Below are 144,179 nucleotides of genomic sequence, written 5' to 3' on the forward strand. Positions count from 1 at the left end.
GATGGTCTCAGGGTTAGCTGGTGTAGTAGCGGAACTATACGGGCTTCACATTCTTGGACCCAGGGCGGTAAGCGATGGTAAAATTTAATCAAGTGAATAACAGAGCCCAACGAGCATGCCTTGAGTTGAGGTACTCGGCGGTGCGGAGATATTCTAAATTCGTATGTTCGGTCCACATTAAGTATGGATGTTCTGCCCCTTCAAGCCAGTGCAACAACTCCTCCAGCACCATCTTGACCGCAAGCGCCATCTTGACCGTTCCCCGATTTTCCACGTCATAGTTCCTCTCGGTGGATTTGAGATGATGGGAGAGGAAACCGCAGGGATGCAGCTTTTGGTCCTGGACAGAACACTAGGACAGGACGGCGCCCACTCCAATGTCCGAGGCGCCAACCTCCACCACAAACTGACGGGACGGGTCCAGATGGATTAGGATGGGGGCTGTGGTGAAACAGTTCTTCAGATCCAGAAACACCCGTTCAGCAGCTGGAGACCACGTGAACGGAACTTTGGGAGAGGAGGGTGCAGAGAGGGGGAGGCCAGGGTGCTGTACCCCTGAATAAAGCGTTGGTAGAAATGAGCAAATCCCAGGAAAAGTTGCAGCTGCACTCTGGATGTGGGTTGGGGCCACCGCTCTCACCTTGTCAGGATCCATCTGAATGTTCCCTGCAGCGATGACGTATCCAAGAAAGGAGATAGTAGAGCGATGGAACTCACATTTCTCCGCTTTAACAAATAGCTGGTTCTCCAGGAGGCGCTGGAGAACTTGTCGGACATGGTGAACATGCTCTTGAGCCGACTGAGAAAAGACAAAGATGTCATCAAGATAGACAAACACAAACCGGTTCAACATGTCACGGAGCACATCATTGACCAGGGCCTGGAACACTGCGGGAGTGTTGGTCAGACCAAACAGTATAACCAGGTAGTCGTAGTGTCCACTAGCCATGTTGAAGGCTGTCTTCCACTCATCTCCTTCCTGTATCGAAACCAGGTGGTAGGTGTTCCGAAGGTTAACCTTCGAAAAGATGGTCGTCCCCTGGAGAGGCTCGAAAGATGAGGAGATGAGTGGAAGCACGATTTTTACAGGGTTGTCATTGAGGCCCCGGTAGTCGATACACGGGAGCAGGGTTTTATCCTTCGTTTCTACAAAGAAAAACCCTGCGCCGGCAGAGGAGGCAGAAGGACGCAGCTAGAGAGTCCTCAATGCATACCTCCATGGTCCTGGTCCCCATGATAGACAAGGAAAGAAGCTGCCCCCAAGGTGGTGTGGTGCCCGGGGGGAGGTTAATAGCGTAATCGTAGGAAGGAAGGGATGTGGCGCAAGCCTTGTTGAAAACCTCCAGAAGGTCCTGGTACTCCGTGGGAACAGCGGAAAGATCCGAGGCTCTCCCCAAGCCTGCAGAAGGACGTTACAGGGCAGGCTGCGCCCCCTTAAGGCAATGTGTGTGGCAGAACGGGCTCCAACCCAGGATAGAATCTGTAGCCCAGTTGATCAGGGGGTTGTGCCTTTGGAGCCATGAAAATCTCAAAACCAAAGGTGTACGAGGAGATGAAATTAGTAGAAACTGTAAGGACTCACAGTGATTACCTGACACTTTCAGGTTAATGGGAACCGTACTGTGAGTGACCCTGCCAATGGAGCATCCATCCAAAGCTCTTGCGTCCATGGGAATGGAGAGGAGTTGAGTAGAGATACCCAGATCAGATACCAGGGTAGCGTCCATGAAGCTCTCATCAGCCCCAGAGTCGATGAGCACCCCGGGAGATTTTGACCGTTCACCCCACAGCAGGATAGCATGGAGAGGAGTATGACTAATGGGGGTTTGGAGACTCCCTGTATGGTCCACCAGCATAACCGTACCTACTGATAAGCCTGGTCTTTTACTGGACAGGTGACTATGTAATGTCCTGTATGTCCACAATACAGGCAACTGTTGGAGCTCAGCCTGCATAAATGTACACTAGGAGACAATCTAGCCCCGCCCAGTTGCATGGGCTCAGGAGGAGATGAGTCACCAGTCCCAGATGATCCCTGAGGGTACTCGGGTGATTTTGGATTCTCTCGGGAATGCAGACTTCGGGGACTTCCGGGGTTCTTCGGAGGCAAGGCAGGAACCGTGGACAAGCGAGTGTGGCTGAGAACAGACAGGCAGAAAGGTCGGAACCGGAAGACTAGAAAACTTGAGAACTGGTAACACAAGGAAAAACATGCTGGGACGACTTGACGAGACAAGACGAACTGGCAACAGACAGACAGAATACGCAGGTAAATACACAGGGGATAACAGGGAAAATAGGAGACACGTGGTGGGGGGTGAACACAAGCACAAGACAGGGGAAACAGATCAGGGTGTGACATCTACCAGACACTGGGAAACAAATGCACCTTTCAGCAGGACAATAACCTAACACACAAGGCCAAATCTACACTGGAGTTGCTTAACAAAACGACATTGAATGTTCCTGAGTGGCTTAGTTACAGTTTTGACTTAAATCGGCTTGAACCAACTTGACAGAGCGTAAATAATTTTTCAATAATGTGCAAATATTGTACAATAGATATTGTGCAAAGCTCTTAAAGACTTACCCAGAAAGTCTCACAGCTGTAATTGCTGCCAAACCTGATTCTAACATGCATTGACTCAAGAGGTGTGAATACTTATGTAAATGAGATATGTCTGTATTTCATTTTCAATAAATTAGCAAACATTTCTAAAAACATGTTTTCACTTTGTCATTACTGGATATAGTGTTTGTTGATGGGTGAGAAAAATGTCTGTAATCCTTTTTGAATTCAGGCTGTAACACAACAACATGTGGAATAAGTCAAGGGGTACGAATACACAGTAAAACGTTCTGTCTCAGTAATTAACATGGTGTAATACAGCCTCATCCAACCATATGGTTGAAGGTTGAGATTGTACCGGTTGAAGGTTGAGATTGTACCGGTTGAAGGATGAGGTTGTACCAGTTGAAGGTTGAGATTGTACCGGTTGAAGGTTGAGATTGTACCGGTTGAAGGTTGAGGTTGTACCGGTTGAAGGTTGAGATTGTACCGGTTGAAGGTTGAGGTTGTACCGGTTGAAGGTTGAGATTGTACCGGTTGAAGGATGAGGTTGTACCAGTTGAAGGTTGAGATTGTACCGGTTGAAGGTTGAGATTGTACCGGTTGAAGGTTGAGGTTGTACCGGTTGAAGGTTGAGATTGTACCGGTTGAAGGTTGAGGTTGTACCGGTTGAAGATTGAGATTGTACCGGTTGAAGGTTGAGATTGTACCGGTTGAAGGTTGAGATTGTACTGGTTGAAGGTTGAGGTTGTACCGGTTGAAGGTTGAGGTTGTACCGGTTGAAGAATGAGGTTGTACCGGTTGAAGGTTGAGGTTGTACCGGTTGAAGAATGAGGTTGTACCGGTTGAAGGTTGAGATTGTACCGGTTGAAGGTTGAGGTTGTACCGGTTGAAGATTGAGATTGTACCGGTTGAAGGTTGAGATTGTACCGGTTGAAGGTTGAGATTGTACCGGTTGAAGGTTGAGGTTGTACCGGTTGAAGGTTGAGATTGTACCGGTTGAAGGTTGAGGTTGTACCGGTTGAAGGTTGAGATTGTACCGGTTGAAGATTGAGATTGTACCGGTTGAAGGTTGAGATTGTACCGGTTGAAGGTTGAGGTTGTACCGGTTGAAGGTTGAGATTGTACCGGTTGAAGGTTGAGGTTGTACCGATTGAAGATTGAGATTGTACCGGTTGAAGATTGAGATTGTACAGCATGAGACTGTATTCCACCATGTTAATTACTGAGACAGAACGTTTTACTAATGATGCTCACATTATGCGATTGTTTAAGCTCCCACACATGAAGGCACTTATAGGCGTCTCTCTAGATAAGAGCATCTGCTAATTTACTCCAATGGAAATGTATTTGGAAAGAAGGCCTATCTCTCTTCTCCTACAAGTTATTCTCTCTCTCTCTCTCTCTCTCTCTCTCTCTTTCTCAATGTGACAATCATTCTTGCAATCCCTGCATTCACTGAATCTCCTCTTATCCAGGGAGAAGATAATGGGAATCATTTTCTCATCATGCTCTCCCCTCCTTCCTTCTCATCCCCTGCTTTCTGAGGAGATGTTCTCCCACCCAGCAGACTGTGAATGCTCAACCTTGTCCATGCTTGACAGAAATGCTTTCACTCCAGGCAGAACAACAGAAGGCAGCAGCAGGAACAAAGCTGTGTGGTTGACGCGTGGCCTCAACAGAAGTGATTCACTCACAAAGCCCTGGGCCGGGTCATCTGCTGGAGTTAGAGGAGGGGACTAGGGTGGAACCTTGTTGTTGTATCCCCCCCCCCCAGGGTTCTGTTTAGCTGGAGTGTCAGCATTTTCAAGTTTAGCAGACACTCTTATCCAGAGTAACTTACAGTAGAGTGCATGCATTTTTCATACTGGTCACACATGGGAGTTGAATCCACAACCCTGGCATTGCAAGCATCATGCTCTACCATCTGAGCCACTGGACGGAAGAGGGTGGGGGGGAGGGGGGGCTGGGCAGTGATGGAATCATATTGAATCTCCCAACCGTGTCAGAGGCCGACTGTGTATGTCACCAACGAGGAATGACCTAGTCAAGTTTTTTGTTTTTAATCTGTTCCCTATGGGGGTCTGCAGGTTCACAGTGGCCTTAATGCGTTAGTGGCTCAATGGGGTTAGGAAGGAATCATCAATGACAAATGCAGTACTTAAGATATCTTCCTCATGGATAATTATATTCACTTTCTTCTATAATGTGACATGGTTTGCACTAGACTAGGGTCTGGTCACTTGGCCATGGTGTGTAATACATTAACCTGTAGTGTTGTCGAACATTCCTCTATCCTGTCTTATCCTCATTCATTGTTGGGTCATAGCGTTTCTTCCAAGCTGATTGTACACCAGGGGGGATGTATATTCAAGCCGAAGCAATAGAAAGATACATTATTCCATCATAAAGTCCATTATTGATATCTTAATATCTTTGGGGCTTGAATAGGTACGTTGGTGGATTCAAATGGCTGTATATGGAATTGTTGACTGCGTTAATATTACAGTTTGGTAAGTATTTGTGTGTATGCGTTTGTGCTCATTTATGTCCTTTTCCATATGTGTGCGCTGTTTGAACACCAGCATGTGTAGCTGCCTCCTCTCCTGCCTGTCTGTCTGTGAAGTGTGCACTTGGAGAGGATGGGGATGCAGTTGCCATGACAATGGGGCTGTGTATTCAGGAGTGCAGGCAGAGCTGCGATTGGAGGAACCAAGCGAAGCGGGCGGGTGAAATGCTGGAGCAAACCTGTCAGCCAGCATCCCCCATTCACTTCCACTCGGTAGATCAGGAAGGTGATAGAGACGCTTGGCTCTCATCAAGGCTTCCAACCATCTTCCACAAAACATTTGACTAAAGGCAAGGACCACCTGAAACCCACCACCTCAGATACAGCATGGCCACCATTACCTGCACCCGCTTCACTGAGGAATTCCAGATGTTTGAGGAACTGGGCAAGTAAGTTCCACTGGAGATTTGACCTTTTTTTTACTAATCCAAAGTGGTATTTGGAATTGCATTTCTGGCCTGTGTGACAATGAAAGATGACCCCTATTCAGTTTGAGTCAGAGGCATATGTTTACAGCCAGTGAGGGAGGCAGGGTTGATTAAATATCTGGTGGCAGAAATGAATGACATTAGACTTCTGAGGAATCCCTTTATGGTAGGAGAGGGGAAAGGTCTTTTTAGCTGATGAAATGTAATTTTTATGAGAGAAGGGGAGAGAAAGAATAAAAAGAATGGTGAAGAGATGAAATCGAGGAGTGAGAGAGAGAGAGTGGCTTGGTGCTGAGAGTTTAAGAGGGAACAGGTGTCAGTGGCAAGTCAGGGAGAAAGGTCTCACTTCTGATGGAGCAATGTGAAACGAGAGACATTTCCCGCCTGAGAATTATTTCAGAACTCTTGACAAATTAAATTTTGCTGAATGGAGTGCGTCTGGAGAGAGGAGCATCATCAATCAGAAGACAAAAAACGTAGGTAGCTAACTGTTATCACAGGAAGCTGGATGATGTCACTGAGTGTCTTATTGGAAATTCAGTGGAATGAGGCGAGAAGATGAGACTTTAATATTTTATATCGGTGCTCAGTGGTTCACTTTCATCCTCTACTGGTAACACACGAAACACACGTTCTCCTTCTTTCCCATTATCTGCTGCTACGAGACGGCGCAATAATGTCGATCGTCTGATAAGTTCTCAAAGAATTCACACCAGGTCAAAGAACTTTGAATTGTTCACTACCAATCGAGATAGAAAAGAGGACACATTGAAGTTGTTTATTCTCTGTGTATTGTGTTAATAAAATATAATGTTATTTGTCACATGCGTTTAATACAACAGGTGTAGACCCTGAAATGCTTACTTACAAGCCCTTAGCCAACAATGTAGTTTTAAGAAAATAGAGCTAAGAAAATATGTACTAAGTAAAACTAAAGTTTAAACATTTTTATTTAAAAAAGTAACACAATAAAATAACAATAATGAGGCTATATATAGAGGGTACCGGTACCGAGTCAATGTGCGTGGGTACAGGTTAGTGAAGATAATTTGTACATGTAGGTAAGGGTAAAGTGACTATGCATAGATAATAAACGGGGGGTAGTTCACTATTTCAGATAGTCCTTAGGTATAGGTGTTTGTGTTTGAGATTTTAAATTGTCCTGGATTGTAATGCTTGATGGTGCTACTTGAAACGCTTGATGGTGCTACTTGAAATGCTTGATGGTGCTATATGTAATGATTGATGGTGCTATATGTAATGATTGATGGTGCTATATGTAATGATTGATGGTGCTATATGTAATGCTTGATGGTGCTATATGTAATGATTGATGGTGCTATATGTAATGATTGATGGTGCTATATGTAATGATTGATGGTGCTATATGTAATGCTTGATGGTGCTATATGAAACGCTTGATGGTGCTATATGTAATGATTGATGGTGCTATATGTAATGATTGATGGTGCTATATGTAATGATTGATGGTGCTATATGTAATGCTTGATGGTGCTATATGTAATGCTTGATGGTGCTATATGTAATGATTGATGGTGCTATATGTAATGATTGATGGTGCTATATGTAATGCTTGATGGTGCTATATGTAATGCTTGATGGTGCTATATGAAATGCTTGATGGTGCTATATGTAATGCTTGATGGTGCTATATGTAATGCTTGATGGTGCTATATGTAATGATTGATGGTGCTATATGAAACGCTTGATGGTGCTATATGTAATGCTTGATGGTGCTATATGAAATGCTTGATGGTGCTATATGTAATGATTGATGGTGCTATATGTAATGCTTGATGGTGCTATATGTAATGCTTGATGGTGCTATATGTAATGATTGATGGTGCTATATGAAACACTTGATGGTGCTATTTGTAATGATTGATGGTGCTATATGTAATGATTGATGGTGCTATATGTAATGATTGATGGTGCTATATGTAATGCTTGATGGTGCTATATGTAATGATTGATGGTGCTATATGTAATGCTTGATGGTGCTATATGTAATGATTGATGGTGCTATATGTAATGCTTGATGGTGCTATATGTAATGCTTGATGGTGCTATATGTAATGCTTGATGGTGCTATATGAAATGCTTGATGGTGCTATATGTAATGCTTGATTGTGCTATATGAAATGCTTGATGGTGCTATATGTAATGCTTGATGGTGCTATATGAAATGCTTGATGGTGCTATATGAAATGCTTGATGGTGCTATATGTAATGCTTGATGGTGCTATATGAAACGCTTGATGGTGCTATATGTAATGCTTGATGGTGCTATATGTAAAGATTGATGGTGCTATATGTAATGCTTGATGGTGCTATATGAAACGCTTGATGGTGCTATATGTAATGCTTGATGGTGCTATATGTAATGATTGATGGTGCTATATGTAATGCTTGATGGTGCTATATGAAATGCTTGATGGTGCTATATGTAATGCTTGATGGTGCTATATGAAACGCTTGATGGTGCTATATGTAATGATTGATGGTGCTATATGTAATGATTGATGGTGCTATATGTAATGATTGATGGTGCTATATGTAATGATTGATGGTGCTATATGTAATGATTGATGGTGCTATATGAAACGCTTGATGGTGCTATATGAAATGCTTGATGGTGCTATATTAAATGCTTGATGGTGCTATATGAAACGCTTGATGGTGCTATATGTAATGCTTGATGGTGCTATATGAAATGCTTGATGGTGCTATATTAAATGCTTGATGGTGCTATATGTAATGCTTGATGGTGCTATATTAAATGATTCATGGTGCTATATGAAATGCTTGATGGTGCTATATGAAATGCTTGATGGTGCTATATTAAATGCTTGATGGTGCTATATGTAATGCTTGATGGTGCTATATGTAATGCTTGATGGTGCTATATTAAATGCTTGATGGTGCTATATTAAATGCTTGATGGTGCTATATTAAATGCTTGATGGTGCTATATTAAATGCTTGATGGTGCTATATGAAATGCTTGATGGTGCTATATTAAATGCTTGATGGTGCTATATTAAATGCTTGATGGTGCTATATTAAATGCTTGATGGTGCTATATTAAATGCTTGATGGTGCTATATTAAATGCTTGATGGTGCTATATGTAATGCTTGATGGTGCTATATGTAATGCTTGATGGTGCTATATGAAATGATTGATGGTGCTATATGTAATGCTTGATGGTGCTATATGTAATGCTTGATGGTGCTATATTAAATGCTTGATTGTGCTATATGAAATGCTTGATGGTGCTATATGTAATGCTTGATGGTGCTATATGTAATGATTGATGGTGCTATATGAAATGATTGATGGTGCAATATGTAACGCTTGATGGTGCTATATGTAATGCTTGATGGTGCTATATGTAATGCTTGATGGTGCTATATGTAATGATTGATGGTGCTATATGTAATGATTGATGGTGCTATATGTAATGCTTGATGGTGCTATATGTAATGCTTGATGGTGCTATATGTAACGCTTGATGGTGCTATATGTAATGATTGATGGTGCTATATGTAATGATTGATGGTGCTATATGTAATGATTGATGGTGCTATATGTAATGCTTGATGGTGCTATATGTAATGATTGATGGTGCTATTTGTAATGATTGATGGTGCTATATGTAATGATTGATGGTGCTATATGTAATGATTGATGGTGCTATATGTAATGCTTGATGGTGCTATATGTAATGATTGATGGTGCTATATGTAATGATTGATGGTGCTATATGAAATGCTTGATGGTGCTATATGTAATGCTTGATGGTGCTATATGTAATGATTGATGGTGCTATATGTAATGCTTGATGGTGCTATATGTAATGATTGATGGTGCTATATGTAATGATTGATGGTGCTATATGTAATGCTTGATGGTGCTATATGAAACGCTTGATGGTGCTATATGTAATGCTTGATGGTGCAATATGAAATGCTTGATGGTGCTATATGTAATGCTTGATGGTGCTATATGAAACGCTTGATGGTGCTATATGAAATGATTGATGGTGCTATATGTAATGCTTGATGGTGCTATATGTAATGATTGATGGTGCTATATGTAATGCTTGATGGTGCTATATGTAATGATTGATGGTGCTATATGTAATGCTTGATGGTGCAATATGAAATGCTTGATGGTGCTATATGTAATGCTTGATGGTGCTATATGAAACGCTTGATGGTGCTATATGAAATGATTGATGGTGCTATATGTAATGCTTGATGGTGCTATATGTAATGCTTGATGGTGCTATATGTAATGATTGATGGTGCTATATGTAATGATTGATGGTGCTATATGTAATGCTTGATGGTGCTATATGTAATGATTGATGGTGCTATATGTAATGATTGATGGTGCTATATGTAATGCTTGATGGTGCTATATGAAATGATTGATGGTGCTATATGTAATGCTTGATGGTGCTATATGTAATGATTGATGGTGCTATATGTAATGATTGATGGTGCTATATGAAACGCTTGATGGTGCTATATGAAATGATTCATGGTGCTATATGTAATGATTGATGGTGCTATATGAAACGCTTGATGGTGCTATATGTAATGCTTGATGGTGCTATATGAAACGCTTGATGGTGCTATATGAAATGATTCATGGTGCTATATGTAATGCTTGATGGTGCAATATGAAACGCTTGATGGTGCTATATGTAACGCTTGATGTGCCCCTTGTGTTTAAAGCATTGTAATGTGCTCAACCATCTGAGAGTTGTGACACATCTACAGAAAGGGTCCCCACCCACACTGCTATCCCCCCCCCTCTCTCTCTCTCTCTCCCTTCTCTCTCTCTCTCTCTCTCTCTCTCCCTCCCTTCTCTCTCTCTCTCTCCCTTCTCTCTCTCGCTTGCTTGCTAGCACGCACGCACACACACACACACACACACACACACACACACACACACACACACACACACACACACACACACACACACACACACACACACACACACACACACACACACACACACACACACACACTCACAGGCAGCCAAAGATGCTTACATAATTTCATTTGGGGGTGGCAATCCAATAGTTTGACATGGACATATTTCATAATACATACAGTACTATATATACACTACTGTTCAAAAGTTTGGGGTCACTTAGAAACATCATTGTTTTTGAAAGAAAACCACATTTTCTGGCCATTAAAATAACATCAAATTGATCAGAAATACAGTGTAGACATTGTTAATGTTGTAAATGACTATTGTAGCTGGAAACAGCAGATTTTTAATATAATATCTACATGGGCGTACAGAGGCCCATTATGAGCAACCCTCACTCCTGTGTTCCAATGGCACATTGTGTTAGTTAATCCAAGTTTATCATTTTTAAAGGCTAATTGATCATTAGAAAACCATTTTGCAATTATGTTAGCACAGCTGAAAACTGTTGTGGTGATTAAAGAAGCAATAAAACTGGCCTTCTTTAGACTAGTTGATTATCTAGAACATCAGCATTTGTGGGTTCAAATACAGGCTCAAAATGTCCAGAAACAAATAATTTCTTCTGAAACTCATCATTCTTGTTCTGAGATATGAAAGCTATTCCATGCAAGAAATTGCAAAGAAACTGAAGCTCTCGTACAATGCTGTGTACTACTCCCTTCACATAACAGCGCAAACTGGCTCTAACCAGAATAGAAAGAGGAGTGGGAGGCCCCGGTGCACAACTGAGCAAGAGGACAAGTACATTAGAGGGTCTAGTTTGAGAAACAGACGCCTCACAAGTCCTCAACTGGCAGCTTCATTAAATAGTACCCGCAAAACACCAGTCTCAACGTCAACAGTGAAGAGGCGACTCCGGGCTGCTGACCTTCTAGGCAGAGTTGCAAAGAAAAAGCCACATCTCAGACTGGCCAATAAAAAGAAAAGATTAATATGGGCAAAAGAACACAGACACTGGACAGAGGAAGATTGGAAGAAAGTGTTATGGACAAACAAATCTAAGTTTGAAGTGTTCGGATCACAAAGAAGAACATTTGTGAGACGCAGAAAAAATGAAAAGATACTGGAGGAGTGCTTGGCGCCATCTGTCAAGCATGGTGGAGGCAGTGTGATGGTCTGAGGGTGCTTTGGTGGTGGTGAAGTGAGAGATTTGTTCAGGATAAATAATAAAACACCATGCCATACCCTGTGGACGGTGCTTAATTGGAGCCAATTTCCTCCTACAACAGGACAATGACCCAAAGCACAGCTCCAAACTATGCAATAACTGTTTAGGCAAGAAGCAGTCTGCTGGTATTCAGTCTGTAATGGAGTGGCCAGCACAGTCACCGGATCTCAACTCTATTGAGCTGTTGTGGGAGCAGCTTGACTGTATGGTATGTAAGAAGTACCCATCAAGCCAATCCAACTTGTGGGAGGTGCTTCAGGAGGCATGGGGTGAAATCTCTTCAGATTACCTCAACAAATTGACAACTAGAATGCCAAAGGTCTGCAAGTCTGTAATTGCTGCAAATGGAGGATTCTTTGATGAAAGCAAAGTTTAAAGGACACAATTATTATTTCAATCAAAAAAATCATTATTTATGACCTTGTCAACGTCTTGACTATATTTCCTATTCATTTTGCTACTAATTTCATTTCATTTCTAACTGACATCAAACTTTTGAACGGTAGTGTATATATATATTTTTTTGTTAACGCTAAACTCTCACAGGTTGGTGAGCACACATCGATGTCTGATGAATTAGCTGACATTTTGACATCATGAATGTAATGTGAGTGCAATTTTCCGGATCAGAACAGATCTGAACAATGAAAGTGGCAACGATGATTACGGCACTGAATGATCTACGGCCGTGTCCCTTCTGTTTCCGACCTACCCTGGCCTTTTTCCTGATGTGTACTGACAGTAGTACTGAGGAAATAAACGATGTTACACTGGCCAGGGGGAAGCCCTGTCTCAATCTGGATCCATTATGGTAGGCAGCACACAATCAAGTTCATGTGTCGTTTCGAGACTCACAAGCAATTCCTAACACAGTAACTCAATTAACCAATCCTTCCAGAGCAGAGGCACAGGATTACCATGAGGAAGTGCTGCTGAGAGAAAGAGAGAGAGAGAGACGATGCTATCTGTTTCATCTGGTTTGGGCAGAATGAACTGTCTTGTCTGCCCCCCCCACACACAGCCGATCCACAGGGCTCCTTTGATCTACTTGCTGTTTCCATAAGGCCACTTAAGCTACGCACACAGAAGGAAAAGGCCACAATGGTTGAATAAAAGAGACGGCAGATTAGGTTTGGTTTGGAACAGTCTTCAGTTTGAAAGGTGGTGGCGTCTCAGTCATGGGGATTGCGTGTTCTTAAACTCCAACCTGATCTGTCTGGGATCGTCGGCCAATGCCTGATTTTGTTGCAATCGTGCTATTGTACAACTCAAAAGTGTTTCGTGCCTACTGGCAAGATGCCAGTTCAAATATCAACCACAGTATTTGTCAGATTTTCCTAAAAGAATGCCCACAGTGCAATTGTCAGGGGATGTATTTTTCCGGTCAGACTGTGAATGAGTGCTATAGCCTCGGTCTGCATTTAGCTGGCAGTTGAACTTTGACCATGAAACGAATGAGATATTAGCCATTTTAGGTGCAAAAACATTACGTTCAAATGAATTGGAAAAGGAAATTAATATTCACCATAACTGTGCAGTTCAATATGCATTTTTGTCTCCTGCTTTTTCCCAGGGGAGCTTTTTCTGTGGTGCGTAGATGTGTCAAGGTCCTCTCAGGGCAAGAGTATGCTGCTAAGATCATCAACACCAAGAAGCTCTCTGCCAGGGGTGAGTCTTTCTTATCACACTCCACCTCCCCTAAATATGTATGAACAGTCCTTTAACAGGCAATTGTTGCATTGTTGGGTTTTCAGTTTGCAAGAAAGGCATTTCATTGTACTTGTGCATGTGACATTAAAACTTGACACTTGAAACTCATTTCATCCTCAGTTTTGCCAGAATCCTTAGTTGGGTACTGACTGACCTGGAAAACGCTGCTGGCTCACATTTCTAAAATGGTTTGAACTGGCTGGATATCTAACTGTGGGGTTTTCACAGTTTGATTGGCACATTCATATTTCAGTCCCCCCCCCCTTCAGTCCTAAAGAAGGCAGCCCTACTTATGATCATCTGTTCAATGAATGATAGTTGTAACATTATCCAATGGGACATAAACTACTGTTTTTGATGAGTTTCGCTTGACAGCAGGTTTGGAGTAAAATACTTCTCCCTAGACATCAAATTGATATGGCCTTTACTCTTAGTATTGCTGGTCCGTTGAAATGAATAACCTTAAAACTAGATGAGACAAACAAGTAGCAGTGAGTTCATAATAGTTCATAATAGTTCATAATGGTTCATAATGGTTCGTAATAGTTCATAATAGTTCATAATAGTTCATAATGGTTCATAATGGTTCGTAATAGTTAATAATAGTTAATAATGGTTCATAATGGTTCAGAATAGTTAAAAATAGTTCATACTAGTTCATAATGTTTCGTAATAGTTAATAATAGTTAATAATAGTTCATAATAGTTCATAATAGTTCGTAATAGTTCATAATAGTTCATAATGGTTCATAATGGTTTGAAATAGTTCATAATAGTTAATAATGGTTCATAATGGTTCATAATGGTTCATAATAGTTCATAATAGTTCATAATGGTTCGTAATAGTTCATACTAGTTCATAATGGTTCATAATGGTTCGTAATAGTTAATAATAGTTCATAATGGTTCATAATGGTTCATAATAGTTAATAATAGTTAATAATAGGTCATAATGGTTCGTAATAGTTAATCATAGTTAATAATAGTTAATAATGGTTCATAATGGTTCGTAATAGTTCATAATAGTTAATAATAGTTCATAATAGTTCATAATGGTTCGTAATAGTTCATAATAGTTCATAATGGTTCATAATGGTTCGTAATAGTTAATAATAGTTAATAATGGTTCATAATGGTTCATAATAGTTAATAATAGTTAATAATAGGTTCATAATGGTTCATAATAGTTAATAATAGTTAATAATGGTTAATAATGGTTCTTAATGGTTCATAATAGTTACTTTTAGTTAATAATGGTTAATAATGGTTCATACTGGTTCGTAATAGTTAATAATAGTTCATAATGGTTCATAATGGTTCATAATGGTTCGTAATAGTTCATAATAGTTCATAATGGTTCATAATGGTTCGTAATAGTTAATAATAGTTAATAATAGTTCATAATGGTTCATAATGGTTCATAATAGTTAATAATAGTTAATAATAGTTCATAATGGTTCATAATGGTTCGTAATAGTTAATAATAGTTCATAATAGTTCATAATAGTTCATAATAGTTCATAATGGTTCATAATGGTTCATAATAGTTAATAATGGTTCATAATGGTTCATAATAGTTAATAATGGTTCATAATTGTTCATAATAGTTCATAATAGTTCATAATAGTTAATAATGGTTTATAATGGTCCATACTGGTTCGTAATAGTTAATAATAGTTCATAATGGTTCATAATAGTTAATACTAGTTAATAATAGTTAATAATAGTTAATAATGGTTCATAATGGTTCATAATGGTTCATAATAGTTAATAATAGTTCATAATGGTTCATAATGGTTCATAATAGTTCATAATAGTTAATAATGGTTCATAATGGTTCATAATAGTTAATAATGGTTCATAATGGTTCATAATGGTTCATAATAGTTCATAATAGTTCATAATAGTTAATAATGGTTCATAATGGTTCATAATAGTTAATAATGGTTCATAATGGTTCATAATGGTTCGTAATAGTTCATAATAGTTCATAATGGTTCATAATGGTTCGTAATAGTTAATAATAGTTAATAATAGTTCATAATGGTTCATAATAGTTCATAATGGTTCATAATGGTTCATAATAGTTAATAATAGTTAATAATAGGTCATAATGGTTCGTAATAGTTAATCATAGTTAATAATAGTTAATAATGGTTCATAATGGTTCGTAATAGTTCATAATAGTTAATAATAGTTCATAATAGTTCATAATGGTTCGTAATAGTTCATAATAGTTCATAATGGTTCATAATGGTTCGTAATAGTTAATAATAGTTAATAATGGTTCATAATGGTTCATAATAGTTAATAATAGTTAATAATAGGTTCATAATGGTTCATAATAGTTAATAATAGTTAATAATGGTTAATAATGGTTCATACTGGTTCGTAATAGTTAATAATAGTTCATAATGGTTCATAATGGTTCATAATGGTTCATAATGGCTCGTAATAGTTCATAATAGTTCATAATGGTTCATAATGGTTCGTAATAGTTAATAATAGTTAATAATAGTTCATAATGGTTCATAATGGTTCATAATAGTTAATAATAGTTAATAATAGTTCATAATGGTTCATAATGGTTCGTAATAGTTAATAATAGTTCATAATAGTTCATAATAGTTCATAATGGTTCATAATGGTTCATAATAGTTAATAATGGTTCATAATGGTTCATAATAGTTAATAATGGTTCATAATTGTTCATAATAGTTCATAATAGTTCATAATAGTTAATAATGGTTTATAATGGTCCATACTGGTTCGTAATAGTTAATAATAGTTCATAATGGTTCATAATAGTTAATACTAGTTAATAATAGTTAATAATAGTTAATAATGGTTCATAATGGTTAATAATAGTTCATAATGGTTCATAATGGTTCATAATAGTTCATAATAGTTAATAATGGTTCATAATGGTTCATAATGGTTCATAATAGTTAATAATAGTTCATAATGGTTCATAATAGTTAATAATGGTTCATAATGGTTCATAATGGTTCATAATAGTTCATAATAGTTCATAATAGTTAATAATGGTTCATAATGGTTCATAATAGTTAATAATGGTTCATAATGGTTCATAATGGTTCGTAATAGTTCATAATAGTTCATAATGGTTCATAATGGTTCGTAATAGTTAATAATAGTTAATAATAGTTCATAATGGTTCGTAATGGTTCATAATAGTTAATAATAGTTAATAATAGTTCATAATGGTTCGTAATAGTTAATAATAGTTCATAATAGTTCATAATAGTTCATAATAGTTCATAATGGTTCATAATGGTTCATAATAGTTAATAATGGTTCATAATGGTTCATAATAGTTAATAATGGTTCATAATGGTTCATAATGGTTCGTAATAGTTAATAATAGTTAATAATAGTTCATAATGGTTCATAATGGTTCATAATAGTTAATAATAGTTAATAATAGTTCATAATGGTTCATAATGGTTCGTAATAGTTAATAATAGTTCATAATAGTTCATAATAGTTCATAATGGTTCATAATGGTTCATAATAGTTAATAATGGTTCATAATTGTTCATAATAGTTAATAATGGTTCATAATTGTTCATAATAGTTCATAATAGTTCATAATAGTTAATAATGGTTTATAATGGTCCATACTGGTTCGTAATAGTTAATAATAGTTCATAATGGTTCATAATAGTTAATACTAGTTAATAATAGTTAATAATAGTTAATAATGGTTCATAATGGTTCATAATGGTTCATAATGGTTAATAATGGTTCATAATGGTTCATAATAGTTAATAATGGTTCATAATGGTTCATAATGGTTCATAATAGTTCATAATAGTTAATAATAGTTAATAATGGTTCATAATGGTTCATAATAGTTAATAATGGTTCATAATGGTTCATAATAGTTCATAATAGTTCATAATAGTTCATAATAGTTAATAATGGTTCATAATGGTTCATAATAGTTAATAATAGTTCATAATAGTTCATAATAGTTAATAATGGTTCATAATGGTTCATAATAGTTCATAATAGTTAATAATGGTTCATAATGGTTCATAATAGTTCATAATAGTTCATAATAGTTCATAATAGTTAATAATGGTTCATAATGGTTCATAATAGTTAATAATGGTCAGTGGCACCAAGGTGCCTTAAAGCTGGAATCCTTAATGATGAAACTGCCACGTCTGTTTGGGCTTTTACAACAACAAAACAGTTACTGCAAACACCGATGACATCATTGCACGTGTAATAGAACAGCAGAATATGTCCTGCGCTTTTGCTGTGTCCAAACTGCTTGACGCTCCTCACCTCCGTTTTGTCTAACTAAACAATAACAATAACAAAGTGGCTGAGGGAGGACAGTGGTTCTGTTTCCCCTAAACGCCAATTCCACCTTTAACGTTAATTAACAGGCTGGCATAAACCAAGGCATTCTGAGAGACCACACAGCAGCCAAAGTATTCTTCTGTTCATTAAAAGAAATAATCATCTGATTTCCGGGTGCTGTTGAGATGAAAAACCTATTCTGTATCTAAAATGGCATCCTATTCACTACTTTTGACCAGGGCCCATAGGGCCCTATACAGGAAATAGGATGCCATTTCGGATGCAGCCCTACTGTCTGGTAGGAGTGTGGGAGGAACCAGAATGCCCCACGGGTACGCTAGTTATCAGCAACTCACACCTCCTACACAATGTTTATTTGATAAACGGTTCATCAACGTATGTACCTTATCACATAAAACAGTCCAAAAAACCAATGACATATCTTGTATAAAAACTATCGATAATGTTCACATGCATGGCACACACGCCACACGCACTCACTCAAGTCAAAGGAATCCACCCTAACTCATTCGAGACCTATCATGTCTCCTTGGGAAACACTGTAAGGCAGTCAGAAAGTGGACGTCTGTCATAATGCATCCACTTACATTCATTTTGCGTTGGGCTGAGCTGAATTGGCCTTCAGGGGTTGAGCCTGAGCGGCAGCAGCAGTTGAGTGGTGCCACTCGATTGAAACATGTTGACATCTCTGCTACAAGGAGACTGCGAAAGAGAGAGTATGCAGGAATTTGTTTATGCAAATGAAACAGTTGCATAATCTTACTGCCACCTATAGTCTTTTGACCTGGTGAGCCGGTATTTGGGTTTATACTTACAGTAGCTACAGCATAACATTAGCACTAATGAGGGAATTCCATGGAGGTGGTAGTAGACTTACGTTGTCAAGCGCCATATAGTGGGCCTTGGCTGTTAGGCTGCTCAATCAATTCAAAGGCGGTATTGTGTGAAATACATTTGAGATTTGGGTGAATCTCCTTTTTACGAGCATGTTACAGAGTGGTGGAGTGCAGGGAGCATGGCTCCTCATTGAACTAACCCATGTAGCTGCACTGTATCACTGAGCTGCTGGCAGGCAGACAGGCTGAGAAAGTGCGCTGAACCGGAGGAGTGCACCAGAGAAAGAGACAAAAGACAAGCAGAGCTATTCATAAAATATTTCCTCTCCCCCTCTCTGTCGGCCTATTGTGAGAGAGAGAGAGAGAGAGAGCGAGAGAGAGAGAGAGAGAGAGAGAGAGAGAGAGAGAGAGAGAGAGAGAGAGAGGTGTCTTGTATTAACCGGATGGAGGATATTCTAGCCTGAGGTAACTTCTTACTTCTGAGAATGTAATGAACAATAAATAGGCGATGGAAATTGCCTCCACTTTGCGTCTATCTCTTCACTTAGATCTGTACTGTACCTACAGTTCTATGTGATATATTTCACTTTGCATCACGACATTTCATTATCTATGAGTTTAAAAAAACGAAACATATAAAACTTTACACTGTTTACATTGCTAACAGCCAGATGAAATTCAAACATCTTGGCCATGTATTGTAAACTGTTCATCTTAATTTGGTAATGGTCAGAATAACAGAGGAATGTGCTTGTTTTTCATAAGTGTATTTCTGTATTTTTTTGTGCTCCACCTTGATTGAAGTATTTATGTCTATAACTTTTGATGTCTAATTGCTGCTGAGCTCCCTTGCAAAAGAGACTTCGGTATCAGTGGGACTCCAAGCTAAAATTAAAATGACCATACAAATAGAAAAAATACGTAATCATCGTCAGGATTCCTGAACAGATCACGGCAGCAAGCCCTGAACTCTTGTGACCCCGGCCAAAACATAAAGTCAATTCAGAGTTGACAAGGTCATCATCAGTAAGAGAGAAGTGACTGTGTAGCACAGCCACGCACACCCACTCACTGCCTGTGTGTCGACACACAGGACACTGTTGCCCGAGGAGGCATGAAAGCTTCAGCGGCTCCTTTGTATGGCAGCAACTCTCATCTGAAGTCGTTAGGCTGTGCCAGACTGGCAGGGAATGGAAGCACAGCCACGATGACAAGTGCAATCTGACAATCTCCCCTAAACATCCTGACAGGCCCAGGTTCACTCCTCTCATACAGGGGGCAAGCGCCGATCCAGTTTTAATTAGCTAGCTACAATATAAGCAGAATCGGCTGGTTTGTGCGTGTTATTGGGTCCGATTGATTCTAACAAAGACAGCTTCCTTGGCCCCCTCACCTCAGCTGTGAAGCCCAGTTTTCTTGAGCATGACCTTATTTCAATTACAGCATGTTGGATGACTGTCATTCATATTCTGTTCATCCAGTTCAATCTAACAGTGATAGATTTAGGCTGCTACATGATACTCCATTTTCCCTGTACCCATCATGAGGTTGCTGCAACCTAGCCTATGAATGAAGTTTACAACGGAGGTGCACCCAGGTTGAGAGACAAATTTGAGGTGACAGACAGTGACATACGGACAGACAGTGACATTCAATACCGCCTTGCACACTCTTGCCTCCATCTAGCTGATATGGGGTATGCTCATTAGTCCAACAGTTGTAAATGAGAGTTTATATTGGATGAAATCAGGTATGTTTATCCCCGTTTTTCTTACGTTTAAGAAACGTTTTCAACAGAATCAGCGGAATGAATACACAGTTCATTTTCATAGCAACCACGTTGTAACCCTTCATGCATCTATGCACCTTCCTCCTCTCACCTTTTCCCTTCACTTGTGGACTTCAATGTATGTGACCAGGCAAAAAAATCACTCCAAGCCAAACCGCTACATACAGTCTACATCGTTGTCACCATATTAGCTAAAGTAATGTCATAGTCAGCATAGCTAATAGAACTAACGCGTTAGTAAACCCACTACAATCATGGAGTAACGTTACAGTGTACAGTCAGTAAGCAGTTACACCGGCGGCCCCAGTGGCAATACATGAGTAAATCCAAAAACTTACCTTGACAGGGAAGAGTTCCAGTGTTAGAAAGTCACAGATAGCTAGCTAACATAGCATCTCTCTGTTTGAGCAGGGTGTTTGCTAGCTAAGTAACATTAAGTGAAACTGAAAGTGAAAATAAAATTACAATCTCTCTCTCTCTGTCTATTTCTCTCTTGCTTCTCCTTCATTTTGGAAGATATTAAATTGTTCTAAACTGTTCAACTACTGTCTTTGTCTCTCTTTGAGTCAACTACTCACCACATGTTATGCACTGCAGTGCTAGCTAGCTGTAGCTTATGCTTTCAGTACTAGATTCATTCTCTGACCCTTTGATTGGGTGGACAACATGTCAGTTCATGCTGCAAGAGCTCTGATAGGTTGGAGGACGTCTTCCGGAAGTTTAAGTCTAAGTCCGTGTAAGTCTATGGAAAGGGGTGAGAACCATGAGCCTCCTAGGTTTTCTATTGAAGTCAATGTACCCAGAGGAGGACGGAAGCTAGCTGTCCTTCAGCTACACCATGGTGCTACCCTACAGAGTGCTGTTGAGGCTAATGTAGACCTTCTTTACAAAATAATGTGTTTTAATAAAATATTTGGTGACGTGATTATATTTAGTTTTATCTAAAAAGTTTTACAATTTAAATTTTTATGAAAATCACTGAGGAGGATGGTCCTCCCCTTCCTTCTCTGAGGAGCCTCCATTGCTGCCTTACTCTACCTCACCATGTCCCACCTCTGTACTCAGTCTGGTCCCGTAACATAGTAAAATGTAAATCCGGGACACTCAAATTAGTACAGTATGATATGTTATGTTTGGTATGTTAAATAAGACAGAAGGTTACTTAAGACAACAATTAAAGTAGGATGGTTGGTCGGGTTGGATGTGTATGCGTATAAGGCAAATAGCAACCTTAAAAGGTTGCATGTTTGAATCTCATACGGACAACTTTAGCATTTTAGCTGATTAGCAACTTTGAAACTACTTACTACTTTTTAGCTAATTTGCAAGTAAATTATAATGTTTGACAAGCCATAATGTTTGACAAGCCTTCCCCAAACCCTTTATCCAAAACTTAACCCTAAACTTAACCCTAAAACGTAACCCTAAACCCCTAACCCTAACCCCTAGCATATCTAACATTAGCATGAGCCACCTAGCCACCTAGAAGTCGTAACATATCATATATTTTGCAAATTCGCAACATATTGTACCAATTGTAATTCATAACATATCATACAAAATGGATGATGGACATCCACAAATTAATACATATATAGTACCAGTCAAAAGTTTGGACACACCTACTTACTCAAGGGTTTCATAATATTTACTATTTTCTACATTGTAGAATAATAGTGAATACATCAACACTTTGAAGTAACACATATGGAATTATGTAGTAACCAAAAAAGTGTGAAACTAATTTTATATTTGAGATTCTTCAAAGTAGCCACTCTTTGCCTTGATTACAGCTTTGCACACTATTGGCATTCTCTCAACCAACTTCACCTGGAATACTTTTCCAACAGTCTTGAAGCAGTTCTCAGATATTTTGAGCACTTGTTGGCTGCTTTTCCTTCACTCTGTGGTCCAACTCATCCCAAACCATCTCAATAGGGTTGAGGTCAGGTGATTGTGGAGGTCAGGTCATCTGATGCAGCACTCCATCATTCTCCTTCTTGGTAAAATAGCCCTTACACAGCCTGGAGGTGTGTTGGGTCATTGTCCTGTTGATAAACAAATGATGGTCCCACTAAACGAAACCCACTTGGGATGGTGTATCGCTGCAGAATACTGTGGTAGCCATGCTGGTTAAGTGTGCCTTGAATTCTAAATAAATCTCTGACAGTGTTACACTCAGAGCACCCCCACACCATCACACCTCCTCCTCCATGCTTCACAGTGAGAACCACACATGCGAAGATCAAGACAAGGTGGCTGGAACCAAAAATCTCAAATTTGGACTTATCAAAGGAAAGATTTCCACCGGTCTAATGTCCATTGCTCATGTTTCATGGCCCAAGCTAGTCTCTTCTTCTTATTGGTGTCCTTTTAGTAGTGGTTTCTTTGCAGCAATTCGACCATGAAGGCCTGATTCACACAGTCTCCTCTGAAGCATTTATTTGGTCTGCAATTTCTGAGGTGCAGTTGACTCTGATGAACTTATCCTCTGCAGCAAAGGTAACTCTGGGTCTTCCTTTCTTGTGCCAGTCTTCATGAAAGTCAGCTTCATCATAGTTCTTGATTGTTTTTGCAACTGCCCTTGAAGAAACTTTCAAAGTTCATGACATTTTCCTTATTGACTGACCTTCATGTCTTAAAGTAATGATGGACTGTCTTTTCTCTTTTCTTATTTGAGCTGTTCTTGCCATAATATAGACTTGGTCTTTTACCATATAGGGCCATCTTCTGTATACCACCCCAATCTTGTCACAACACAACTGATAGGCTCAAATGCATTAAGAAGAACTTCTTAGGTATAGCCCCCTTTTTTTCAATTTTCGCCTAAAAGACATACCCAAATCTGTAGCTCAGGCCCTGAAGCAAGGATATGCATATTCATTTGAAAGGAAACACTTTGAATTTCGTGGTGGAAATGTAAATTGAATGTAGGAAAATATAACACAATAAATCTGGTAGAATAAAATACACCACCAGCTTTGAAATGCAACAGAAAGGTCCCAAATCTAGCCATCACTCTGGTTGTAATTCCGATGATGTCCACAAGAGGGCAGCAATGTATGTGAAACGTTTCAGACTGATAACTTGAAGTATGAGCAAGATACATGACATTTAGTGTGAAGTCACCCAGGTACATTTGGGTGAATTGTGAAGGGCACATTTACATTACATTTTTCTGCAAGAATATCGTCAAATCTGTAAACTTGGACTTTGATTTAGCTTTTCCAGTATTAGTAGCCATATTGTAAGTTCAACATTTGCATAACTTCATAACTCTCCATATACTTGCAATTTTTGTCCAAAAGGAAAAGGCTTACTGTTAGCAGCCAAATTTTGCAACAGATATGGGGTTTCCGCATACTCCCGTAAAGCCCAGCTTATTGGCTATCTAGCTAGCTTTGACTGATTGAAACAACGTTTAGGGTTAGATTTTCACAGATTCTTTTCTTTGCAAATTGAACGAGTGGAAATACAACATCGATCATGCATGCTATATGGACCTTTTTTAACAAAACGACACTTCATGTTATCTCTGGGACCCTTGGGATGATAAATCAGAGCAAGATTTCAGAATGTAAGTACACATTTCACCATCAGAGGTGAATTTATCAAACCTATCGCAATGAAAAAAGTGTTTTCACAGTAATAGCTACTGTAAATTGTACAGTGCAGTTATATTAACAAGAATTTAGCTTTCAGACGATATAAGACACTTATATGTACTGCCATTTGTTGTTTCTCTAAAATCTGCGACCGTGACACACAACGCTGCATGATTTACAACTGTCCCGTTGACGGGACTCCTATTTAAGAAGGAAATAAATTCCACACGTTAACTTTTAACAAGGCACACCCATAAATTAAAATGCATTCCATGTACTACCTCATTAAGCTGGTTGAGAGAATGCCAAGAGTGTGCAAAGCTGTCATGAAGGCAAAGAGTGGCTACTTTGAAGAATCTCAAATATAAAATATATTTTCATTTGTTTAACACTTTTTTGGTTACTACATGATTCCATATGTGTTACTTCATAGTTTTGATGTCTTCACTATTACTCTACAATGTAGAAAATAGTACAAATAAAGAAAAACACTTTTAAATGTTACCGTAAACGAAACGTAACATATAGTACTAATTGGAGTGCTCTGGATTTATGTGTACTATGTTACATCTACCAGTCCAGGTTGCTGTGCTGTATCATCCTCCTCTCCTCTCCTTTATCCCTGGCACACAACTCCCATTTCACCCGGTCTCCCATCCCTCCTCCACACAATAGATTCTTCTTTTATCCATTCCTTTCCCACTAAAGCCCAACACACTCAGTCCTATTAGGGGATTTTAAGGGTCACTGTCTGTTCCAGATTGTGCATTTCACATTGCCATGATTCAAACTTTGTTAAGTGTCATAATGAAGCATTGACTTTACACTTGGCTTTCCTGGTCTTTTGCTTCACATTTGTTCAAGTGTTCCTGAACAGCATTAGCCACTAAGGTGAGAGTGTTGAACAACTCTATACCTTCCCCGTGGTGGGAGTTTGTGCAATGTGCACGTTCTTTGTAATACCAAGTCACTTTGTGTCTTGCGTGGGAGACTTTACTGAGAAAGACTGTGATGAATCAAATGCTCTGATGCATTAATATTAATGAGTTAACCATCCCTGCCTTTGAGAGTCATCCAAGGTTTTTCTTCAGTTGGTTGTGATGCAACCCATATAACAACCAACTGAGCTGCTGAAGGAAAGGCTCCTGAGCCAACTGATGGCTCAGTGGAAGACAACATCAATACCAACATATTTGCTTAACATGGGTGAAATGTACTTGTATTGCTAGGAGGAATGTATATTGTATCCTGACTCATATTTCCAGAGTCAGAGCGTACCTGAGCTACTGCTCTTCCAGATAAGCACCACTTGCTTGATATTTACAATGCCATTTGGTGAGTTTAAATAGGTAGTGTTGTGTGTTGTACTGAAGTATCAACATTTCAAAACCATTCTATTGTATGACAACTACACTAAATATCTCATCACAAGAACCACAGCATTGTGACACGGACATTGACCACCAGAAGAGTCTGATATTGGCTCGATGTTCTGACCATGTCCTCCTACTGGGCTCTCGTGTGAAGGGCGCACGGTGACACATCATTTAAACAACAACGAGAGGCCGTAATGGACTGCTGGGTGAAGCCTGATTGAAGGGCCCTCAGAGGACCTGGCGTGGGCCTGCTGATTCACCTGAGAGGGAGGAGGTGGAGGGAAGAGAGGAGGGAAGGAGGTGGAGGGAAGAGAGGAGGGAAGGAGGGAAAAGCGTGGAAGGAGGGAGGGAACAGAGGGAAGAGAGAGGAGCGAGGGGAGGGAGGGAGTGAAGAGAGAGTAGGGAGGACGGGGAGGTGCAGGCAGTAGGAAGTGTACGGAGGGGAAGGAGAGGGTGTCAGACTGAGCACATGCTGACTCTCTACCTACTGACTCTCTACCTACCATGTTTGACTCTAGTACTCTAGTACATGCAGCATTGCCGGGGAAAAGTGGTGGTAGTGGTGTGCAGATGCTGGTGGGCGTCTATTTTAATAAATCCATTGAGAGTATGCACCATCAAAAATAAATCCATTATTCATTCGTTTAGACAGGTCCTACAAAACAGAAGAATAATCAAATGTTTTTTCAAAAGAATAGAATAGCATATTTTTGAGTATAATTAGGCCTATGTTACGGGTCTGTGCAGCCATGGTTGCCATCCAAATGAAATCAATAGTTCATTATTTTGTTCATTAAGCAGAGAAGACACACCTACCCAGTCACTTTCAACAGACATATATTTTATAGTAAGAATATAATGGAATATAAAGTAGTAAAATACTAATAATATTCTTGATTTAGGCTACATTACTCCATGCTACATTACTCCATGCTACATTACTCCATGCTACATTACTCCATGCTACATTACTCCATGCTACATTACTCCATGTTACATTACTCCATGCTACATTACTCCATGCTACATTACTCCATGCTACATTACTCCATGTTACATTACTCCATGCTACATTACTCCATGCTACATTACTCCATGCTACATTACTCCATGCTACATTACTCCATGTTACATTACTCCATGCTACATTACTCCATGCTACATTACTCCATGCTACATTACCCCATGCTACATTACTCCATGTTACATTACTCCATGCTACATTACTCCATGCTACATTACTCCATGCTACATTACTCCATGCTACATTACTCCATGTTACATTACTCCATGCTACATTACTCCATGCTACATTACTCCATGCTACATTACTCCATGCTACATTACTCCACGCTACATTACTCCATGCTACATTACTCCATGCTACATTACTCCATGCTACATTACTCCATGTTACATTACTCCATGCTACATTACTCCATGCTACATTACTCCATGCTACATTACTCCATGTTACATTACTCCATGCTACATTACTCCATGCTACATTACTCCATGCTACATTACTCCATGCTACATTACTCCATGCTACATTACTCCATGTTTCTGATGAGTGATAGATGAGCAAACGAATAGATGAGCTATATCACCTCCACTTATTTGCCCAGACAGAAACTGATGAAACAAATAGCCTATAGAGACGGAGATTCTGTGAAACAAAATCACATTAAGTCGGTGCTGATGTGATTATCATCTCGTTGACCACACGGAGGTAGGCTATTCCAATCATATCACATCGGGGCTGATGTGATTATCATCTCGTTGACCACACGGAGGTAGGCTATTCCAATCATATCACATCGATGCTGATGTGATTATCATCTCGTTGACCACACGGAGGTAGGCTATTCCAATCATATCACATCGGTGCTGATGTGATTATCATCTCGTTGACCACACAGAGGTAGGCTATTCCAATCATATCACATCGGTGCTGATGTGATTATCATCTCGTTGACCACACGGAGGTAGGCTATTCCAATCATTTCACATCGGTGCTGATGTGATTATCATCTCGTTGACCACACGGAGGTAGGCTATTCCAATCATATCACATCTGTGCTGATGTGATTATCATCTCGTTGACCACACGGAGGTAGGCTATTCCAATCATATCACATCGGTGCTGATGTGATTATCATCTCGTTGACCACACGGAGGTAGGCTATTCCAATCATATCACATCGGTGCTGATGTGATTATCATCTCGTTGACCACACGGAGGTAGGCTATTCCAATCATATCACATCGGTGCTGATGTGATTATCATCTCGTTGACCACACGGAGGTAGGCTATTCCAATCATATCACATCGGTGCTGATGTGATTATCATCTCGTTGACCACACGGAGGTAGGCTATTCCAATCATATCACATCGGTGCTGATGTGATTATCATCTCGTTGACCACACGGAGGTAGGCTATTCCAATCATATCACATCGGTGCTGATGTGATTATCATCTCGTTGACCACACGGAGGTAGGCTATTCCAATCATATCACATCGGTGCTGATGTGATTATCATCTCGTTGACCACACGGAGGTAGGCTATTCCAATCATATCACATCGGTGCTGATGTGATTATCATCTCGTTGACCACACGGAGGTAGGCTATTCCAATCATATCACATCGGTGCTGATGTGATTATCATCTCGTTGACCACACGGAGGTAGGCTATTCCAATCATATCACATCAGTGCTGATGTGATTATCATCTCGTTGACCACACGGAGGTAGGCTATTCCAATCATATCACATCGGTGCTGATGTGATTATCATCTCGTTGACCACACGGAGGTAGGCTATTCCAATCATATCACATCGGTGCTGATGTGATTATCATCTCGTTGACCACACGGAGGTAGGCTATTCCAATCATATCACATCGGTGCTGATGTGATTATCATCTCGTTGACCACACGGAGGTAGGCTATTCCAATCATATCACATCGGTGCTGATGTGATTATCATCTCGTTGACCACACGGAGGTAGGCTATTCCAATCATATCACATCGGTGCTGATGTGATTATCATCTCGTTGACCACACGGAGGTAGGCTATTCCAATCATATCACATCGGTGCTGATGTGATTATCATCTCGTTGACCACACGGAGGTAGGCTATTCCAATCATATCACATCGGTGCTGATGTGATTATCATCTCGTTGACCACACGGAGGTAGGCTATTGCTTCAAATGTTTTACAACGATTGGATGACTTTGGGAGTTTTATTAAGTAACGATTTGAGACATACTTTCAATTGGATTAGCCTACTTTATTCCAGTATTTTCCCCGTTCCATATTATTTATTCCCACAGTAATTCCAGCCTAGTCTCATAGACTAGAAGTAACAGAGTAAATGTAAATCCGGAACACTCAAGTTAGTATATGTTAGTTTTGGTATGGTTACATAAGACAGATTGTGGGTTGTGGTTGGTTAGTTGGATGGATGGGTGTATTACACGAATGTCTGTCAACCCAAAGGATGGAAGTTCTCATCATGGACAACTTTAGAATTTTAGCTGATCAGCAACTTTACAACTACAAACTACTTTTTAGCTACCTTGCAACTACTTAGCATGTTAGCCACATAGCCACCTAGCTAGAATTCATAACGTATCGTACGATTTGCAAATTCGTAACATATTGTACGCTTTGAAAGTTCGCAACATAAAATGCAAATTGTAATTTGTAACGTATCATACTAAATGGGTGATGGACATCCACATGACTACATACCATATGAAACGTAACATATCATACTAAATGGGTGATGGACATCCACATGACTACATACCATATGAAACGTAACACATCATACTAAATGGGTGATGGACATCCACATGACTACATACCATATGAAACGTAACACATCATACTAAATGGGTGATGGACATCCACATGACTACATACCATATGAAACGTAACATATCATACTAAATGGGTGATGGACATCCACATGACTACATACCATATGAAACGTAACACATCATACTAAATGGGTGATGGACATCCACATGACTACATACCATATGAAACGTAACACATCATACTAAATGGGTGATGGACATCCACATGACTACATACCATATGAAACGTAACACATCATACTAAATGGGTGATGGACATCCACATGACTACATACCATATGAAACGTAACACATCATACTAAATGGGTGATGGACATCCACATGACTACATACCATATGAAACGTAACACATCATACTAAATGGGTGATGGACATCCACATGACTACATACCATATGAAACGTAACACATCATACTAAATGGGTGATGGACATCCACATGACTACATACCATATGAAACGTAACACATCATACTAAATGGGTGATGGACATCCACATGACTACATACCATATGAAACGTAACACATCATACTAAATGGGTGATGGACATCCACATGACTACATACCATATGAAACGTAACACATCATACTAAATGGGTGATGGACATCCACATGACTACATACCATATGAAACGTAACACATCATACTAAATGGGTGATGGACATCCACATGACTACATACCATATGAAACGTAACACATCATACTAAATGGGTGATGGACATCCACATGACTACATACCATATGAAACGTAACACATCATACTAAATGGGTGATGGACATCCACATGACTACATACCATATGAAACGTAACACATCATACTAAATGGGTGATGGACATCCACATGACTACATACCATATGAAACGTAACACATCATACTAAATGGGTGATGGACATCCACATGACTACATACCATATGAAACGTAACACATCATACTAAATGGGTGATGGACATCCACATGACTACATACCATATGAAACGTAACACATCATACTAAATGGGTGATGGACATCCACATGACTACATACCATATGAAACGTAACACATCATACTAAATGGGTGATGGACATCCACATGACTACATACCATATGAAACGTAACACATCATACTAAATGGGTGATGGACATCCACATGACTACATACCATATGAAACGTAACACATCATACTAAATGGGTGATGGACATCCACATGACTACATACCATATGAAACGTAACACATCATACTAAATGGGTGATGGACATCCACATGACTACATACCATATGAAACGTAACACATCATACTAAATGGGTGATGGACATCCACATGACTACATACCATATGAAACGTAACACATCATACTAAATGGGTGATGGACATCCACATGACTACATACCATATGAAACGTAACACATCATACTAAATGGGTGATGGACATCCACATGACTACATACCATATGAAACGTAACACATCATACTAAATGGGTGATGGACATCCACATGACTACATACCATATGAAACGTAACACATCATACTAAATGGGTGATGGACATCCACATGACTACATACCATATGAAACGTAACACATCATACTAAATGGGTGATGGACATCCACATGACTACATACCATATGAAACGTAACACATCATACTAAATGGGTGATGGACATCCACATGACTACATACCATATGAAACGTAACACATCATACTAAATGGGTGATGGACATCCACATGACTACATACCATATGAAACGTAACACATCATACTAAATGGGTGATGGACATCCACATGACTACATACCATATGAAACGTAACACATCATACTAAATGGGTGATGGACATCCACATGACTACATACCATATGAAACGTAACACATCATACTAAATGGGTGATGGACATCCACATGACTACATACCATATGAAACGTAACACATCATACTAAATGGGTGATGGACATCCACATGACTACATACCATATGAAACGTAACACATCATACTAAATGGGTGATGGACATCCACATGACTACATACCATATGAAACGTAACACATCATACTAAATGGGTGATGGACATCCACATGACTACATACCATATGAAACGTAACACATCATACTAAATGGGTGATGGACATCCACATGACTACATACCATATGAAACGTAACACATCATACTAAATGGGTGATGGACATCCACATGACTACATACCATATGAAACGTAACACATCATACTAAATGGGTGATGGACATCCACATGACTACATACCATATGAAACGTAACACATCATACTAAATGGGTGATGGACATCCACATGACTACATACCATATGAAACGTAACACATCATACTAAATGGGTGATGGACATCCACATGACTACATACCATATGAAACGTAACACATCATACTAAATGGGTGATGGACATCCACATGACTACATACCATATGAAACGTAACACATCATACTAAATGGGTGATGGACATCCACATGACTACATACCATATGAAACGTAACACATCATACTAAATGGGTGATGGACATCCACATGACTACATACCATATGAAACGTAACACATCATACTAAATGGGTGATGGACATCCACATGACTACATACCATATGAAACGTAACACATCATACTAAATGGGTGATGGACATCCACATGACTACATACCATATGAAACGTAACACATCATACTAAATGGGTGATGGACATCCACATGACTACATACCATATGAAACGTAACACATCATACTAAATGGGTGATGGACATCCACATGACTACATACCATATGAAACGTAACACATCATACTAAATGGGTGATGGACATCCACATGACTACATACCATATGAAACGTAACACATCATACTAAATGGGTGATGGACATCCACATGACTACATACCATATGAAACGTAACACATCATACTAAATGGGTGATGGACATCCACATGACTACATACCATATGAAACGTAACACATCATACTAAATGGGTGATGGACATCCACATGACTACATACCATATGAAACGTAACACATCATACTAAATGGGTGATGGACATCCACATGACTACATACCATATGAAACGTAACACATCATACTAAATGGGTGATGGACATCCACATGACTACATACCATATGAAACGTAACACATCATACTAAATGGGTGATGGACATCCACATGACTACATACCATATGAAACGTAACACATCATACTAAATGGGTGATGGACATCCACATGACTACATACCATATGAAACGTAACACATCATACTAAATGGGTGATGGACATCCACATGACTACATACCATATGAAACGTAACACATCATACTAAATGGGTGATGGACATCCACATGACTACATACCATATGAAACGTAACACATCATACTAAATGGGTGATGGACATCCACATGACTACATACCATATGAAACGTAACACATCATACTAAATGGGTGATGGACATCCACATGACTACATACCATATGAAACGTAACACATCATACTAAATGGGTGATGGACATCCACATGACTACATACCATATGAAACGTAACACATCATACTAAATGGGTGATGGACATCCACATGACTACATACCATATGAAACGTAACACATCATACTAAATGGGTGATGGACATCCACATGACTACATACCATATGAAACGTAACACATCATACTAAATGGGTGATGGACATCCACATGACTACATACCATATGAAACGTAACACATCATACTAAATGGGTGATGGACATCCACATGACTACATACCATATGAAACGTAACACATCATACTAAATGGGTGATGGACATCCACATGACTACATACCATATGAACGTAACACATCATACTAAATGGGTGATGGACATCCACATGACTACATACCATATGAAACGTAACACATCATACTAAATGGGTGATGGACATCCACATGACTACATACCATATGAAACGTAACACATCATACTAAATGGGTGATGGACATCCACATGACTACATACCATATGAAACGTAACACATCATACTAAATGGGTGATGGACATCCACATGACTACATACCATATGAAACGTAACACATCATACTAAATGGGTGATGGACATCCACATGACTACATACCATATGAAACGTAACACATCATACTAAATGGGTGATGGACATCCACATGACTACATACCATATGAAACGTAACACATCATACTAAATGGGTGATGGACATCCACATGACTACATACCATATGAAACGTAACACATCATACTAAATGGGTGATGGACATCCACATGACTACATACCATATGAAACGTAACACATCATACTAAATGGGTGATGGACATCCACATGACTACATACCATATGAAACGTAACACATCATACTAAATGGGTGATGGACATCCACATGACTACATACCATATGAAACGTAACACATCATACTAAATGGGTGATGGACATCCACATGACTACATACCATATGAAACGTAACACATCATACTAAATGGGTGATGGACATCCACATGACTACATACCATATGAAACGTAACACATCATACTAAATGGGTGATGGACATCCACATGACTACATACCATATGAAACGTAACACATCATACTAAATGGGTGATGGACATCCACATGACTACATACCATATGAAACGTAACACATCATACTAAATGGGTGATGGACATCCACATGACTACATACCATATGAAACGTAACACATCATACTAAATGGGTGATGGACATCCACATGACTACATACCATATGAAACGTAACACATCATACTAAATGGGTGATGGACATCCACATGACTACATACCATATGAAACGTAACACATCATACTAAATGGGTGATGGACATCCACATGACTACATACCATATGAAACGTAACACATCATACTAAATGGGTGATGGACATCCACATGACTACATACCATATGAAACGTAACACATCATACTAAATGGGTGATGGACATCCACATGACTACATACCATATGAAACGTAACACATCATACTAAATGGGTGATGGACATCCACATGACTACATACCATATGAAACGTAACACATCATACTAAATGGGTGATGGACATCCACATGACTACATACCATATGAAACGTAACACATCATACTAAATGGGTGATGGACATCCACATGACTACATACCATATGAAACGTAACACATCATACTAAATGGGTGATGGACATCCACATGACTACATACCATATGAAACGTAACACATCATACTAAATGGGTGATGGACATCCACATGACTACATACCATATGAAACGTAACACATCATACTAAATGGGTGATGGACATCCACATGACTACATACCATATGAAACGTAACACATCATACTAAATGGGTGATGGACATCCACATGACTACATACCATATGAAACGTAACACATCATACTAAATGGGTGATGGACATCCACATGACTACATACCATATGAAACGTAACACATCATACTAAATGGGTGATGGACATCCACATGACTACATACCATATGAAACGTAACACATCATACTAAATGGGTGATGGACATCCACATGACTACATACCATATGAAACGTAACACATCATACTAAATGGGTGATGGACATCCACATGACTACATACCATATGAAACGTAACACATCATACTAAATGGGTGATGGACATCCACATGACTACATACCATATGAAACGTAACACATCATACTAAATGGGTGATGGACATCCACATGACTACATACCATATGAAACGTAACACATCATACTAAATGGGTGATGGACATCCACATGACTACATACCATATGAAACGTAACACATCATACTAAATGGGTGATGGACATCCACATGACTACATACCATATGAAACGTAACACATCATACTAAATGGGTGATGGACATCCACATGACTACATACCATATGAAACGTAACACATCATACTAAATGGGTGATGGACATCCACATGACTACATACCATATGAAACGTAACACATCATACTAAATGGGTGATGGACATCCACATGACTACATACCATATGAAACGTAACACATCATACTAAATGGGTGATGGACATCCACATGACTACATACCATATGAAACGTAACACATCATACTAAATGGGTGATGGACATCCACATGACTACATACCATATGAAACGTAACACATCATACTAAATGGGTGATGGACATCCACATGACTACATACCATATGAAACGTAACACATCATACTAAATGGGTGATGGACATCCACATGACTACATACCATATGAAACGTAACACATCATACTAAATGGGTGATGGACATCCACATGACTACATACCATATGAAACGTAACACATCATACTAAATGGGTGATGGACATCCACATGACTACATACCATATGAAACGTAACACATCATACTAAATGGGTGATGGACATCCACATGACTACATACCATATGAAACGTAACACATCATACTAAATGGGTGATGGACATCCACATGACTACATACCATATGAAACGTAACACATCATACTAAATGGGTGATGGACATCCACATGACTACATACCATATGAAACGTAACACATCATACTAAATGGGTGATGGACATCCACATGACTACATACCATATGAAACGTAACACATCATACTAAATGGGTGATGGACATCCACATGACTACATACCATATGAAACGTAACACATCATACTAAATGGGTGATGGACATCCACATGACTACATACCATATGAAACGTAACACATCATACTAAATGGGTGATGGACATCCACATGACTACATACCATATGAAACGTAACACATCATACTAAATGGGTGATGGACATCCACATGACTACATACCATATGAAACGTAACACATCATACTAAATGGGTGATGGACATCCACATGACTACATACCATATGAAACGTAACACATCATACTAAATGGGTGATGGACATCCACATGACTACATACCATATGAAACGTAACACATCATACTAAATGGGTGATGGACATCCACATGACTACATACCATATGAAACGTAACACATCATACTAAATGGGTGATGGACATCCACATGACTACATACCATATGAAACGTAACACATCATACTAAATGGGTGATGGACATCCACATGACTACATACCATATGAAACGTAACACATCATACTAAATGGGTGATGGACATCCACATGACTACATACCATATGAAACGTAACACATCATACTAAATGGGTGATGGACATCCACATGACTACATACCATATGAAACGTAACACATCATACTAAATGGGTGATGGACATCCACATGACTACATACCATATGAAACGTAACACATCATACTAAATGGGTGATGGACATCCACATGACTACATACCATATGAAACGTAACACATCATACTAAATGGGTGATGGACATCCACATGACTACATACCATATGAACGTAACACATCATACTAAATGGGTGATGGACATCCACATGACTACATACCATATGAAACGTAACACATCATACTAAATGGGTGATGGACATCCACATGACTACATACCATATGAAACGTAACACATCATACTAAATGGGTGATGGACATCCACATGACTACATACCATATGAAACGTAACACATCATACTAAATGGGTGATGGACATCCACATGACTACATACCATATGAAACGTAACACATCATACTAAATGGGTGATGGACATCCACATGACTACATACCATATGAACGTAACACATCATACTAAATGGGTGATGGACATCCACATGACTACATACCATATGAAACGTAACACATCATACTAAATGGGTGATGGACATCCACATGACTACATACCATATGAAACGTAACACATCATACTAAATGGGTGATGGACATCCACATGACTACATACCATATGAAACGTAACACATCATACTAAATGGGTGATGGACATCCACATGACTACATACCATATGAAACGTAACACATCATACTAAATGGGTGATGGACATCCACATGACTACATACCATATGAAACGTAACACATCATACTAAATGGGTGATGGACATCCACATGACTACATACCATATGAAACGTAACACATCATACTAAATGGGTGATGGACATCCACATGACTACATACCATATGAAACGTAACACATCATACTAAATGGGTGATGGACATCCACATGACTACATACCATATGAAACGTAACACATCATACTAAATGGGTGATGGACATCCACATGACTACATACCATATGAAACGTAACACATCATACTAAATGGGTGATGGACATCCACATGACTACATACCATATGAAACGTAACACATCATACTAAATGGGTGATGGACATCCACATGACTACATACCATATGAAACGTAACACATCATACTAAATGGGTGATGGACATCCACATGACTACATACCATATGAAACGTAACACATCATACTAAATGGGTGATGGACATCCACATGACTACATACCATATGAAACGTAACACATCATACTAAATGGGTGATGGACATCCACATGACTACATACCATATGAAACGTAACACATCATACTAATGGGTGATGGACATCCACATGACTACATACCATATGAAACGTAACACATCATACTAAATGGGTGATGGACATCCACATGACTACATACCATATGAAACGTAACACATCATACTAAATGGGTGATGGACATCCACATGACTACATACCATATGAAACGTAACACATCATACTAAATGGGTGATGGACATCCACATGACTACATACCATATGAAACGTAACACATCATACTAAATGGGTGATGGACATCCACATGACTACATACCATATGAAACGTAACACATCATACTAAATGGGTGATGGACATCCACATGACTACATACCATATGAAACGTAACACATCATACTAAATGGGTGATGGACATCCACATGACTACATACCATATGAAACGTAACACATCATACTAAATGGGTGATGGACATCCACATGACTACATACCATATGAAACGTAACACATCATACTAAATGGGTGATGGACATCCACATGACTACATACCATATGAAACGTAACACATCATACTAAATGGGTGATGGACATCCACATGACTACATACCATATGAAACGTAACACATCATACTAAATGGGTGATGGACATCCACATGACTACATACCATATGAAACGTAACACATCATACTAAATGGGTGATGGACATCCACATGACTACATACCATATGAAACGTAACACATCATACTAAATGGGTGATGGACATCCACATGACTACATACCATATGAAACGTAACACATCATACTAAATGGGTGATGGACATCCACATGACTACATACCATATGAAACGTAACACATCATACTAAATGGGTGATGGACATCCACATGACTACATACCATATGAAACGTAACACATCATACTAAATGGGTGATGGACATCCACATGACTACATACCATATGAAACGTAACACATCATACTAAATGGGTGATGGACATCCACATGACTACATACCATATGAAACGTAACACATCATACTAAATGGGTGATGGACATCCACATGACTACATACCATATGAAACGTAACACATCATACTAAATGGGTGATGGACATCCACATGACTACATACCATATGAAACGTAACACATCATACTAAATGGGTGATGGACATCCACATGACTACATACCATATGAAACGTAACACATCATACTAAATGGGTGATGGACATCCACATGACTACATACCATATGAAACGTAACACATCATACTAAATGGGTGATGGACATCCACATGACTACATACCATATGAAACGTAACACATCATACTAAATGGGTGATGGACATCCACATGACTACATACCATATGAAACGTAACACATCATACTAAATGGGTGATGGACATCCACATGACTACATACCATATGAAACGTAACACATCATACTAAATGGGTGATGGACATCCACATGACTACATACCATATGAAACGTAACACATCATACTAAATGGGTGATGGACATCCACATGACTACATACCATATGAAACGTAACACATCATACTAAATGGGTGATGGACATCCACATGACTACATACCATATGAAACGTAACACATCATACTAAATGGGTGATGGACATCCACATGACTACATACCATATGAAACGTAACACATCATACTAAATGGGTGATGGACATCCACATGACTACATACCATATGAAACGTAACACATCATACTAAATGGGTGATGGACATCCACATGACTACATACCATATGAAACGTAACACATCATACTAAATGGGTGATGGACATCCACATGACTACATACCATATGAAACGTAACACATCATACTAAATGGGTGATGGACATCCACATGACTACATACCATATGAAACGTAACACATCATACTAAATGGGTGATGGACATCCACATGACTACATACCATATGAAACGTAACACATCATACTAAATGGGTGATGGACATCCACATGACTACATACCATATGAAACGTAACACATCATACTAAATGGGTGATGGACATCCACATGACTACATACCATATGAAACGTAACACATCATACTAAATGGGTGATGGACATCCACATGACTACATACCATATGAAACGTAACACATCATACTAAATGGGTGATGGACATCCACATGACTACATACCATATGAAACGTAACACATCATACTAAATGGGTGATGGACATCCACATGACTACATACCATATGAAACGTAACACATCATACTAAATGGGTGATGGACATCCACATGACTACATACCATATGAAACGTAACACATCATACTAAATGGGTGATGGACATCCACATGACTACATACCATATGAAACGTAACACATCATACTAAATGGGTGATGGACATCCACATGACTACATACCATATGAAACGTAACACATCATACTAAATGGGTGATGGACATCCACATGACTACATACCATATGAAACGTAACACATCATACTAAATGGGTGATGGACATCCACATGACTACATACCATATGAAACGTAACACATCATACTAAATGGGTGATGGACATCCACATGACTACATACCATATGAAACGTAACACATCATACTAAATGGGTGATGGACATCCACATGACTACATACCATATGAAACGTAACACATCATACTAAATGGGTGATGGACATCCACATGACTACATACCATATGAAACGTAACACATCATACTAAATGGGTGATGGACATCCACATGACTACATACCATATGAAACGTAACACATCATACTAAATGGGTGATGGACATCCACATGACTACATACCATATGAAACGTAACACATCATACTAAATGGGTGATGGACATCCACATGACTACATACCATATGAAACGTAACACATCATACTAAATGGGTGATGGACATCCACATGACTACATACCATATGAAACGTAACACATCATACTAAATGGGTGATGGACATCCACATGACTACATACCATATGAAACGTAACACATCATACTAAATGGGTGATGGACATCCACATGACTACATACCATATGAAACGTAACACATCATACTAAATGGGTGATGGACATCCACATGACTACATACCATATGAAACGTAACACATCATACTAAATGGGTGATGGACATCCACATGACTACATACCATATGAAACGTAACACATCATACTAAATGGGTGATGGACATCCACATGACTACATACCATATGAAACGTAACACATCATACTAAATGGGTGATGGACATCCACATGACTACATACCATATGAAACGTAACACATCATACTAAATGGGTGATGGACATCCACATGACTACATACCATATGAAACGTAACACATCATACTAAATGGGTGATGGACATCCACATGACTACATACCATATGAAACGTAACACATCATACTAAATGGGTGATGGACATCCACATGACTACATACCATATGAAACGTAACACATCATACTAAATGGGTGATGGACATCCACATGACTACATACCATATGAAACGTAACACATCATACTAAATGGGTGATGGACATCCACATGACTACATACCATATGAAACGTAACACATCATACTAAATGGGTGATGGACATCCACATGACTACATACCATATGAAACGTAACACATCATACTAAATGGGTGATGGACATCCACATGACTACATACCATATGAAACGTAACACATCATACTAAATGGGTGATGGACATCCACATGACTACATACCATATGAAACGTAACACATCATACTAAATGGGTGATGGACATCCACATGACTACATACCATATGAAACGTAACACATCATACTAAATGGGTGATGGACATCCACATGACTACATACCATATGAAACGTAACACATCATACTAAATGGGTGATGGACATCCACATGACTACATACCATATGAAACGTAACACATCATACTAAATGGGTGATGGACATCCACATGACTACATACCATATGAAACGTAACACATCATACTAAATGGGTGATGGACATCCACATGACTACATACCATATGAAACGTAACACATCATACTAAATGGGTGATGGACATCCACATGACTACATACCATATGAAACGTAACACATCATACTAAATGGGTGATGGACATCCACATGACTACATACCATATGAAACGTAACACATCATACTAAATGGGTGATGGACATCCACATGACTACATACCATATGAAACGTAACACATCATACTAAATGGGTGATGGACATCCACATGACTACATACCATATGAAACGTAACACATCATACTAAATGGGTGATGGACATCCACATGACTACATACCATATGAAACGTAACACATCATACTAAATGGGTGATGGACATCCACATGACTACATACCATATGAAACGTAACACATCATACTAAATGGGTGATGGACATCCACATGACTACATACCATATGAAACGTAACACATCATACTAAATGGGTGATGGACATCCACATGACTACATACCATATGAAACGTAACACATCATACTAAATGGGTGATGGACATCCACATGACTACATACCATATGAAACGTAACACATCATACTAAATGGGTGATGGACATCCACATGACTACATACCATATGAAACGTAACACATCATACTAAATGGGTGATGGACATCCACATGACTACATACCATATGAAACGTAACACATCATACTAAATGGGTGATGGACATCCACATGACTACATACCATATGAAACGTAACACATCATACTAAATGGGTGATGGACATCCACATGACTACATACCATATGAAACGTAACACATCATACTAAATGGGTGATGGACATCCACATGACTACATACCATATGAAACGTAACACATCATACTAAATGGGTGATGGACATCCACATGACTACATACCATATGAAACGTAACACATCATACTAAATGGGTGATGGACATCCACATGACTACATACCATATGAAACGTAACACATCATACTAAATGGGTGATGGACATCCACATGACTACATACCATATGAAACGTAACACATCATACTAAATGGGTGATGGACATCCACATGACTACATACCATATGAAACGTAACACATCATACTAAATGGGTGATGGACATCCACATGACTACATACCATATGAAACGTAACACATCATACTAAATGGGTGATGGACATCCACATGACTACATACCATATGAAACGTAACACATCATACTAAATGGGTGATGGACATCCACATGACTACATACCATATGAAACGTAACACATCATACTAAATGGGTGATGGACATCCACATGACTACATACCATATGAAACGTAACACATCATACTAAATGGGTGATGGACATCCACATGACTACATACCATATGAAACGTAACACATCATACTAAATGGGTGATGGACATCCACATGACTACATACCATATGAAACGTAACACATCATACTAAATGGGTGATGGACATCCACATGACTACATACCATATGAAACGTAACACATCATACTAAATGGGTGATGGACATCCACATGACTACATACCATATGAAACGTAACACATCATACTAAATGGGTGATGGACATCCACATGACTACATACCATATGAAACGTAACACATCATACTAAATGGGTGATGGACATCCACATGACTACATACCATATGAAACGTAACACATCATACTAAATGGGTGATGGACATCCACATGACTACATACCATATGAAACGTAACACATCATACTAAATGGGTGATGGACATCCACATGACTACATACCATATGAAACGTAACACATCATACTAAATGGGTGATGGACATCCACATGACTACATACCATATGAAACGTAACACATCATACTAAATGGGTGATGGACATCCACATGACTACATACCATATGAAACGTAACACATCATACTAAATGGGTGATGGACATCCACATGACTACATACCATATGAAACGTAACACATCATACTAAATGGGTGATGGACATCCACATGACTACATACCATATGAAACGTAACACATCATACTAAATGGGTGATGGACATCCACATGACTACATACCATATGAAACGTAACACATCATACTAAATGGGTGATGGACATCCACATGACTACATACCATATGAAACGTAACACATCATACTAAATGGGTGATGGACATCCACATGACTACATACCATATGAAACGTAACACATCATACTAAATGGGTGATGGACATCCACATGACTACATACCATATGAAACGTAACACATCATACTAAATGGGTGATGGACATCCACATGACTACATACCATATGAAACGTAACACATCATACTAAATGGGTGATGGACATCCACATGACTACATACCATATGAAACGTAACACATCATACTAAATGGGTGATGGACATCCACATGACTACATACCATATGAAACGTAACACATCATACTAAATGGGTGATGGACATCCACATGACTACATACCATATGAAACGTAACACATCATACTAAATGGGTGATGGACATCCACATGACTACATACCATATGAAACGTAACACATCATACTAAATGGGTGATGGACATCCACATGACTACATACCATATGAAACGTAACACATCATACTAAATGGGTGATGGACATCCACATGACTACATACCATATGAAACGTAACACATCATACTAAATGGGTGATGGACATCCACATGACTACATACCATATGAAACGTAACACATCATACTAAATGGGTGATGGACATCCACATGACTACATACCATATGAAACGTAACACATCATACTAAATGGGTGATGGACATCCACATGACTACATACCATATGAAACGTAACACATCATACTAAATGGGTGATGGACATCCACATGACTACATACCATATGAAACGTAACACATCATACTAAATGGGTGATGGACATCCACATGACTACATACCATATGAAACGTAACACATCATACTAAATGGGTGATGGACATCCACATGACTACATACCATATGAAACGTAACACATCATACTAAATGGGTGATGGACATCCACATGACTACATACCATATGAAACGTAACACATCATACTAAATGGGTGATGGACATCCACATGACTACATACCATATGAAACGTAACACATCATACTAAATGGGTGATGGACATCCACATGACTACATACCATATGAAACGTAACACATCATACTAAATGGGTGATGGACATCCACATGACTACATACCATATGAAACGTAACACATCATACTAAATGGGTGATGGACATCCACATGACTACATACCATATGAAACGTAACACATCATACTAAATGGTGATGGACATCCACATGACTACATACCATATGAAACGTAACACATCATACTAAATGGGTGATGGACATCCACATGACTACATACCATATGAAACGTAACACATCATACTAAATGGGTGATGGACATCCACATGACTACATACCATATGAAACGTAACACATCATACTAAATGGGTGATGGACATCCACATGACTACATACCATATGAAACGTAACACATCATACTAAATGGGTGATGGACATCCACATGACTACATACCATATGAAACGTAACACATCATACTAAATGGGTGATGGACATCCACATGACTACATACCATATGAAACGTAACACATCATACTAAATGGGTGATGGACATCCACATGACTACATACCATATGAAACGTAACACATCATACTAAATGGGTGATGGACATCCACATGACTACATACCATATGAAACGTAACACATCATACTAAATGGGTGATGGACATCCACATGACTACATACCATATGAAACGTAACACATCATACTAAATGGGTGATGGACATCCACATGACTACATACCATATGAAACGTAACACATCATACTAAATGGGTGATGGACATCCACATGACTACATACCATATGAAACGTAACACATCATACTAAATGGGTGATGGACATCCACATGACTACATACCATATGAAACGTAACACATCATACTAAATGGGTGATGGACATCCACATGACTACATACCATATGAAACGTAACACATCATACTAAATGGGTGATGGACATCCACATGACTACATACCATATGAAACGTAACACATCATACTAAATGGGTGATGGACATCCACATGACTACATACCATATGAAACGTAACACATCATACTAAATGGGTGATGGACATCCACATGACTACATACCATATGAAACGTAACACATCATACTAAATGGGTGATGGACATCCACATGACTACATACCATATGAAACGTAACACATCATACTAAATGGGTGATGGACATCCACATGACTACATACCATATGAAACGTAACACATCATACTAAATGGGTGATGGACATCCACATGACTACATACCATATGAAACGTAACACATCATACTAAATGGGTGATGGACATCCACATGACTACATACCATATGAAACGTAACACATCATACTAAATGGGTGATGGACATCCACATGACTACATACCATATGAAACGTAACACATCATACTAAATGGGTGATGGACATCCACATGACTACATACCATATGAAACGTAACACATCATACTAAATGGGTGATGGACATCCACATGACTACATACCATATGAAACGTAACACATCATACTAAATGGGTGATGGACATCCACATGACTACATACCATATGAAACGTAACACATCATACTAAATGGGTGATGGACATCCACATGACTACATACCATATGAAACGTAACACATCATACTAAATGGGTGATGGACATCCACATGACTACATACCATATGAAACGTAACACATCATACTAAATGGGTGATGGACATCCACATGACTACATACCATATGAAACGTAACACATCATACTAAATGGGTGATGGACATCCACATGACTACATACCATATGAAACGTAACACATCATACTAAATGGGTGATGGACATCCACATGACTACATACCATATGAAACGTAACACATCATACTAAATGGGTGATGGACATCCACATGACTACATACCATATGAAACGTAACACATCATACTAAATGGGTGATGGACATCCACATGACTACATACCATATGAAACGTAACACATCATACTAAATGGGTGATGGACATCCACATGACTACATACCATATGAAACGTAACACATCATACTAAATGGGTGATGGACATCCACATGACTACATACCATATGAAACGTAACACATCATACTAAATGGGTGATGGACATCCACATGACTACATACCATATGAAACGTAACACATCATACTAAATGGGTGATGGACATCCACATGACTACATACCATATGAAACGTAACACATCATACTAAATGGGTGATGGACATCCACATGACTACATACCATATGAAACGTAACACATCATACTAAATGGGTGATGGACATCCACATGACTACATACCATATGAAACGTAACACATCATACTAAATGGGTGATGGACATCCACATGACTACATACCATATGAAACGTAACACATCATACTAAATGGGTGATGGACATCCACATGACTACATACCATATGAAACGTAACACATCATACTAAATGGGTGATGGACATCCACATGACTACATACCATATGAAACGTAACACATCATACTAAATGGGTGATGGACATCCACATGACTACATACCATATGAAACGTAACACATCATACTAAATGGGTGATGGACATCCACATGACTACATACCATATGAAACGTAACACATCATACTAAATGGGTGATGGACATCCACATGACTACATACCATATGAAACGTAACACATCATACTAAATGGGTGATGGACATCCACATGACTACATACCATATGAAACGTAACACATCATACTAAATGGGTGATGGACATCCACATGACTACATACCATATGAAACGTAACACATCATACTAAATGGGTGATGGACATCCACATGACTACATACCATATGATATCAGATATAAAGAAAAGGATGGCGGTATTGTAATGTAGGTGGAAAAGTCTGATTGGTACAACATTTGCTGTTTCTAAAAAGGACGTATTTGAGTCTTTTTGGAGACTTTGTTCATGTTTAGCCATGGCCACCATACTGCAGAACAAGCAATGAAGAAGTCTACTGCTGGTGCGGTAAGTTTCTCAAAACCAAATGAAATCGTGAAAAAATAGCTTCTGGGCCCTTCTGTAACGTCCCTTTTACATCAAAAATAGAGATTTGGTTTTTAAAAAAAGTCAACCACTCCTTTAACCGACCCTGTATATTGTATGGTACTAACTGACCCTGTATATAGTATGGTACTAACTGACCCTGTATATAGTATGGTATTAACTGACCCTGTATATAGTATGGTACTAACTGACCCTGTATATAGTATGGTATTAACTGACCCTGTATATAGTGTGGTACTAACTGACCCTGTATATAGTATGGTATTAACTGACCCTGTATATAGTATGGTACTAACTGACCCTGTATATAGTATGGTATTAACTGACCCTGTATATAGTATGGTACTAACTGACCCTGTATATAGTATGGTACTAACTGACCCTGTATATAGTATGGTACTAACTGACCCTGTATATAGTATGGTATTAACTGACCCTGTATATAGTATGGTATTAACTGACCCTGTATATAGTATGGTATTAACCTGACCCTGTATATAGTATGGTATTAACTGACCCTGTATATAGTATGGTATTTACTGACCCTGTATATAGTATGGTATTAACTGACCCTGTATATTGTATGGTATTAACTGACCCTGTATATAGTATGGTACTAACTGACCCTGTATATTGTATGGTATTAACTGACCCTGTATATAGTATGGTATTAACTGACCCTGTATATAGTATGGTATTTACTGACCCTGTATATAGTATGGTATTAACTGACCCTGTATATAGTATGGTATTTACTGACCCTGTATATAGTATGGTATTAACTGACCCTGTATATTGTATGGTATTAACTGACCCTGTATATAGTATGGTACTAACTGACCCTGTATATCGTATGGTATTAACTGACCCTGTATATTGTATGGTATTAACTGACCCTGTATATAGTATGGTACTAACTGACCCTGTATATCGTATGGTATTTACTGACCCTGTATATAGTATGGTATTAATATGACCTCATGCGTTAAATCACAGGTCACAATATTATGATGCATATAATTAAGTTTCTGTCTAATGAGTTGGTGTGCCTGTGTAATTGGCCATGGCAGACATGGCTATGGGATAATGGGATAATGGGATAATATACATGCAGATGCTTTGCTCCAAAATGATTAGTGAGGATTTTACATGTACTATTTACTTTTTTTTACACAAAGCCTGCCTCTCTATTTGCTATGTAGAGACTGACTTTGGGTTGGGGACCCTCGGGTGTAAGGCTCAGGTGTAAGGCTCAGGTGTAAGGCTCAGGTGTAAGGCTCAGGTGTAAGGCTCAGGTGTAAGACTCATGTGTAAGGCTCAGGTGTAAAGCTCATGTGTAAGGCTCAGGTGTAAGGCTCAGGTGTAAGGCTCAGGTGTAAGGCTCAGGTGTAAGGCTCAGGTGTAAGGCTCAGGTGTAAGGCTCAGGTGTAAAGCTCATGTGTAAGGCTCAGGTGTAAGGCTCAGGTGTAAGGCTCAGGTGTAAAGCTCAGGTGTAAGGCTCAGGTGTAAGGCTCAGGTGTAAAGCTCAGGTGTAAGGCTCAGGTGTAAGGTTCAGGTGTAAGGCTCAGGTGTAAAGCTCAGGTATATAGCTCAGGTGTAAGGCTCAGGTGTAAAGGCTCAGGTGTAAAGGCTCAGGTGTAAGGCTCAGGTGTAAGGGTGAACAGAATGGATTGCATGGAGCAGGGAAAGACACTTGGCTGAGTACCACAGAAGGTCCATTAGCATTCTGATAATATACTGCTAGGCCATCGGGAGTTGGTTGGAACATTTACCCCAAAACAGCTGTGAGTGAGCTTGATTTCTGACCAAAAGGTGTATTAGTTATGGTCAAATCAACTCAAGGCATCACAACCAAAAGGTGTATTAGTTATGGTCAAATCAACTCAAGGCATCACAACCAAAAGGTGTATTAGTTATGGTCAAATCAACTCAAGGCATCACAACCAAAAGGTGTATTAGTTATGGTCAAATCAACTCAAGGCATCACAACCAAAAGGTGTATTAGTTATGGTCAAATCAACTGAAGGCATCACAACCAAAAGGTGTATTAGTTATGGTCAAATCAACTCAAGGCATCACAACCAAAAGGTGTATTAGTTATGGTCAAATCAACTCAAGGCATCACAACCAAAAGGTGTATTAGTTATGGTCAAATCAACTCAAGGCATCACAACCAAAAGGTGTATTAGTTATGGTCAAATCAACTCAAGGCATCACAACCAAAAGGTGTATTAGTTATGGTCAAATCAACTCAAGGCATCACAACCAAAAGGTGTATTAGTTATGGTCAAATCAACTCAAGGCATCACAACCAAAAGGTGTATTAGTTATGGTCAAATCAACTCAAGGCATCACAACCAAAAGGTGTATTAGTTATGGTCAAATCAACTCAAGGCATCACAACCAAAAGGTGTATTAGTTATGGTCAAATCAACTCAAGGCATCACAACCAAAAGGTGTATTAGTTATGGTCAAATCAACTCAAGGCATCACACTATCCAAAAGTGTATTAGTTATGGTCAAATCAACTCAAGGCATCACAACCAAAAGGTGTATTAGTTATGGTCAAATCAACTCAAGGCATCACAACCAAAAGGTGTATTAGTTATGGTCAAATCAACTCAAGGCATCACACTATCCAAAAGTGTATTTATTGTGCATCTACATGGAGACTAAGTGTGAAGGTCTTCATCCAGGGTCTATGTTTGCCTAGATAAGAACCTTACAGATTAAAGTCCATGCAGCAAGAGTGCAAAAGGAGACCACCCATTGGCTGCGTCGATGTGCTAATCAATACTGTACATATGTTAACTTGTAAATCCATTCACTGAACAGTGGACACCAATGATACTGTACAAAGTTCCACTGGTATGGTGTGTTGGACATATCATTTTCTGCGGCTTATGTCATTTGCTGTTTGACTGTTGTTGGGTAATACATGATTGGGAAACTGTTTCGTAAGGTTCATTGTAGTCTCACACTCTCCTTGTATAGTGCCGTTGACCTGTGCACAGTGTTGTTGAAGTTTTTATTTGAAATAATCCCTGTTGGAGGATTTATACAGGGTCATAATAACGAAGTTTGCTGTGACTTTTCCCTCTGTAGTTTTTTCAAACTCATATATCTTATATTTCTATTTCTGGTATATTCTGTAGCGTTGCTTAGCAACACCATTTTCAAAGTCTAGAACATATCTTTGCTTTTACATTACAGTGGATACAGTACAGTACGGGAGGGCTGTACGGAGGGGAGATTGGCATACACTTGATAAAACGCTGGTACGGCAGCAAATATTATAGAAGTAAAGAATGAGGGGATATTTGTTTCATATCTTATCTGTCTAATGGTGGAATCCCAGAAACCATTACTCATTAATAGTGGTATAAATGTAGCTGCTACACAGCACTTGGGCTTTTGTGAAGCTTCCGCTCACACAAGAAAAGCCTGGATGATGGAGGAGGCTTGGTTTATCCAATCTCCGATGCGATCATGAACTTGATGAAGAGGGCAATGCCTTTGTACGACTTTAGGGCTGATACAGGCCTTCTCCGTCCCCGATTGAGCTCTACAGATTGTGCAGACAGTGAAGGGCTGTATTATTAAATAGAGGGGTAGAAATTAGGAGGGAATAGGGGGTCTCCTCTTCCTCATTTGGATTGCTCATTAATACAGCAGAAAGCCCTCCGCACTCACACAGGAAGGTAGCGTTAATCTGGCAAAGCGGCACTGTTATTTCACTGGCTGCCCTCCCCCTCACTTTCATTAGTGGGCAAAGTGGCTCGTGGCGACGTGAACTCTCTCTTTTCCCGAACCTCCTCCTTTGCACCGTGCCCACCATCACCCCCTCCCACCCACACCCTCATTATACATTACCAGCACTGTTAACCGTCAGCATCTACAGTCAGAAAGTATTCAGAAAGTATTCAGTAAGTATTCAGTACATGTTAGAGTCACATATGACAGTGATTACACCTGTGATTCTTTCTGGGTTTGTCTCCAAGAGCTTTGCACACCTGGATTGTACATTTATTTTTATTTTTTATTCTTCAAGCTCTGTTAAGTTGGTTGTCTATCATTGCTAGACAGCCATTTTTAAGCCTTGTCATATATTTTGAAGCCGATTTAAGTCAAACTGTACCGAGACCATTCTGGAACATTCAACGTCGTCTTGGTAAGCAAATTCAGTGTATATTTGGTTTTAGGTTATTGCCCTGCTGAAAGGTGAATTTGTCTCCCAGTGTCTGTTGGAAAGCTGACTGAATCAGGTTTTGCCTGTGCTTAGCTCTTGTCCGTTTGTTTTTATCCTAAAAAACTCCCCAGTCCTCGCCAATGAAAAACATTCACATACCCAGGGTTCCCGAGTGGTGCAGCTGTCTAAGGCACAGTCTCTCAGCACTTGAGGTGTCACTACAGACACCCTGGTTCAAATCCAGGCTGTATCACAACCAGCTGTGATTTGGAGTCCCATAGGGTGGTGCACAATTGGCCCAGCATCGTCCGGGTTTGGCCGGACGTCATTGTAAATAAGAATTTGTTGTTATCTGACTTGCCTAGCTAAATAAAGGTTAAATGATACAATACAGCCATCACCATGCTTGCAAATATGAAGAGTGTTGTGTTGGATTTGCCTCAAAGGTAATGCTTTGTATTCAGGACATAAATGTAATTTCTTTGCCAAATTGTTTTTTTAAGTCACCATTGGCATCATGGCGAAATCCCCGAGCTGATGTATTGATTCACCACTTAACGTTTATTAATAACTTCACCGTGCTCGAAGGGATATTCAACGTCTGCTTTAGATTTTTTTTTTTACCCATCTACCAATTGGTGCCCTTCTGTTGCGAGGCATTGGAAAACCTCCCTGGTCTTTGTGGTTGAATCTGTTTGAAATGCACTGCTTGACTGAAGAACCTTACAGATAATTTTATGTGTGGGGTGAAGAGAGGAGGTAGTCATTCAAAAATCACGTTAAACACTATTATTGCGCACAGAGTCCATGCATCTTATTATGCCACTTGTTAAGCAAATACAATTTCTCCTCCTTTTTAGGCTTGCCAACAAACTCCTTGAATACTTATTGTCTCAAAACATTTCAGTTTCTAATTTTTAATTCATTTGTAAACATGTCTAAAAACACAATTCCACTTGGATATTATGGGATATAGTGTGTAGGCCAGTGACACAAAATCTCAATGTAATCCATTTTAAATTCAGGCTGTAACAACAACATGTGTAAATGTGAATACTTTCTGAAGGCACTGTACAGTATTTTTTCCTTCTGTATCATCAATACTGGTATTAATGGTCCATTGTAGCTGGTTTTAAAAAAATCTACATTTCAAATCATTTCTGGGTGACAATTAAGTACCTTACTGTGATCACTTTCAATAAAAATGGTCCAAAATAAACAAACATTGCTTCTTAGCAAAAAGCTATTTATCAAGCAAGACCTTTTCTACGACTGTGCGGATGTGGTCTAAGTGAGGGACCTCATTGAAGGAGCCTAACGGGAGGGATATGTGTCCTGAAACATAGATGTTATTGATGGAGAGGTTTGAAACTCCCTTTGTTATTCGTCTATTAACTTAAACCGCCTGGTGACGTCGCCAGGCAGGCTAAAACGACATTTCAGGCCTTCTTTTCAAACATCTCTTAAGGGAAAAGGGTATTATAATAATATAAGGGTATTATAACAGTATTATTCAGTATTTAGTACTTTATTAGGACCCCATTAGCTGTTCCTAAAGCAGCAGCTAATCATAATAGAGAACATTCATTGACAAGAACAGCTCAAGTACAGAACTATTTACAGACACATTTGCTTTGCCTAGAGGTGTTGCTTTATCTGTTTTTTTGAAACCAGGTTTGCTGTTCACTTGAGCAATCTGAGATGGGAGTTCCATGCAATCATGGCTCTATGTCTTACCATCTGGATGCTGTGAAAATGTCTGGTGGGGTAAGTGTGTGTGTCAGAGCTGTGTGTAAGTTTTTATTGTCATTTCAAATTTGTATTTTTTATTGAATCTTTAAAATGTACAATGTACTTGCAGTGAAGCCGCTCAACAACTACATCACATTAGTCATCTGACAGACTCTCATCCAGAGTGACACACAGAAGCAACCAGGGTCAACACCCTGCTCAATGGCACGTCGACAGATCCCTCACAAGGTAAAAAAACGGGAACCTAAACCAGTGATCCATCAGCCCCAAGCTCCCAACTGCCAGCCTTCCAAGATGCCCCCCCCCCCCCCCCCCCCACACACACAGTTCCTCAAGAGCTGCCCCTCAACCATCCGAGACCCCCCCCCCCCACAGCCTCAGAATAAGAAAAATGAATAATAATAATAAAAAATACAAAAATCCGTTCCCCACCCCCAAGACCCCCCTGTGCACCAACAACCAACAAAATGAGCAAAAGAGAATACAAGAGAAAGACAAAGGAAAACAGAAATCAACAAAGACTTGAAGGACAACTGAAAATGTTTGAGTGCACGGCACTATTTACCTGTGTGTGCCGTGTCTGTGCACATGTTGTGAATTTGAATGAGAGTGTGTGTATAAGCATGTGTACAAACACCTGCACGGCATCAGCCTCAGGCAAACTGGTATTAGCTGTAAAAACACTGCCCCTCAGTGTCATTCAAACTTACAATACTTTTATCTTTGACCGTGATTCTATCCCCCGCCCAGCAACTCCACTCCCACTGGTCTCCAATTCCACATCCCAACCCTCAGCTTCCCTCAACCCTTTCCACCTATCTCCAGTTCCATATCCCAACCCTCAGCTTCCCTCAACCCCTCCCACCTATCTCCAGTTCCACATCCCAACCCTCAGCTTCCCTCAACCCCTCCCACTTGTCTCCAATTCCACATCCCAACCCTCAGCTTCCCTCAACCCTTTCCACCTATCTCCAGTTCCATATCCCAACCCTCAGCTTCCCTCAACCCCTCCCACCTATCTCCATTTCCATATCCCAACCCTCAGCTTCCCTCAACCCTTTCCACCTATCTCCAGTTCCATATCCCAACCCTCAGCTTCCCTCAACCCCTCCCACCTATCTCCAGTTCCATATCCCAACCCTCAGCTTCCCTCAACCCCTCCCACCTATCTCCAATTCCACATCCCAACCCTCAGCTTCCCTCAACCCCTCCCACCTATCTCCATTTCCACATCCCAACCCTCAGCTTCCCTCAACCCCTCCCACCTATCTCCATTTCCACATCCCAACCCTCAGCTTCCCTCAACCCCTTCCACCTATCTCCAGTTCCACATCCCAACCCTCAGCTTCCCTCAACCCCTCCCACCTATCTCCAGTTCCACATCCCAACCCTCAGCTTCCCTCAGTACCTCCCACCTATCTCTGCTGGCCACCCTCTTCGAATTTCTACATTTCTACAGCTAATGCACAGCTGTCAACATCCTGGTCCTCAAATGAAACTGGTATACTTTCCTATTTATGCTATTTTTATTCCTCTACCAGTTGTGATCCTTTATATTGGGCAGACAGACCAGTTCCCTACCTCTTCCCGCTGCCACCTCCAGTTGTGATCCTTTATATTGGGCAGACAGACCAGTTCCCTACCTCTTTCCGCTTCTTCCTGCCTCCTCCAGTTGTGATCCTTTATATTGGGCAGACAGACCAGTTCCCTACCTCTTCCCGCTGCCACCTGCCTCCTCCAGTTGTGATCCTTTATATTGGGCAGACAGACCAGTTCCCTACCTCTTCCCGCTGCCACCTCCAGTTGTGATCCTTTATATTGGGCAGACAGACCAGTTCCCTACCTCTTCCCGCTGCCACCTCCAGTTGTGATCCTTTATATTGGGCAGACAGACCAGTTCCCTACCTCTTTCCGCTTCTTCCTGCCTCCTCCAGTTGTGATCCTTTATATTGGGCAGACAGACCAGTTCCCTACCTCTTTCCACTGCCACCTGCCTCCTCCAGTTGTGATCCTTTATATTGGGCAGACAGACCAGTTCCCTATCTCTTTCCACTGCCACCTGCCTCCTCCAGTTGTGATTCTTTATATTGGGCAGACAGACCAGTTCCGTACCTCCTCCCACTGCCACCTGCCTCCTCCAGTTGTGATCCTTTATATTGAGCAGACAGACCAGTTCCGTACCTCCTCCCGCTGCCACCTGCCTCCTCCATTTTGGGGTAATGCTGTAATCAGTTGGTTGTACTCTTGGATTGAGCAGACCTTCCCATACAATTCTGATAACTCCATGAAGGACATAACTCTACTGTTCCAATGTACAATATCATTTAAGAACAAAATACAATTTCCCATAAATACAGGTATTTTATCAACCAGCACATTTGAGTACATTTCATTGAGCACATTTCAGCCATAATATTTGTTCTCTTTTCAGGGGGGTAAAATAGTGTCCAGCTCTGCAAAGCTTGTTTGAAAAAGAGAGAAACTTTGAATAAAGTATCGTTTTTCATTGAATTGAAAATGAGACATGGCAATCTGCACAAAGGCAAAAAGGACGTTTTTAAACAATGGATGAGCTTTTCTTAAAAGTAAAAAGTTAAACTTTTGAATAAGTGAAGATTTTAGAGAGGTTTAGTGTTTTTATATTTAATGATCTCAACCCACCAAAATCATTATATAGATAGGCACACTTAATTTTGTCTGGTTTAGCATCCCAGATAAAGCTAAATATTCTTTGCTCATATTATTTGAAATACAAATTATCCGGAGTAGGCCGCGCCATAAGTAAGTGAGTAAACTGAGTTATGACTTAGGAAATAATCAGGGCAATTTTTCCATAAATAGACAGGTATTTACCATGGTTGCAGGATCTTGTCTATTTTCTATTGAAATTCATTGTGGAGAGCTCATTTATACCTTTTGTGATATGAATTCCAAGTTTGTCTACTTCACTGTCAGCCCATGTTATAGGTAAACTGCAGGGTATTGTGAAGTTGTACCTGTATCTTTTAAAGATCCAATACGTAATATTGTACACTCATCATGTAACGATCCTCTTCCTGTGAATGACTGGACCAAGGTGCAGCGTGAGACGGGTTCATGATATTTTATTAAATTCAGAACACTAGAACAAAAACCAACAAAGAGGAAAACAAACAGTTCTGTAAGGAAACCAACAATACAGAAAACAACTACCCACAAAACCCATGTGGACAAGAGGTACCTAAGTATGGTTCCCAATCAGAGACAACGATAGACAGCTGTCCCTGATTAAGAACCATACCTGGCCAAAAACAAAGAAATACAAAAACATAGAAAAAAGAACATAGAATTCCCACCCTAGTCACACCCTGGCCTAACCAAAATAGAGAATAAAAGCCTCTCTATGGCCAGGGTGTGACATATCCTGATTAGGTTTTTTGTCCAAAGAGTCCAGAAAGGTTATCTAGATCTTCAATGAGACATTGCAGGCATCTAGCTTGTGGACTTAATACAACAATTGTGTCATTGGCATACATGGACACCTTTGTTTTTAAACTGTGTGTAAGTGGACGATGCAAACTATTTGGAATTTTCAACACATGAATATTATACAAAGAAGAAGTGATGCAGTTAGTCTCTCCTCTACTTTTTGCCAAGAGAGACTGGCACGCTTAGTATTCATATTAGCTCTCTGATTACAGTAAAAAGCAAGATGTGCTCCTCTGTTCTGGGCCAGCTGCAGTTTTTCTAGGTCTTTTTGTTGCCGCATCTGACCACGTGACCGGGCAATAATCAAGGTTAGATACAGCCTTCAGGCCTTGCTTTGTGGAGTGCGGTGTCAAAAAAAGCAGAGCATCTCTTTATCACGGACAGACCTCTCCCGAACTTTACAACCATTTAATCAATATGTTTTGACCATGACACTTTACAATCCAAGGTAACATCAAGTCATTTTAGACTCCTCAACTTTCTCAACAGCCACATAATTCATTATCAGATTCTAGAGATCTAGGATGATTTCAGAGTCAAAGTGTTGAATAGTCAGATGCACAGAGTTACAGGTGTTATTGTAGTGTACGGTGAAAATCTTAGGCTTCGAGCTCCAAAATGCAGGACTAAGTGAAACAAAACAATGAAAATTGGTGCCATCTTAGCCATCTATCTGCATGTAACCAGCTCCATAGACAGTCCATCATCAGGCCACAGAGCTGCTGCACCAGAGCCAGACCAGCTCTGGCCTGACCGTTGAATTATTACACAGTTCTGTACAATGTATTTGACATGGAAGCTGACAAAAGGCACATGTCTAGAAAAGAAAAATACCCTATCCTGCATTATGAACCTATTTGTGTATTTTTCCCCCGTTTCAGATCACCAGAAGCTGGACAGAGAGGCCAGGATCTGCCGATTGCTGAAGCACTCAAACATCGGTGAGTTCTTTCGTTTTGGAGGCCACTCTTTCAGTGTATCTCAGAAGCACTATGATCCATTCATATACTTTTTGGGTTATTCTGTCTCATTGATTGGCTGACTCCACAACATTTGTTTTCCAATGTGTTACATTATATGCATTCTTTCACACTACCTAACATGAAGTAGTGCAGACTGGGACACTTAAAAAAGATACGTCACTAATCTTGGATCAGATTCTTATAGTTCACTTTTGATTGCGTTGATGTAATCTGCCTCCATTGAGCAGAATCATGCGCCCAGTGAAAGTACGACAGCCATCCAGAGAGACAGACAGCTAGCTGACTGTTATGGTTCTTGTGCGTACAGCCGGGGAACATCACTCTGTGGCACCGTCAGAGCCGGCTCAGGACCACAATGTGTAATTTACTGATTAACAGGCTGAGAAGCGCTTTTCTACTTTTCCCAGACCCATAAGTGTTTAATAATGCATCCCACTCGCTGCCATGGACAGGATTGACTGTACAAGATCTCTCCATCACAGTTGACTCCCCGGTGTCCCCCTCCCAGAATGCAAAGAACCTTGGCACAAGCCCTGGACAACACCCTGTTGTTCTCTGAAAACGTCAAAGCAGTGACTCACTCCTGCGGAGTACAACCTTTTCTCACACAGGATGCGGCGGAGGTCCTAATCCAGGCCATTGTCCATGGCCATTGGCCATTGTAATCCAGGCCGTCTGGACTATTACAACTCTCTGTTGGCTGGGCTCCCCGCTTGTGCTATCAAACCCCTGCAACTTATCTACAACGCCGCAGCCCGCCTGGTGTTCAACCTTCCCAGGTTCTCCCATGTTAACCCAGCTCCTCCGCACACTCCACTGGCTTCCAGTCGAAGGTCGCATCCACTACAAGACCATGGTGCTGCCTTCAGGCTACGCTCCAACCCTACACCCCAAGCGAGCCCTCCGTTCTGCCACTTCTGTTCTCTTGGCTGTCCCAGCCCTGACGGGGGTCAGGTCCTGCTCAGCCCAGTCCTAGCTCTTCTCTGTCCTGGTACCCCAATGGTGGAACGAGGTTCCTCCTGATGCTAGGACAGCATAGTCCCTGCCCATCTCACCGAAAACATCTGAAACCCTACCTCTTTAAAAAAATAATCTTTCACTTATATTAATAACAAAAAGCTTTCACTTATATTTTTCTACTAGCACTGATTTTGCTGTTGCTACTTTATTGAGTAAAATTGTACTTACTATGACTGTGATATGTGGTTGTCTCACCTGGCTACTTTAAGATGAATACATTAATTGTAAGTTGCTCTGAATAAGAGTGTCTGCTAGATTACCGCATTGTAAATATAACTGCATAACTAATCTAAAGATGTTTTCAACCGTTTGAAGTGTGTGTGTGTGTGAGAGAGAGAGAGAGAGAGAGAGAGAGAGAGAGAGAGAGAGAGGGGAATGAGAGAGGAAGAGAGGGAGCACAACTTGACTGTACTGTACAGTATGTCGAACCCAGCCTCCGAGTGGTCAGAGAGAGAATCAATACGAGTGTGGCCTGTGGATGCCCTCGGATAAGGTTGTATGCTGTTTGTGATCTGTCAGGGATAGAGGAGAGAGAGAGGGGGAAGCTGAAACATCCAGCCTTCTATCAACATAAAACTGAATTCCTACTGCTCCTAAACAGACAGACTGGGAGGAAAGGAATACATTATCTGCTGTCGTCTCGCTGAAGATTTGACCCTGTCGCCGTGTATGCATTTTATAGCCCTCGTGGGAAATTTGCCTGCACAGACTGCAGCTCAATAGAATAAAGATCATCAGCGTCAAGCTCTCCCCTGATAATGTAGTCAAGTTCCCGGGTTCTGTACAGTATAGGCTCTGACGTGAGCTAGCTGCCTTTTTCTGAATCATCCGGATGCATTGAGACACACTGCCCTCATCCTGTGCTCTCTATCCCTGAGCCTAACCGACCATCACAGGCTATTAAAGAACTGGCCCACATCCAGCCTTTTTCATGTGCTCCTTCGTCCACCATGCTGTTTGAGACGGTGCAGAGCAGCAGTGAATTGACTTTGCAGCCTTCGGATTGACTCGTTTTGTTTATCAGCACATTCTTTACATGGCGGCCTTCCGCTGCCGAAACCGGGGGCGGTTATTCGTCAAAGAGCCAAAGTCCGCCCACACAGATCCAGGAGAGGAGAGAACCAACGTGTTGGATGAATTGGCTCTGATACTCATAATTCAGGCTCACCACGCCAAGGGCTAAGGGCCAGGTTTGGTACGTTTGGTTATCAATAGAATAGGCCTGTGTTTTTGGTTGTTGTTAGTTGTGTGATTCCTGGGAATGGATTTTGTAGAAGACCCACTCAAACCCATTACGACAGTGACACCCATATAGCGGTTTGGAGATATCCTAATGGCTCATGCTTATCATGCTTGGTGGGTTGACAGCAGTCCCTACCTATACGAGGATGTTGCCACAAATGAAGGCATTGTGTTCTGCTAGGGATAATTGGCGTATCAGCGTAGAGGCTCTCAAGCGTGTCATAAAGCTTTCCTCGGTGTGTTGTCATATTGCTCTGTGGGAGAGACAAAGTACTTCAACCATCCCGTCCCTATTCAGCTAGAATTCCTTCTTGAATTGCGGTGGTAAATGCGGTCCCTTGACTTTGACGCCACGTAAAAACCATTTCAAATGACAAGAAAAACAAAGCATACCTTTTCTGTTTTGTTGAACTGTTAGTTAACACAAAGACATATGCAAGTCTGTTGTACTGCAAAACATCTATTTGTATGCATTGTAGAATCTACAGGGGGGCAGGCAAATGGGCTTGTCCCACTGGATGTGTAGAGGTGTAGTGAAATGTTTTGGGGGGATTTAGAGAAATCTATCTGTTATTTTGACATAAGTATTGAATATATTATATAGATCAATAGAAACTATTCAAATATAGAATGAATTATATCACTTTTGTGAAATATTTTTTAAAGGACTGATGACCGTAGATTTCTAGAAAATGTACCCAACATTTCTCATTGGTGTTACTACTTCTACTGGTGGCATAATGTTATCATAATGGTCAAAAAAAATATATATAAAATGCCATGCCCAAATGCCACCGTAATTCAAGAGCGTCCCAAACACATCTATATTCAGATAGCCTAACAACAGCCTGGACAAGTGATTGGTAAAGGAAAGCTTCTTTAAAGAGGCTGACGTCAAAGATTCCCCTAACAGAGGGAAGAGTGTTCTCTCTGCTGATATGGAGAGCCCTGCCAAGGGAACCAAAAGCAGACAACGACAGGCCAAAAGCACCACCACCGGTAAGTAACACCAGATTGGCCTTTTCCTCTTGCCAAAACCCTCTTTTTGAACAAAACAGCAGTTCAGGGTCACAAAGGTTATCAAAACCGATGAGGACATTTAGAATGTCACTACTTCCATAAAACGTTCCCTCTCCACACCTCCGTTAGGAGTTCTGCATTTCTGTGGGGGGGGGGGGGGGGTTGTTTTAGCAATGTTGACAGTGGCGAATGCAAATCAAAGTATTTTCAGGCAGCCTTTGAGTGGAATGAACCGAGATGGCTGTTTCAGGCTTATGTAATGGTGAGACTGTTGCTATGTATCCGGTGTTGGCAGGTGAAGGTATCTAAACTGCAGTCTTCCACTTTGTTCCCCTTTCTATCTCGGCACCCACACACAAGCACACGCGTGTCCTCTCCCTCTCTCTCTCTCTCTCTCTCTCTCTCTCTCCCTCTCTCCCTCCCTATCTCTCTCTCTCTCTCTCTCTCCCTCCCTCTCTCTCTCTTTCTCTCCCTCTCTCCCTCTCTCCCTCCCTATCTCTCTCTCTCTCTCTCTCCCTCCCTCTCTCTCTCTCCCTCTCTCCCTCCCTATCTCTCTCTCTGTCTCTCAGTGTGTACACGCCCACACACATGCACACAGAGCAGCACAACACTGCCTGCTGAGGGAGAGGAGGAGTGTGGTGGGTACTGGTGGGTAGACGAGAGAGAGAGAGATTCTCTCCATCGTGGAGACAACATATGGACAGCAACAGGACACCAGAAGCACTATCTAAGCTTGACTAAAGTCATTCATGAACAGTATGTACCACATCACTTCAGTCAAGCCTACCTATAATCAAAACCTAGATATTCTCCCCAAAAAAGTATGTGAACACCTGCTCCTCGAACGTCTCGTTCCAAAATCAAGGCATTAGGGACTTGCAGGGACTTGCTTCCATTCAGCCACAAGAGCGTTAGTGATGTCTGGCACTGATGTTGGGCGATTAGGCCTGGCTCGAAGTCAGCATTCCAATTCATCACAAGGGTGTTCGATGGGATTGAGGTCAAGGATCTGTCCAGGCTGGTCAACTTCTTCCACACCGATCTCGACAAACCATTTCTATATGGACCTTGCTTTGTGCACAGGGCATTGTCTTGCTGAAACAGGAAAGGACCTTCCCCAAACTGTTGCTACAAAGTTGGAAGCACAGGGTCATCTAGAAGGTCATTGTATGCTGTAGTGTTAAGACTTCCCCTCACTGGAACTAAGGGGCCTAGCCCAAACCATGAAAAACAGCCCCTGACCATTATTCCTCCTCCACCAAACTTTGCAGCTGGCAGTATGCATTCAGGCAGGTACTGTACCATTCTCCTGGCATCCGGCAAACCCAGATTCGTCCGTCTGACTGCCAGATGGTGAAGCGTGATTCATCCCTCCAGAGAACGCATTTCCAGTGCTCCAGAGTCCAATAGTGGCGAGCTTTATACCACTTTAGCCAATGCTTGCCATTACGCATAGTGATCTTTGGCTTGTGTCTGGCTGCTTGGACATGGAAACCCATTTCATGAAACTCCCGACGAACAGTTATTCTGCTGACGTTGCTTCCGGAGGTCGTTTGGAACTCGGTGAGTATAGCAACCCGAGGACATACAATTTTTATGCGCTACGCGCTTCAGCACTCGACAATCCCATTCTGTAAGCTTGTATGGCCTACCACTTCGCGGCTGAGCCGTTGTTGCTCCTAGATGTTTCCACTTAACAATAACAGCACTTACAGTTGACCGGGCCAGCTCTAGCAGGGCAGAACTTTGACGAACTGACTTGTTGGAAAGGTGGCATCCTATGACGGTGCCACATTGAACGTCACTGAGCTCTTCAGTAAGGCCATTCTATTGCCATTCTACTTGCATGGCTGTGTGCTAGATTTTATACACCTGTCAGCAATGGGTGTTGCTGAAATAGCAGAATCCACAACTTTGAAGGGGTGCCAACATACTTTTGGCCATATAGTGTATTTTGGGGAATGTAAGACACTGTGATTTGACATATGCAGTGGACTGGGTGATTGACATGTGTGATTTAGACATATGCAGTGGACTGGGTGATTGACATATGTGATTTAGACATATGCAGTGGACTGGGTGATTGAGATGTGTGATTTAGACATATGCAGTGGACTGGGTGATTGACATGTGTGATTTAGACATATGCAGTGGATTGGGTGATTGACATGTGTGATTTAGACATATGCAGTGGACTGGGTGATTGACATGTGTGATTTAGACATATGCAGTGGACTGGGTGATTGAGATGTGTGATTTAGACATATGCAGTGGACTGGGTGATTGAGATGTGTGATTTAGACATATGCAGTGGACTGGGTGATTGAGATGTGTGATTTAGACATATGCAGTGGACTGGGTGATTGACATGTGTGATTTAGACATTTGAAGGTTATTGACTATGCATTCTATGTGTGAAATATTTGCGCTTTCAATTTCTACATAGGTTGACTTATTTTCTCTCTTTTCTCCGTCCAGTGCGTCTCCATGACAGCATCTCAGAGGAGGGGCATCACTACCTGATCTTTGACCTGTGAGTAATGCACTGCTGTGAATTTATCGACTGCATCATTCCGTCTGCTTTCACGCACACAGTGGGGATGATTGACATGAATGACACAGTGTTTTTTCTAGTTTGGGTGGTAGCTTGATGTGAGTCTTGATGTGTCTCCTGCACACACTTATCAGAGCAGTCCGTATAAGACGGAACCACAGTGAATCACTATCTACCATTAATGCAAGTAGAGGTCCTGAATTCAAATAGCTCCTTTGTAAGCTATACAGTACAGGCTGTGGTTTGGATCGAACTGATAATTATGGCTAAAAAGCTATGTAGTGTTGAGTGTACTCCGTTTGAGTGCACCGTAATAGTTCTATAAAAGTCAATATTATATGCATTTTAAACACTCAAATTATGTAATACCTTTCAACGCCTCTCAAAGAACTGTTGATTTCAGTCTGCAAAACAGTAATTACAGTCCCCTGGAGGCGTTGAATGCTTTTCATTACCGAAACTGGACATTGTAGCATTGGTAAAGTCTTACGCCATTGTAACTTTGAGAACTCTTCTTGCATCTGTTATGAGGTGTCTTCGTTTACCTGCCTCTTCCCTGTTCATGTCTCTGAATGAAAAACAGCTTTGTAAGTGTGAGAAAGTGAGCAGCAGGACAAAGTGTTGCATAAGAAGATCTTGATGACAATGCAAGTTATTCTTAACTGATTTGAAACAGCAGGGTATTGTCAAGAAGCAGTCGCATTAGCACAACTCCATACAATATATTCTCTTAGCTTATTGTGCCCTATCGTTTGCTATAAGGCCCAGTGCAGCCCCCCTGTGTTTGATATATATTTCCACACTGTGAGGTTGGAATAATACTGTGAAATTGTGAAAATGATGATAATGCCCTTTTAGAGTAAGAGTTGTTTGAATTTCAGCTTGTTGTGGTGGGATGGAGTTTTGGTCTGCCTGGTGGCATCACCGTGCTGTGAATTTGTTAATAGGCCAATAAGAAAGAGTTCCAAACCTCTCTGCCAATAACAGCTAGTTTTCAGTTTGCCCCTCCCGACTCAGTCCACTCCCAGACAGTCCTAGCAAAATTCTTGCTTGAGAAATTGGTCTTGCTAAGAAGCTATTTTAGTTTCTTTTTGATCATTTTTGACCAAATTACCTTGGATATATTTTCAAGCTGACACATTTCTGAGCAAACTGCTTTGTCAGAGCCCAATCACTTTGTACTAGCAGGTTCATAAAATAGGCCCACAAATACAGTGCATTCGGAAAGTAGTCAGTATTCACCTTTTCCACATTTTGTTACATTGCAGCCTTATTCTAAAATGGATTAAATAAAAATGTTTCCTCATCAATCTACACTCAATGCCCCATAATGACAAAGCGAAAACAGGTTTTTATGTAAATGCCTTAATTACATAAGTATTCAGATCCTTTGCTATGAGTCTCGAAATTGAGCTCAGGTGCATCCTTTTTCCATTGATCATCATTGAGATGCATCTACAACCTGATTGGAGTCTACCTGTGGTCAATTCAATTGATTGGACATGATTTGGTATGGCATACACCTGTCCCACATTTGATAGAGCATGTCAGAGCTAAAACCGAGCCATGAGGTCGAAGGAACTGTCCTATGAGTGCCGAGACAGGATTGTGTCGAGGCACAGATCTGGGGAAGAGTACCAAAACATTTCTGCAGCATTGAAGGTTCGCAAGAACACAGTGGCCTCCATCGATACTTACATGGAAGAAGTTTGGAACCACCGAGACTCTTCCTAGAGCTGGCCTCCCAGCCAAACTGAACAATCGGGGGAGAAGGGCCTTGGTCAGAGAGGTGACCAAGAACCCGATGGTCACTCTGACAGAGCTCCAGAGTTCCTCTGTGGAGATGGGAGAAACTTCCAGAAGGACAACCATCTCTGCAGCACTCCACCAATCAGGCCTTTATGGTAGAGTGGCCAGACGGAAGCCACTCCTCAGTAAAAGGCACATGACAGCCCTCTTGGAGTTTGCCAAAAGGCACCTAAACGACTCTCAGACCATGAGAAACAAGATTATCTGGTCTGATGAAACCAAGATTGAACTCTTTGGCCTGAATGCCAAGCGTCATGTCTGGAGGAAACCTGGCACCATCCCTACAGTGAAGCATGGTGGTGGCAGCATCATGCTGTGGGGATGTTTTACAGTGGCAGAGACTGGGAGACAAGTCAGGATCTAGGGACAGATGAACAGAGCAAAGTACAGAGATATTTGTGATGAAAACCTTCTCCAGATCGCTCAGGACCTCAGACTTGGGCGAAGGTTCATCTTCCAACAGGACAAAGACCCTAGGCACACAGCCAAGACAACGCAGGAGTGGCGTTGAGGCAAGTCTCTGAATGTCCTTCAGTGGGCCAGCCAGAGCCCGGACTTGAACCTTATCAAACATCTCTGAAGAGACCTGAAAATAGCAGTGACGCTACCCATCCAATCTGACAGAGCTTGAGAGGATCTGCAGTGAAGAATGGGAGAAACTCCCCAAATACAGGTGTGCCAAGCTTGTAGCCTCATACCGAAGAAGACTCGACGCTGCAATCGCTGCCAAAGGTGTTGCACCAAAGTACTGAGTAAAAGGTCTGAATACTTATATAAATGTGAAATGTCAGGTTTTTTCGTTTTATACATTTGCACAAAAAAAATGTAAAAACCTGTTTTTGCTTCGTCATCGTATGTAGACTGATGAGAAACATGTTTAAAAAATCTATTTTAGATCAAGGCTGTAACGAATACATTCCGAATGTGCTTTATCTGACTCACCAACACCACAGGAACCAGCTCCCAAGTGCAACATTTCTCCCATGCAGCAGCAAGACAGGCAGGGTCCTCTGCTCTGGAATCCACTCTTTTAGTGGAGGCTGTCTGATAGATGGATGGCCTCACACCCACCTATTAAATGGGAGCATGGACTTCATCATACTGACAAATTGACAAGGCAATTTTCCCACACTGAAGGCTGCTTTGATCTTTCAAATGTCAGCACCCACCCCCTTGCACTCATTGGTATGTGTTACCCACCCCCTTGCACTCATTGGTATGTGTTGCCCACCCCCTTGCACTCATTGGTATGTGTTGCCCACCCCCTTGCACTCATTGGTATGTGTTGCCCACCCCCTTGCACTCATTGGTATGTGTTGCCCACCCCCTTGCACTCATTGGTATGTGTTGCCCACCCCCTTGCACTCATTGGTATGTGTTGCCCACCCCCTTGCACTCATTGGTATGTGTTGCCCACCCCCTTGCACTCATTGGTATGTGTTACCCACCCCCTTGCACTCATTGGTATGTGTTACCCACCCCCTTGCACTCATTGGTATGTGTTACCCACCCCCTTGCACTCATTGGTATGTGTTACCCACCCCCTTGCACTCATTGGTATGTGTTACCCCACCCCCTTGCACTCATTGGTATGTGTTACCCACCCCCTTGCACTCATTGGTATGTGTTACCCACCCCCTTGCACTCATTGGTATGTGTTACCCACCCCCTTGCACTCATTGGTATGTGTTACCCACCCCCTTGCACTCATTGGTATGTGTTGCCCACGCCCTTGCACTCATTGGTATGTGTTACCCACCCCCTTGCACTCATTGGTATGTGTTGCCCCACCCCCTTGCACTCATTGGTATGTGTTACCCACCCCCTTGCACTCATTGGTATGTGTTACCCACCCCCTTGCACTCATTGGTATGTGTTGCCCACCCCCTTGCACTCATTGGTATGTGTTACCCACCCCCTTGCACTCATTGGTATGTATTACCCACCCCCTTGCACTCATTGGTATGTGTTGCCCACCCCCTTGCACTCATTGGTATGTGTTGCCCACGCCCTTGCACTCATTGGTATGTGTTACCCACCCCCTTGCACTCATTGGTATGTGTTGCCCCACCCCCTTGCACTCATTGGTATGTGTTACCCACCCCCTTGCACTCATTGGTATGTGTTACCCACCCCCTTGCACTCATTGGTATGTGTTGCCCACCCCCTTGCACTCATTGGTATGTGTTACCCACCCCCTTGCACTCATTGGTATGTGTTACCCACCCCCTTGCACTCATTGGTATGTGTTGCCCACCCCCTTGCACTCATTGGTATGTGTTACCCCACCCCCTTGCACTCATTGGTATGTGTTACCCACCCCCTTGCACTCATTGGTATGTGTTACCCACCCCCTTGCACTCATTGGTATGTGTTGCCCCACCCCCTTGCACTCATTGGTATGTGTTGCCCACGCCCTTGCACTCATTGGTATGTGTTACCCACCCCCTTGCACTCATTGGTACGTGTTGCCCCACCCCCTTGCACTCATTGGTATGTGTTACCCACCCCCTTGCACTCATTGGTATGTGTTACCCACCCCCTTGCACTCATTGGTATGTGTTGCCCCACCCCCTTGCACTCATTGGTATGTGTTACCCCACCCCCTTGCACTCATTGGTATGTGTTACCCACCCCCTTGCACTCATTGGTATGTGTTACCCCACCCCCTTGCACTCATTGGTATGTGTTACCCACGCCCTTGCACTCATTGGTATGTGTTGCCCTAAGCCCTTGCACTCATTGGTATGTGTTGCCCCACCCCCTTGCACTCATTGGTATGTGTTACCCACCCCCTTGCACTCATTGGTATGTGTTACCCACCCCCTTGCACTCATTGGTATGTGTTGCCCACCCCCTTGCACTCATTGGTATGTGTTACCCACGCCCTTGCACTCATTGGTATGTGTTACCCACCCCCTTGCACTCATTGGTATGTGTTACCCACCCCCTTGCACTCATTGGTATGTGTTACCCACCCCCTTGCACTCATTGGTATGTGTTGCCCACCCCCTTGCACTCATTGGTATGTGTTACCCACCCCCTTGCACTCATTGGTATGTGTTACCCACCCCCTTGCACTCATTGGTATGTGTTGCCCACCCCCTTGCACTCATTGGTATGTGTTACCCACCCCCTTGCACTCATTGGTATGTGTTACCCACCCCCTTGCACTCATTGGTATGTGTTACCCACCCCCTTGCACTCATTGGTATGTGTTTCCCACCCCCTTGCACTCATTGGTATGTGTTACCCACCCCCTTGCACTCATTGGTATGTGTTACCCACCCCCTTGCACTCATTGGTATGTGTTACCCACCCCCTTGCACTCATTGGTATGTGTTGCCCACCCCCTTGCACTCATTGGTATGTGTTACCCACCCCCTTGCACTCATTGGTATGTGTTACCCACCCCCTTGCACTCATTGGTATGTGTTACCCACCCCCTTGCACTCATTGGTATGTGTTGCCCACCCCCTTGCACTCATTGGTATGTGTTACCCACGCCCTTGCACTCATTGGTATGTGTTGCCCACCCCCTTGCACTCATTGGTATGTGTTACCCACCCCCTTGCACTCATTGGTATGTGTTACCCACCCCCTTGCACTCATTGGTATGTGTTACCCACCCCCTTGCACTCATTGGTATGTGTTACCCACCCCCTTGCACTCATTGGTATGTGTTACCCACCCCCTTGCACTCATTGGTATGTGTTACCCACCCCCTTGCACTCATTGGTATGTGTTACCCACCCCCTTGCACTCATTGGTATGTGTTACCCACGCCCTTGCACTCTTTGGTATGTGTTACCCACCCCCTTGCACTCATTGGTATGTGTTACCCACCCCCTTGCACTCATTGGTATGTGTTACCCACCCCCTTGCACTCATTGGTATGTGTTACCCACCCCCTTGCACTCATTGGTATGTGTTACCCACCCCCTTGCACTCATTGGTATGTGTTACCCACCCCCTTGCACTCATTGGTATGTGTTACCCACCCCCTTGCACTCATTGGTATGTGTTGCCCACCCCCTTGCACTCATTGGTATGTGTTGCCCACCCCCTTGCACTCATTGGTATGTGTTGCCCACCCCCTTGCACTCATTGGTATGTGTTGCCCACCCCCTTGCACTCATTGGTATGTGTTGCCCACCCCCTTGCACTCATTGGTATGTGTTACCCACCCCCTTGCACTCATTGGTATGTGTTGCCCACCCCCTTGCACTCATTGGTATGTGTTACCCACCCCCTTGCACTCATTGGTATGTGTTACCCACCCCCTTGCACTCATTGGTATGTGTTACCCACGCCCTTGCACTCATTGGTATGTGTTACCCACCCCCTTGCACTCATTGGTATGTGTTGCCCTAAGCCCTTGCACTCATTGGTATGTGTTGCCCCACCCCCTTGCACTCATTGGTATGTGTTACCCACCCCCTTGCACTCATTGGTATGTGTTACCCACCCCCTTGCACTCATTGGTATGTGTTGCCCACCCCCTTGCACTCATTGGTATGTGTTACCCACGCCCCTTGCACTCATTGGTATGTGTTACCCACCCCCTTGCACTCATTGGTATGTGTTACCCACCCCCTTGCACTCATTGGTATGTGTTACCCCACCCCCTTGCACTCATTGGTATGTGTTGCCCACCCCCTTGCACTCATTGGTATGTGTTACCCACCCCCTTGCACTCATTGGTATGTGTTACCCACCCCCTTGCACTCATTGGTATGTGTTGCCCACCCCCTTGCACTCATTGGTATGTGTTACCCACCCCCTTGCACTCATTGGTATGTGTTACCCACCCCCTTGCACTCATTGGTATGTGTTACCCACCCCCTTGCACTCATTGGTATGTGTTGCCCACCCCCTTGCACTCATTGGTATGTGTTACCCACCCCCTTGCACTCATTGGTATGTGTTACCCACCCCCTTGCACTCATTGGTATGTGTTACCCACCCCCTTGCACTCATTGGTATGTGTTGCCCACCCCCTTGCACTCATTGGTATGTGTTACCCACCCCCTTGCACTCATTGGTATGTGTTACCCACCCCCTTGCACTCATTGGTATGTGTTACCCACCCCCTTGCACTCATTGGTATGTGTTGCCCACCCCCTTGCACTCATTGGTATGTGTTACCCACGCCCTTGCACTCATTGGTATGTGTTGCCCACCCCCTTGCACTCATTGGTATGTGTTACCCACCCCCTTGCACTCATTGGTATGTGTTACCCACCCCCTTGCACTCATTGGTATGTGTTACCCACCCCCTTGCACTCATTGGTATGTGTTACCCACCCCCTTGCACTCATTGGTATGTGTTACCCACCCCCTTGCACTCATTGGTATGTGTTACCCACCCCCTTGCACTCATTGGTATGTGTTACCCACCCCCTTGCACTCATTGGTATGTGTTACCCACGCCCTTGCACTCATTGGTATGTGTTACCCACCCCCTTGCACTCATTGGTATGTGTTACCCACCCCCTTGCACTCATTGGTATGTGTTACCCACCCCCTTGCACTCATTGGTATGTGTTACCCACCCCCTTGCACTCATTGGTATGTGTTACCCACCCCCTTGCACTCATTGGTATGTGTTACCCACCCCCTTGCACTCATTGGTATGTGTTACCCACCCCCTTGCACTCATTGGTATGTGTTACCCACCCCCTTGCACTCATTGGTATGTGTTACCCACCCCCTTGCACTCATTGGTATGTGTTGCCCACCCCCTTGCACTCATTGGTATGTGTTGCCCACCCCCTTGCACTCATTGGTATGTGTTGCCCACCCCCTTGCACTCATTGGTATGTGTTGCCCACCCCCTTGCACTCATTGGTATGTGTTGCCCACCCCCTTGCACTCATTGGTATGTGTTACCCACCCCCTTGCACTCATTGGTATGTGTTGCCCACCCCCTTGCACTCATTGGTATGTGTTACCCACCCCCTTGCACTCATTGGTATGTGTTACCCACCCCCTTGCACTCATTGGTATGTGTTACCCACGCCCTTGCACTCATTGGTATGTGTTACCCACCCCCTTGCACTCATTGGTATGTGTTGCCCTAAGCCCTTGCACTCATTGGTATGTGTTGCCCACCCCCTTGCACTCACTGGTATGTGTTGCCCACCCCCTTGCACTCACTGGTATGTGTTGCCCTAAGCCCTTGCACTCATTGGTATGTGTTGCCCACCCCCTTGCACTCACTGGTATGTGTTGCCCACCCCCTTGCACTCACTGGTATGTGTTGCCCACCCCCTTGCACTCATTGGTATGTGTTGCCCTAAGCCCTTGCACTCATTGGTATGTGTTGCCCACCCCCTTGCACTCACTGGTATGTGTTGCCCTAAGCCCTTGCACTCATTGCAATACATTACACACTGGTATGTGTTGCCCTAAGCCCTTGCACTCATTGCAATACATTACACACTGGTATGTGTTGCCCTAAGCCCTTGCACTCATTGCAATACATTACACACTGGTATGTGTTGCCCTAAGCCCTGAGAAAGCATATTTTAAAGGATTCATACTCTCATAGTCTATACTTTGCAACAGAGAGACAACGGCTTGAGTTTTGTCAATGATTTGCCTTTTCTCACATCGGAAATGTACCATTGAGGTGCCTGTTAGGTTCCATGTCAACGTGTCTCAGTGGCTGATATGAAGGGTACAGGGAAGGGTGTATTTCTCTCACATTGGCTCCATGCTCCAGTCCACCTGCATCTTTGAAACCGGCGGCCTCACAATCCTCTCTTCCTCAGAGTGACAGGCGGGGAGCTCTTCGAAGACATCGTTGCTCGAGAGTACTACAGCGAGGCCGACGCCAGGTCAGTGGAACCACCTCACAGAGCGACTAGGGTTAAGTGCCTTGCTCAAAGGAACAGACAGATTTTTCAGGGATTCAAACCAGGGACCTTTCGGGTTACTGGCCCAATGCTCTTAAACGCTACCTGCCACACACCACATATACCCAAGCACAGACACACACAGCATACATCAAAACACAGACACGTGAGAATAGCAATGTAGACATTTCAACGTAATAATTTGAGCCGTAAAATGTATTAAATTAGGTGGATTATACAGAGCTCACCGCACTCCCAATCCAGAGCGATTAGAGAGGACCTAAAGGCATAGATATAGAACCCTGACATATATTGTCTAAAGCTTTTCATCCCAGGCTATACAACCCTTTTTTGTGATGTAGTCAGTCAGAGGCCTTTCTTTGTTCCCCTGTAATTAATGGAGTGTTCATTTGGATTGAACAGCTTTACCTGCATAAGCCCCTTCACGGATAGAGCATTTCCCCACTCCACCTAGCCAGTGAAAGCAACTGACTGGGCCATTGATTTGCAGTGACAGAGCGACAGGGCTACAAAAAAAAGGAATGAATAGAATCAAATGGAAACAGATGGCTGTGGAGGTGTAGGAGTGACCTCCAATCAATGTACACGTTTCGCTCCGGGCATAGTGTATCAGTCTCTCTCTCTCTGCGGACCGGGCTCTCGCTAATCCACTGCTTGATTGACAGCTGAGTGTAGTGGCTAATTAGCCTCCCACTGACAACCAGCCCAACATGAAGAAATTCATCAGACAGACTTTGGCCCATACTACTGTGTTGATCGACAGCTTTAGGAAAATGAATGGCCAAATCTAACACCTCGGTGTGTCTTTGTAGGTGCAGAGACCATTTCCTCCCCCCAAAATGATGTGTGGATTAATGCTGAAGCAAAGCCCATTTTCAAGAGCACTCAATTTAATGCCGCCGAACTCCCAGCCCACTCAGTCGTTCTGTTTTCTCTCTCTGTCGTATCATAGCCATTGTATTCAGCAGATTCTGGAGGCAGTGCTTCATTGTCATCAGATGGGAGTCGTTCACAGAGACCTCAAGGTAAGATTTAATAAGGAATCAATTAAAAGACACAGACGATATTCGGCACAGTCCCCGACTGTTTATCCACTGCAATACACTCACTTTGATGACATTGTTACCATTTGTGTGTGTCTCAAAATTCAGTTTGTCACATTGGATTTGAATTTAAAGAAAGTATACCAATAATCTTTAGATGATATATTTGTTTGTTATTTGAATTCCTTGAAATACATTTCAACCATGCGTTTTAGTCGTCCAGACTCCTTAGAGCAACAATCAGCAGTCCCAAAAACAAAGCGTTCTGCTCGCTGCTGTTTCAGTAGGAAGCTGAGATAGCTATGGATGCAAGGAGTCACCATCCATGATGTCAAAAGTATAGTTTTAACCACGTTTTTGAAGCTATACAGTGTTTGTTTACATTTATTTTTTGCAAACATTGGAGTTAAACAACCTTATATTTTGGGGTCTGGTGGGGTACGACCGTTTAAACCCTTTAAGGACACATCTATGTAGTCAATGTGTGCTCAGGCTTTAGACAACAGACCATTTGGGCTGCGATTAGACCCTTTAAGGACACATCTATGTAGTCAATGTGTGCTCAGGCTTTAGACAACAGACCATTTGGGCTGCGATTAGAGCCTTTAAGGACACATCTATGTAGTCAATGTGTGCTCAGGCTTTAGACAACAGACCATTTGGGCTGCGATTAGAACCTTTGTGTTCCTACTGAATGGTTCTGTGAGGACCACCTCTGGGAAATGGTTACAGAGGAGAGGGAGCGTGGGATGAGATGGGATGTTAGCAAATCTGTTTCCAGCCATCACACCCCCCACACTGTTCTCACAAAGAGGTCTGACGGGAAGAAGAGGAGGAGGAGGAGGAAGAGGGATAACTAGTCGTAAAACATACGGTTGAGTCAGCAGCATATGGGACAATAATAACTTTGTCAATGCCTCTGCAGTCCTCAAGTTATATTCGATTCAGTTCAGGGACATTTTCTTGGGGACATTCAGCACCACAATGTGATAGCAGGGCAGTTCAGGTGGAGCTGGGACTTGATGGGTGGTTGGTTAGGGAATCCACCTGTCACCTCCTCTGGTCCCCACAGTGAGTCAGGTGTTACTAAAGACCCCCTGACCTGCCTCGCCTCATGGCTTCGTCCTCCTGTGTGTCATAACTCTCTACAGTATCAACTGCATTCTTAAACTGAACTGCTATTTTCTCATGACGACTTTGCGCCGTACTGATTTGAAAATAATTTGTTAAAACCGAATTTTATACTACCACGTGCTGTAGCGGTCAATCAGTCTACACATTTATTTTCTCACCATCGTGTCCCATTAAGACGGATTTAGCTTGCAGGCCACAATCACCTGAGATGGCAACTGCAACTCAAAGTCATGACCGGGGTTGTGTGACTCTGAGGGCACACCCTCTTCTATCCACTCCGTTTGGTTCTGTCTGTTCCATCTGTCCGGTGTCTGGATGTTACTGCTGACCTGATGGCGACCATCAACTTCCTTCACACAACACATTGACATGACAGACAGAGGAAGTCGGCAGTAAGCAAGAGGAGAAGCAGACGTATGAGAACAGAATATCAAAAGCCCTTACAAAACATTCAGGGGACATGCTGCTAAGTCATGTCCTCTGCACACAGTTTGACGATTGTAGAATAGGCATTCATTACAGTGCAACAACCGTCAATCCATTGTTCTGTTGTCAACTTGTCATGTACAGCACGTGCACTTCATATCTCAATGTCAGCTCGAGGGACCCATAAAGGAATGTGGTTTCTAATTTACATGAGAAGCGGCAACAAACCCTCACGCCATCTCCATCATATCAGACAGCGTTGTGTGTGCTACAGAATCTGCTTTGTTGTTGTGTCAATGAAGGACAGATAAAGCCCAGGATGGGTTCCCATTTATAATCACACGTGTCCAAGTGTCACTATCATAACCTCACACCCTTTCAAAGGTGCATTTGGCTGCGTTTACACAGGCAGCCCAATTCGGATCTTCTTTCAACTAATTGGTCTTTTGACCAATCACATCAGATCTTTTCGAATCAGATCTTTTTCAGAGCTGATCTGAAGACCAATTAGTGAAAGAAAGATCACAATTGGGCTGCCTGTGTAAACGCAGCCTTCTTGCTCAATCTTTCAAAGGTGCATTTTTTAAATCTTTCTTACAGACTGCTTCAGCACTCACACTGTTATAAACATACACTAACAAATTCCCGTACAAAGAGACCCTCCTCCTGCCCCTGAGGGAAGATGGAATGATAAAATGGATTTCTGTGTGTGTGTGCGCATGTGTGGTGTATGTCTGTGTGTATCAGGGGGTAGATAACATCTCATAGCAGTAGCAGAGTGGAGGGGGGGGGGGGGGGGGGGGGGTCATTCCTCCACCTGTGTGGGAGGCTGGATTTATCAGAGCTCTGCAATGCCGCAACCACAAAAGAAACTAAACACTATTCAATCAGGCCCAGAATCATGTCTGTCACCCTATTCCTGCTTGTGCTTAGGTCTCTTGTCTCTTCTCACTGACTGATTGGCTATTCTCTCTTTGTACCCAGCCTGAGAACCTTCTGCTTGCCTCCAAGTCCAAGGGTGCTGCAGTGAAGCTGGCAGACTTCGGCCTGGCCATCGAGGTTGAGGGGGAACAACAAGCCTGGTTCGGTAATGGCTTATGGCTGATATTAGTCGTAATTACACGCACAAAAAATGTAATAAACTGAAATGCAAATAAGGAATGGCTTCTAAAGCAGGTCTACTTATGCAAGATTTAAGATATAATCAGCAGGGAAACTGCATAGGGGGTCACATAGTGTCATCAAAGAAGAAGAATGGGTTTTCTGAGCACAAAGAATTCCAGTCGCAATCTTCAGAGGGAAATAGATAATGAAAAGACTCCCGTGGAATCCAATCAAAACAACTCTTTGCCTCGAACATCCTCAATTAAATAAAAAAAACAGCAACTCTGGAGAAATAGCAACCACTAAAAACAAACGGACATATCATTAAAAAAACACCATCAAGAAAGGAAAAATGACTTCCGCAGCACCATGACTACAACAGGGGAAACAGAAGACGGGCTGCTTGTTTTATTTATGAATTGTCATCCAGAAGTAGAAATGTCACCACAGCGTCATCCAGACTCGTTAGTAGTGAGGCCTGCTGTGTAAAACCGTCTTGTTGGAATAGGTTAGGTACAGCTCATTTTTCATCACTCTGCTCTAACTAACCTAACTGACTGACTGGTGCTGCCTTGTGATTGGTGCCCTTAGGTCCAAAACAGGGCCGTGCACAGACCTTTCCAGGGGCAGGTGCTCAAAATGGAAAAAAACACCTCTTATTTTTACATTTTTGTTATTTCTGCAAAAACACACTCATTCATTGCAAATTGTGAGCAAGATAGTGCCTTTTAAAGAAATGACGGTCACAGAAAATCTATGATTTTTAATCCAGCCAATCCCATGAGCCCCTGGGATAGGAGCTCTCTCTTAACCAGGATGGAAGTCTCTCTGCTGTTCCAATGCTGTAGTTTTCTGTGCCTGCTTGAGGATGTCCTCAGTCATTTCTCACAGTGCCTCTCTTTCAGAAGTTTCTTCAGCCTGCCCCACGGGACTGTGCTGTGTTCAAAGACACACGGAGCAGAACGTCCGGTGAACAGGTCCGGGTTCCATAGCTGCAGGCAGAACAACAGAAACTGGATCAGCAGCACGACTAGAGCTGTGGCGGTCACAAAATTTACTGCACGGCCAGGTGGACTAGGGACGGGGACAGCCAGGTAGTCCTGAGGCATGGTCCAAGTCTTCCAGGAGGGGAGAGAGAGAGAGAGAGAGATGGGAAAATTAGAGGGAGCGTTCTTAAGATCACACAGGACACCAGATCAGACAGGAGAAATGCACCAGATAGGACAGTCTGACCCTAGCCCCCCGGCACATAAACTATTGCAGCATAGACACTGAGGACTGAGACAGGGTGGATCGGGGGACACTGTGGCCCCATCCGACGATACCCCTGGGCAGGGCCAATCAGGCAGAATATAACTCCACCCACTTTGTCAAAACATAGCCCCCACACCACCAGAGGGATGTCAACAGACCACCAACTTACTACCCTGACACAAGGCGGAGTATAGCCCATGAAGATCTCCCCCACCACAAGAGCCTGAGAAGACGCAAGACCGGACAGGAAGATAACGTCAGTGACTCAACCCACTCGAGTCGAGTATAACGGGGGAATAAAAGCCTGGCTAGACGTGATGCACGCCTCCTAGAGACGGCATGGGAGAGCGCTAGCAAGCCAGTGACAGCTCCCGTAACAGGGTCAGAGACAGAGAATCCCAGTGAAGAGAGGGGCGCAAGCCAGGCAAAGACAGCAAGGGTGGGTTTGTCACTCCAGTGCCTTGCCGTTCACCTTCGCACCCCTGGGCCAGACGACACTCAATCATAGGACCTGATGAAGGGATGATTCTTCATTAAAGACTTAAAGGTTGAGTCTGTGTCTCTCTATTGGGTCGGCAGACCATTCCATAAAAAATGTTGCTCTATAGGAGAAAGCCCTGCCTGCAGCGGTTTGCTTAGAAATTCTACTGTAGGAGTAAGCAGGCCTGCGTCTTGTGACCGTCGTGTACGTGCAGATGTACGGCAGGACCAAATAGGAGAGAAAGGTAGGGGCAAGTCCATGTAACACTTTTGTAGGTTAGCAGATAAACCTTGAAATCAGCTAGGGCCTTAAACAGGAAGCCAGAGGAGAAATATGATACATTTTTTCACACACCTTCACGAGTATGGTCTCAGTAGTATGATGGGGTCTAAAAGCAGACTGTCTTCAGGAAGGCAGTGAGTTGCTGAGCAAAAGCATTTTCAAAACAAGTGTTCGGAGGAATGGGAGATTTGACATGTGCCGATAGTTTGCCTTTTTCAGGAGATCATCCAAGTAGAGGAGTGCTGTAGCACCCCCTGAAACATCAAAAAATAAGAAAAAAATCACAAAAGTGTTGATGGATTGGGCCTTTAATAGTCCTGTATTTGCGACCGATATAGCCGTATGTAGCGCAGGCAAAATGTATTATTATAATCCTGCACCACCCGGTTGACAAAATGTTTTTTATCAAACGATGATACTTACATTATGTTCACCACTTACAAGATCCACTGTCAATGACGGTACAGCGTCTTCAAGATCAGCTTCCTGGCAAGACCCATCGAATGTTCTCCCCGATTGACAAAGCAACTTTGCCCGAAATGTGGACTGCACACACATGACCTGATGTTGATTTTCTGTTCGGCCTGTCCACCCGAAATGTGGACTGCACACACATGACCTGATGTTGATTTTCTGTTCGGCCTGTCCACCCGAAATGTGGACTGCACACACATGACCTGATGTTGATTTTCTGTTCGGCCTGTCCACCCGAAATGTGGACTGCACACACATGACCTGATGTTGATTTTCTGTTCGGCCTGTCCACCCGAAATGAAAAGTTGCCACTGCTGTCGTATGTCTTCATTCTTTAGAAAATAGTGCAGCGCAAAATTTACACTGACTTCCAGTAACAACACAATGTGGTTTGCCGGCATGCTAGCAAGTAGCTTGCTAGCCGACAGTCGCACCACACATGAAAGGTTACCAGTATTTTTGGTAGTTTGTTCTGCTTGAGCTTACGGTTTGTAAACAAAGCCAATGCAAGGCATAGGCGCACGTGTTGTTGGTTTTAAGCCGGTACATATTTAAATGATTAAACCATTGGTGTATTACATTTCCATCATCATGTTCAACTTAATAAAAAACATGGTTTCCCCATCTCAAGAGGTTAAATAAAACAATGACTATAGTAAGTGCCTATTAAGTGCCAAATAAGGTATAAGGGTTGAACTTAACAGGGTTGACGAGTTCATCTTAGAGCTAAAATATGTAACTTCTGTCATTCTCATTGAAAGCAAGTCTAAGAAGCGGCAGATCTGTTCTATGTGTATTATTTCTATAATTATTTTTATTTCTTAAGTTTTGTTTTTGCGTCTTTTACTTTTGGTTTTGTACACCAGATTCAAATAGAGGATACAATGATTCAAATAGCTGAAAATAGAGGTGTGATAACATGCGTCTTGGTGAGAGGTGTAGGAGTCAGGCGCAGGAGAGCAGGGATGTCTGAGAAGCGTGTTTTAATAATATAGTCCACCAATACAAACGGCACAGAAAGAAATCCCAAAACTACGCTCTCGAATACTCGTGCAAACACACAGAGGAACAAACACAGTTCCGACACTTTACATACCCGTGCGTAATAGCGAAAAAACAACAAACATCAAATACAATCGCGCGCAATACACACAAGTCTAATCCTGCACGAATTACGGCAGGTAACAGGTGCCCTATATACCAACAGAAATCAAAGCAATTGAAAACCAGGTGTGAAAAGGAACACAGACAAAACAACCAGAAAAAGAAAAAGGGATCGGTAGCGGCTAGTAGACCGGCGACGCCGAGCGCCGAGCGCCGCCAGAACAGGGAGAGGAGTTACCTTCGGTAGAAGTCGTGACAAGAGGATACAATGATTCAAACAGCGGTTTAGAGGATACAATGATTCAAACAGCGGTTTAGAGGATACAATGATTCAAACAGCGGTTTAGAGGATACAATGATTCAAACAGCGGTTTAGAGGATACAATGATTCAAACAGCGGTTTAGAGGATACAATGATTCAAACAGCGGTTTAGAGGATACAATGATTCAAACAGCGGTTTAGAGGATACAATGATTCAAACAGCGGTTTAGAGGATACAATGATTCAAACAGCGGTTTAGAGGATACAATGATTCAAACAGCGGTTTAGAGGATACAATGATTCAAACAGCGGTTTAGAGGATACAATGATTCAAACAGCGGTTTAGAGGATACAATGATTCAAACAGCGGTTTAGAGGATACAATGATTCAAACAGCGGTTTAGAGGATACAACGATTCAAACAGCGGTTTAGAGGATACAATGATTCAAACAGCGGTTTAGAGGATACAATGATTCAAACAGCGGTTTAGAGGATACAATGATTCAAACAGCGGTTTAGAGGATACAATGATTCAAACAGCGGTTTAGAGGATACAATGATTCAAACAGCGGTTTAGAGGATACAATGATTCAAACAGCGGTTTAGAGGATACAATGATTCAAACAGCGGTTTAGAGGATACAATGATTCAAACAGCGGTTTAGAGGATACAATGATTCAAACAGCGGTTTAGAGGATACAATGATTCAAACAGCGGTTTAGAGGATACAATGATTCAAACAGCGGTTTAGAGGATACAATGATTCAAACAGCGGTTTAGAGGATACAATGATTCAAACAGCGGTTTAGAGGATACAACGATTCAAACAGCGGTTTAGAGGATACAATGATTCAAACAGCGGTTTAGAGGATACAATGATTCAAACAGCGGTTTAGAGGATACAATGATTCAAACAGCGGTTTAGAGGATACAATGATTCAAACAGCGGTTTAGAGGATACAATGATTCAAACAGCGGTTTAGAGGATACAATGATTCAAACAGCGGTTTAGAGGATACAATGATTCAAACAGCGGTTTAGAGGATACAACGATTCAAACAGCGGTTTAGAGGATACAATGATTCAAACAGCGGTTTAGAGGATACAATGATTCAAACAGCGGTTTAGAGGATACAATGATTCAAACAGCGGTTTAGAGGATACAATGATTCAAACAGCGGTTTAGAGGATACAACGATTCAAACAGCGGTTTAGAGGATAGAATGATTCAAACAGCGGTTTAGAGGATACAATGATTCAAACAGCGGTTTAGAGGATACAATGATTCAAACAGCGGTTTAGAGGATACAATGATTCAAACAGTGGTTTAGAGGATACAACGATTCAAACAGCGGTTTAGAGGATACAATGATTCAAACAGCGGTTTAGAGGATACAATGATTCAAACAGCGGTTTAGAGGATACAATGATTCAAACAGCGGTTTAGAGGATACAATGATTCTCTACGCTTTACTTGCTTGTTTGTCACAAACTGAAATTATGTGAACTATTAGAATTTTTGCAACCAGGAAATGGTGGAGCTATTTCTGCATAGTGCATCTTTACTAAATCAGACATAAATCCCTCTGTGACAGGGGAAATGGAAGGTTGTTGTGTGCAACAGGGAGGAGCAATTGAATGTAAGCTTTTTTTAAAACATGACATTTTTAAAACATTTTGAGCCTGTATATCTATGGGTAACAATTTTGTGAAGTGTTATGATCAAACAACTCAGTTTACTGCCAAAAAAGAGTAGAACCACCTGCTTTTACACCATATTTTCATGATTATATGTTCAATGTTTCTTTTGAAAAAATCATTTCTAAAGGAATGGTTTGACCATATTAAAACGAGAGTTCAGTTCATGTAACAGGGTTGACTGAAAATGAATCACAATTTGTGTTGTCACTAATCACATTAAGGAAATAATACTCTTCAGAAATGACTTTGTGCACAGATGCAGAAAATGCAGAATTTTGGTACTTTAGCAAGTATTTTGTTCACATTAAAAATCTGATTTATCGAAATCCCTTTTTGGTCTATATTAAAGGGCACTTCATTGAATATAACAGCCTAAAAAGGAATTCCTTTGGTTGAACGACCCATATACATTTTAAAACTAGGAACTAGGAATGTCTTTTAGTTTTCAGTTCATTTTTAATGAACCAGAGGACACTTATCCAATACCCACAATTCATTTTTACAGACGTACATCTCTTCGATCAGGATGATTTTCTGAAACCCCTGGCTGGTTGATATATTTTTTATATTTTCTAAGAACTGCTGGTGGAGCTGTCAGATCCAGCTCTGCTGCTTCATTATAATCAGGGTTGGGGATTGGGTAATGACATGTAATCATTTACATGTCATTTGATTAAAAACTTAGTTGAACTGTAATCCGTTACATTACTAGCAAAAATATTGTAATCCGATTACAGATACTTTTGAAAAAACGAAATAATTACTCATTGGATTACTTTTGTAAAAAATTAAACCTTATGAAACCTTTCTGTTTTCTCAATGACATTCAATTCAGGATGGAGAAAAATGTGTAGGTTTAAGTTTGTTCCACCTGAGCAAGTCTGAGCACAAGTCAGAGACCACTATGATGACACAACAAATGCCTATAATGGCTCCTTTGGATCCTTTGTCTTTTTCGAATGCCTCTTGAGGGGAAAGTAACTGAAAGTAATCCGATTAACTGAAGGTAATCCAAAAGTAATGTTACTGATTACAATTTTGGACAGCTGACTAGTAACCGCAACTGATTAAGTTAAAAAAGTAACTTACCCAACACCTCATTCTATACACATTACACATTCATGGAAATGAGTCTCGATATTTCAACCTTTCCTTTGTTCACAGTGTGTCAAACCCCAGGCTGGTTCCATGGGTCTGGAGAATAAATGGAGGGATGTATTCTTCTTCACTGTTTTGATGATTGATATATACAGTAATCCATAACCTATCCAAGTAGCAAGCAACCTTGTTAACTGTCAGTGATAATCATTTCACATGATTATTAGTGGATCTGCTGGGACACGTTCGGGACAAAACAAGGATGGAACATGAGAAGATGACGTGAACCCTTAAAATGAGAGTGAAATAACGGTCTCATCACTCCTCATAAAGAGTTTAACGTCCAGACTTACTGTAGAACGTTAGAAACCCGTCTGGTTAAGGTAGGTAATAAGGATATGGACTGCATACCACAGATGAAGCCCTATTGAGAGAAATGTGAGGCAGGCGGCCCCAGGAACCTGTGGATGATGTTAAGTTAATTACTCTCTCTTAACATTCCGGGGGAAGATAATAATCAGAGAAGTTCTCTCTAACACTGTGCTCTGTTCTTGGTTTGTGACAGAATACTAAGTTCTCAAGGAAGACTTCTGTCTTTTCTTTGTTATATTGCGACGAAGGTTGAAGTATTCTATGCATTCAAGAATTTGAAGATGGTTATCGCTCATCACTTTACTGCACTGTATTACAGTATATAATGGATTGATATGGTTAGTGTCACTTCACACCTAAAACAACATGTGCATTTGATCGAAACCTATATCTATATGTATTGTATAGCATTACGATACCAGTATTTAGATTGTTATATGGAGCTATACTTTATCACCCTTCTGGAACTTTATAAAATGGTCCGTTTGGATCCTAGATGTGATTCAAGATAATCCACGATTAATGCCTGTGGTTTATCAATCCCCTGTCTCACAGCCCATCCAGGAAATTCATCAACTTAATCTCCAATGGGAGAAAGCACCTCCACATTATTTTCCATTGCTTGTTGCCTAACATTTGATTTCAACAGAGCTGTGTTATCTGTGACTATTTGCCTCTGTCTGGATGTGATGCAGGCTTTGCAGGGACACCTGGCTACCTGTCTCCTGAGGTCCTGAGGAAGGACCCATATGGCAAAGCTGTGGACCTGTGGGCTTGTGGTAAGCAGGGCGGCTTTCAGATATCCACCTCTTTCCTTGTTTGTTTTTGTCTACATCTGAGTTGCTTCTCCCTACAGAAAGCATGACATAGACTTCACACCTGATGTGATGAGTTTCCTCACTTATACAACTTTGTCTTTATTTTGTCTCAGTTGGCCAGACTGGGGATTGCTTCAGATTCTAACCTACTAGAGTTATGTTGACCAAAGAAACTATGATTTAGTGCACCAGTTTATTTATGGGGGCCTGTTGGTTTCATCCCAAGGTGCAGAGATGAGTTCTCTGTCAGAGCAGAGGAGAGAAGGCAGCCGTGCATTGATCTGATCTGAGCTCTCTCTACACTCTTAGGGTTTCAAAAGGGTACTTTTAAGTTCCAGGTAGAACCCTTTTTAGTTCCAGGTAGAACCCTTTTTTGGTTCCAGGTAGAACTCTTTTGGGTTCCATGTAGAACCCTCTGTGGAAAGGGTGCTACATGGAACCCAAAAAGGTTCTACATAGAACCAAAAAGGGTTCTACCTGGAACAGCCGAAGAACCCTTTTTGGTTCTAGATAGCACCTTTTTTTCCTAAGAGTGTATGTCTATGTACATACTGTACCACAGGGCCTCTGTGTCAACAAGGTGGCAGAATTCACGCTTCAATTGGCCCTCCTCTGGTCTATATTTTATTGATTTATTTATCCGTTATTTTATATTTAGATAGACGATTGAAATTATACCCGATGTGTGAACAACTTTTACCCAGAACGTAGTACGTGTATATAATCAATATCATATGAATCATATGTAAACATGATATAAACTTTGACAATATGTAGTGGTACAGGAACTTTCCACATTGCGCATTTGTCACATGCTTCCTCAACAGCAGGTGTCGACCACAGGAGGTTGGTGGCACAGTTATCGGGGAGGACGGGCTTGTGGTAATGGCTGGTTGGACTCAATGGAATGTATCAAATACAACAAAAATACTATTTCCAGGTGTTTGATGCCATTCCATTTTGCACCGTTCCTGACATTAGTATGTCCTCCCTTCAGCAGCCTCCTGTGGTGTAGACGAACAGTGAAATGCTAGCTTACAGGCCCTTCCAAGCAATAAGGAATAAATACACAATGAGTAAGGGTAAATTGGCTATATACACGAGGTACCGGTAGCGAGTCGATGAGCAGGGGTACTAGGTAATTGAGCTAGCTATGTACTGTACATATAGGTAGGGGTAAAGTGACCTGACAACAGGAGAAGTAATAAGCAGTGGTAACAGTGTATGTGATGTGTCAAAATAGTTAGTGCAAAGTAGGTCAATGCAGATAGTTTGGGTGGTCATTTGGTTAACTATTTAGCAGTCATGTGGCTTGGGGGTTGAAGCTGTTCAGGGTGCTGTTGGTTCCAGACTTGGTACACTGGTACCGCTTGCCATGCGGTAGCAGGGGGAACAGTTTGTGACTTGGGTGTCCTGGAGTCATTGACAATTTGTAGCGGCTTCCTTTGACACCACCCTGGATGGCAGGGAGCTCAGCCTCAGTGATGTGCTGGGCCGAAAGAACTACCCTTTTGAGCGCCAAGGAGTTGCCATACCAAGCGGTGATGCAGCCAGTCAAGATGCTCTCAATGGTGCAGCTGTAGAACCTTTTTGAGGGTCTTGTCAAATCTTTTCAGTTTCCTGAGGGGGAGAAAGCATTGTCGTGCATGTTAATTAATGGACCATGTTAATTCCTTAGTGATGTGGACACCGAGGAATGTGAAGCTCTTGCCCCGCTCCACTACAGCCCTGTAGATGAGGATGTGAGCGTGCTTGGCCCTCCGTTTCCTGTAGTCCAAGATCAGATCTTTGTCTGGCTGACGTTGAGGGAGAGGTTGTTGTCCGACATAATCTAGAATGAGCAGTTTAACCTCGTGGTTTGATATTTTTTTTTTTAAAGGAGAAGGCCCATCGCTATGCATGGCTGTATTTCTCTGCCTTTTGTTATTGACCTTGAGATGCATGTGGGCTTCATGGCCAATGGGTTCATGGCCAATGGGTTCATGGCCAATGGGTTCATGGCCAGGCTTCGGGGGAGTGAGAGGAAGTCACAGGATACATACGGTTGATGGCTAAGGGGGGCGACAGTGTGGGAATGAGGGAGTAGAAGAGAATGGACAGAGGAGGGGTGTATGGAAGACATACAGTGAGGTCCAAAATTATTGGCACCCTTAATAAATAGGTGAAAAACCTATAATTATACAACTAACCATTTTTGTATGCAAAACTATATTATTTTATACTAATACAATTTCTCAGATTTCTTTTTTTTTTCTGGCAAAATCTAAAAGATAGTTGGTCAAAATGATTGGAACCCTTGCATTCAATACCATTCAATACCTCACCTTGCAAGGCTAACACACTGAGCCTTTTTCTAAATTGTCATGAGATTGGAGAACAGATTGGGAGAGATCTTAGACCCTTCTTTGCTCATCTTTATCAAGGTTGCCAATAATTATGGACCCCACTGTACACACAGGGTACACTACTTCTGCAGCACCTTTTCTTTTCAACAAACATAGAGATATTCATGTAAACACACACGCATGCGCGCACACACACACACACACGCACACACACACACACACACACACGCACACACACACACACACACGCATGCATACACACAAACACACACGCACACGCACACACGCACACACACGCACACACACACACACACACGCACACACACACACACACGCACACACACACACACACACACACACACACACACACACACACACACACACACACACACACACACACACACACACACACACGCACACACGCACACACACACACACACTGTACATACATATATACATGAGTGATCAAGGTTCAGATGTATTGATTTCTACAGCACCTTTTATTTTCACCAAAGGTAGATAGATGTATGTGCTGTATGCTAGTTCATTCTTGAGTAACTGGAGTGATGGACAGTCTCCTATTGTGTAGTGATGTATATTGTCTGTACAGGTGTGATCCTGTACATCTTGCTGGTGGGCTACCCTCCGTTCTGGGATGAGGACCAGCACAGACTGTACCAGCAGATCAAGGCTGGGGCCTACGATGTGAGTCACATCCCTCCTGTTCTTAACAATACGATATTACTTTGTAGCTCACGGCTGCTGGGGAACAGTTGAAATGCAGTGTCTCTTCAGGATTGTGTAATGCACTAGTTTCCAAGTAGATGAATCATCTTCAATTCAGTGCCTGGTATAATTGTGGCATTCTGCTGGGAGGAAAAAAATATCTGCATGTTAGTATCCCATGGCACACTCCTCCCTTTCTTGTTCCGCTACTCTGCCTACAGACTTCGGGAAATCGTTTGTATTGTATACTAGTATACACAAATACAGTCACTGTCCCATTCATTGGAACGACGTCTGTGATTTCTGTCCAAAACGGACACATTGCAGGACATATTATTTTCTCCGGAAGCTAAAATCTGTCAAGGACATTTTGTCTTTTAATCCGTTAAGCGATAGCTTTAGTGATAGCAGGGAGGCTGAAAGAGGCTGGCCATCTGTTAGCTACAAGGCTAGATGTTATCACAATGTAGATTGCTGATTGACAAAGGTGCGTGTATTGTTGTCATCCCAGCCTGTTTACTGTGGCTGACATGGCACACTCTACACTTTCTTATTCCTCTACTCTGACTACAGACTTTGGAGAATCGTTTGGGAAAGGGATTTTTGCTCATTCGAATATCATCACCAGCTTTATATTCCCACAATTGATTTATATGTAAAGGCCATCAGCTCTGTGATATGTCTCCTCTTACATGTACTGTAGTTCCCCTCGCCTGAGTGGGACACTGTTACTCCAGAGGCGAAGGATCTCATTAACAAGATGTTGACGATCAACCCTGCCAAGCGCATCACAGCCTCTGAGGTCCTCAAGCACCCGTGGATCTCAGTGAGTGCAGAGCGAGCACGTCCACACATTCTCACGATGGCCACGAGGTGCGGTAGGATTCAGCCCTGTATCGAACCGGGCATGACTTTTGTTTCTCCTTCTCTCTCTCTCTCTCTCTCTCTCTCTCTCTCTCTCTCCTCTCCTCTCTCTCTCTCCTCTCCTCTCCTCTCCTCTCCTCTCCTCTCCTCTCCTCTCCTCTCCTCTCCTCTCCTCTCCTCTCCTCTCCTCTCCTCTCCTCTCCTCTCCTCTCCTCTCCTCTCCTCTCCTCTCCTCTCCTCTCCTCTCCTCTCCTCTCCTCTCCTCTCCTCTCCTCTCCTCTCCTCTTCTCTCTCTCTCTCTCTCTCTCTCTCTCTCTCTCTCTCTCTCTCTCTCTCTCTCTCCTCTCCTCTCCTCTCCTCTCCTCTCCTCTCCTCTCCTCTCCTCTCCTCTCCTCTCCTCTCCTCTCCACTCCACTCCACTCCACTCCTCTCCTCTCCTCTCCTCTCCTCTTCTCTTCTCTCTACAGCACCGCTCCACTGTGGCCTCCTGCATGCACAGACAGGAGACGGTGGAATGCCTGAAAAAGTTCAACGCCAGAAGAAAGCTGAAGGTATTGCAGAGCTCCCAGGGAGCAAAATGAAGTGTCGATATGATACTGGAACGTTAACATGGTCATCTCTGTATTGCCCAGAAATATCCGTGAGGGGGTTTGAACCCAATAGGGCGGTTTGAATGAGGATGGAAATTTGATCAAGGCAAAATGGCCTTCATGGCGCGATCTATTGAGGCAAAATGTCTTTCATTAGACGAGTCCATGGTTCAAGATGTGAGGACGTCTCTTTGTTTGATTTGTCTCACGTGGAAGCTATCTAATGCATTTGGTTTTGTACTTAGGGCTTTTGTGTTTGCCCTCTTACACAACCCCTTTCAGGCAGATCCATTGAATTGTAATGCATTCAGCTTCCACTTAAGAAATCGGAACGACCTACACCTTAAAACTAACGAATTGTGATATTCATGCAGTGACACCAACTGCTTTTTGAATAGAGATTGCCCATGCACATTTCATTTGGCGCTGTTAAGACAGAAAATGTTGAAGTACTCTAGGTCATCACATTGACAGTAAGCAGCAATCCAAGCTGTTGATAATACATGTGAGCATCCTACTCGAGCTGTTAATGCTATATTCTAGCCAAGAACACGGTAGAGTATAAACTCTCATTTTTCATGAATCCCTTTGTTCTTTCATCTTATGTAACAATCCATCTCTCTTTGTTCAAAGGGTGCCATTCTCACCACCATGTTGGCGACCCGAAACTTCTCCGGTAAGTCATGTAGAGGTGCCCTGTCGAACGGTCCTCCTCTCCATTCATGAGTGGGCTTAATAATCGGCCATTAAGCTGACACTTTTATCCAAAAGCGACATACATGCATGCTTCGTTTTTTTAAAACTTTTTTTTTTAAACGTACGGGTGGTCCCGGGAATCAAACCCACTGCCCTGGCATTGCAAGCGCCATGCTCTACCAACGGAGCTACAGACTAGAGGACAGCTTAACAGTGTCCCTAGGGAGGTCGCTATCCTAGAGGAGTGACATGGTCTCAGATGGCTGCTCCTAGACTAGGGGGGGGGGGGGGGGGGGGGCTCCAAGCCCATGGAACAGGGAGGAGATGATGACAGCCTGTGGAACTCACTGGTCATGCATCAGGACACTTCCCCATTCCAGTTGACACTCCCCTGTCAGACACTTTGGCCCGGATATACCAACACATTCACTGTCCCATTCATTGGAACGACGTCTGTGATTTCTGTCCAAAACGACACATTGTAGGACATATTATTTTCTCCAGAGACTAAAATCTTTCAAGGACATTTTGTGTTTTAATCCGTCAAGCAATAGCTTTAGTGATAGTAGGGAGGCTGAAAGAGGCTGGCCATCTGTTAACTAAAAGGCTAGTTGTTATCACAATGTAGATTGTTGATTGACAAAGGTGCATGTGTTGTTGTCATCCCAGCCCACTTACTGTGGCTGAGCCATCTGCTATTGGATCCTCAGTCCCTCCATGACTTCACTCAGATGGTTCTGTGCCATAGAATCCACCGCTGAACTAGTGGAACATCATGTGGCTATTTACCATCCCTATGTTGCTGTAATCTGCAATGTTCTGTCAAAATCCTCTCATTTATTATACTCCTCTTGGTTACAAGGAAGGGACGGCTTGATGAACGAGCCACAGTTGAACATTGTTTTGGAGAAAAAAAAATCTAAGCAGAGATGGAGGGATCCCCTTCCAATCTCACAGTTTATACATCTCTACCAATCTCCATCCAGCAGAGTTTATCTCCCCTCATAGCTCCATATAACCATTCTTATATTAAAGAAGTAGACCTGAAGGGGACAGCAGGGGAAATGAATAGCAGTGAGGGGACATCTTTAAATGGGCAGGCATTCTCATACCAGTCAGGAATAGATCCCCACCCTATATCTCCCACCTGCCAGGGAATTCTGTCTGAAAGCCAAGCCCCCACAGCGTTGACCCTAGAATCCTTGTGGATTTAAAACCATCTCAGCACCTCTAACCACTACCATTCATCTTTCCTTTTTTCCCCGGTCTATCTTTACCCTCCAGATAGCCATTGATAACTACAGTCCACAGATACTGTATAAGGCAAGATGACCACTTCATGCCTATTTACAATAATGATAATGTCGCTGGAGCCAAATCTCCCCTTTAAGCTTTTAATAGCCTTTTTTTCTAGCCTATTAACTTCTCCTATTATGCTTGGGGTGGGTCGGAAGTGCTGTGGAAACACTGGTCCAAGGCCAGATTTGCTTTTAAGATGGTAAATAGTGCGATTTGGATTAGGGTAGAGAAAGCGGACCTCAGGTCAGTGCTTGGGGTTACCAGAGCCATTCCACTGCAGACGGGGAGCAGACCAGGGGGAAATCCCATCGGCGTACAGCCACAACCCCTCACAGCCCCCAGCAGCAGAAGAGATTTGGGGTCACAGTGCCAGGGAGCTAGGGGGCTGCGAGGCGGGGATCAGGCTACGCCCCAGCTGACGAGAGGCCAGACGAGAGGCCATGCTCCACACAGCCCTGGCCCACTCCAGGGCTAAAATTAGTAGCCATGTTGTTGAAAATAAAGTGGGGGAAACACCCTGGCTCAGCTCTCATAGAGAGGACATCAAATAAATGATTCCAGCTCAGAGACGAGGAGGAGAGGAAGGGAAGAGGATAGGTGGAGGGAGCGGGCAACAAAATGGACCAGAGCACTAGGAATAACAGGACGTGATGTACTGTATGGATCATAGCCAAACTCTAGAGAGTGAGGGAGTGGGGCTGGAATGTGCCCATGGTATCTCCCTATCTCAAGTGCTCCTATATCACGGATCCCTCTCACCCACCCAGCCAGCCTCTGTAGCAGAGCCCAGTCTGGTTCACCAGAACCTCTGGTGTTACCCTACAGAGTAAATCATTTGAAATTTGTGTTTTTCTATTTCTGTTTTTACTGTGCTTTATTTCCCTAAAAACTCTTATTTGACCAGTTGAATGACCTGAGAGAACAACTCTTCAACAACCCGTTTGGTTCGGATGCTACTACGGACTCTTTCGGCAATATCATTGTCTCATCCGAGTTTATGATCAGTGGAGAGCAGGAAGAGGGCTTGGATTTGAAGAAAATATCACATTTGATTTCCCAGAGACACCTGGATCTGATTTACTCCATTTTCTTCTAACTCTTTTTATTTTTTGCGTTCGACTGAGTGTTGGCCATGCCCTTCGCCCTCCTCTTCTGGGCTTTCGTGCCCTTTTTGATCGCCCTGTCCCTGTTTCTCTTTGTGTCCCGCGCAGGAGGTAACAAGGCCAACAAGAAGACGGATGGTGTGAAGGTAGGGCTCCAGCTCCACAGGGATCTCTTCTCACCGTGGAATAAACCTGACCTGGAGGAGGGCTTTTGGAGGCTAGCCGTTTAGTGTATATAACACCTGCTGTCGATAGACCATTATCATTTCAAAATCTGGCCGTTATTCAACATGTTGTGAAAGGTGAAAGGTGCTTTCACGTTAAAAGCTTCACTTGCGAAATGGAATAATCCAACATGCTCTTTGAAAACGTCTGAACACAGATCTAAGTACAATATGGGATTATGGGAGTTTGACTGTTTGCTCCATTCTTTCTGAACATGCTGGCCCCACCCAAAGCCCTGATCTCCTCCAGTGTACAGAACTGGAGCTGCTAATAGCCCCCGCTTCCCTGTTTGTTTGCCCCCATACACAGTCTATTGTCTCGGCCCCATGCCTTGGTGTGAGACTGGGCGGTGGAGTGGAGAGGTGTTATGTTTAGTTTTGCCCTCATGTCACACTGTTCAGATGCACAGAGACAGCTGGCGGGGAAGCAGTCCAAGTTCAGTCATCTTCCTTGACATAAGTCCAAAGTTGTAAACACACACCTTGCCTGTTCTTTCCAAACGGGCGGACAAATTCCCCTACCGACATATGCAGTAGCACACAGGAGAACAGAAGATTCATTTCAACTCTGTTCGACAATATGCTTTGCTGCAACACCATCCAATGTTCAGCATATTGTCAGTTAGATAGGTAGCTAATGAGATTAGCGCTTGGACATCTTTTCAGTTTGAGAGCCAAAAGGAGAGAGAGTCTGTCTGTTTATTGATGTCGTTCGTCTGTTCCAGTATTATGAGTCTGTTTTGTGAGTTAGTGTGTGTGAGATACTATATACATGTATCAGGGGATATGCTCCACCTGTGGTAATCCCCAGCCAGTCCAGTCCAGGGTGTCTGATACTGGGATAAGTGAGGCATGCTGCTGGCCACTCAGCCCTGCCACCTCTGCCTTATCAAAGGCATTCCTCCCTGACCACAGCCCTGCCTGGCCCGGAGGTTTCCTTAATGACACGCCGCCGTACGGCCTGCCAACCAGACGGCTCCGAGAGGTGTCCGGGGGGAGACGACAAGGGCACCGTGGCAATACGAACCCCAAACACACACCAACACCTTCAGCCTCAAACCCACCCACCCAACCACACATACACACACGTCCTCCCTCTGCAGCATGGAGGTGTCCCTCTCCTCCCTCTGTTGCTCCCTGGCTTCCGTCTCCATCTCATCCTGTGTGTTCCTGTCTAACCTCTTCTCATTTCTCTTCCAGAAAAGGAAGTCCAGTTCCAGCGTCCAGCTGATGGTGAGTGTGACCCCCCCCCCCTCCACCCCCCTCCACCCCCCCATCCTCTTGACAGCGCGTCTCTGCCGCGTCCAGCTGATGGTGAGTGTGACCCCCCCCCCCTCCACCCCCCTCCACCCCCCCATCCTCTTGACAGCGCGTCTCTGCCGCGTCCAGCTGATGGTGAGTGTGACCCCCCCCCCCCCCTCCACCCCCCCACCCCCCCCATCCTCTTGACAGCGCGTCTCTGCCGCGTCCAGCTGATGGTGAGTGTGACCCCCCTCCCCCCCCCTCCACCCCCCCACCCCCCCATCCTCTTGACAGCGCGTCTCTGCCGCGTCCAGCTGATGGTGAGTGTGACCCCCCCCCCCCCTCCACCCCCCCACCCCCCCCATCCTCTTGACAGCGCGTCTCTGCCGCGTCCAGCTGATGGTGAGTGTGACCCCCCCCCCCCCCCCACCCCCCCCATCCTCTTGACAGCGCGTCTCTGCCGCGTCCAGCTGATGGTGAGTGTGACCGCCCCCCCCCCCCCCCCCCCCCCATCCTCTTGACAGCGCGTCTCTGCCGCGTCCAGCTGATGGTGAGTGTGACCCCCCTCCCCCCCCTCCACCCCCCCACCCCCCCACCCCCCCATCCTCTTGACAGCGCGTCTCTGCCGCGTCCAGCTGATGGTGAGTGTGACCCCTCCCCCCCCCTCCACCCCCCACCCCCCCATCCTCTTGACAGCGCGTCTCTGCCGCGTCCAGCTGATGGTGAGTGTGACCCCCCTCCCCCCCCTCCCCCCCTCCCCCCCCTCCACCCCCCCACCCCCCCATCCTCTGCCGCGTCCAGCTGATGGTGAGTGTGACCCCCCTCCCCCCCCTCCACCCCCCCACCCCCCCATCCTCTTGACAGCGCGTCTCTGCCGCGTCCAGCTGATGGTGAGTGTGACCCCCCTCCCCCCCCTCCACCCCCCCACCCCCCCATCCTCTTGACAGCGCGTCTCTGCCGCGTCCAGCTGATGGTGAGTGTGACCCCCCTCCCCCCCCCTCCACCCCCCCACCCCCCCCATCCTCTTGACAGCGCGTCTCTGCCGCGCTCGACTTTCCGCCTAACAGGGAAAGTGATAATAGCGTTTAAAAAAATCCAAACGAACCAAAGAACAAGCAAATAAAGCTGTCATTCAAAATGGAGCTGGACTTTCTTTTTGTTTTTGTGTGTGTGAACATCCCATCTCTAACGTTGCCTAATCCCTCTGCTTTTCATATGCTCTTGTGTGTGTGTGGGGGGGGGGGGGGTAACCTATCTCTCCTTCTCTAGGTTTTTACCTCCCTCCTGTTCCTCCCTCCCATATCCCACCCTACTCCTCTTACCACCCAGACCTCTGATTAACCAAATAGCCTGTTTTCTCTCTCTCTGAAAGGTGCAGACAGGCAGGAGGCCGGCTGTCTGTCCGAGGTGTGTGGTGTGTGTGTGTCTTGACTCGGATCTTCCACTCACCCTCGTGTGGAGAGAATAACACCTGCTGTAATTGAGTGTGAATCTCTGAACCTGTCTGTGTGTTGTTTCTAGGAATCCTCAGAAAGCACCAACACCACTATTGAGGATGAAGACACCAGAGGTAAGGCTATCGCTTTCCTCTCACCTCTCACAGTCTCACCACCTGCAGTCTATACGTGTTAATAGGACAGGGTGACAGCTTTCAGGAGGAATATACAGTATCTCCACTAAACCTAACAGATACCCTATGCGCATCATGTACTGTATGTTACACACACACACACACACACACACACACACACACACACACACACACACACACACACACACACACACACACACACACACACACACACACACACACACACACACACACACACACACACAGCTGTTGAGATATGGCTTTCTCTGGCTCAGAAAGTGACATTCAATAATGCTATAAATAACCCTAACACCCGCACAACATGGCTATGAATAGGTTCACTCTTACTACAGTTACAGTCCACTTACAGTGCATTCGGAAAGAATTCAAACCCCTTGACTTTTTCCACATTTTGTTACAATACAGCCTTTATTCCAGAATTGATTCAATTGTTTTTCCCCCTTATCAATCTACACACCATAATGTTTTTAGATTTTCACATTTATATAACTATTCAGACCCTTAGCTCAGTACTTTGTTGAAGCACCTTCGGCTGCGATTACAGCCTCGAGTCTCCTTGGGTTTGACGCTACAAGCTTGGCACACCTGTGTTTGGGGAGTTTCCCCCATTCTTCTCTGCAGATCCTCTCAGGCTCTGTCAGATTGGTTGCTGTACAGCTATTTTCAGGTCTCAAGTGATGCTCGACCGGGTTCAAGTCTGGGCTCTGGCTGGGCTACTCAGAGACTTGTCTCAAAGCCACTCCTCCTTTGTCTTGGCTGTGTGCTTAGGGTCGTTGTCCTGTTGGAAGGTGAACCTTCACCCCAGTCTAAGCGCTCTGGAGCAGGTTTTCATCAAGGATCTCTCTGTACTTCGCTCCATTCATCTTTCCCTCGATACTGACTAGTGTCCCAGTTCCTGCTACTGAAAAACATCCCCACAGCATAATACTGCACCACAATGCCGTGGAGATGGTGCCAGGTTTCCTCCAGGCATGACACTTGGCATTCAGTCCAAAGAGTTCAATTTTGTTTTCATCAGACCAGAGAATCTTGTTTCTTTAGGTGCCTTTTGGCAAACTCCAAGCGAGCTGTCATGTGCCCTTCCCCAGGTATGTGCCTCAATGCAATCATGTCTCAGAGCTCTACAGACAATTCCTTCGACCTCATGGCTTGATTTTTGCTCTGACATGCACTGTCAAATGAGGGACCTTATATAGACAGGTGTGTACCTTTCCAAATAATGTCCAATCAATTGTATTGACCACATACAGTGCCTTGCGAAAGTATTCGGCCCCCTTGAACTTTGCGACCTTTTGCCACATTTCAGGCTTCAAACAGGAATCAACAACAAGTGGGACACAATCATGAAGTGGAACGACATTTATTGGATATTTCAAACTTTTTTAACAAAGCAAAAACTGAAAAATTGGGCGTGCTAAATTATTCAGCCCCCTTAAGTTAATACTTTGTAGCGCCACCTTTTGCTGCGATTACAGCTGTAAGTCGCTTGGGGTATGTCTCTATCAGTTTTGCACATCGAGAGACTGACATTTTTTCCCATTCCTCCTTGCAAAACAGCTCGAGCTCAGTGAGGTTGGATGGAGAGCATTTGTGAACAGCAGTTTTCAGTTCTTTCCACAGATTCTCGATTGGATTCAGGTCTGGACTTTGACTTGGCCATTCTAACACCTGGATATGTTTATTTTTGAACCATTCCATTGTAGATTTTGCTTTATGTTTTGGATCATTGTCTTGTTGGAAGACAAATCTCCGTCCCAGTCTCAGGTCTTTTTGCAGACTCCATCAGGTTTTCTTCCAGAATGGTCCTGTATTTGGCTCCATCCATCTTCCCATCAATTTTAACCATCTTCCCTGTCCCTGCTGAAGAAAAGCAGGCCCAAACCATGATGCTGCCACCACCATGTTTGACAGTGGGGATGGTGTGTTCAGGGTGATGCGCTGTGTTGCTTTTACGCCAAACATAACGTTTTGCATTGTTGCCAAAAAGTTCAATTTTGGTTTCATCTGACCAGAGCACCTTCTTCCACATGTTTGGTGTGTCTCCCAGGTGGCTTGTGGCAAACTTTAAATGACACTTTTTATGGATATCTTTAAGAAATGGCTTTCTTCTTGCCACTCTTCCATAAAGGCCAGATTTGTGCAATATACGACTGATTGTTGTCCCATGGACAGAGTCTCCCACCTCAGCTGTAGATCTCTGCAGTTCATCCAGAGTGATCATGGGCCTCTTGGCTGGTCAGTCTTCTCCTTGTATGAGCTGAAAGTTTAGAGGGACGGCCAGGTCTTGGTAGATTTGCAGTGGTCTGATACTCCTTCCATTTCAATATTATTGCTTGCACAGTGCTCCTTGGGATGTTTAAAGCTTGGGAAATCTTTTTGTATCCAAATCCGGCTTTAAACTTCTTCACAACAGTATCTCGGACCTGCCTGGTGTGTTCCTTGTTCTTCATGATGCTCTCTGCGCTTTTAACGGACCTCTGAGACTATCACAGTGCAGGTGCATTTATACGGAGACTTGATTACACACAGGTGTATTGTATTTATCATCATTAGTCATTTAGGTCAACATTGGATCATTCAGAGATCCTCACTGAACTTCTGGAGAGAGTTTGCTGCACTGAAAGTAAAGGGGCTGAATAATTTTGCACGCCCAATTTTTAAGTTTTTGATTTGTTAAAAAGGTTTTAAATATCCAATAAATGTCGTTCCACTTCATGATTGTGTCCCACTTATTGTTAATTCTTCACAAAAAAAGACAGTTTTATATCTTTATGTTTGAAGCCTGAAATGTGACAAAAGGTCGCAAAGTTCAAGGGGGCCGAATACTTTCGCAAGGCACTGTATGTACAAGGATGATCAATGAAAACAGGATGCACCTGAGCTCAATTTTGAGTCTCATAGCAAAGAATCTGAATACTAATATAAATAAGGTGTTTCTGTTTTTGCTTTTGAATACATTTACAAAGATTTCTAAACCTGTTTTCGCTTTGTATCACGTTTCAGGTATGACCGAGATGCAGACAGTGTCGAAGAAACACATTTTAATTTCTAAACACAGGGGCAGGCAAATGACCGGTCAAAGGCAGGCAGGGGTCAGAAGTCCAGAGAAGGTGCAAAGGGTCCAGAATGGCAGGCAGGCTCAGGATCAGGGTCAGGACAGACAGGGGTCGATAATCCAGTGAGATGGGGAGAGGTATAGAACGGGAGGCAGGCTCAGGGTCAGGGCAGGCAGGGGTCAGTAATCCAGTGAGATGGGGTAAGGTATAGAACGGGAGGTAGTCTCAGGGTCAGGGAACGCAGAAGGGTCAGAACCGGGAAGGACTCGGCCACAGGAGCAAGAAACAGACAGGAGCAGGGGAACAAACGATAGCAGGTTTCAAGAACAAAACGAACTGGCAACAGACAAACAGAGAACACGGGTATAAATACACAGGGGATAATGGGGAAGATGGGCAACACCTGGAGGGGGGTGGAGACAAGCACAAAGACAGGTGAAACAGATGAGGGTGTGACACTTTGTCATTAAGGGGTATTGTGTGTAGATTGAAGCATTTTTTAAATCCATTTTAGAATAAGGCTCTAACGTAACAAAATGTGGAAAAAGGGAAGGGGTCTGAATTCGTCTGGAATGAACTGTACATGGCTACAGACTGACAACCTAACAGAGGGGGAGAGCAGATTCTAAAATCTCTACTGTATGTTTTTTGAGGCAGGTCTACTATGACAATTGACTACTGTGAAAACATTTAAGTTCATAAAGCAATACAAATAGCTACTGTATTGACTCCCATTTGATACATTGACAGCGGCAGTACCCTTATGAATGAATATGAGTATGTCTGTTAGATAACGGTTGGTGGGGGAGTTGCATAGCTATTGCTTATGTCATTAAGGGCTCCTTGAGTTTGAGCCTCCATGTTCTAGGGAATGGGAATAAATAGATAAAAAGACTGATTAAAAAATAAAAAGACCTCTATCTCTTACCAACTACACTGAACAATGAATACAAGTTATTCAGTGGTTCTTTCTCAGCTCTTAAGGTTCCCTGGAGAACTCTTGCCTGATAAAGAACCTTTGAGTTTGTGAGTTTGTGGGGTTCCTGACATGGCATCATCGGTTCTTCAGAATAAAAAATAAAAAAGACTATTTTAAATGCAATGGGGAGAACAAGTATTTGATACACTGCCGATTTTGCAGGTTTCCCTACTTACACAGCATGTAGAGGTCTGTAATTTTTAGAATAGGTACACCTCAACTGTGAGAGACGGAATCTAAAACAAAAATCCAGAAAATCACATTGTATGATTTTTAAGTAATTCATTTGCATGTTATTGCATGACGTAAGTATTTGATCACCTACCAACCAGTAAGAATTCCGACTCTCACAGACCTGTTATTTTTTCTTTAAGAAGCCCTCCTGTTCTCCACTCATTACCTGTATTAACTGTATTAACTGCACCTGTCCACACACTCAATCAAACAGACTCCAACCTCTCCACAATGGCCAAGAATAGAGAGCTGTGTAAGGACAACAGGGATAAAATTGTAGACCTGCACAAGGCTGGGATGGGCCACAGGACAATAGGCAAGCAGCTTGGTGAGAAGGCAACAACTGTTGGCGCAATTATTAGAAAATGGAAGAAGTTCAAGATGACGGTCAATCACCCTCGGTCTGGGGCTCCATGCAAGATCCCACCTCGTGGGGTATCAATGATCATGAGGAAGGTGAGGGATCAGAACTACACGGCAGGACCTGGTCAATGACCTGAAGAGAGCTGGTACCACAGTCTCAAAGAAAACCATTAGTAACACACTACACTGTCATGGATTAAAATCCTGCAGTGCACGCAAGGTCCCCCTGCTCAAGCCAGCGCATGTCCAGGCCCGTCTGAAGTTTGCCAATGACCATCTGGATGATCCAGAGGAGGAATGGGAGAAGGTCATGTGGTCTGATGAGACAAAAAAATAGCTTTTTGGTCTAAACTCCACTCGCCGTGTTTGGAGGAAGAAGAAGGATGAGTACAACCCCAAGAACACCATCCCAACCGTGAAGCATGGAGGTGGAAACATCATTCTTTGGGGATGCTTTTCTGCAAAGGGGACAGGACGACTGCACCATACTGAGGGGAGGATGGATGTGGCCATGTATCGCGAGATCTTGGCCAACAACCTCCTTCCCTCAGTAAGAGCATTGAAGATGGGTCGTGGCTGGGTCTTCCAGCATGACAACGACCCGAAACACACAGCCAGGGCAACTAAGGAGTGGCTCCGTAAGAAGCATCTCAAGGTCCTGGAGTGGCCTAGCCAGTCTCCAGACCTGAACCCAATAGAAAGTATTTGGAGGGAGCTGAGAGTCTGTATTTTCCAGCGACAGCCCCAAAACCTGAAGGATCTGGAGAAGGTCTGTATGGAGGAGTGGGCCAAAATACCTGCTGCAGTGTGTGCAAACCTGGTCAAGAACTACAGGAAACGTATGATTTCTGTAATTGCAAACAAAGGTTTCTGTACCAAATATTACGTTTTGCTTTTCTGATGTATCAAATACTTATGTCATGCAATAAAATGCTAATTAATTACTTAAAAATTCATACAATGTGATTTTCGGGAATTTTGTTTTAGATTCTGTCTCTCACAGTTGAGGTGTACCTATGATAAAAATTACAGACCTCTACATGCTTTGTAAGTAGGAAACACTGCCGATTTTGTAGGTTTTCAAATACTTGTTCTCCCCACTGTATATGTTGATTCAGAGGTGTAAAATAACCACAGTGTTGGTGTTAATAGAGCTTGCCAGTTAAATGAGTTACCTCTGGTTCGTTCAGCCATTCCTATGGGGAAAATGATTCAGAGGTGTAAAATAACCACAGTGTTGGTGTTAATAGAGCTTGCCAGTTAAATGAGTTACCTCTGGTTCGTTCAGCCATTCCTATGGGGAAAATGATTCAGAGGTGTAAAATAACCACAGTGTTGGTGTTAATAGAGCTTGCCAGTTAAATTAGTTACCTCTGGTTCATTCAGCCATTCCTATGGGGAAAATGATTCAGAGGTGTAAATTAACCACAGTGTTGGTGTTAATAGAGCTTGCCAGTTATATGAGTTACCTCTGGTTCGTTCAGCCATTCCTATGGGGAAAATGATTCAGAGGTGTAAAATAACCACAGTGTTGGTGTTAATAGAGCTTGCCAGTTAAATGAGTTACCTCTGGTTCGTTCAGCCATTCCTATGGGGAAAATGATTCAGAGGTGTAAAATAACCACAGTGTTGGTGTTAATAGAGCTTGCCAGTTAAATGAGTTACCTCTGGTTCGTTCAGCCATTCCTATGGGGAAAATGATTCAGAGGTGTAAAATAACCACAGTGTTGGTGTTAATAGAGCTTGCCAGTTAAATGAGTTACCTCTGGTTCGTTCAGCCATTGCTATGGGGAAAATGATTCAGAGGTGTAAAATAACCACAGTGTTGGTGTTAATAGAGCTTGCCAGTTAAATGAGTTACCTCTGGTTCATTCAGCCATTTCTATGGGGAAAATGATTCAGAGGTGTAAAATAACCACAGTGTTGGTGTTAATAGAGCTTGCCAGTTAAATGAGTTACCTCTGGTTCATTCAGCCATTTCTATGGGGAAAATGAATGGCGAAAGAAAAAAGTTTTGGGGTAAACGGCAAAAATAAGGTCTGAGGTTAACACAGGTTTAGGAGATCTTATACGTTTTGTTCTATGAGATAATATCAGTCAGTTAACGTGACCGTTATGAATTATGAAGCGTTTATGTGTTTTAAAATTACATAAATGCTTCAAAATGTACAAAAAGTGACCTTAGCAGATTAAGATGATTTAATAGAACAGAACATTTAAACTCTCCTAAGCCTGTGTTTACCACAGATCTTATTTTCAACATTTATATAAAACCCTTAAAAAACTCAATTCACTTTACCATAGCCTTTGTTCAACAAGCCATGACAGAGTTAATGCCTACAAAAAGACGCCATTACTATTGCTCTCTATGACCAGAGTTGAACCAAAACCATGTCTATCATCATATTTCCCAGCATGCTCTATTGCTGGCAGATTTCTTTGTAATTGTTTGTTATTTTAGTGTTTTTGCACATTGATTGATTCATTCATCTTAGGCTACTCAAATATCAATAACATACATATTTACAAAATATTCCAATCTGTTACTTGGATTTATCGCACCCGTTACTGATATGATTGTTCCACTTTAGATGTTTAAGGTTGTCTCACACATTATTCTACCAAATCCTGACAGTCATTCTGAATTCTGGTTGTGGTGTAATAAAAAATTGAAATGTTGAATATCCCCACTCTGGCCAGCATAATGTGACTTGCAGGCCTGATGTGCCTTGTAAACTATGAGTTTCAGGTCACTGTATTAGGGTATAACTAGGCCCTCAAAAGAAGGCCTTGTGAAATATGTCAATATTCTAGCCTCGCTCTCAATAACCTTATTTGGATCCCAACTTGCACCTGTATTTTTAAGAGTGTTCGAAGAGAAGGGCCTGTGAGTTAAGGATCCTCTTTGACTAGGAGAGGCTCGTAGATTTTTTGTGGGAAACAAATGTGTACATTTCAACACCTTATCTCCTTCCAGAAGTAGTTCCAGAAAATTGCATTGTGATTTCTCCAGGGAGGAGTGAGATCCATGTGGCAGAACTGCAATCCGGGTGATGCAGAGCAACTGTGTGGGTAGAGTGGGCGGGACGAGAGATAGAACTGTGTTCTCTGCAGTGGTTGGGGGGGGGGCTGAAGGAAGGATAGAGAGAAAATTATAATTATATCAGTTCTGTATTTACAGAAGAGGAAAAGTGAGTTAGGAGGTGAAACTGCGAGGATGTCACCCCTGTGAGCGACCCCTCTTTAAGGCGCGACCCAGAGCTGGTGGGAGTAAAAGCTCTCTCGGCACAAGCAGCTCTCCGTGTGGGCAGAGAACATCCCCTTCACACGCAGTAAAGCACTGGGAGGCAGTAGGCAGCACACACGGACACACACACGGACACACACATGCATGTACAAAGCACGCACACACACACGGTCACACACGTGGACACACACATGCATGTACACAGGCATGCATGCACAAATGCATGCACACACACACACACACACACACACACACACACACACACACACACACACACACACACACACACACACACACACACACACACACACACACACACACACACACACACACACACACACACACATTACTCCTAATATATAATGTATCTTTGAAATGGTACCTCACAGTCTCATGCTACAGGAAAACTGTGTTGAATTTTAGAGGATATATAATCAAATCCCAGGGCTTTACGAAGGAGGGATCTCATTTATTTCTTCCAGTGCCAGGCATATTGGAAAATAATGAATTTTACTGCAGTCCCATTCATCATGGTGGTTGTTGTCAGTAGTTTCAGTGCAGAGCTGTACGTTTGTGCTGTGTGTTTGAGCTGTGTGTTTGTGCTGTGTGCTTGAGCTGTGTGTCTGAGCTGTGTGTCTGTGTTTCACAGTGAGGAAACAGGAGATCATTAAGGTGACAGAGCAACTTATAGAAGCCATCAGCAATGGAGACTTTGAGAGCTATACGTAAGTAAAGAAATCGTGTAATGTACCTTCCCATTGCTGTTCACCCACTCTACTGCTGTACACTCTCAGATAAAAAAAAGGGTTCCAAAAGGGTTCTTCGGCAATTCCCACAGAATAGCCCCTTTTGGTTCCAGATAGAACCCTTTTTGGACCCAGATAGAACCATTTTGGGTTCCATGTAGAACCTTCTGTGGAAAGAGTTCTACCTGGAGCCCAAAAAGGTTCTAACGAACCAAAAAGGGTTCTTCAAAGGTTTCTCCTATGGGGACAGTCGAAGAAACCCTTTAGGTTATAGATAACCCCCTTTTCCCCCCTTCTAAGAGTGCATATAAGTAACATAGATGGAATAGAAACAAATGTTAGTGACATCTGCTTCAATGCAATTCCACTGATAGAGTCTGAGCTCAACTGTGACAGTGCAATTGATAACTCCGGGTTTGGCTTTCGACGTTAATCCAAGATGGCATTAAGGCGGTTGTGAGGGGAGAACTCCTTAGGTCTATGTCCTTACTGATTTAGAGAGAACATCAGTCTCAGTGCATGTGTCTGGGACTAAATTCCTCTGATAAAGGAGGGTAGAAAAATGTCTGCCTGACCAATCGAGGCCATTTGAAGGCTTAACAAGCTGATCCCTTGGTCAAGAATAGCTTGTGCATGTCAATAATTTGCTCCAGAATGTTGTACGTAAGCTGCATGGTAATATATTCTATGCAAACCGTACGAATAATGTTTTATTTCATTATATGCAGCTCTTGAAATGTGTAAATGGTAAAAGTGATCAATTCAATATCCCATCTTGAAGTGCTTGAGTAGTGTGACTCTCCCCCAGCCCATTGCACAGTGCCAGATATAGATTTCTTCAGCAGCAGGTTTTTCTCCAAAGTTGGCATTCTGAGGAGAGTAGCAACCCCCCAGTCTGTCCCTCGCATGTCTGTCACAACTTGCGGCCAGGGGGTCATCGGAGCACCTGTTCAAAACCAAGTGTATAAAATTCTCATCCAGGCCAGGAGGGGATTTTTTTAGAGGTGGTTGTTAGAGGTTCACAGTCATGGTAGGGCTGTCTGCCAATTACCAAGGCCTGGAAAGAATCTTCTGCCTGCATGCTCAACTCTTTTACAACCATGCAGCGATCTGCCATGGACACGGAAAACACTGTGTCGAGTGAGTCACATGCCCCAAATACTGCAAAAGCAGCTCTGACTGGAGGGTCAGTCTCACCGCTTCACTGAAGCACTTCAAAGAGCATAACAGAAGATAACCTTGGCTCTATTTCTCTCCAGTTGTCTTACTGTCTCTATCCCTGACTCTGTCTGCCTTTTTCTCTCTCTCTCTCTCTCTCTCTCTCTCTCTCTCTCTCTCTCTCTCTCTCTCTCTCTCTCTCTCTCTCTCTCTCTCTCTCTCTGTCTCTCTCTCTCTCTCCCTCTCCCTCTCTCTCTCTCTCTCTCTCTCTCTCTCTCTCTCTCTCTCTCTCTCTCTCTCTCTCTCTCTCTCTCTCTCTCTGTCTCTCTGTCTCTCTCTCTCTCTCTCTCTCTCTCTCTCTCTCTCTCTCTCTCTCTCTCTCTGTCTCTCTCTCTCTCTCTCTCTCTCTCTCCCCTGTAGGAAGATGTGTGACCCCAGCGTGACAGCGTTTGAGCCAGAGGCTCTGGGTAACCTGGTGGAGGGCCTGGACTTCCACCGCTTTTACTTTGAGAACTGTGAGCTGCTACCTTCACTCCTACGATATGTCTTTTGAAATGATAAATATACGTTTTACATCACACACAGACAGTTTCACGCTATAGGAAAACTGTGTTGAGGATATGTAATCAAATCCCAGGGCTGTACACAGGATGACTATAAACCTCTTGCTATACAGCAGTAACAATCCATTTATTGTCCCAGTGAGGGAGAAAGTGACACTTTAGTATAATATATCTTTGGAATGCGCTTTAATAGTCCCTTTGTGCCAATAAGCTCTAGCTAACAGCATCCATAATAAGTGACACAATGTAATTTATATTTCATTAGATGTTTTATTCTTTTTATTATAAACACAATAGAACCACAAAATGCTTCATGAAAATACACGAAAACAAAATATACACAAGATTATAACATGAAAACAAAGCACATCTCATCAATAAGGAGGAAACCTTGAAAATAAAATGGAATTGATTACCGGGTAACATTCATTAAAACAATGATACTTTCTCTAAGCCTGTGCCGTTTGAAAGCATTTCGCCCATAAACCATTTCTTCTGGTTTATTTTTCAATTCCCTCGTGTAGGGATGTATTTTATATGGTTTGGTACACCATTCCATTCCTCTGCACCAGTGTAATGGAAATAGCTTTTTTTCCAGCCATGCTTCTATAGCGCAGCGGTCTGATATTGCCAACTGGCTCTGGTGTGATGGCTATGAGAGTCTCTAATGAAATGAATATATCCAGACAGGTAACTGGGGGCAAGATCATTTATAACTTTTAAAAAACATCAACAGTTTGATCTGCACCACCAAATCAACCGTTCAGTCCCCTGAAATGTGCGTCCTATGGCTGAGCTTGGAGTGTCATTTTCCTTTGTTTTGTTTTCGGACGTTTTAAGTTTTGTTATGCCACTGAATCATGAGATACAAGCATCGTCATAGTGGCAATGTATCAGAGATGTTGCCAGGGTCCTCATAGACTCTGTATCCAGGAGCCTTGTCATGGAGTGAACCTTCCCAATGACCTTCAGAGCCATGAGTTCACCTGTCAAGTGTTGGTCCAGTTCACACACCAAGTATGTAACAGAGCATTTTTCCCCTTCATCGCTACACCATTACACTTGACAGAGAAGTTGAGGAGGAGTTTCTCACGTTGTGAAACAAACAGGATACATTCTGTCTAAATGCAGAGACAGTTTGTTGTCGGATAACCACTTACTGACTTTAGTCAGTTCGCTGCTTAGGGTCTTTTCAACGGTCTACTTATTATATGTGAAACCAAGAGGGCAGATTCATCCACGTACAGGAACAGGCGGAGTCTGTGTCATTTAGGTAGAGCAACAACAACAAAAAGCAATGGCCCCAAAACTGTGGTGTCCCGCCAGTGAACCATTTATCTCCTTAGCATCAGACAATGTCCTGCCCACATCCACACTTTGGACCCTATCAGTTAGGTGTGGCTTCACCCATAATAAGGAGTCGGTGCCAAAACCAATTGCTTTCGGTTTGTACAGCAAACTATCATGGTTCACAGCATGAAATGCTCCATACCACAGAAGTTGCCCGTGTCAATTTATTGCTTGATAAAACCTGTCAAGTATAGTAAACTAGTGCCGGGAGAATATAGAACTGGAGTGAATGTTCTATAGAATGTACTTTAGGATCTGTTCATGGAGTGAAAAAAACAACCTTGACAACACACTCAAGATTGACACTGGTCTGTAGCTCAACTTTGCTTCCATTCTGGTTTAAAGGAACAACCCTTGCATGTTTCACCTCTTGATTCTGAGGGTTAAATAAGGTCCAATGTGATCAGCAGCATCACTCAAGAATCTAGCTGGGATGTTATCCAATCCAGAATCTCGTGTATTTTTGGCAGTAGACTACGTACATTAACATGTAAACAATGCCTCTGGAGGCGAGGGGCTTGAATGAGTCCACCTCAGGAAGATCCGTTTGGGGCATTTGGTTGAGTTCTCAATTGATTGGTCCTTTGTCCACTCTCCCACAACGGGTTCAACACAGTCCATCTTCACCCAGCGTTGGGCCTCTGCCTTGGATGGTGGAGCGACCACCACCTCCGTCTGACACCTTCCGGCGTTGGTCGCCGCCAGTCTCCTTAGCCTCTGCCTCTTCTCTCTCACTTCCTGGGCTTTCCTATCCAAACATGGGCTTGTGGGTATGGCTTGACTATATCCATCATCCCTTCTATATACAGTAAGGGCACAAGGCAGACCCAGATGCAGACACAGGAGGCAGATGATTAGAGTCATTGACTATATCCATCATCCCGTCTATATACAGTAAGGGCACAAGGCAGACCCAGATGCAGACACAGGAGGCAGATGGTTAGAGTCATTGACTATATCCATCATCCCTTCTATATACAGTAAGGGCACAAGGCAGACCCAGATGCAGACACAGGAGGCAGATGGTTAGAGTCATTGACTATATCCATCATCCCTTCTATATACAGTAAGGGCACAAGGCAGACCCAGATGCAGACACAGGAGGCAGATGGTTAGAGTCATTGACTATATCCATCATCCCTTCTATATACAGTAAGGGCACAAGGCAGACCCAGATGCAGACACAGGAGGCAGATGGTTAGAGTCATTGACTATATCCATCATCCCTTCTATATACAGTAAGGGCACAAGGCACACCCAGATGCAGACACAGGAGGCAGATGGTTAGAGTAGTTTATTTATACTCCAAAAGGAGTAGGCAAGAGAATGGTCTTGGACAGGCAAAAGGTCAAAACCAGATTCTGAGTCCAAGAGGTAGAGAGTGGCAGACAGGCTCGATGTCAGGGCAGGCAGAAGGGTCAGGCAGGCGGGTACGGAATCCAGAAAAAACAGGCAAGGGTCAAAACCGGGAAGACTAGAAAAAGGGGTAGAAAACAGGAGCACGGGAAAAACACGCGGGTTGACTTGAAAACATACAATACGAACTGGCACAGAGAGACAGGAAACACAGGGATAAATACACTGGGGAAAACAAGCGACAAATGGACGAGGTGGAGAAAATCACAACAACGGGTGAAACAGATCAGGGGGCGTGACAATCCAGCCCTGGTGGAGACTAGAATGGATGTCTTAGAAGAAGCAGGCTCTCCCGTGTGTACCAGTGTCTAGTTGCATCTTTAGTTTCCATGGTTACCACAGGTGAGAAGCACATCAAAGCAGCAAAAAGCCACTAAAAGTCTTCTGTTTGAAAAAAAAACCTCCATCCAGCAGTTGAAGCAACCATTCCGAAGCAATGTACAGAAAACTGCACGCATGAAAAACGGTCTTTGGCTACGGGCAATGCGATGATATAGGAAGATCTAGGCTGGTATTTCAAATCAAAACAGCTAGCTAGTTGATTGGAGAAGTAGTCAAATATCCAAACCAATTCAAAATTGTTGATAAAAAAAAAAACTTGATTTCTCTATTCCACTTGTAACGACGACGCAGGGAGTCAGGAAGCAGGTGCAGTTGGTGAGTTTAATAAGAACGAACAGAGTGAATAGATGAATAAGAGTGGCATATGAACACAGAAACAATACTGCCTGAAGGGTGATAACAATGGAGGGATAGATAAAGGGTGAGTAATCAGGAAAGTGATGAAGTCCAGGTGTGCCTAATGATGAGGCACAGGTGTGTGTAATGAAGGTTGCCAGGTGTGCGTAATAATGGGTTGTCAGGATCGGTGGTTAGTAGGCCGGAGACATTGAGCACCAGAGCGGGGGAGCGGAGGTATACGTGACCAAACTTGAATAGCTATCACCCAAAGAGGTCCTGCTTTAAATTACGTTGAGCTAATAAAGGCTGACATTCGTGATAGTTAAAATCTGTTAAATTTGTGAACGTCTCAATCCACATTAAACAGACAAGAGGAGAAGGACTAAAGGGCCCCGATTTCAGTCATTGTGAGCATATGCAATGTGTCTGCCTCCGACATAAAAAACAAATGTTTGACTTCCCCCACAAAATGACTTATTTACTTATTTCAGGTTTAAGGAAGGGTGTAGGTCGCATTCTTTATCGGAGAACTATGAACGTTTTTGTATTTAGATCCGCCTGCTTGAGACAAATTCCGCTATTGCTTTGCCATGTCTGTGTCCTGATTCAGTCCAGCTGGATTCATGTTTTTCTTTGCCATAACAGTAGATAGAGACAAATACAGGTTTATTCGACTGGGGATGATGACATCATCCTAGGAATGTCTTCTGACTTCTAAAACGGTGGGAAACCAATCAAATAAGTAATGTAAACATATACAGTATTCAAATGCAAACATATTCAGAAAGTATTCAGAGCCCTTGACTTTTTATTCTAAAATGTATTCAATTATATATATATTTATCAATCTGCACACAACACCCTTATCAGGTTGTATCAGGTCAACCAGGTTGGATGGGGAGCGTCGCTGCACAGCTATTTTCAGGTCTCTCCAGATATGTTAAATCGGGTTCAAGTCTGGGCTCTGGCTGGACCACTCAAGATCATTCAGAGACTTATCTTAAAGCCAATACTGTGTTGTCTTGGCTGTGTGCTTAGGGCCGTTGTCCTGTTGGAAGATGAACCTTCTCCCCAGTCTGAGGTCTGGAGCAGGTTTTCATCAAGGATCTCTCTGTACTTTGCTCCATTCATCTTTCCCTCGATCCTGACTAATCTCCCAGCCCCTGCCGCTGAAAAACATCCCCACAGCATGATGCTGCCACCATCATGCTTCCCCGAAGGGATGGTGCCAGGTTTCCTTCAGACGTGACGCTTGGCATTCAGGCCAAAGAGTTCAATCCTGGTCTCATCAGACCAGAGCATCTTGTTTCTCATGGTCTGAGAGTCTTTAGGTGCCTCTCGGCAAACTCCAAGCGGGCTGCCATGTGCCTTTGACTGAAGAGTGGCTTCCGTCTGGTCACTTTATCATAAAGGCCTGATTGGTGAAGTGCTGCAGAGATGGTTGTCTCCCATCGCCAGAGGAACTCTGGAGCTCTGTCAGAGTGACCATCGGGTTCTTGGTCACCTTCCTGACCAAGGCCCTTCTCCCCCAATTGCTCAGTTTGGCGTGTTGGTGGTTCCTAACTTCTTCCATGATAGAGGATACTGTGTTATTATGGACATTCAATGCTGCAGACATTTTTTGGTACCCTTCCCCAGATCTGTGCTTCGACACAATCCTGTCTCGGACAATTACTTCGACCTCATGTCTTGTTTTTTTTTCTGACATGCACTGTCAACTGTGTGACCTTTATATAGACAGGTGTGTGCCTTTCCAAATCATGTCCAATCAATCGAATTTACCACAGGTGGACTCCAGTCAAGTTGTAGAAGCATCTCAAGGATGATCAATGGAAACAGGATGCACCTGAGCTCAATACTGAGTCTCATAGCAAAGGGTCTTAATAATTATGTAAATGTGATATTTCATTGAATTTTTTGTTATTTTTATTTGCAAAGATTTCTAAAAACATCATTATGGGATATTGTGTGTAGATTGATGAGGAAAAACATTTATTGAATCAATTTTAGAATAGGACTGTAATGTAACAAAATGTGGAAAAAGTCAAGGGGTCTGAATACTTTTTGAATACACTGTACCTATTTTTTAGTACATCCAGTGCCCGATTTTGGGGACTGTCAGCTTAAGATGTTTTAAGCATTGTTGCGAACACAGAAAAATCCAATTTAGTTTGTTTTTCTATTGAAAAGTGTGAAAAAACTGGGGGAAACCGAAACCTGTAAAAACAAAACAGAGAAAAAAAAATTGGAAATACAAATGGATTTCCTACCAATGTTTTTTGCTGAGCATGACTGCAATTTAGAGTGTGTGTCATCTTGCAGCACTGCATTTTGGGGGAAAGTTGAGGTCATGTCCAATACTAGCTATGCACTAAAGAGGGAAAGAGGTTGGGCCATCCTATAAATATTTTAGAATAATATAATATAATATATACAATTTACCAGATGCTTTTATCCAAAGCGACTTACAGTCATGCATGCATACATTTTTACGTATGGGATGGTCGTGGGAATCGAACCCACTATCCTGGCATTGCTATGCTCTACCTAGATGCATGACACTTTGAAGCCTATTTAATATGATGTAATACTTTATTAAGCAGTGCTTATGCCCCCCCCTTATAAAACACAGGTTTATGTCACATTTGACATTGGTGGTCATGTCACACAGTTATGCCACATTTAATAAACCCTTTATAGAGCATGACATAAACATGTGATTTCTGACACGTTGATGTAGTGTTTATGAAGACTATATAAGCGGCACGTAATTTATAGCAGGACCAAGAAATATATTTTTGATAAAAACAATGCAGGAGTAAACTACCAAGGTGACAATTACAGGATTACAGGAAGTTGTGGAGAACAGAAGCTTGTTGAGAACAGAAGCTTGGGGCCAGTTTCTGTAAGTGAATATTGCGCTCATTAGCTGATGCAGTGGCTGTGTCCAGCCGTGGCTGCAGACAGCACGCTTCTGGCTCATTTGCTCCCTGATTTCTCATTTGTGGTGAGTAATGGACCAACCCTGCTCTGCTCTAATCCTCTCATATCAGCCACTACTTCTCCCAGGCAGTGGAAACGGCTCTAATGGGCTTGATTGGGCTATTTGGGAAAATGGCAGAGCGAGAAAGAGGAAGAGAGAAATGGAGAGAAAGGGAGAGAAACATAATGAGAGTGTGGCAGGCTGAGAGAGACATGCTGATATGATAACATTAATGAACCCACTCAAATATTAACTACATAAAGAATTGATAAGGGAAAAGTGACATCATCAGCGAGAGAAAACATGGCATACCTAGTCATAAACCACTGTGAAAATTCCTGTAGAATGACTTATTAATTGACTGACTATTGTCTTATTTGTTTACTACTCCTCACCCCAGTGTGGTCTAAGAACAGTAAGCCTGTCCACACCACCATCCTGAACCCCCACATCCACCTGATCGGGGAGGAAGCTGCCTGCATCGCCTACATCCGCATCACCCAATACATCGACACCAACGGCATGCCCCGCACCGCCCAGTCGGAGGAGACACGCATCTGGCACCGCCGCGACGGCAAGTGGCAGATAGTCCACTTCCACCGCTCTGGATCACCCTCCGCCATCACCAAGTAAGTCAGTCTGGTGAGTCTCCTCACCGCTCTTCTACTGTCTATACTGGAGACAGATCTCAGATCAGGGCCTGCCATCTGGTGGGAGTTGTTGCAATTGCATGCAGGCCTATTATTACTCAATGCCAGAGATACATTAGCTGGACAGGCACAGACTACTGCATTATGTTTTCAGTGTTTCTTTTTCGTCTCTTTAATTCCCTCCTATTTGTTTTTGAATGAGGTAAAGTTAACCTTTCCGTTTCTCTGTCTCCTCCCCTGCGCCCAGCTGAGCTCCAGAGGCGGGAGGGTTTGAGTGAGACATCTCTCTGAGTGACACAGGTGGGTGACCAGCTGGCTGCATGGGGACACAGAGGGATGCCCACCGACCGGCCTGAGGAAATACGAGCCCACTGCATCTCATCTCTTTACTTGAAATCAGATTACTCCTCTCAACGCTGTCTGTCACAAGCCAATCGCATAAATGTCACACCGTGTCAGGCTCTCATGTATGTATATATGCTGTGCGTTTCAGGACCATCTCGGCGCTTGTCATTCGGTCTCTGCTCTGACTTAATTTTTTTTCTCATCATGTTTCATTGGCAGAGGCACAATTAGTACAAATGGATGTGTGAGTGGGGTTGAATCTCTAAAGCACTTGCCGTAATCGCCGCCTAGATCTTTTTTTACACGTGACTTTGCCTTTTCAATGCAGTTGCACTTACACCATACCGTTACACACCGCCACGCCATCCTCTGAACCCGGACTTGCAGGCTATGATAGAAACATTGACGATGTACCATGTGTCACTGAACCAAAATATCTACTGTACATGTTTGTTTAATTTGACATGGATTGGATTATGAGAAGTGGGCAAACATTCACGGACAGTGAAATGTTCCTTTTGATTATGGGTCTTATGGTGTATTCCACAGTTGATAATCCACCACCCCATGATCATGGTGCCTCGAGCACATTTATAGCGTAGACAACAGAGGAAACCGTACTTTCCCCTCACAGGTTTAAATGATTAAATGGTGGACCGCTAGTCTGAATAGCCACTCACCTCATGTGATTATATGACTAGGGCAACAAAGTGCCATTTCTGGGCTTCAATACTATACACAAATACATCTTTATATCTACAGAAACAGCTATATTTAACATGGGTAGGGTACTGTAGGGGAAAGTAATATTAAAGCGCTTCTTTAGGTTTTCCCAATGAGGACTGTGGGTGTACAGATCTTCCCTACCTATTAGTGTTATCAATACAAACCCTCCTGCTTGTTAGAGCAGTTTAACTCACTTGCAACAGATATTCTAAAGTACAGTATTCTGCCTACTACAGTTTAAAGTAAGAAGCAATTTGCAAAAGACCACTAACACTACCCCAGGATTTTCTGCAATAAGTCCGATTGTAAAAAATAAATTGTGTGATAAAGATTTGGTGTGGATTTTAAAATGGCAATGATTTTAAGTGACTTTGTTTTATCCATGTGTTCCATTCCTTCACTTTCTTTCCTCTCCAGTGTTAGCATCACATTATATTGCATGCAAGTGTAAAATGAGCGTTGGTTCTCTCTGCTTGGGCTTGTAGTCCTCAAAATGTGTTAAATGTGACATTTCAGATGTACTCTGAGATTTTACCAGTGTTTTATCTTTTTACTGTCAGAAGAATGTAAATACTGGACAAATTAGAAAATTATATCACCTCTATAAGCTCCTCACAGAATGTTTGATTGTGCTGTGAAAAACTGCCGAAAGGGATTTAGCTTTTTTTTTCTTCCAAAGTTGTATACTATTGGCAGTTCACTATAGATGAATATCCCACTTTGTACTGCAAAGCAATTTGTGAACAAATCCGCTGAATATGGCAAATGTTTTCCTCAAAATATTTGATAGGGAAGGAGACACCAAGAACCCCAACTGCCAAATTCTCTGTGTCTTTTCTAGAACTGATTCTACAGAATGTATACTTGTTTTATACAGTAGTTTAGTCTTATTGTGATAATGGCCAGGCCTACTGCCACTTTAATACGGCATTAGAACCTCAATCAGACTGTTGCTCTGATGTTGAGGTTGTTCCGCTCCTCGTACCGTTGACAGGAGCACATTGAGAGGACCTTATGGTACTGTATAAGAGCACGGCTTTTTTTAATATTCTGGGTAAGTTACACTTTCTTTTGAGGCATGCACGTTTGTAACGTAACGAAGTTGACGTGTGTGTGTGTGTTTAGAAAAATACATTTTCTAAAGGGTCAAAGTAGTAATTTTCCGTCGTTATATAATATCTTGTGAATGTGGGGCTGTAAATAAAAGGATATTATAATGTCAAAGGCATTGCCCGTCTTTTACAGTGTTTTGAGTGGTCCGAGTTTTTGGAACGTGATATATAGGCCTTCGATCATTGGTATTATTTTAATGATGGAATTGATTTGATTCCCAAGACACAGTGTGGAATAATGTTTCTTTCTTGGACCTTTCTTTGAAACTTTGACCTTTTAAGGCGATTGAGTGAGACCTATCTCCTTAATGCAGGATGCCATTTCTTTTCAAACTGCTCCACGCTTTGAGCGGGGACAGTTTTATGAAACCACTTCTGAGAGATGGAAAATGAGACCCACCACTCCAGTTGAACTTTGGTTTTCATGTTTAGGCCTACAGTATCTGGTTTCCTTCCTGTATTGAGAGTTAGATTCATGTTTTTTTTTACAAAGCGCCTTAAAGTAGAACATCTTGTTGTTACATTTGTATATTAGTGACTACGGAGTCCTTGTTGTGTATAGCACTGCACATCTAACACAGAACTAGTCCAGATTCTATTAACGGTATTTAATGGTGTTTTTCAAAGAAGCACAACATTAATCAAAGCATGATATGCCACCTGTAATCCACAACGTCTGTCTAATCATCTATATGTGGTATCCCAATCTTTTTGTTGGTATGGGCTTGTATTAAGAGCTATTGTTACTTTGCATCAAACTAGTTTCTTTAAAGGTTTGTTTCATTTGTGTTTTGCCTGACACAAAATAAACATGATGACGCCTAACAAATGGAAAGATCTGTTTAAATGTATTATATTATTATTATAATGTATATATTCACTTTTAGGGTCCCTTTTTTGTGTGGAAATGATACATAGAAAGTGTTTCAGCTGCTCACTAGGCCTTAAAACATTAAGAAGTACAGGTAGCAAATTTTGGCCACAATCTGAGCGGATGTCAGGCGTCACACGTTGTTCACATTACTTTCACACTGTAGAAGAGAGGACTAAGATGAGATGACAGCTATTCAAGGAGCATAACCATTTTCTAAAGCACCATACATTTTGCCCACTTTCTCCAGGACTTCTTGGCCATTTTGACTTTGGTGAGGGATACTGGTCAGTATACGTGTATGCATTTTCTCTATCTAATGAGTTATATGGCGATGTAAGTTGATACTTGAGGAAAAAGACAGGTCTAGCGTAAATCTAAGATAATACAAGATGCGGTCTACTATAAATTGCATGCTGGACACACTAGTCCTGGACTGAAAAGCTATTTCAATGGACTTTCTTTATTGATAATGCTGTGGACTAGGCTTCCTCTCTGTCCAGGAAACTGACCCACACAGTATTAACCATGGCTAATGAAACCAATCGTTACTAAGAAAAGACAGTAACAGTTATTTAACTTGGATTAAAAAACCAACCCATGCAATGATCATGTATTAAGAATCTGGGAGGTTTTGCCTATAGAAAGATTTAGCTCCAGGATAAAGGGGAAATTAAAACATTTATACTAAAGTGTGGCAGCCGAAATTGGACCATTTGCCTAGAGATTAAGTTGACCTGTTTGAGAGGGGCAGAAATGCTGTAGCTTGGCACACGAATGGGCAACCTTAACTCAGTGTAAACATGGTATGTGGATACAGTACTGAATATTCCATTGCAGCTAATTTAGATTAAAGGTAGTGACCTTTCATTTGTATTTTATTTCACTTTTAATTATTAAGAGGAGCCCAATTGAGACCAGGGTCTCATTCTCAATGGTGCCCTGAGCACAAAACAATTCACAAATCAACTTGCTAATGCAATTAAACAGCAAAAAATTAAACTACAAGAGAGCAGGTACAGATATTGTACTGTACTGTACTGTTTAGGGAGAGGAATGATCTATTTCTATAAAAGAAGCCTACTTTAAATCTCAGCTTCTTAACTAGCTTATCCGCATGTTTTTAAACCTCACATTTTTGTCAATCCAAAAGCCGAGGTATTTATAAACCCCTAGACCAGACAAAACACATAAATCCCCCATGTCACACCCTGACCTAACCAAGATAATAAAGAAAACAAAGATAACTAAGGCCAGGGCGTGACAAATATGTTATAAATACCTAACAAAATCATAAAATACAATGTTTGCAAGCAAAGTAGGCTAGTTATGGTTTGCTATTCACTTCAAGCATGCACCTACAAGGGCACGGCATGCAGAACTGACAAAGTCTGTCTGTCGCCCTGACAAACTGTCTACAAGCCTGTCTTTGATTTGTATAGAATCATCACATTTTGATCCGTTTAAGTCCATTTACACCTTTTTGAAGCTAATGCTCCTCTGAGATTTATGCTTAACTTCATTCCTTCATGCAGGCAAAAGATAAATGGATCCCATGATAATTATAGTTCTGGTGGTGACAGCAGCAACACAAGGTAAGACATTATATTACAGAGAATAAGGAGAATTAAGCCTAGCCAAGCCATAATAACAAACAAACAAAAACAATCAGAAAAGTATGCTAATTGTTGAAAATGTTCTGTTAATCCAATGTTCTGCTAATCCAGTTTCAATGATTACATAATGTTAAAATATATATATATATATATATATATATATATATATAAAAAGCAGTACATATTCTAGAAGAGTGGGTTCACTGTTAAATAAATAATCAATAACTGAGTGCCTTCAGAAAGTACTCATACCCCTTTACTTATTCCACATTTTGTTATGTTACAGCCTGTTATGTTATGTTACAGAATTCAAAATGGAATAATACATTTGGAAAAATCTCACCCATCTATATCCCATGAAGACAACGTGAAAACGTGTTTTTAGACATTTTTGCAAATGCATTGAAAATTAAATACAGAAATGTCTCATTTACATAAGTATTCACATCCCTGAATCAATCACCTTTGGCAGTGATTACATCTGTGTCTTTCTGGGTAAGTCTCTAAGAGCTTTGCCACATGGATTATACAATATTTTAACAGTTTTTAACAGTTTTTTTTTATTCTTCTATCTCTGTCAAGTTGATTGTTGATCATTGATCACAGCCATTTTTAAGTCTTACAATAGATTTTGAAGCCGATATAAGTCAAAACTAGGCCACTCAGAAACCTTCAATGTCGTCTTGGTAAGCAACTCCAGTGTATATTTGACCATGTGTTTAAGGTTATTGTCCTTGTAAAGGGTGAGTTTGTCTCCAAGTGTCTGTTGGAAAGCAGCAGGCTGAACCAGGTTTTCCTCTAGGATTTGGCCTGTGCTTAGCTCTATTCCGTTTATTTATATTCTAAAAACTCCCTAGTCGTTGCCGATGACAAGCATACCCATAACATGAGGCAGCCACCACCATTCTTGAAAATATGACGAGTGGTACTCAGCAATGTGTTGTATTGGATTTGCACCAAACATAACACTTTGAGTTCACGACATAAAGTGAATTTATTGCAAAATGTCTTATTTGCAGTTTTTCTTTAGTGCCTTGTTGCAAACAGTTAGAATGTTTTAGAATATTTTTATTCTGTACAAGCTTCCTTCATTTCACTCTCATTTAGGTTAGTATCGTGGAGAAACTACAATGTTGTTGATCCAGCCTCAGTTTGCTCCCCCAGCCTCCATGTAACTGTTTTAAAGTCACCATTGGCCTCATGGTAAAATCCCTGAGCGGTTTCCTTCCTCTCCGACAACTGAGTTAGGAAGGACGTCTGTATTTTTGTAGTGACTGGGTGTATTGATACAACATCCATAATGTGATTAATAACTTCACCATGCTCAAAGGGATATTCAATGTCTGCTTTATAAATGTTTACCCATCTACCAATTTTCGAGGCATTGGAAAACTTTCCTGGTCTTTGTGGTTGAATCTGTTTTTGAAATTCACTACTTGACTGAGGGACCTTACATATAATTGTATGTGTGGGGTACAGAGATGGGGTAGTCATTCTAAAAGAATGTTATTATTGTACACAAAGTACTATTATTGTACACAAAGTGAGTCAATGAAACTTGTTGTTAAGCACATGTTTACTCCTGAACGTATTTAGGCTTGCCATAACAAAAGGGGATGACTACTTATTGACTTAAGACATTTCAGCTTTTCGTTTTTTTTTATAAAAAAAAATATATCTAAAAACACAATTCTAATTTGACATGATTGGGTATTGTGTGTAGGCCAGTGACACAAAATCTACTTCTAATCAATTTAAATGTAGACTGTAACACAACAAAATGTGGAAAAAGTCAAAGGGTGTGAATAGTTTCTGAAGGCTCTGTAAATGAAATATTTGCTTAACATAAATGTCATTATTTTTTTTAGCCTTTATTTAACTATTATTTTGCATTGAGCTATTGTTATATTTAGATTTTTCACTTAAATGCACTTTCAGACTTAAATGAATGCAACACAAACAAACACTACCCACTGACCTAAAATAATTACTCCCCAGTCAGTGCCACGGCCTGTAATCTCTCTCACGATAATGGAACTCATCAATGCTATGGGGCTTTGGGAGAAGCCTTGTTCATTGTCCTGACTGCAGACAGCGGTAATGAAGAAATAAGATTGACGAAAGGTGATAAATATATTCTGAACATCAAAACTGGTAGAGACTGGAAACCGAAATTGCAACCGGAGTTTAAGAATCGCTCTGAGTTCTTTAATAATGGAACATTCAGGCTGGACAGAGTCTTAAAAAATGACTCTGGAGATTATCAGATGGAAATACATAACTCAGATGGATCACTGTTGCGCCAAGTCAACATGCGACTTCAGATACAAGGTACAGAACCTTTTTTTTTTTTTTAGTTAGGCCTAAATACTTAACGCATCCTTTTCCTGGTGGGGGGGGGGGGGGGGGTTCTGAAAGGTCACTGGGATGTCAGTACTTCAATAAGTTTATACTGCAGTACTTGGCAGCAGTAATACTACACCGAGAGAGGTTATTGTTAATACATATACTGTAATGCTTTAGATATACATTTTGTGTGAGTCAGTAGATTTTATAGCGTCTCTGTGTTTGTGTCTATCAGCCCCGGTGTCAGTGCCAGTGTTGTCTCACCTCTGTCTGCCTAATGGAGAGACCCTGGTCAAATGCTCCTCAGAGGGAGATGGTCTTCAGTATAGCTGGACCATGAGCAGCCAGCCTCTGACCAGGACTGTAGCCTTTAATGCTGTCACACTGAAGAGCAGTGATATGGCAGAACTGACCTGCTTTGTTCAGAATAATGTTAGCAGAAGGAACTCAACAATCGATCTCCTGGCCTGCCCAGGTAACGTCAGGACAGTTGACTTCATTCTCACCTTTTGAATTAAGAGTAGATATAATTGAATTTGTATGAGTCATGAATCATGTAAAAGTGTAGTGTTTTTTTTCTAGTTGTCTCTTCCCAGTTTCCCTTTGTAGCTGTGACAGTGGCTGTGGCTTTGATTGTTGGAACTCTCACACTACTTCTTGCACTATATGTCGGTATTAACCATCTATGCAAGAATCGAAGATCCAGATATCATACTTCAGGTAAAAAAAATTACAAATAAAAGTTGTACTTTGTGCAGAACATACAACATGTCCAGATTGTACAACAGCTTTCCTCTTCCTTCCATTTTTCAGTAAGCATTAACAAGGATGAGGATGTGGTATACGCTGATGTGAAAATAGACAAGCAAAGGAAGCAGAGGACCCCAGCCACAGACATGGTGGAGTAAGGACAGATCAACATGGCTGGGAACCCAGACGTGGCAGGCAGACTTTTAAAAAATAAGTTGTATTTCTTATTTCTTACTATTATTATTTTTATTGGTGCGTAACTGTTAGGAAAGTTGTATTGTCAATCTTGTTTTGTATTTAAAGGCCACTTTAAATGTGTACATGACATTGCAACAAAATTTCCCCATGGGGACAATAAAGTCAGTAAGTAAGTAAGTAAGTAAGACTCAAGGGTAGATATTTTAACAACATGTAATTTTATAAAGCAGAACTAAGACAAGGGTTGCCTGAACGTTCTGTGCATGCATGCCCTGGTTGAGTTGGTCGGACAGACCATTGAACTAGTGACAAATGAACATCAAGAGATGGCAACAAGAAAGACGTACTGCATGTCATTTTGAGTTTGTTAAGATTAATAAGTATCAACTTTTCTGTTGTATTGTACAATGGTATGACAATTTTTAAGTATTTTGTCATTTTTCCTTAAAACCATACTATCAATTTATCTGTATTTCAATGTTGAATGGATCCCGACTTAGGGTGCTTGCAAGTCAGACCTTAGCTCTATTGCTTGAGAGAAAGCATCTGAACATTTCCTGTAAACTGAGCTGCCATATCATACTGTAAATGTAATCCTTTATTTCTTCTGAGGCATCCACGTTGTTGTACCAATGTTTATTTGTGTTAAAATACTTAGTTATAACTGTTATATAATATATTGGGATCGGTATATACATTTATAAATCATCTTCGGGATCGGTTTGAGGAGAGTGCACAATTTTGAACAGGAAAAGTTATTAATAAACAAATTAGGCACATTTGGGCAGTCTTGATACAACATTTTGAACAGAAATGCAATGGTTCATTGGATCAGTCTAAAACGTTGCGCATTTTAAAATTGATTTGACCTTTATTTAACTAGGCAAGTCAGTTAAGAACAAATTCTTATTTTCAATGACGGCCTAGGAACAGTGGGTTATAACTGCCTTGTTCAGGGGCAGAACGACAGATTTGTGCCTTGTCAGTTTTTTGGGGGTATTATCTTTTACCAGATCTATTGTGTTATATTCTACTACATTTCTTTCACATTTCCATAAACTTCAAAGTGTTTCCTTTCAAATGGAACCACGAATATGCATATCCTTGCTTCAGGGCCTGAGCTACACGCAGTTAGATTTGGGTATGTCATTTTAGGCGAAAATTGAAAAAAGGGGGTAATCCTTAAGAGGTGAGAGGCTGTAGATAAATAAAGACATTGTACATCTTTTACAGTGCTTAAGTTAATATTATTTGTGTTTTCTTACGTATATTGTTGCAGTGATAACAGTACAAGATTATATTAGTATGATAAGACACATTTATTTTAGTTGTTAAAAAAAAAGGAAATCCAGTTGAGCTAATACATGTTAATACAATTTAACATTCCAAGTCAGCAGAATGTGAGGTCGGTCGATAAATAAGTGTAGCCAACACTACGCCATTTAGTTTGCTAAGAGTTTAGGAACTATTTCCATGCAATAACGGCAGGTAGCCTCGTGGTTAGAGCGTGGGGCCAGTAAGTGAAAGGTTGCTAGATTGAATCCCCGAGCTGGTATAAATCTGTTGTTCTCTGCCTCTGAACAAGGCAGTTAACCCACTGTTCCTAGGCTGTCATTGTAAATAAGAATTTGTTCTTAACTGACTTGCCTAGATAAATAAAGGTTAAAGCACACAGGTGCTTCACAATTTGGTGGGAGCTTACAGCCAGGTTGCTGCTTCTTTTGTGGTCTGTCTTAAATTAGTTGCATATAATCAAAGTATTTAGACAAAGAAACAGACAAAAAGAACAATATAATGACACCCCTTTTGTGACACCCCCACTGTAATCTGTAGGCCCAGTTTGGTTCACTCATTCCGGGAATGGGCTGTGGCGATGGTTCAAAGTTCTACAATCTTAAGAAAAATGTGCTATCTTCCACGGAGGGTTTTACATGGAACCCAAAAATAGATCTATGTGGAACCAAAAAGTGTTTTCCTGTATGGACAGCTGCAGAACCCTTTTGGAACCCTTTGTTCCTACGCGTGTATGGGAGCAGCATCAATTCCACCGGAAACGTCCACATAAGAACTACAAGACAGAGAGAACTGGTGACAGTATGCCGTCCCACAATCACCCAACAACAATTGTTTAACGGGCTATATAGTCCAGTAAGGGTGTCGACGAATAACCCTCTTCCCTTTCAAATCCGCCCTCCACTCTCCAACACACAAACAGTTTGGGACTAGCTCACCAGATACTGTTAGTGGTATACGTATTACCGTATACAGTATATTGTTTTTGTTTATTATCCCCACGGGGATAGTGTTGTGAAAACCCCTTATGGTGTTTCAGTGCAGGTAAAAGGCAGCATCAAAACACAAAAATAATGTTAATAATATAATAAAATGTTTTAAATTGCAAATGATTTATAGCATAAATATTGATTGATTATACATATTTGTTTAATTTTCTGTCAATATTTTGATTGACATTTTAAAGAAGACTCTGGGAATTTAATACTTTTCCAAGGGTAGACTTTTGCACTAATTATAGGCTACAGTTGCTAGGCATTTATAAATAATGTTACAATCCTAATGTTTCGGGCTATGTAAAGTTATAGCAGAGGTAACATGTATAAAGTGGGCCATCATCACTAGTATGCATGTAAGGAGGTGGATGTGAACCTTGGTCTCTTGTCTTAGTCCACTCAGCCATTCTTCAGTACTAAACTGTTGTGCTGAACATCCCTTGTTACGCTGATCACATGGGGCACCATTCAGATTTGAGATAAATAGACTTAAAAGATGCACTATGCAGAAATCGCACCACCATTTCCTGGGTACTAAAATTCTAATAGTTCGCGCAATTTCAGTTTATGTGACAAAACATTGTATGCCTCTTAATTGTATAACTTATATTTACTGTTTGATGCATGCCCCCAATATCGGACTGGCCGTCGGGAGCACCAGGACATTGCCCGGTGGCCTGAGGGTCGTTTTGGCCTGCCGTGAATAGTCAACTTGACCAGCGATAATATAGCATGCGGGAATAAATTGACGGAGATTCCACGTATCAGGCTCGACTCTCACTCTCTCGCTGCAGTGTCCCCGCGCCAAAAATGAGGTCTCTCCGCGACGCACATAGCAACCGTCCACCTGCGTGATCAAAGCCGTTCCCAGTGGTCTAACTACACTTATGAAAACTCATCTTAACTTTGGGAATGATCACTAAGTTTATCCAGAACTCAGATTGGAAGGCGTGGGCTTACTTGAGAGGTATTGTTGTAATAAATATATGAGACAAATTCTTCATTCACAAAACCAATTTACGCCGAGAGGAAAGTTTTTCTGGAACATGCTTATTCCCGACATTGTCTGGAAAAATGCATGGTTAAAGGCACTTCAAAATTTTACATAAGATATATCCATGTAATTCTATGATATCCAAATTTGTGGCTATTGATGATATCTGCGTTTTATGTGAAAAAAAGTTCTTTGAATGTAAATTTGTGTCAGAATTTTGGGAAAATCTTGCAAAATACTTATTTACCATTATGAACACTGCCTATATTTTTGACATGAAAGATATGTTACTATTGCAATGATAACAAGACCACTGAAATTATTGTTAATTTTTTTATTATTGTGCCAAACACTTTACACAAACAAAAATTACATATTTTTCTGATTGAATTTAATTATCTTATTAAAACAGTAACCCTAGTGAATAACAACAAGAATAACATCTTCATGAATCATTATAATAAGATATTTTCAGAGTGAACATAATTGCACTTAAATTGTTTCATTTTTGTATTTTATTTTTATTGATATTTTGTGTATGTTTGAGCATTGTTAATACCTGTGTTTGGTTTGTTAGACATGTTTGATGTAGCAATGTAAGTTATTCTTGTATTATGACATTTAAAAACATATATTTTAAAAAGTCTACCTGCTTCTCTACGGATAACATTTTAGACAAGTCGCACGGCGAAATGGACGGTCAGAAAAGGAAAGGTGAAGCAGAGAGGGAGAGGATAACAAAAAGAGAAAGGCCCTTGCCACAAACGCAGCTAAATGCTGCAAAATAAACGACATGTTCACTAGTAAGGGACCAGGTCAGTCAAAACCACTAGCTAAAACACACACTGACACACATGACACCCAGCATGGCTAGCTAAGTAGCTTAGCTAATAACAGTGACACAACGGCCGGTAGGCTAAACAGTTTGCGCACTCGTGGAGGAATTATATCATAGTAATGAGTGCAGCATGGCGATCATAATATAACTTTGAAGGCAATATGTTTCAACTAGCAAAGACTAGTAAACCTAGACTATGGACTTGCCAGCATTCGGTCATGACTCATGCTACATAAGCTAGGGAACATAACCACAATAATATACAGCTCTGGGAAAAAATTAAAGAGACCACTCCAAATTAAGAGACCACGCTTTATGGACACCAGTGAGTGAACATTGGAATCTAAACATTTTAGACTTTTGTATGATACTTACGTACATTGTTGTAGCTTATGTTCAAGTTCAGTGAACGCTTTATGGACACCAGTGAGTGAACATTGGAATCTAAACATTTTAGACTTTTGTATGATACTTACGTACATTGTTGTAGCTTATGTTCAAGTTCAGTGAACGCTTTATGGACACCAGTGAGTGAACATTGGAATCTAAACATTTTAGACTTTTGTATGATACTTACGTACATTGTTGTAGCTTATGTTCAAGTTCAGTGAACGCTTTATGGACACCAGTGAGTGAACATTGGAATCTAAACATTTTAGACTTTTGTATGATACTTACGTACATTGTCAGTGAATGTGTGAGAAGTTTTTTGATATGCTTGATGCTTGAATATAAAGATAATAATTTGTACATCTGAGCTAACTCTGTATACCTCATTCTCTTTTTAAAAAGTGTATGCTAATTGTTTTGTGTGTCTAGCCTTGTACATTTCTATGTGCTATGATTGGTGTATTCCTAGTGAGTTTTTAATGGTAAACCTACCATTAAAATTATAGATGGATCATTTCTTTGTCAGTGGGCAAATGTACAAAATAAGCAGGGGATCAAACACCTTTTCCCCTCACTGTACATATACTTTACTGTTGCTTTATAAATCATTTCCCTTAGTTTCTCTATGAATAACAATGCAGTTCTCTCTCTCATCTTCACTCATACTGCTACAGTACTGGAAATAATATTCTCAATGAGTTTACACAGGTTACAGTAGAGTATTTCCTTCAGCAATGAATCATCATGACCTCAGAAATACAAAAGAAATTCAGCTTGTCACCAAAAGCACTCACAAACTTCTACAGATGCACATATCACCGCCTGCTACGGCAACTGCTCCGCCCACAACCGTAAGGCTCTCCAGAGGGTAGTGAGGTCTGCATAACGCATCACCGGGGGCAAACTACCTGCCCTCCAAGACACCTACACCACCCGATGTCACAGGAAGGCCATAAAGATCATCAAGGACAACAACTACCCGAGCCACTGCCTGTTCACCCCGCTATCATTCAGAAGGCGAGGTCAGTACAGGTGCGTCAAAGCTGGGACAGAGAGACTGAAAAACAGCTTCTATCTCAAGGCCATCAGACTGTTAAACAGCCACCACTAACATTGAGTGGCTGCTGCCAACACACTGACTCAACTCCAGCCACTTTAATGATGGAAATTGATGTAAAATATATCACTAGCCACTTTAAACAATGCTACTTAATATAATGTTTACATACCCTACATTATTTATCTCATATGTATACGTATATACTGTACTCTATATCATCTACTGCATCTTTATGTAATACATGTATCACTAGCCACTTTAAACTATGCCACTTTGTTTACATACTCATCTCATATGTATATACTGTACTCGATACAATCTACTGTATCTTGCCTATGCCGCTCTGTACATCACTCATTCATATATCTTTATGTACATATTCTTTATCCCTTTACACTTGTGTGTATACGGTAGTAGTTTTGGAATTGTTAGCTAGATTACTCGTTGGTTATTACTGCATTGTCGGAACTAGAAGCATTGATTTGATTTGATTTGATATACAGGTTCCACATATCTCACAGCAGATTGGCTACTATCATTGCTTAATACACTATTATGTTTAAGAAAAGAAAATGAGCAAGGGAAACGACACTAGTTAAAGTAGGCCCAGAGTGTAAAATGCATTGCATGGCTTAGCAGGTTGTTCTATATTTGAGTGGTTAATGAGTTCATGTTTGGCAGAGTAACTCAAAACGAAACAAAACAACATGAGCATCGTCCCTCTGTCACCACACCTATTAATGTAGCGGTTTCTAAAGCTCAGTAGCTCAACTAGGCCTGGCCTGTGGTCAGCCTGCTCATCATGAAGAGAATAAGTGGAAGGTGAGGTGAGAAGCAGGGCCGGCTTACTGGGGCTGAATCTCCTAGGCTCAGGCCTGTGGGGGGGGGGGGGGGGGGGGGGGGGGGGGGGGGGGGGGCAAAGAGGAAGAGAAAGTATGTAACCCCTTTCTGATTTCCTCTATTTTTGCACATGTTTCATACTCAATGTTTATACATTTTCTTGTAGATTTGATTGTGTGTTTTGGATCATTGTCTTGCTGCATGACCCAGCTTCAGCTCACAGATGGGTGGCCTGACATTCTCCCATAGAATTTCTCTGATACAGAGCAGAATTCATGGTTCCTTCCATGAAGGCAAGTCACTAACAGGGATGTAAACAAATTTGTGCACAACATTTGAGAGAAATACATTTTTTGTGCATATGAAACATTTCTGTGATCTATTATTTCAGCTCATGAAACATGGGACCAACACTTGACATGTTGCGCTCATATTTTTGTTCACTCTATTTACACAAAGCAGTATCCAGATCCATCGGATGTAGTGATCACAATATAGTAGCCATATCTAGGAAGACTAAAGTTCCAAAGGCTGGGCCTAAAATAGTGTATAAGAGGTCATACAAGAAGTTTTGTAGTGATTCCAATGTTATTGCTGTAAAGAATATCTGTTGGCCCGTGGTGTGTAATGAGGAGCAAACAGACTGTTACGGTTTTCTTCCGTTGAAGGAGAGTCGGACCAAAATGCAGCGTGGTCAGTTCGATACATCTTTAATGAAGACGAAACACGAAACACGAACCATACAAAAACAATAACCGTAACGTGAAAACCGAAACAGCCTAAACTGGTGCAAACTAACACAGAGACAGGAACAAACACCCACGAAACACCCAAAGAATATGGCTGCCTAAATATGGTTCCCAATCAGAGACAACGAGAATCACCTGCCTCTGATTGAGAACCGCCTCAGGCAACCATAGACTTTGCTAGAACACCCCACTAAGCCACAATCCCAAAACCTACGAAAAACCCTAATACACAAACACACCACAAAATAAACCCATGTCACACCCTGGCCTGACCAAATAAAGAAAGAAAACACAAAATACTAAGACCAGGGCGTGACACAGACACTGCACTTGACACATTTATGAATTTTCCAATTCCAGTTGCTAATAAGCATGCACCCCTTAAGAAAATGAATGTGCATTTTTTTTAATCCCCGTGAATTGATGAAGAATTGAAAAATGTTATGGTTGAGAGGGATGATGCAAAAGGAATGGCAAATAAGTCTGGCTGCACAACCGATTGGCAAACATATTGCAAATTAAGAAATCATGTGACTAAACTGAATAAAAAGAAGGAACTACACTATGAAATCAAGATATTTAAATAAAGAATGATAGCAAAAAGATTTGGAGCACCTTACATTAAATTCTGGGAAAAAAGGCAAACTCAGCTCCATCATTCATTGAAACAGATGGCTCATTCATCACAAAACTGATATTGCCAACTACTTTAATGATTTTTTCATTGGCAAGATTAGAACATTTAGGCATAACATGCCAGTAACAAATGCTGACACTACACATCTAAGTATAGCTGACCAAATTATGAAGGACAAGCACTGTAATTTTCAATTCCTTAAAGTTAGTGTGGAAGAGGTGAAAAAAATGATTGTTGTCTATCAACAATGACAAGCCACCGGGGTCTGACAGCTTGGATGGAAAATTACTGAGGATAATAGCGGACTATATTGCCACTCCTATTTGCCACATCTTCAATTTAAGCCTACTAGAAATTGTGTGTCCTCAGGCTTGGAGGGAAGCAAAAGTAATTCTGCTACCTAAGAATTGCAAAGCCCCCTTTACTGGCTCAAATAGCCAGCCAATCAGCTTGTTACCAACCTTTTGGGAAAAATTGTGTTGACCAGATACAATGCTATTTTACAGTAAACAAATTGACAACAAACTTTCAGCATGCTTACAGAGAAGAACATTCAACAAGCACAGCACTTACACAAATGACTGATGATTGGCTGAGAGAAATTGATGATTAAAAGATTGTGGGGGCTGTTTTGTTAGACTTCAGTGCGGCCTTTGACATTATCGATCATAGTCTGCTGCTGGCAAAACATATGTGTTATGGCTTTACACCCCCTGATATATTGTGGATAAAGAGTTACCTGTCTAACAGAACACAGAGGGTGTTCTTTAATGGAAGCCTCTACAACATAATCCAGGTAGAATCAGGAATTCCCCAAGGCAGCTGTCTAGGCCCATTACTTTTTTCAATCTTTACTACTGAAGCATTGTATTTAGTGCCAGACATGCACTCAAACATATACAGTTGGCCTTGCTGTTATGATTTTAGTTGTCATTGATGTCCTTTGTTTTTTTTGCATTGTGGTTTTCTGTTTTCTTTTTCTCATGAGTTCATTGTCTTGGTTGTTGGTGCATTGGGGGGCTTCTTGGGGGTGGAGAATGGAATTAATTATATTTTGTATTATTTTATTTTTTATTTTTCTTGGGGAGATGACTATGGGAGGGGTCTCAGATGGTTGAGGGACAGCTATGGGGAACTGTGGGGGGGATCTTGGAGGCTTCACGTCCTCATTCGGCACAGTTGTCACAGTTGTCAATTGTTGTCAGTTGTCAACATCCTTGTCCTCAAATGAAACTGGTATACTTTCCTATGTATGCTATTTTTATTCCTCCACCAGTTTTGATCCTTTATATTGAGCAGACAGACCAGTTGCCTACCTCCTCCAACTGCCACCTGCCTCCTCCATTTTTGGGGTAATGCTGTAATCAATTGGTTGTACTCTTGGATTGAGCAGACCTTCCCATACAATTCTGATAACTCCATGAAGGACATAACTCTACCATTCCAATGTACAATACAATTTTAGAACAAAATACCCTTTCCCATAAGTACAGGTATTTTATCAACCAACACATTTGAGTTCAGCCATAATATTTGTTCTATCTTTTCAGGGGGATTAAATTGAAATTGTATCCAGCTCTGCAATGCTGTTTGAAAGGCAACAAATGATTAACAAATGATCAATAAATTGGTATAAATGTTTTCGATTAAGTATGGATCATCCTGATTTGGACCACATAGATTAATGAGCCAAATCTCTTTTTTGTCCACTTTCATATTCAAAAAGATCCACCTTTCCTTGCGAATCATTCCTGACTATTTGCACATTCAGATCGACATTTTTGTTAATTAATATCATCACATCTTTTGAGTGGCTTTGTCCATGACAGAAAATTATTTCACCACCCCCTTCCTTTTTCCATTCAACATCATCTAAGGATGTAGAGTGAGTTTCCTGTAAACAACTCCATCTAAGGATGTAGAGTGAGTTTCCTGTAAACAACTCCATCTAAGGATGTAGAGTGAGTTTCCTGTAAACAACTTCATCTAAGGATGTAGAGTGAGTTTCCTGTAAACAACTTCATCTAAGGATGTAGAGTGAGTTTCCTGTAAACAACTTCATCTAAGGATGTAGAGTGAGTTTCCTGTAAACAACTTCATCTAAGGATGTAGAGTGAGTTTCCTGTAAACAACTCCATCTAAGGATGTAGAGTGAGTTTCCTGTAAACAACTTCATCTAAGGATGTAGAGTGAGTTTCCTGTAAACAACTTCATCTAAGGATGTAGAGTGAGTTTCCTGTAAACAACTCCATCTAAGGATGTAGAGTGAGTTTCCTGTAAACAACTTCATCTAAGGATGTAGAGTGAGTTTCCTGTAAACAACTTCATCTAAGGATGTAGAGTGAGTTTCCTGTAAACAACTTCATCTAAGGATGTAGAGTGAGTTTCCTGTAAACAACTTCATCGAAGGATGTAGAGTGAGTTTCCTGTAAACAACTTCATCTAAGGATGTAGAGTGAGTTTCCTGTAAACAACTTCATCGAAGGATGTAGAGTGAGTTTCCTGTAAACAACTTCATCTAAGGATGTAGAGTGAGTTTCCTGTAAACAACTTCATCTAAGGATGTAGAGTGAGTTTCCTGTAAACAACTTCATCTAAGGATGTAGAGTGAGTTTCCTGTAAACAACTTCATCTAAGGATGTAGAGTGAGTTTCCTGTAAACAACTTCATCTAAGGATGTAGAGTGAGTTTCCTGTAAACAACTTCATCTAAGGATGTAGAGTGAGTTTCCTGTAAACAACTTCATCTAAGGATGTAGAGTGAGTTTCCTGTAAACAACTTCATCTAAGGATGTAGAGTGAGTTTCCTGTAAACAACTTCATCTAAGGATGTAGAGTGAGTTTCCTGTAAACAACTTCATCTAAGGATGTAGAGTGAGTTTCCTGTAAACAGTAATTGTTACATTCCTTTTCTTTTAGAAATGTAAAGACTGATCTTTTTTTTATAATCTGCTAAACCATTACAATTATTACTGGCTATACTTATTTCACCCCTTACCATAACTAGATACTATTCTCAGTCTAAATGGACCATAATTAGTGCTTGTAAAGTTACTGCCATCAGAGGTATTATGATGGTCAAAACTAGAGCTTTCAAATGTTTGATATTTAGAATTCTATAAATAGGTTCTAGCTATATTTGTTTTATTCCCTTGCCTGTTTGCCTGTGAGCCAATGCCACAGATGTTAGAAAATTGAGACAAGATATTATGTGTGTAGTAAATCTGAGTATGTTGTTGTGTATGATATTGGATGTGATATAATGAGAGTTTGTACGATGTCTGTATAAGAATAAGACTATAATGTGTGCTGTCCAAATAAATAATAACTGCCAGTTTGCGTGGTTGAGTGTCTATGTGTGTAACATGTAGTGTGCGTATAGCCTTAATATTCATGATGGTAAATATAATCCATATCGTATCACCATCATAATTACCTTTAACATCATTGAAAAACACATCCCAGCATTTCCATAGCAATTGACGTTTCACATGATCATGAAAGAGACCTTGCATTACTCTTGAGACGGCTTCACTACAGTACAAATGTTTTCCGTACAATATGTTATTATTCCCCAATGCCCCTATTCTGATATCTTCCCCTTGCTTGTTGTAAACATATATAAACTTGTAGACAAACAATAAACATGTAAAAAATGATAAAACAGTTCTCGACAATAGGGAGAGAGAGAGGGAGAGAAGAGAAGAGAGAGAAATGGAGAGTGGGAGAAGAGAGCGAGATCAGGTGTGTGTATATGTATAAGTCCGTATGTGTAAGCGGACATGTAATTGAGTACGTGTGTTCATATCCACTTCATAATGTTCATAGTTCCGATTTCTTAATCCGGCCCTGGTGAGCAGGACATGTTTGTGAGCAATTTTCCCTCTAAACTGCACATGCAGTAGCCCTGAGACTACCATGCAGCTCCCCAGGATTGCCACTCAAAAATATCAGCCCACAGATAGAACTGTTGTCATTTTGAACCATTTCTGTCTGAAGGTACAAACTCTGCTTTCCCAGCCGGCCCAGAGAGCAAATCAAATGCACTATAGGCGTACTGCTGGCCAATCGGATGGCTCAGATGACCGTGTCTGCAGTAACATAGCAGGCATGAAAGAAAGCTACATGTTTAAAACCAAGACTAGAGAGAGACTGTCACCGAATACAGCAAAGATATGCTGTTTTTATGAGTGAGTTCATGTTTAAGTTCTTACTCAGCACTGTCAACACTTTTTATTCAACACTTTTATAAGCCATAAAATGAGCGTTCTTTTTCCAGTCAGCGCTACAACAAGCACTACAGCGGTAATGAATGAGTAGGAAGTAGTAGGATAACTTGCGTTGTTGTTATTATTAGCGGCTTATTTTTTGTATCTATATATCAAGGATTATTTCACTTTCTCTGTTCACAGAAGTAACGACATGAATTTGTGCTTGAGACAGAAATAATGCGGTGCGACTTGAGTCTTGCCGTCACCTGGAAGACGGTGTCCCTTTTGGGTCAGTGTCAGTGGGAAAAAGAAAGAGCGGAGGGATGATGAGAGGCGGACCCTCAGTCTGCTGCTCTCTCCCTCCACTGAGACTGACCATCAGATGCAGGCACCATCAGCCCAATGAAATAAGTAATAAAACAACGGGTCGGTGTGATCATATAGCCTACCTCTATATTATTTGAATTGTCTCATGGGATGTAGACCTACATTGAACACCATACATTGGCTGCTACTGTGCGTCTCTACAAAAACTGAAATTTAAGTTTTTCAATGCTTTAGAATAGATTAGCAAAAATTATAGTGGGTTAAACTTATTAAGATAAGATATGCAAATACTATTAACATATTCAACCTACCATAGCTTATGCAAAGATAAAGAAGCAGCATCCATATTGGAAACCCACCACTAGATGTTTCAGCTCTCATAGTCTGAGGAGAGGACATGTTTATAAAATAGAAAGTTTGTCAAGAAATTCTGGTCTAGTTTTCATTAGACTCACACACTAATGTCAGCTGCGAAGATTAACTTCAGAAGCACAAGATACCACAGGATATGGGTTTAGCACTTGTCAAACAGTGATGCATAGTCTTTGCAAACTCAACTGGCTACGAGACGAGCACTGCACAGTCCCACTTCCCACAGTTTCAACCACGTCTGTCTACTCACAACCAATGTTCCCTCAAACAAATTAGGCACTTTCAGGTCAACTGAGTGCAAACTTGAACGTTGTGAAAATTCTGCGCAACTTCCAACATATTTTTACTGTGAACACTGATGCTGTACCTGTTTTAAGTTGCAGCTTTAACAGTGGCCATGTAGACTACTGTGGCTATTTGATCATAATGTAGGCCTACCAGAGTGGCCTAGCATAAAAAACAATGGAGGATATGCATCCCAAAACATTTTAACACGGAAATATCTGTTTTATCATTCAGCCTACGGACTGACGCAGGAGCCTCCATTTTCCTTCACACTGAAATTGAGTTACATGCCAAGGTCCCTGACGCGACATGGAAACATGCAAACATGTATATAGCTAAAAGGGGCATATAGTGGAACTATTTAATGATGATGGAGAATGTATATCCAAGCGGTACATTGAGCTCAGTATTCTAGGTGAGTAGTTTGTCATTTTTGCATGTTTGACATCATCTGCTCTATAATCTACATTGACCTAATCGTTATGTACATGTACGTTTTAGCATGAGCGTACCTGTCTGTGATGATTTGAGTGAATGATTTTGATCAGTTTGATGTTTGGTTTTGATTGTTTCATATATTTTTTGTATAGTAACTCCTCGTGCATTTTTCTGCATAGTATTGGTCCAGAATCACTCTCTGTAAAGTAGACCTTCCCATTACTTGTCCGGGTAGCACAGTATGTATTGAGTCAAGCTTTGAGGGTCACGAATATCAATCAGGGTACATAGGGTACAGAACAAAATACCTTGTAACATTCATGAATGAGTGTCTTCCGAAAGTATTCATACCCCCTTGACTTATTCCACATTTTGTTGCGTTACAGCTTGAATTCAAAATGTATTACATCCCAAATCGGTTGCTGATTATTGCTGGACATCTATTTTCAAGTTTTGCCATAGATTTTCAAGTATATTTAAGTCAAAACTGTAACTCGGTCACTCAGGAACATTCCCTGTCTTCTTGGTAAGCAACTCCAGCGTCTGGTGGAACCAGGTTTTCCTGTTGGATTTTGCCTGTGCCTAGCACCACTCTGTTTCTTTTTTATCCTGAAAAATTCCCCAGTCCTTAATGAATACAAGCACACCCATAACACGATGCAGACACCACTATGCTTGGGAATATAAATGGTGGTTTCTCAGTAATGTGTAATTTGCCCCAAACATAACACTTTGTATTCAGGACAAAAAGTTCATTTCTTTACTACATTTTCTTGCAGGATTACTTTTGTGCCTTGTTGCAAACAGGATGCATGATTTGGAATATTTAAATTCTGTTCAGGCTTCCTTCTTTTCACTCTGTCATTTAGGTTAGTATTGCGGAGTAACTACATCCTCAGTTTTCTCCTTTCACAGCCATTAAACTCTGTACCTGTTTTACAGTCACCATTGGCCTCATGGTGAAATTCCTGAGCGGTTTCCTTCCTCTCTAGCAACTGAGTTAGGAAGGACACCTGTGTCTTTGTAGTGACTGGGTGTATTGATACACCATCCAAAGTGTAATTAATGCTCAAAAGGGATATTCAATGTCTGCTTTTTTTTACCCATCTAGCAATAGGTGCCTTTCTTTGCGAGGCATTGGAAAATCTCCCCTTGTCTTTATGGTTGAATCTGTGTTTGAAATGCACTGCTCGACTGAGGGACCTTACAGATCATTGTATGTGTGGGTACAGAGATTGTCACGTCCTGACCTTAGTTCCTTTTGTATGTTTCTATTTTAGGTTGGTCAGGGCGTGAGTTGGGGTGGGCATTCTATGTTTTGTTCTTGTGTTTATATTTCTATGTGTTTGGCCTGGTATGGTTCCCAATCAGAGGCAGCTGTCAATCGTTGTCTCTGATTGAGAACCATACTTAGGTAGCCTGTTTTCCCACTCTTGTTTGTGGGAGTTGTTGTCTCTGATTGAGAACCATACTTAGGTAGCCTGTTTTCCCACTCTTGTTTGCGGGTAGTTGTTGTCTCTGATTGAGAACCATACTTAGGTAGCCTGTTTTCCCACTCTTGTTTGTGGGTAGTTGTTGTCTCTGATGGAGAACCATACTTAGGCAGCCTGTTTTCCCACTCTTGTTTGTGGGTAGTTGTTGTCTCTGATTGAGAACCATACTTAGGTAGCCTGTTTTCCCACTCTTGTTTGTGGGTAGTTGTTGTCTCTGATTGAGAACCATCCTTCCGTGGCCTCCAATTGCTCTTAAATACAAGTAAAACTAAATGCATGCTCTTCAACCGATCGCTACCTGCACCTACCCGCCTGTCCAACATCACTACTCTGGACGGCTCTGACTTAGAATACGTGGACAACTACAAATACTTAGGTGTCTGGTTAGACTGTAAACTCTCCTTCCAGACCCATATCAAACATCTCCAATCCAAAGTTAAATCTAGAATTGGCTTCCTATTTCGCAACAAAGCATCCTTCACTCATGCTGCCAAACATACCCTTGTAAAACTGACCATCCTACCAATCCTCGACTTTGGCGATGTCATTTACAAAATAGCCTCCAATACCCTACTCAACAAATTGGATGCAGTCTATCACAGTGCAATCCGTTTTATCACCAAAGCCCCATATACTACCCACCATTGCGACCTGTACGCTCTCGTTGGCTGGCCCTCGCTTCATACTCGTCGCCAAACCCACTGGCTCCATGTCATCTACAAGACCCTGCTAGGTAAAGTCCCCCCTTATCTCAGCTCGCTGGTCACCATAGCATCTCCCACCTGTAGCACACAGTATATCTCTCTAGTCACCCCCAAAACCAATTCTTTCTTTGGCCGCCTCTCCTTCCAGTTCTCTGCTGCCAATGACTGGAACGAACTACAAAAATCTCTGAAACTGGAAACACTTATCTCCCTCACTAGCTTTAAGCACCAACTGTCAGAGCAGCTCACAGATTACTGCACCTGTACATAGCCCACCTATAATTTAGCCCAAACAACTACCTCTTTCCCAACTGTATTTAATTTTTATTTATTTATTTATTTTTGCTCCTTTGCACCCCATTATTTTTTATTTCTACTTTGCACATTCTTCCATTGCAAAACTACCATTCCACTATTTGACTTGCTATATTGTATTTACTTTGCCATCATGGCCTTTTTTGCCTTTACCTCCCTTCTCACCTCATTTGCTCACATTGTATATAGACTTGTTTATACTGCATTATTGACTGTATGTTTGTTTTTACTCCATGTGTAACTCTGTGTCGTTTTATCTGTCGAACTGCTTTGCTTTATCTTGGCCAGGTCGCAATTGTAAATGAGAACTTGTTCTCAACTTGCCTACCTGGTTAAATAAAGGTAAAATAAAAATAAATAAAATAAAATACTTAGGCAGCCTGTTTTCCCACTCTTGTTTGTGGGTAGTTGTTGTCTCTGATGGAGAACCATACTTAGGCAGCCTGTTTTCCCACTCTTGTTTGTGGGTAGTTGTTGTCTCTGATGGAGAACCATACTTAGGCAGCCTGTTTTCCCACTCTTGTTTGTGGGTAGTTGTTGTCTCTGAGAACCATACTTAGGTAGCCTGTTTTCCCACTCTTGTTTGTGGGTGGTTATTTTCCATGTCAGTGTTCTTCACCATTCGGGACTGTTTCGGTTTTTTCTTCATTCGCTTGTTCGTTTGTTTCCTGTGTTCAGTGTAATAAATATGACGAACACTTACTACGCTGCATATTGGTCTGATATTTCCTACTCCTCCTCAGAAGAGGAAGACGACAACCGTTGCAGAGATGAGGTAGTCATTCAAAAATCATGTTAAACCCTATTATTGCACACAGAGTGAGTCCATGCAACTTATTATGTGACTTGTTAAAAGAAATACATCTGAACTTATTTAGGCTTGCCATAACAAAGGGGTTGAATACTTATTGACTCAATACATTTCAGCTTTTCAGTTTTAATTCATTTTTTTTGTAACATAATTCCACTTTGACCTTATGAAGTATTGTGTGTAGGCCAGTAACAAAGAAATGTGTTTTAAATTCAGGCTGTAACACACCAAAGTGTGGAAAAAGTCAAGGGGTGTGAATACTTTCTGAAGGCACTGTACGTACAATTCAACTGTGGCACTTATTTTGGAAAAAGGTCACATTTCAACTGTAGCTGCATTTGGACTCTTTGCATTTGCACTGATGACACTGGCCGTCGCCATTTTGAATTTGAAAAAGAGGTGTCAGGAGACAAAGAAAAAAGGTACAAGTAATATCCTCAATTGTATGTAGTTTTGTTGCAATACTATAGAGCATTCACATTAAACATTCTATTCCCCCAAACTGCACTGATGTGTTTTTAGATGTGGAGGAGAACATCTATATTGAGATGCATGAGGATTTACAGCCCAAATGGTCACAGGAGGAGACCAAGACCTCCTACCAAGACACCTCCCATTACGGTAACTTCAAGCTCGGATAAAGCGAAGACTACGCAATTATTTACCATATTCACTAATCATATTTACCAATCAATGATGGTTCATTGAGGAGATTATGGTATAGTATTTAGAGGTATATATTTCTTCATACAAATAGATAATAGTAGAGACTACAGGAGAGAAACAGTGCTATTTTCTTTTCACCTGTATTTTGATATTGTATCGTTCCCTTATTTACATTACTTTAGTATCGTACTGGACCACTAGGTGGAAGCATTACCGTATGATAAAGAAACAATGTTCATCTGTGACAATTGCTGTGAAGAAACATCCCAGGATTACTGTAATTACATCAATAGTTGTTTCCAAACATATGGACACACTTGGACAACTGTAAATTATTCCATTTCTAATTTTCAAACCAAGCTGTTATGGACATTTATTGTAAAATGTATGTTTTTCGTCTTCAAAATGAAGATCATTAGAATAGACGACTGTCGTTACATAGTTCAAGATGTTTAAGTCAGCAGTCTAGTTTCATTTGAAGTGATGTTAGAATGAAGAATGTAAATACATGTAAATATCCTTACTAAAAGTACTCAGTGTCAAACAGACTACATATGCGTACATATCATTTGTATATTTGTACAGTGTGAATTGCAATGTCAGCTTGGTGAATCTTTATTATTTATTAAACCTCATCTTTGCCGATTTTATCATTCATGCCATTGCTGTCGGTAATCCCGAAGAAAACGAATCAATCAATGGTTGTATAGCTAATTACATTTGGAGGGTCATTTTTCATTAAATAACTATGTAAATAATTAGTAGCTTAATTATTTACACATCAATCGTCATAATAAAAGGCAATTTCAAAACTATTTTTCAAAATTAGTATAATGAACATATTAATATATTCGATTTATTTCCTTGATCTTCCATAGACGTGTGTACATGGAGAAGGAAATATGTGTATTTATTTTTTGGAAATACCTTGATTTATTTTTTAAGTGCAGGTAATACTGCAGAAATAGCATGGAATGATTGCTAATGACTTTGTGCATTTCAAATCTCAGGAAATAATTGCCATATAAGTTTAAAAACATGTGCTCAATATGTTTCTAAATATATATACACAAAATATGCATTATAAAATGAAAAAACATACTCAAATTCTGTAGCTTATAGAGTTATGGAAAATTAGCACTCCGTACTCCATTTTAGTATCATATAATTTTTTGTTATGTTATAAAAACCAATGAATTACATCCAAAACAATTCATATTTATATTTGGGACATTACAATTAGTTGGGTCTGTTTTGTAACACACTGTAAACGCTGTTATTCCAAGAAGGAAATGGACCTCTACAATTACCAGTCACCTGACAATCTATGAAACATCCGTGCATACCCAAGGGATACATGCATCTGTCACGTAACACTACACGCATGGCCAGAAGAATCCCAGTGCATCCACATTCTTAGAACGATGCAAATGCTGCAGGGAGAAGAACATGTTGGGAAATCTGGAGAAGAGGTGTATAGCAGAACATGCATTTAGCTAAGGAAGCATTACATCCCCAGGCAGTTACCAGCATACAGAAAAACAAACAGAAAAACAAAAATGCAAAACACCCAACAACGACCTCCGGCTTCCAGGTTTGTAGCTTCCAAGGGAGGTTAAAAGAGTAGGATCACATGCATATTGTGTCAAGGTAAGATCATGCAATGGGCCCCGCCCAGGGGGCAATAAAAGGCCCGATCTTTACGACCCACAATGATCAAACTTTCCATAAACTACAACTTTATGACCTGGCTTTAGTTAATGATTCAACTGACAGGTGACAAAGATCTACAAAATGTACATGGCAAAAGGTCTGTCTCTTCGACTTCATTTATTTGACCTTCATTAATTTTTCTCATGGGAATCATGATGGGAGAGAGAGGAGAGAATAAATCATATCTTGAGGTAGTAGATTATATTTCTTTCCCCCCACTTGTCCATGCTGGCAGAAAATACCTCACAGAGCATGATAAACATTATTCCCATTGTGACTCATCATCACAACTTCACATTTTAGCTCCCTAAAAACAAAGCACCTCACACCTCTCAATACATTCAATAAAGAGACCTCAATTTAAATTCCAATCAGAAAAGGTTCCCTTTTAAAAATGTTATTCAAATAATATTTGGACTCTATATGGCAGTTTAAAATATACATGTCTTCTTTTTTTTTAAATGTCAGTTTACACATCTCTTGAGCAATGTTATACCATCCAATGCTCCTGTAGATCCAATTATAATTCCTTAACCAGCATTACATGTTGTCATAATCTACAAAGAACTGTAATGAACTGCATTACCATACAATATAAGTGTATTTTTTTTTTACAGCTATCTACACACACTGAGGAATCCTACATCTGGAAATGCTGTGAAAACCCCTGATAACCACCCACCCACTACTGGACTTATAGCTAAGCATATCCAGCAAGCCGCCTGACACTAAACTAAATGTCTCATCTCTGTAAAACAATAAATCTACCATAAATCCATAAAGACAAAGATAATCCCCCCACTGGGTGATTCTCTATACTCGGACTGATTAGTCAACTTGTCACACAACAAATGCTCCATGATGGGTCTCCCCGCGTGTATTAAAAATAAATAATTCACATGAGCAACACGATTCCTGCTCTACCAAAGTTTTCCAACACACAGCTTTGACTGTGTGGTCTGTTGTCCTTCAGAAAATGTGTAGGCAGGTTGCTTTAGATACAAACCTTCTCAATCAGCCTAATTCTTAGAGGAGGTGCTCCCTCTCATGTGATTTATACTGCATACAAGGTAAAGTGTTGGATTCTTCACCGCACCACGCTAAGACATTATTAAGCTTTTTTATAATATGCTGATAAAGACTTCTACATTAATGTGGATGCTACCATAATCACAGATTATTATTTCACCTTGATTTAACCAGGTAGGCCAGTTGAGAACAAGTTCTCATTTGCAACTGCGACCTGGCCAAGATAAATCAAAGCAGTGAGGGAGGTAAGGCAATAAATAGGCCGTAGAGGCGAAGACATGAATGTGCAAGTAGAGATACTGGGGTGCAAAGGAGCTGAGGTAGTTAGATGGGCTATTTACAGGTGGGCTATGTACAGATGCATTGATCTGTACGCTGCTCTGACAGCTGATGCTTAAAGTTAGAGAGGGAGATATGAGACTCCAGCTTCAGTGATTTTTGCAATTCGTTCCAGTCATTGGCAGCAGAGAACTGGAAAGAAAGGCGGCCAAAGGAGGAATTGGCTTTTGGGGTGATCAGTGAAATATACCTGCTGGAGCGCGTGCTATGGATGGGTTCTGCTATTGTGACTAGTGAGCTGAGATAAGGTGGGGCTTTACCAAGCAAAGACTTATAGATGGCCTGGACTCAGTGGGTTTGGCGACGAATATGAAGCGAGGGCCAGCCAACGAGAGCATACAGGTCGCAGTGGTGGGTAGTGTATGGGGCTTTGAATCCAATTTGCTGAGTAGAGTGTTGGAGGCTATTTTGTAAATGACATCGCCGAAGTCAAGAATCGGTAGGTTAGTCAGTTTTACGAGGGTATGTTTGGCAGCTTGAGTGAAGGATGCTTTGTTGCAAAATAGGAAGCTGATTCTAGATTTAATTTTGGATTGGAGATGCTTAATGTGAGTCTGGAAGGAGAGTTTACAGTCTAACCAGACACCTAGGTATTTGTAGTTGTCCACGTCTTCCAAGTCAGAACCGAGTTGTGGTGATGCTAGACGGGCGGGCGGGTGCGGGCAGTTATGGTTGAAGAGCATGCATTTTGTTTTACTTGCAGTTGGAGGCCACGGAAGGAGAGTTGTATGACATTGAAGCTCGTCTGGAGGTTAGTTTACACAGTGTCCAAAGAAGGGCCAGAAGTATACAGAATGGTGTCGTCTGTGTAGAGGTGGATCAGAGAATCACCAACAGCTAGAGCGACATCATTGATGTATACAAAGAAAAGAGTCTGCCCGAGAATTGAACCCTGTGGCACCCCCACAGAGACTCCCAGAGATGTTGAATAATTTTGCACGCCCAATTTTTCAGTTTTTGATTTGTTAGAAAAAGTTTGAAATATCCAATAAATGCCGTTCCACTTCATGATTGTGTCCCACTTGTTGTTGATTCTTCACAAAAAAATACAATTTTATATCTTTATGTTTGAAGCCTGAAATGTGGCAAAAGGTCGCAAAGTTCAAGGGTGCCGAATACTTTCGCAAGGCACTGTACATACACTTGAATGCAACCCCCAAAAATAATAATAATAAACAATGTATTCATTTATGCACCAATTAATTACATAATGGATGTTTCAATTGATTTTTCGACCCCCATTTTACTTTTATACTGTATATTGTGGCGTGGTCTCTGAATATTTTTTTTTGTAGAAGAAAGGTCAAGGATTAGTGGAATGAAATACAAATGAAAAGGCTTTGCAAATTACAAAACCAGTATTACTGCAACAATATGTCGACATTTTGGAAACATTGTAAACCTAACTCATCCAAGTTTTATAAATATAAAAACCTAGCATAGGTGACATAATATTAACAGCAGGTGGTAATGCTATCTAATCATAATCCTCAACCACACATGAGATTTGTCGCACACAATAGAACAGGTACCTAAACTACTCTTTACGGTGCAATACCCTCGTTAACATCCTTAGAGTGTCATATACAACCACCTACAAGTGGTCTTATCATCCCAGAAGGTTGATCCATATTACCGGTGACTGTAAATCTCATGAACCTTACTTGATATACTGTATAGCCTACTGAATGCTTACAGGAATGTTTAGTAGGGGTATTAATGGTATCCTAATTATTACACCTGTAATTATTAGACTCCATCAAATTTGATGAATTGCATTCAAACTTAAGGTTGTATAAACTACAGAATAGTGGAAATTTGGCCCGTTCATGCTCATGTAAAACTGTCATTGGATACCTCTGTCACAAAAGTAAAAAAAAGTCAAATATTCATATCAGATATTGTATTATTCTTACAGTGGACTTCTTGTAGTTTTAATCTATACTTCCTGAAAGGAGGTGATGTATTGTCTTGGTTTTTTCTTTTTGGAACTCTCCAGTTCTCAGGTAAATGGGTGGAGAACAAGGGTAGGAGAAGGGGACAGAGCACAGACAGGTCATCCTGCCATCAAGGGCTAGGAAGTTCTTTGATCTCTGCATTTGAACAGCCAATGGGGAAGTGACACAGGAACAGTCAGTGACACAGGAACCATACAAGAGAGGCCAGGGCTTTCCACGGGAAACTCTGACCCTTCACTATCAACTGTAACTCAATATAATGTTGTTGCAAAGTTCCGGCCCAGAAATACAGTATCGTTAGGGTTTAACACTTCATTAAATGTTGGCGCTGGTCCATTCTCTTCTCTTTTGATTTCCCAGTTGGATCATTCCAATGCTTCCCTGAAAATGTCAGATGTAGTTGACTTTTACTGTTTATGAACAAATAATCTAAATGTGTGTTATAATACATGTATGTCAAATAAAATGCTGTTGTAAAATTGACAGGGATAATAGCAGTTTATCATCACCTGTAGGGTCTCACATATAATAGTGAATAAACATGAACTGTTTTTCCACAGATAAGTAACTGATTCAAATAATGATTTATTCAACCTTTAAAGTGTCTTCTATTTCTTCTTGAGGTTTACAGAAATAGTTCCACATAGTAGCTCTAGCTGTAACACCATGAGAAAACTTGCCATATGAAGAACTGCTGTGACACAGTGCGAGAAGTATCCCCTTTGAGCTTGTAACCGGAGTAGAAAAATGATTAACTTATATTGCATCTCACCTCCTCCAGGTATGTTGCTCTCACGTGGTCATAAAGCAATCCGTTGATTTGCACCTGACTTTCGCATTCGCTTTGAGGCGCCCCTGTCCCTGCCTGGCCAAGCTAATGCCAATGAAAGCTTGTTGACTCACAGCTAGCAGATTGTCCCTGGCACCTGCTTAATGAGACTCCAGAGTTAGGGTGACAGAGACACCTAAACCTCTCCTGTCTTCTTATAGGAGCTGGGTGTACACACACTCTCTTTGTAGATGTCTGTACAGCTGTGTCGATAATGAAAATTGAAGCACTACTAATGTTTCATTGAGCAGGGTACAGCACTCAATAAAAAAAACATACAGAATAATTCACACTCTTCTAGCCCTTGTAGTAATTGTAGTACTAAAATGAGGCAGGTGCGTTAATTGAGACC

General features: G+C 41.4%; 1 protein-coding gene across 2 annotated transcripts; it reads left to right on the plus strand.

Annotated features, from left to right (window-relative positions):
• The first annotated feature begins 5,325 nt into the window (after positions 1 to 5,325).
• On the plus strand, positions 5,326 to 114,877 carry LOC109872573 (calcium/calmodulin-dependent protein kinase type II subunit alpha). Of its 2 annotated transcripts, XM_031808235.1 has the most exons (19): positions 5,326 to 5,527; positions 13,340 to 13,434; positions 58,270 to 58,329; positions 64,132 to 64,186; positions 72,793 to 72,858; positions 73,850 to 73,922; positions 76,485 to 76,587; positions 84,329 to 84,412; positions 87,407 to 87,501; positions 88,226 to 88,348; positions 88,854 to 88,937; positions 89,610 to 89,652; positions 92,183 to 92,220; positions 93,499 to 93,531; positions 95,062 to 95,110; positions 103,681 to 103,756; positions 105,356 to 105,450; positions 112,329 to 112,557; positions 112,826 to 114,877. In XM_031808235.1, exons 1-19 carry the CDS (start codon positions 5,466 to 5,468, stop codon positions 112,827 to 112,829), a joined length of 1,467 nt encoding a protein of 488 aa, XP_031664095.1. In that variant the 5' UTR covers positions 5,326 to 5,465; the 3' UTR covers positions 112,830 to 114,877. The 2 variants fall into 2 exon arrangements, with proteins under 2 accessions (XP_031664095.1, XP_031664096.1); XM_031808236.1 differs by lacking the exon at positions 93,499 to 93,531.
• The last annotated feature ends 29,302 nt before the right edge of the window (positions 114,878 to 144,179 follow it).

Source organism: Oncorhynchus kisutch, linkage group LG28, assembly GCF_002021735.2.
Source record: "Oncorhynchus kisutch isolate 150728-3 linkage group LG28, Okis_V2, whole genome shotgun sequence".
Lineage (NCBI taxonomy): Eukaryota > Metazoa > Chordata > Actinopteri > Salmoniformes > Salmonidae > Oncorhynchus > Oncorhynchus kisutch.

What these genes read in the sequence shown, in the direction of transcription:
- LOC109872573 (XM_031808235.1), top strand. Translation starts at nt 5,466, where the DNA reads ATGGCCACCATTACCTGCACCCGCTTCACTGAGGAATTCCAGATGTTT. An exon ending in CACTACCTGATCTTTGACCT is followed by an intron (nt 64,187 to 72,792) that starts GTGAGTAATGCA and finishes TCTCTTCCTCAG; the next exon opens with AGTGACAGGCGGGGAGCTCT. An exon ending in CCGCTTTTACTTTGAGAACT is followed by an intron (nt 105,451 to 112,328) that starts GTGAGCTGCTAC and finishes TCCTCACCCCAG; the next exon opens with TGTGGTCTAAGAACAGTAAG.